Here is a 144179-nt window from a genome sequence, read left to right on the forward strand (position 1 = left end):
TTGCCCAGACACTTATACCTACGACGACTATAAAGCGTGTGGAGCAAGAAAAATGCTGCAGCGCATGTCGAAACAGTGCACCGGGAGCGTTCAGCAGCCCCCTGTGAACAGGGGAGACATGGAATTCTCGAACCGCGAAATGCGATGGAAGGCGCCTCTGCTCAGCCGCGACCTCGCGGATCAACTGTGGGCAGTCCGGCACACCCAGGAAGCCACCCGTGTCGAAGGACTCGAGGCCATCACATAGGCAGGGGTACTTGTAGCCCCACCCCGTTAATTACCGCCTGACATCGTCATTAAAGTTTTTACTCACTCGCTCCCTGCACAGGTTAAGTAAATGTTACCTTGAAGACACATCTATCTACATATTCTGTGTGCAGTCAGTATTGTAAATTTTGACACTTGATGCAAACTGGAACAAATTCCGGTAGGCAGAGACGATGGAATCAAATCTGTTGCGTTGCACGTGGCCTGTGTGAGGAAGCTATATTTAGCACGGCAGGCTTTCGGGCAAACTTTTAATTTGCGAAAACACAATTCAAACTACTTTAGCTTGCCGCTACTATCAATGAGTTAATAAGGGTAGGAGGGGTTTATATATAAAAGCTGTAATTGACTGAACTACAAGAGGAGGATTATTGGCCACTTTTCGAGGAAATCCACCGCTGCCAACTAAACCGAAGATGTGGTTAGATACCACATTATATGGTTTTATGACATGCGCGCATTCACTTAGTGCGAAGTACACTCCTTAACAGTGTTGACCATAGCAATCAACACATAAAGCACTATTTGTAGCTGTGCTTGAGGTGGTAACATTACAGAAAGTAACAACCATCAAAGGCAACACCAAATGCTCTGGCGTAGTCCCTAGTTATGGGGCAATGACAAATCAAACAAGTGGTGATTTCCTATAAAGACCTCCAATACTTGCCGTAAACTAATATCTAAAGCACCAATGATGTCGTGCTACAGTCGTGCATGGCCTGACTGTTTTAACATGGGAGAAGCACGACGCGTGCTATGTCCAACACCTTACAATTTTCGATAAAGGTTTTCAATCATCGTTCCATAAATCAAGATTTTGCCGCTTTGCCCGCCCTGGTGGTCTAGTGGCTAAGGTACTCGGCTGCTGACCCGCAGGTCGCGGGATCGAATCCCGGCTGCGGTGTCTGCATTTCCGATGGAGGTGGAAGTATTGTAGGCCCGTGTGCTTAGATTTGGGTGCACGTTGAAAAACCCCAGGTGGTCAAAACTTCCGCAGCCCTCCACTACGGCATCTCTCATAATCATATGGTGGTTTTGGGATCCGACAGCCCGCATATCAATTAATCAAGATTTGTCTCTTTGTTAATAATAGCCACCGACGAAGTACATTGAGCAAAGTTTTTTTTTATTTAAGAGGCAAGCTTTAAACTTTAAATGTGCATATTCCTTCTTGGCATTCCTGAAAAAAGAAAGAGATCCATGTGACATTGTTTAATGCTGCTGTTGATTCACTGTATATTATTCAGGAATGTTTACTGTAATCAAAATAACAGATAAGTTACATGTGACATCATAAGCACACAGCCACTTATAGAGCAATTATAGAAGAAAAATTTACAAAAAAGTGTTTCTACTTATATTGTAGATTCAAGAAATGTAGCGTTTCTTTATTCACGGGGCAATTAAGGTGATAATAGGTACTTTTCGTATTACTGTTCTTATCCATACATCATTGATGATTACCTATTTTGAACTGGTTTTCTGAGCACGAGTGTACTTCAGAAGTTGTGGACACACACAAGGACACATGTACCGCCATGCGTTTCTTCACCCCCTATTTTTTTTTTGCAACACTGCAAACCGATTTTTAATACGAAACTATTCCCTAATCATAGCTTGTGGATTTCTCCAATGAGGTATATTACCTTGCATACGCCATTCACGTTGCATTGCATCCCATTCGGAGCACTTCTTTCGAAAGATCCAATCTGGTTTGTGCTTTGCAGGGTAACATAGCAAGTCAGTATGCACGAATCAATAACCTGTGTCAACAATAAGATATGCACACTCAAATTAGGTTACCCCACTTCAAAATTTGGCGAGTGCGTTTATTATCATAGCCTGAAGGAAACTGCGCCACTTAAAATAAAAATGATTCATTCGTATTCATTCACAGTTATGATGCTCCGTTACGCAAATTATGTCACTTTAAAATCTGCACAATGCTACGAGGTGGAGGTAAATGATGCTTACATGACTTACTTGTCATGATTATCATTTTTTGAATGTGTCGTTTACCTTCATCATCTATTCACGTCACGTGATCCCAAATTTAGTATATGTGGAGCTAGTGAAACGGCCACGAGCATGCTATGAGCACGGTAGGTTATCATGTTCTTACATGACACGCGTGTCGGGATCTTCATGTTTGCACCAGTCAAATACTTTTATCATTCAAGGATGCCATGTAACACCAAATTTGGTATATGTGGAGCTAGTAAAATGGCCACGAGCGCATCATGAAGGGCTCAATATACTCCAACGTATCGTTGACGAGCGCGCACGCTGGGAACAGCGACGCAACGTTAGGAAAATGTGAAAGCTTCACGTCCGCGCCGTGAGGCGTCGCCACCATCAAAACGACGACGGCGCAGCACCAGCGGTCGTAAACAAATGCTACCTAAGCCTTTTTTTTCACAATTTTGTTTGTGAGACTTGAGAATGGTAAGCATAAAAACCCGTTTCTCGTTTATCTTAGGCATTGAGAAGCATGTGTGGTGCAAATGCCTAGAAGAATGAAAAGTTATGCACTTCAAATGGTGCCCCGCCGCAGTGGTCTAGTGGCTAAGGTACTCGGCTGCTGACCCGCAGGTCGCGGGATCTAATCCCGGCTGTGGCGACTGAATTTCTGATGGAGGCGGAAATGTTCTAGGCTTGTGTTCTCAGATTTGGGTGCACATTAAAGCACCCCAGGTAGTCGGAGTTTCCAGGGCATTCCTCTACGGCGTCTGGACACATTGGCTGAAATGGACACATAAACTTGGAGTCGTCAGTTTCTTGGGCACAAGTTCGCCCTAACTACTTCGCTTCATTAAGGTGTACTCTTTTATTGTGCGTTACAGTATGATTAAGATTTGCTATTCGCGCAGAGCAGTATTTAGAAGAGAAAGACGGGTGAAGAGATGGGTACATGAGGTGAAGATTGTAGGGGGAGGCAAAGGTGCGAATCTGCAGCTGTGACCAGAGTACTTCGCGACTTCGTGGGGAATTCGACATTAGCGGCGGTAAGGTTAAACGGCCGAGGCGGTAGTGATTACAGACGTCATGAAATGTTAGAAGGCGATTCCGCGCAGCAGATGGTGCCGTCATCGAAACGGAGCTTGGCTCTTACAGCGCCTGCGCCTGGAACGTAAATTCTCGGGCGTTGGCGTGAGCCGCTTCGTTACCGGCAAGACCCTTGTGTGCGGGAATCTATAATAAAGCAGTGTCTAGTTGCGGGGGATGCGCCAGAAGGAGGTAGATGGCTGTATTGTACACCCTACTCGCTCCATAATTGTAGAAGGCAGTTTCGAATCGCTAATACCAAGTGAATAATTTCGAACTGTAAGAGCGAGAGAAATGAGTGCTCTGCGATGGTATCTCTCATAAGCGCTCCACTATGGCATCTCTCATAATCATATGGCGGTTTTGGGACGTTAAACCCCACATATACATTGATTGTGCCTAAGAAGTTCATTGCGCTTGGCCAGTATGCACACCTCGATTGATTAATATGTATGATTTAACATCCCAAAACCACCATTTGATTATGAGAGCCACCGTAGTGGAAGGCTCCGGAGATTGCGGCCACCTGGGTTTCTTTACCGTGCACCCAAATCTGAACAAACGGGCCTACAACATTTCCGCCTCCATCGGAAATGCAGCCGCCAAATCCGGGATTCGATCCCGCGATCGGCGGGTCAGCTGCCGAGTACCTTAGCTCCTACGCAACCATGGTGGGGTGGCATGCACACCTCCTGGAGCAAACAAAATGTCCAGATTCAAATGAAAAATCTCACGTTCAATCTTCTTTTACAGTTGCACCATCAGCAGGGCAACGTTTTTGCGTTTTTCTTTAACTGTTTTTGAGCAGCGACAACTCAGCCCAGGGTTGCTTGAGCATACTCGGCTTTTTACAGTACAGTTGCCGTTCAATAACCTCGTCTATTCTGCTTGCGTAACTACTAACAAGTTTTGTTCTAAAATAAAAACCTTGGCTTTACCTCTTAAGCAAGCGTACTCGAACTCTCTCAATTGACAAGTCACTTATTGTACTTAAGTGGTGTAGCTAGATGCAAAAGTGGGTTCTTACCGTTGCATTAAGAAACTCATCATTTTCATTCATTTTCACCATACACTGTAATTTCTTTATCTCTTCATCAGGGTCCACTCTAGAACCGGCTTCCCCTGCGATGGTGGTTTCTGGGCATCTACGCCGGAACAAGCAAAGCGCGGCTGGTTTGCTGCAAAAGTGCGACAGGTAAGTAATAATTAAAACTGCTTCATGTTTGAAACATTCATGATATTCCAGGAATTGTTCTTTTTTCAGAATAGACATACTTTTGTAATTTTTCCAATCCTGAATAGTGTGAATTTTTTTCTAAGGGCTATATCTAGGTAATAACATAAGCATCAGCTCAATTTTTATTCGAACGCGTCTTGACAACTGTGTCGCTACACCACACCCAGTGCAAGTATATGAATGTATTAAGTAGCCATTTTATCATGCCTAAGGTAAATACTTATTAGGTCACTCCATACTGAACTCTAAGAGCAAATCTTTTTTTGGAATAAGGTTGATTTTAACCTAAAGTGTCCTTCACCGCCGCATACCAATCTAAAAGAGTTAGAGCACTTTGTCATTGACAATGTACCACAAAGCGCATACTTTATCGCAAACTTTTTTTCTTCTGACAAGCATTCCAATTTTCCCTATTGCTGCGAAAATTTCCGGTCACTTTGAGACCATGTATTCGTTATTTTCACCTCAGTAGGCACTTTTATTGCATTCCGTTACATTGTACAAACAGCTTAAAGACAATTTCTGCTGATAATTTTATAGCTACACTTAAACATATTTGCTAGGTCTCAATGTGTGTGTGTTTTTGTTTGTGCTAGGTTTCAAGTGTGTTTTCTAGAATCACTTATATGTGTCAATATCAATGCTTCTTAGCTTCTCTACTATGTTTAGGCAGGACGTTTAATTTTAATTTCGTGGAAATAACCTCCCTCGTTTTGGACACAAATTGAAACTCAATAAATCTGCATTTACCACTTCCTCACAATTCTCCATATATTTATGGTCTGTGTGATCAAAATAAGCCCCAACGGGTATGATGCATTCCGTAATACTTTTGTCCCACAAACACCCGGCATAATCTGCGAAGAATTGTAAAAAAAATTTTCTCTTTAATCTTACGAGAAAAAGACACACACACGCATATATATATATATATATATATATAAATTGTGAAGAAGAAAGAGCGTCGTTGGCAAGCAACATCGCCACCGCTTGGGTACTGGGTGCTGGGCTTCGCTCAACTCGTCGAAACTTTGACACAAAGTGACAAGTTCCGCAACGGTGGCAGGATTGCGGGCCAGGAGCAGCTGATATGCACCGTCATTTATCCCTTTGAGGATGTGTTGAATCTTCTCCGACTCGAGCATGGTGGTGTTCACACGGTTGCAAAGACCAATAATGTCTTCGATGTAGCTGGTGAAAGATTCCGTTGGCTTTTGTGCGCGAGTCCGCAAGCGTTGTTCGGCTCTGGACTTGCGGACTGCGGGTCGGCCAAAAACGTCAGCAAACAAGGTTTTAAAGATGGACCACGTCGTGATGTCGTTTTTGTGGTTATTATACCACATTTCGGCCACGTCAGTGAGGTAAAAGATGACGTAAGTCAATTTGTCCGCGTCATCCCACCTGTTGTTAGCGCTCACCAGTTCATAGTTAGCGAACCAGTCTTCCACGTCGGTCTCATCAGCTCCGCTAAAGACCTTGGGCTCTCGCAAACGAAGAACGCCGGGGTTGCTGGGGGATGGAGTGGAAGAGCCAGGTTGCGCGTTGTTGGTAGCCATGATGGGAGGTAGCGTTCGGTTGCGCAGCTCCAGGTTCAGGCGACGGCGAATGGCAGCACCCAGGTTCAGGCGACGGGGAATGTCAGCACCTTCCACCAATTGAAAAAGGGTTTATTGACGACTGCTGCGACGGTGGTCCTACGAAGAAACACGATCGTGCAAGAGCAACGGTCAAGCAGATGCCGGCGATGATCAGCACGAGCCGAGCGAGCGAAGCCCAGCACCCAGTACCCAAGCGGTGGCGATGTTGCTTGCCAACGACGCTCTTTCTTCTTCACAATATATATATATATATATATATATATATATATATATATATATATATATATATATATATATATATATATATATATATATATATATATATATATATATATATATATATATGTACTTTGTGCGTGAGAGAATATTGTTCGGCTATGATAAATAAGAAGTGAATACACCTGCACTTGAACGATTTCTCGTGCATTTCTCAGACAAATTGTGAATTGTGAACCTGCAGATACTTGTGACCTGTATTACTACTCCTCTCTTCTCTAAAAATGATGGACCTGTGAAAACATGTGCCGTAAAAAATCCAATTCTTTGTCCAAAAGATCAACTGGAGCGGGTCTTAGACGGTTTTTTTTTCCTGAACCTTATGAAAGAGTTCCGCTACCTCTATGGTAATCTCGTGCCAACACATATGAATAGTCTTAGTACTGCGCAAAAAGTTCTCGCATAAGAGAAGGTGCATATATATATTTTAATTAGCCAAACTCTTCAAAGTATAGCTTTGTTTCTTCAATGGAGTGTTAATACACGGTGTCATCTGTACTATTTGTAATGCACTACACGAGAACAGAATTTTTCACCAGACAGCAAATGGCAAATACTTCTGCAACTTCCGTTCATGACTGATTTCACATTTCTTCTTGTGTCGAGAGCTCTGGTTAACAATACGATACATCCTGCTAAGCCTATTTTGCGAAGGCAACAACACAATTATGCCGAATACGTCCCCAGTGTTCTTGGGTTTGTGGGCCAACTTTGACTTGTGCGGAAGGATCACAGGTTTGTCAATCCCATCTGGTGTTTCACGGTATCGTGTCTTCTTTTGCAAAAATTGCATTTCGCACGATGATTTAATAACTGTAAGAGTGAATAAAAAACCTTTAGTTAACGCGCTGGGCACAGGGCTTTTTCAGTGCTGATACTAGCGTGCATGTATCTATCCCTCGCTTCACTGTTTTGTTGACCTTGAATATAAAACAAGCTCTCATGATACCACTGAAAGTCGAGCTGTATATGCAGAAAAGGAATCTGGTTGACTGAGGAATTTTTTTTCTTAACCATTAAAACCAGTGCCACTAAGTACCGGCGTCCAGTGCCATACCTGATTATTGACCCAGGATCACGCTGGGTACTAGAATACTGGAGCGGCATATTATGAGAGGCACTGGGAACACTGCGCGAAACGAATTTACAGCGTTAAAAGGGGGGTGCGTATTCGCTCTAAATGAATATATCAATAAAAATGTTATAGAGTGCATTGGCGCATAAAAACGAACGTCTGCTCTAACAGGATATAAACTCACCACTTTATGATTCTCAACCACGTACCTTGCCCCCTACACCACGCCAGATCGTGTCTAGCTGCTAGTAAAGCGACTATTCAACCTATAAACATGCTTTTCGGCTTCATGTTTACAAGTCGCATTGTAAACATAGACTAGACATTCCTTTCCAATTGCGTCTTTGTTCGGCTATAACTAACTGCTTTCGGCCACTGAATGATATGCGGATATTGGCAACAGCACAAAGTTTTTATCAGGATTTGACATCTAAACTCGAAACAATATCAAATGAACTGTAGGAGCAGCCACAGATTGCCGGCTGTTACGGCCCATTTAATTTTCTTTGATAATCATTTCTTCCTTTTGCCGCCGGTCAATATGCACAGAGAATGTATAATGACTTGCTTGATGAATATGTGCGAGCAGGATTGAGTATTGTGTAATTTTCTCGCGCAAGCGACCTTATGGCAGTACGCTAGGCCATAATGTCGCCTTTATCAATACCTACAACCAACGCCGTCTTTAAAAAGATGCGTTCGAGTAGAGCTGATCGAAGAGCTGGTTCCGAGCCCTCTCCTGTTTTCTCCTCCCTCCCCCCCCCCCCAAATAATTTCGGCGGCAAGCGCTCGTTGCGGCATCCGCTTTAAACCTTGCAGCCTCCGATATCAAAACAGGGTGTACTGCCGTCTCGGAGGCAACATGGTCGTGTCTTTTTTATGGCATCACTTCCGAATCCAACGGAAGTAATAGTCTCGGCTGTGAGCTCTGTTAGCGGCGAAAGCACTGAACCACGAGGAACCTCCCGTCCCCATGGGAATGCGTGTGACGTCGCAGACATCTTTCTAGAGGAGGCACTCCTACAACTAAAGAACCGCCCAAGAAAATACTAACACATTCCGCTGATAATGTATGCCAGTGAGTTAGTTCACTAAGGTGTACCAAAGAACCCGTTGAAAAATGCGTTTTATTACATAAAATTGCAAGAATTACCGGTTCTTGCACCCGGCAGCTTTCGATTACAGCCTGCATTACTCAAAGCATGACACATCGACCGTCGTCACTCCTTGTGTGGACATCGCACACGAGAATAAATTGTTCATTTAGGTTGACAGGGTACAGTTGTTCTGGCAAGGTTCTCTTAGGCGCTGCATAAATCAATTGGCAGATCTAAAAGTCAGTTACCGAGACTACCGCCAAATATAGCTAAGAAATTCGCCCCTGTATTTGAGCCTTCCCCGTGAGGGCTCGGTGCATTTTGCGATTGCGTGAGTGATGATCGCCGTTTTCATTAACGGAATGACCAGCGCGTTCCAGACGTAGGGCTGCATTCTGCTGCTGTGTGCGCAGCTGTACAATTAAGAGGTTGGTCTCGACCTTGCTCAGAATAAAGGAATCAATGGCTGGGACATCCACCGAGCATTTTGCGAGTGCGTGTGTGGCGTTGGCTGTTTTCAGTAGCGGATTGACTGGCGCGTTCCAGAAGTCAGGTTGCGTTCTGCTGCTGTATGCGCAGCTGTGCAATTAAAAGGTCGGTCTCTACCATGCTCCGAATGAAGGAATCAGGCCCAAACTCCATAAGCGCGAAAATGCACGCGACAGCGACGAGCGACGCGACGTAGATCGGCGTCGCGCGATCAGTCGCTAGCGCAGGCAAACCTCATTCACGCGACGGCTTCGGCGAGCGAATTCCACTGTTGCTGGCATGAGGCCGTCAACTCGCACCAAGAAAACCGCGTAGCGAGCGGTTTCCAATTTAAAAATAAGATATATTGTTGTGTAATGGAACGGAAAGTGTTTATTATTGCCTTGCAGCATTTTTTATATGCGCATGCTTAATAAACATTGCGTTATTTCTTGTTGCGCATACGTGACTCGGGCAGGGTCACGTGCACCTATGTAGTCTTCGTCTTTTCCGGTTTTTCGCTATTGGCTGCTTGAGCCCAGCACTTCCGGGCGATGAGCGACGGTTTCCAAATCTGGAGAACCGAGCAATCGCGCGAAAACGAGCACGCGACACGTCGCGCGAACGCCCTGTTTCGTCGCTCATAGCGTCGCTCGTCGCTGTCGCGTGCATTTTCGCGCTTATGGAGTTTGGGCTTTAATGACTGTGTCGTCCGCCGTGCATTTCACGAGTGTGTGTGTGACGTGGATTGTTAGCGAGTGCGTGGGCGACGTTGGCTGTTCTAATTACCGGAATAAACAGCGCATTCCATAAGTCCGAGTGCGTTTTCTTGCTGTTTGCACACCTGCGCAATTAAAAAAATTGTTTTTGATTGTGTCACAGGATTATGGAGTAAACATGAAACTAATTATCAAGCTTAGAAACAATAAACTCTCAATGTTTGAAATTTCCGTCCTTTGTGCTTATTGTGGTAGGGCCCTGCTGGCGACGAGGTTTCGCTGGGCAGGGTCTGATTTACAGATATATGAGCGAGTCACGCTTAGTTCGCTCCAGCAGTGATCACAAAGTAGCCTTCTGGGCGTGTATAGCTGTAGCATCATCGACGTACCCGAATTTTCCTGCATTCGAATATTCATTCTTCATATACACACGAGCCCAAAGGATGCGTCTTGTGCTGATACAGCTAGAAGCGTCGCCGTCGTCACGCGTGGCCAACGCGGCACGATCAGCAGTGCAGAGAGCTAGACTCTCTACTTCCGAGACACTATCGGACACGATCAGAAAAGGCAAGCGAGCCACCTGCTGCAACTGCGTTCTGTTCTCCGCAAAACACGTCATCGTTCGCAGTCGACTAGGCATGCAAAGCTACTGATATATCCCGTGCTTCGGCAACAAGAGTCCGACGCTTATTGAAACACAGCGTGCAAATTCAGTTCCCCTTGAGCGTGTACACACGCGTGCTGTTGCGTGTTGACTCCTTAATTCTGAGACACGATGGAGACCAACCTCTTAATTGCGCAGCTGCGCACAAAGCAAGAGAACGTGCCATGACTTCTGCAATGTGCCGTTCATTCCGTTGTTTAAAACGGCCAACGTCGCACACGCACTCGCAAAATGCAGCGCGGACGACACAGAGCCGTGCTGGGATGGTGCACTCGATGGGACTGGGCCCTGGGCAGAGTAGCAATGCTTGAAGCTCCTGTGTTTGAGTTTGGCAACATTTTTGCTTGCTACCTAAACTGTACTTGAATTAAGAAGGGCAAGCATTTCCAGAAATGCATTTCTGGTGGGGCGATATTGAGCGACAGCTGTTTCACTGGCCTCCACTGGCAGTATACTGTTGGCGTGCCAGAGTACAGATGGGCAGTTATATCGACACATACAACTAAAAAAACCACCCAAGAAAATACTATCGCAATTGGCTGAAAAAGTATGCCGGTGTGTTAATTCACTTGGGCGTACCAAATTGCCAACAGAAAATTGCATGTTCTTACGAATCAGAGAAGTACCAGCTACTGCATCCGGCAGCTTTTGGTTACAGCCTGCGTTCGATCAGTCGTCGTCGCTCCTTATGCGGGCATCACACACAAGTCAAAATGTATAATTTAGGCTCACGGATGTCTAAACTATACGTTACAGTTGCTCTTTCACTTTATAACTGCATGTACTCAAAGCTAAAATTGCCTGTAACATGTAAAGTGATGTGGCCAGCACGATAGGCCCAATGCTCGCTGGGACGGAGCGCAGGATAAGGCCACTCTAGAAGCACCTCAGTTCCGATGCTTCAAGTTTCTGCATTTGAGCTTCGGAACATTATTAACTGTTACATGAGTAAGTAGAAGGAAAAACATTACCAGGCATACATTTTCGGCGCGGTGGTATCTGATGGCAGCTGTTTCTTTACCTTCGCTCGATAACCTTTTTCAGCATCGAGAGAGCTCATACACATGTAGTTGCTGCGTAAACGATTGGTTGTTTGTGTTAGGAGTGTCTACTATCTCCTGGATTATAAACACTGCAACAAGGAATTGTTACAACCATACGTCACTGATTCAAAATCGGTATATGCAATGCGCGGATGACATGAAAAAAAAACATGCATTATTTGCTGCAGCGCACGCGCACCGCGAGAATTCTCTTGTTATTGACACTGCGAGAATTAATAAAATAAAGCGTGCTAGTAAGGGAAATCTTCAGCGTTGGCTGCTTCTTGTTATTACGGCATTTTTCTTCTCATTCCAAAGGAAAACATTAGCAATGACAGTCATATCACATATCCCAGATTATGATCAAGATGTGTGTTATGCGAAATTGTGAGGCATGCTCGTGGTCTGTTAGGGTAAGCATTTATGAGCGCCATCAAATCAAGTGTTTTATATTCAACAATACCGGAACAGACTACTGCACACGGTACATAAAGGTGCATGCGGCGCTGGTAGAAAGAGTGCGTGCTCCAGTGTGCATCTGCACACTCCAGTGAAAATTACAGTGCTTCCAGCATTCCCTGTGCGCACCAGCATCAAAGCAGTCTAGCCAGCACCCCTACCAGTGCGACCCAGCTATGTGACAGTGCGATCAGCGATGTGTCAGTAAATACTAGCGTGTACAATTGTTTTCAGCGTGCACTTGTGCCAGAAAAAGGTCTGCCATCATGCTGGAAACGCTGTTTTTCTAATAGGATATAATGCCTGCAAAACGCTAGAAGTGTATAGAGTGCATAAATTTGCACTCTGGAAAATTCAGCTGTTGGTATCCTTTACGTAACATCAAGGTACAACACCAAGTTTTCTGGGAGATGGAACCAGCTATTTTCTGCAAGAGATTGCGGTGTCTTCGGTTGCCTTGAAGCCGCAAGGCTGTGACAGTTGTCACTGTGGTTATACAAAAGCCCGTTGCTGTAATCGTTATCACTTCTAACCATCACATGAAAACTTGAGAGAAGAAGGGGAATGACGATGCTACGAATAGATGGCATTGGTATTTTTCAACCATAAAAAAGATTCAACCGAAGGGTAAAAGATATTGCTTTTGTTTCGATCAAGGAAACAAATTTTGTTTCCTAAAAAGCAAATACTACGGCATAGATGCTGTACTGACGAATGGTGACACACTTGACTCACAATGCTATGTAAACAAGGGACCATTCACTGAATAGAGAAAAAAAACACTGTAACTCCCAACCCTCTTTGGAAGCTGTAAGGATGGAAGTAGTCGATGAATATCATCAAGCTGGAAAATGACTGGTTGGTAACAACTTCATTGGAAGTCCGGCAGAGCTTTCGCCGACTGAGACTTATGTCCCCAAGTGGGGACGTCAAGACCTTGCCTGAAGCTGAAAACAGCTGCGGAATAATTATGCTTGATGAGAAATGGGGTACCACACTGCTTACCCAGATGATCGAAGTGCCGATAGACAACGCACGCAGGGTCTCCTACCGCGCTGGTGGTTTTAGCAGACTCTACACGTTGGCTATTCTCAATTATTCACATAATGGCAAGGTGATTAGTGGTCCTTTTGTAACCAAGAAACGTATGAAGATACTCCTAGCGTCCGATGAGCTTGCTATAGCCATTAATTAATACGTGTACGTCTACAGGAAGGTTGCTAAACAGTTGAGGTCGGCTAAAATACATCAAAATGGTGTTGCACAAAGTACGACGTTACGTATTTTTGTAGAGCACTGCTGCTACAATAGGTTGCATGGGCCAAGATGATCAACTACATCATGAGAATAATTTCATGAACAAAGAGCTTAAGTGGATAAAACGTTCATCCTAAAGAAATTCCTTTTTCCTACGTGTACTAGCTTTTTCGTCCTACGCAGTAGACCCACTGAACGTGATTGCCCGTTGACCCACAGGTCGCGGGATCGAATCTCATTTTCGAAGGAGGCGAAATTGCTGCAAGCCCGTATGCTCACACTTCGGTGCACCTTAAATAATTACAGGTGGTGGGAAATTCCAGTGTCCTCCACTAAGGCGTCTGTAATAATCATATCGTGCTTTTGGGACGTTAACCCCCCATAGCAATAAATAAATCTACTGAATTGTTTGGCCACCTTCTCATGTTATATGGCAGGCCATTTCAAAGTTTCCTGATAAATTCATGCACTTGTGCACATTCATCAAGCTCTTCACCATTGTTCCTAAGAACACTGAATAAAAGGGTAGGAAAACTTAGATAACATTACAACTATGAACCTACTTATAGACACGTGTTGGTCGTTTGTCATTTCATCCGCAGATTCTACCCCACAAGGAGGCCCGAAAATGCGCGGTGCCCTATAGCGGCAAGTCACGTTGGTTTACAATTTAAGTGTACAAGTTGCATTTTTACGAAAACTTTAAGTAAATTTTCGTGTAGCGACTCACCGCAAAAATACTTCTATGGCGTTTTTGCTGCACTCAGACCACACAGGATGTGGCTCAAAAACCAAAGAAGGCGTCATTACGTGGCCGTCACCTGCTGAGCAACTTCTGGAGCTCTCGCTTCCATCATGCGGAGAACCTAGGCTGAAAAAAAAAATTCACAGATTCCACGTACAGTGGGAATCGATGATATGCGAAGCACGAATGAGAAAGGTTGATATGTCATATTAAAATCAAGACAACGTTAGGAGATGTAGGTAAATTGTGCTGTACATGACTTCCATGTCATGATTATTATGTTTAGATTATTATGATGTTTAGATTATTATTTGTTTGGATTATTATGATTACTATGTTTAGATAGGGACGCCGGATGCGCTGAAACGCACATACGTAAAGCAACGCATCGCGGCGTGCGCCTGCGAGTATATGGCGGGACCGGCACCTGGCGTGGCAACACCGGTGCGCACGCGTGCGGGGTCCCGTCGAACAGTATTGGCACCTTGACTGCGGCCTGTAATCATGTTCTCAAACGACACGCATCTCATCCATGCGCGTGACGCAATACCTAATTAGGCATATGTGAAGCTAGCTAAACTGACACGAGAACCTCATCAGTGTGGTATGTAGTAATGTTGTTACATGACACGTATGTCATGATTATCATGTTTGGATGTGTCATTACGTATGTCACCGGTTCACGTCTTGTAATACCAAATTTCGTACGTTTGAATCTAGCGAAATGGCGGCGAACGCATCATGAGCGCCGCATGAAGTCATGTTGTTATATGACACGCGCCTAATATTTATCATGTTTGCCCGAGACTCGTACCTTTGTCATCCATTCACGTCCCGTATTACCAAATTTGGTATGAGCGAAGCTAGCGATACGCCCGCGAGCGCATCATGAGCGTGGCATGTAATGTTGTTACATGACACGCATGTCATAATTTTCATGTTACAGTCTTTCGCTTGTATTAGCCATGCCATCATGTCATACCATACCAGTTTCGCAAGATGTCATGTGAACGAAACCACCGCAAAAGCAACAGGAAATTCAGATTTAAATCATGACTTCATGACATACATGTCATGATTTTCATGTTATGACAAGCCAAATATGCTCATCATACAGTCATGTAATGCGATACCTAGTTTGATATTGATACTAATATTGAAGTGGCCAGGAAAGCTAGAAGTCATAGGTGGCTAGATAGATAGATAGATAGATAGATAGATAGATAGATAGATAGATAGATAGATAGATAGATAGATAGATAGATAGATAGACAGACAGATAGATAGATAGATAGATAGATAGATAGATAGATAGATAGATAGATAGATAGATAGATAGATAGATAGATAGATACGCTCAAGGTCACCGAAGTTCACTAAGAAATGCTTCGCATAAAAAAATTGACAGATCCTACGTACAGTGGGAATCGATGATATGCGAAACCATCGAATGTACATGTTCTTTAAACGTGATCTCATATCTATGTTCATGTAAATGACGTCTGTTTTGTCATCATCGTTAGAGTATGTGTGAGAAGAAAATGTTCTGTTGAGTGTTATTGACGTTCGTGAACATAATTTTTTTTAAACAGCACGAATGAGAAAGGTTGTTGGGTCATTTAAAATCAGCACAACGTTACGAGACGGGGGTAGGTTATGCCGTACATAAGTTCCGTGTCATAGTTATCATGTTTCGACGTTTCACTTACCTTTGTTATCTATTAACGTCACCTGATACCAACTTTGGTGTATATGATTCTAGCGAAACGGCCCTGAGCGTGTTATGAGCGTAGCATGTACTGATGTTTTACATGACATACATATGATGATTATCATGTTTGGACGTGTCTACATTCGTCGTCTATTCACGTCACGTAATATCACATTTGGTATACGTGCAACTAGTTAAATGGCTGTAAGGACGCTATGAACGTAGCATGTAGTCATGTTTTATATGAAACGCATATTATGATTATCAGGTTTGGACGTGTGATTTACCTTGGTCGTCTATTCACTTCACGTGATACCAAATTTAGTACATGTGGAGCTAGCGCAAAGGTGGCGGGCGCGTCATGAAGGGCCTAATATACTCCAACGCAAAGTAGACGCGTGCGGCTGCGCGTGCGGCTGCAGCGTGCGGCCACGCTAGCGAAACGCGACTGGCGTGACCAGCGTCCGTCGGTGCGGCCCGGTGGCAAGCAGCGTGATATGCGGGATGGGGGGGGGGGGGGAGTGTTTCTGTTTAGAAGAAGGAAAAGAAAAGAAAAGTGAGCCTCGCAACTGTCTTCATCAGGTTGCGACACCTCAGCAGTAGCTCACAAGGGATGGGGGTGAGGAGGGATTAAAAGGATAGAAATAATGGTGTAGAGAGATAGAAAGGGAGATGAGGAAAGCCAGAGCGAGCGACGACAAATCGAAGGGATAGAAGAGATAGGAAAGATGTAAACACGGTCACAGGAGTCCGAGGACGGGGTAACACATGCGAGAGCTCTTGTCGACGTCAGGAGATGGCGTAGAGCAAGTCCAGTTGGTCAGAGCTACACCGTCGTCGAAGTTCAGCGCCAGGAGATAACGTAGGGCGAGCCCAGTCGGCCAGAACTACGCTGACGCCGGAGATCGCAAGGGCACAACCGGTCGGCACTTAATCTAGCAAGCGATTCCCCGCGTGATACGCGACATGCTGCTTTTCGCGCCGATGACGTTACTTATACAGCACCGCGTCTGCCTCTCTTTGACGGAGGGACGCCGTGTGCGCTCAAACGGGCATGCGTCAAAGCAACGCAGCGCGTGCCTGCCAGTATATGACAGACAGATGCACAATGGAGGTCAGTGGGCAAATCCACTGATCTCTACCAGGGGAATATCGGCGCCTGGCGTGGCATAGCCGGCATGACGCAATGAAACAAACGCCGGCACGCACGCGCACCGGGTTACGGCGAAGTGTATAGTTGCCTTTATTGTGGCATGTAGTCGTTTTCTTACATGACACACATCTCATGATTATATTGCTTGCACCAGTCACATACCTTCGTCATCCATTCATGTGATGCAATACCAAATTCGGCATAGGTGAAGCTAGCGAATTGGCCACGAGCGTCTCATCAGTGTGGGACCTTGTCATGTTGTTACATGATACGCAGGTTATGATCATCATGTTTAGACGTGTCATTTATTTATGTCGTCTTTTCGCGTCCCATAATACCTAATTCGGTACATGTGAAGCTAGCGAAACAGCCACGAGCGCATCATGAGCGCAGCATGTTGTTACATGACACGCATGTTATGATCATCATGTTTGGACTTGTCATTTACCTATATTGCCACGTTCCATTTCCCAAGTTTTTGTTATCGTCCCAAAACACCACACCATTCTCAGCGCAAACCGCGCCTGCAGTTTTCGAGAGGGTTCCGGACTGTAGTAGATCATTTCGATAAGATCACGCCCTCTGTGCGAATGGTACAAATTGTTCTGGAACGTACGCCGCCGCCAGCGAAAGCGCTAGAACATTCGACGGCGGGAGTATAAATGCCGACGCGCTTTGCCGCTTGTCAGTTGTTGATCGAAGGCCGACGCTCCGTTCGCCGCTATCAGTCTGAGACTGCTATCTGTGCGAGACTGCTGCTGTAATTGGACTTTCTGTTTACCGGGCACAGGTTCGCCCAAATAAACAGTTACATTCCAACAAGAAGTCTCCTGTCTTCGGCCACGTCACGACCTCGTGACATTTGGTGGAGGTGCTGCTTCGTTCATGTACCGGACGCCCCCGTCAAGCCGTGAACCCAGCCCACGTCGCGGAGAAGACACCAACGCCAACCAGGAGCAGCGATCAAGCCGCCGACAGCAAGGGCTACCACCGGAGTACGGGCTTCTACACGACAAGCCGCGGAAGACCAAGGCCATGACCGCGACTGCAGCGACAATGACAACCGCAGCGTCCCAGCCCACGATGGTCATGCATCAACCCAGGGAACCACCAATTTTCCATGGGTCATCGTTCGAAGACACGGAGTCCTGGCTAGAGACATACGACCGTGTGGCCGCCCTCAACCACTGGGACCATGACGAAAAGCTGCGTCGTGTGTTCTTCTATTTAGAAGACACCGCAAGGACCTGGCTCGAAAATCAGGAGTCCACGCTCCGAACGTGGGATGTTTTCTGCGGCGCATTCCTGCAAACGTTCGCGAGCGTCGTTCGAAAAGAGAGGGCCGCTGCTTTATTAGAGACCCGGGTTCAGCTACCAAATGAAAATGTCGCCATTTTCACAGAAGAAATGACCCGACTATTTTGTCACGCTGACCCAGACATGCCTGAGGAGAAAAAAGTTCGTTTCCTCATGCGAGGGGTCAAACAGGAGCTCTTCGCGGGGCTGATGAGAAACCCACCAAAAACCGTCCAAGAATTTGTAGCCGAAGCGACCACTATTGAAAAGACCCTGGACATGCGCACCAGACAGTATAATCGTCGCCTGACTGCAGACTGCGCTGCTGCTCAAGCCAGTAACTCCGGAGACCTGCGTGAAACGATCCGAGCGATCGTGCGAGAAGAGCTGCGCAAGCTGTTGCCTTCGGCGCAGCCTCAAGTGGATTCGATTGCCCACATTGTGCGAGAAGTTCGGCAATCGCTTCAAATTCCCCACGCACCGCTGCCCGAGCCGGAAGCTATGAGCTACGCCGCTGCACTGCGCCACAACGCTCCTCCCCGTCCACGCCAAAACGCCGCCCCATCGCACTTCCGTCGACAGACGCCACCGCCGCCACCACCCCCACCGACGTCATACCGTTCGCCTGCGGCCCAGCGCAGTGCACCGAGGAAGACTGACGTCTGGCGCACCCCTGACCATCGCCCGCTCTGCTACCACTGCGGCGAGGCCGGACACACATACCGCCGTTGCCAGTACTGACAGATGGGATTGCGTGGCTTCGCCGTCAGTGCACCGCGCCCACAGCCAGGAGAACGACCACGTCACATCGCCGACTACCTGACAGGAACTCGGTGGACACCACGAAGCCCTTCGCGTTCGCCGTCGCCCAGCCGCCGCACGTCACCGCACCACCGACAGTACTCTGGCCCAACGCGGGGCCGGTCTCCTAGCCCGTATCCGGGAAACTAAGGGCAGCAACTGGTGGAGGTGCGGTTGCTGCGCGACGAACTACAGAAGATCCTCCGATGACGACGACGCCACGACGGAGCTTTCCGAACACAACGCCAACCAGGTAAAGCCCTGACGGCGAAAGCTCACTTACCGAAGGTGGCCTGACGACGCAACATGGAAGCAGCGGAACAAACCGACGCAGCCGTGACCCGATGCCACGCCCTAACTGTAATGCGAGACGGCGAATTAGCGACCTCGACGTTCTTATCGACGGCCACAGTGTGACCGCTCTCGTCGATACTGGAGCCGACTATTCTGTCATCAGTGGGTCGTTCGCCGCGAAGTTAAAGAAAGTTAGGACAGCTTGGAAAGGCCCTGAAATCCGCACAGCCGGAGGTCATCTCGTAACGCCTGCAGGAATCTGCACAGCGAGAGTCACCATTAACGGCCGTATTTATCCTACAGACTTCGCAGTCCTACAGCGTTGCTCGAGAGATGTCATCCTAAGCATGGACTTCTTAAGCCTCCATGGTGCTGTCATCAACCTAAAAACAAAGTCGATAACGTTATCCACAGAAGAAGCACTACCGCCGCGCACGCCATCTGGACACCATGCCTTGAATGTGCTGGAAGAACAAGTCACCATTCCGCCTCGCTCAAGCGTCATTATTTCAGTCGGCGCTCCTGAATCACCTGACTTCGAAGGCGTCGTTGAAGGCAGTCAGCATCTGTTGGTCACCCGAAATATTTGCGTCGCAAGAGGAATTGCAGAGTTGCGGGGAGGCAAAGCAACGGTTATGCTCACAAATTTTAGCAATGAGTACAAACATGTGAACAAAGGAACAACGGTCGCATACATCGAAGAAATTGTCGAAGCCACCAGTGCTTTCGCCCTCGCCGATTCTGCGGAACCTGCTCAGAGGAACCAAGCCCCTTCTATAGCTTTCGACGTCAATCCCAGACTTCCGAACGATAAGCAAGAACAGCTCAAGGCCCTGCTCCTGCAATGCGAAGATTGCTTTTCGTCGTCATCAAAAATTCGGCAGACCCCAATCACGAAACATCGCATCATAACCGAAGAAAATGCCAGACCACTCCGTCAGAGTCCGTACAGGGTTTCGACGCGAGAACGTGAGGCCATCAAGAGACAAGTTGATGAAATGCTGCGGGATGATATTATCCAGCCGTCCAAGAGCCCATGGGCATCCCCCGTGGTGTTATTGAAGAAAAAGGATGGGACCCTACGTTTCTGCATCGATTATCGCCGCCTGAACAAAATCACAAGAAAGGACGTGTATCCTCTCCCACGAATAGACGACGCACTTGATCGGCTCCATAACACCAAGTACTTTTCGTCAATGGACCTCAAGACTGGCTATTGGCAAATCAAAGTCGACGAAAAAGACCGAGAGAAGACGGCGTTTATAATACCGGACGGCCTCTTCGAGTTTGAGGTGATGCCCTTCGGCCTTTGCTCAGCGCCTGCAACTTTTCAACGCGTTATGGATACAGTACTGGCAGGATTGAAGTGGCAGACTTGCCTTGTGTACTTGGACGACGTCGTCGTGTTTTCCTCGAGTTTCGACGAGCATCTTCGGCGCCTTGAAGCTGTACTTCAAGCCATCAAGACTTCCGGACTCACACTGAAGCCAGAAAAGTGCAGATTTGCGTATGAAGAGCTCTTGTTTCTGGGGCACGTTATCAGCAAGTCTGTAGTTCGTCCTGATCCACGGAAAACAGCCGCCATTGCCGGATTCCCGCCCCCCACTGACAAGAAAGCCGTGCGCCGATTTCTGGGCCTGTGCGCCTATTATAGGCGGTTCGTGAAAAACTTCGCCCGCATCGCCGATCCTCTCACTAACCTTACCAAGGCCGACGTGGAGTTCAAGTGGGAAACGCCACCGGAACACGCTTTCCAGGAGCTTAAACATCGCCTCCAGACGCCTCCGTTACTTGCCGATTTCGACGAATTCGCCGAGACAGAAATACATACTGACGCAAGCAGCGTAGGTCTTGGCGCCGTTCTTGTGCAGAGGGCTGACGGACTTGAAAGGGTTATTAGTTACGCCAGCCGATCGCTATCCAAAGCAGAAGCAAATTATTCCACAACAGAAAAGGAGTGCCTCGCCATCATCTGGGCTACGTCGAAATTTCACCCATACCTCTACGGCAGGCCCTTCAAAGTTGTGAGCGACCACCACGCCTTGTGTTGGCTAGCCACTTTGAAGGACCCTTCAGGTCGCCTCGCACGATGGAGCCTGAGACTTCAAGAATATGACATTACTGTCATTTACAAGTCCGGCAAAAAACACTCCGACGCCGACTGTCTCTCTCGTGCGCCTGTCGACCAACCGCTACCCGACGACCCGGATGACGACTACTTCTTGGGAACGATAACTACCGACGACTTCGCTGAACGACAGCGGGCCGACCCGGAACTTAAGGCCCTAATAGAATACCTCGAAGGCAGGACCGCCGAAGTCCGGAAGGTATTCAAGCGCGCACTTGCGTCGTTTTTTCTACGAAACGGTCTTCTACAAAAGAAAAACTTTTCACCGCTTCGGGCTAAGTATCTTCTTGTGGTGCCTTCAGCTCTGCGACCAGAACTCCTGCAGGCCCTGCACGACGATCCGACGGCAGGGCACCTCGGTGTTTCTCGCACGCTGGCGAGGATACAAGAAAGGTACTACTGGCCACGTCTTACAACCGACGTCACTCGTTATGTGAGGACATGCCGGGACTGTCAGCGACGCAAGACACCGCCGACAACGCCAGCGGGACTTCTGCAGCCAATTGATCCACCTTGCCGACCTTTCCAGCAGATTGGTATGGAGCTACTGTGGCCGTGCCCGACGTCGGCTTTCGGAAACAAGTGGATCGTGGTAGCTACCGACTACCTCACCCACTACGCCGAGACAAAAGCCCTGCCAAGAGGCAGTGCATCCGAGGTAGCTAAGTTCTTCGCAAAAATATCGTCCTACGTCACGGCGCCCCGGAGGTCCTTATCACCGACAGAGGAACGGCATTCACTGCCGACTTAACTCAAGCGATCTTGGCATACAGCCAAACAAACCACCGCCGGACGACAGCGTACCACCCACAGACCAACGACCTCACCGAGCCGCTTAACAAGACGATCGCCGACATGCTGTCAATGTACGTCGATGTCGAACACAAGACGTGGGATGCCATTCTTCCGTATGTGACCTTCGCATACAACACGGCGGTGCAGGAGACGACGCAGATATCTCCATACAAATTGGTCTACGGAAGGAGCCCGGCAACGACGCTCGATGCCATGTTACCCAACGTCACCGACGAAGAAAACCTCGATGTGAGCGAGTACCTTCATCGCGCCGAAGAAGCCCGACAACTTGCGCGGCTCCGTATCAAGAATCAACAGACGACCGACAGCCACCGTTACAACCTTCGACGACGCTTCGTGAAATACCAGCCCGGTGAACGTGTTTGGGTGTGGACGCCGATACGCCGACGTGGACTAAGTGAAAAGCTTCTGCGACGGTACTTCGGACCGTACAGGGTGGTGCGACGTCTCGGCCCACTCGATTACGAGGTTGTCCCCGACGTCATCACAAACTCTCAACGACGCCGATCGCGACCTGACGTAGTCCATGTCGCACACCTCAAGCCGTTTCATGCGCGTTAACAAACTGAAACAGTGTTTTTTTTGTATTATTGTTGTATCGTAATTTATTCATTGTACTTTCTTGCATTATTATTGTACCTTCATCTTTAGTTAAAGCATCGAGACGATGCCTTTTTCAGAGGGGGGCAATGCCACGTTCCATTTCCCAAGTTTGTGTTATCGTCCCAAAACACCACACGATTCTGAGCGCGAACCGCGCCTGCAGTTTTCGAAAGGGTTCCGGACTGTAGTAGATCATTTCGATAAGATCACGCCCTCTGTGCGAATGGTACAGATTGTTCTGGAACGTACGCCGCCGCCAGCGATAGCGTTAGAACATTCGACGGCGGGAGTATAAATGCTGACGCGCTTCGCCGCTTGTCAGTTGTTGATCGAAGGCCGACGCTCCGTTCGCCGCTATCAGTCTGAGACTGCTATCTGTGCGAGACTGCTGCTGTAATTGGACTTTCTGTTTACCGGGCACAGGTTCGCTTAAATAAACAGTTACATTCCAACAAGAAGTCTCCTGTCTTCGGCCACGTCACGACCTCGTCACAATATCGTCCATTCACGTCCCGTAATACCTGATTCGGTACATGTGAAGCTAGCGAAATGGCTGCGAGCGCATCATGAGTGTGGCATGTAGTCACGTTGTTATATGACACGCCTGTCATGATTTTTATGTTAGCGTCTCTCGCTTGTGTTCGCCATGCAGTCATATAATACCATACAAATTTTGCAACATGTCATGCGAATGAAACAACCGGAAGAGTAGCAATATCAAGAACTGTAAATGACATTCATGACATAAATGTCATTACTTTCATGTTATGACTGGTAAGTTATGTTTGTCATACAGTCATGTTATGTCATACCAAAATTGGTATTGGTACCATTATTCAAGTGGCCAGAAGACTTAAATGTCGTAAGCGGCTAGATAGATAGATAGATAGATAGATACGTAGATAGATAGATAGATAGATAGATAGATAGATAGATAGATAGATAGATAGATAGATAGATACGATCAAATTCACCGAAGTTTACCATGAAATGCTGCGCATTTAAAAAAACGTCGATGATGTTTTTTTCTAGGAGTTGGCATAAAACGAAAGCAAACGTGCATTCACAAAGGTTGTTTAGCTTTTATCGTGTTTTGTTCCAACAAAAGGGTGAAGGAATGAATGCTACTGCAACTAATCGCCATCACGTGGACAACGGCAAGCAACTTCAAACTTTTAGTGTTCACCTCAAGCAGAAATCACGCACGAAATAAGCACACGCAGGATGAGCCTAAACTGACTGTATACCAGCCCGACATTTGAAGCACGCTGTTCAAACAGAAAGGCACACAAAATGAATGCGCAAATATACACATGACAACCGCAAACAACTGTCACAATCCTTGCTAGTCCGTTTGTAGCCAGCGGGCTCCTTTCGTACACGCGGCGCGCAGCATGTACGAAAGCGAGCTTTTCTCTTTTAAGCGCGCGCGCAGGAGAGACTGCACCCTGTGGAGGCATGCTCATAGAAACACTAGATGCGACGACTTTTAGAACGCGCCAACGGGAGCCATTCGTCCTACCTTTTTATTGATGACCAAAATGCGATTATGTTGCGGAATTCAAAGGACCGCCAAACGGTACACTCTAAACAAAGAAACGCCTAGGTGGAAGTTTTCGGCTTGTCCTATAGATCACTCTCATTTGTATACCTTTTGTGTTAACACAACGGGAGTAAAAAATAGCCCCGTATGTGCATGTTTCACTGCAAATGTCGTCAAAAGACGATACTTCAGTCTGAAGAGAGTGAAAAAAATGTTTATTTTATGTTCTGTGCGAGAAAATCGGTGATTGGCTTTCTGGAGGCGCTACATTAGAGAGTCTACATCCGTACAGCAAAGGCAAACGAGCGCTATCGCGCAGTTATGATCGAAATTGAAGGAAGGCGTGCGTGCCTGTCTCGCAGGCGATACTGTGTAGAACGCAAAGCGACGGGCAGGTGCCAGCACCGTGTCGTCTTAGCTACAGTCACTCTATATACTATAACTCTAGTCTTAGCAAAGCGTTGGAAACACTTGCCTTTTTGAGAATCGTGTTGCAGTGTCAGCGCAGCGTGATGAAGCTACGGTTCTTAGAATTACCTAAGATTGCCTTCTCTAGTATAAAGACACACATAAAAATAATGACGTGTTGTTACGGTGCCTCAAATATGCACAATAATTGCTTTTTAATTGACGATCACGCAAGCATGAACGCTGAATTTTGAACAATATTGGTGGGCAGTTGGACGAATTTGGCCGTTTGGGGAGTCGTTTGGTGTATCATTTCGGCGGAAAAACAGACAAGATTAGTGGGAGGCTAGAATTTCAATGTATTATTCTTTTTTTTTTGACGCTGGTTTTCGCACGACCTGAAATTCAGGTCCCTCAAGCAAGTGCCCGAACGAGGGCGCCACGCGGGTAGTTACCATGCCGCCAACCAAGAAACATTTCTTCTTTAATGTTTCCACTCCACTGGGGTCGTCAGTGGGCGAGGTAATCGATGCAATGGAAGCACTGATCGGCATCCAAGAAATCTACAGTGCTCAGCACCACGGAGGATTCGACTTCCAGGTCGGCGTCAGCTCAACACGAACAGTTGAAGTCCTTTTGGAAACTGGTGGTCTCCGCCTTCGAACCAGAAGAGTCCCCATTGTCCGGGTGGCACGACAGGCAGCCAGCGTCACGTGCCTGTACCTGATTTGTTATGCGTCCACCAATGAGGTCGCAATGAGCGTGAAGGTGAGGTAGGTAAGCAACTTTATTGATTCACGAAGGAATCATTTGAGGTGACTGTGGCAGGGGAAGTGGAAGCAGGATGGCGATGTGCCCTCGGGCCGCTCTAGGTGGCTGGACAGTGCTGTGCTTCGGCGACTCTTCTGGCCCATCTCGCTGCCCGGAGCTGCAACCCCGGTTGCGAGCTGCGCAGAGCAGCCTCCCATCGCTCCTGGTGTTCTGACCCTTGCCACGGGGGCTCGTGTTGTGTCCGCACGGGAACGAGGTACGTCATGATGAACATGCGGCTGGAGAACCCACTCCCAAACATTGCGCGAGTGGGAGGTCATAAAGCAACCTTTGAGTACTGCGGCGTGAAGCGTCTCTGCCGTCGTTTAAACCCAGAACGCCACTTCAACGTCCAAGGCGACACCCCGCATTGCGCCAGGTGAGGAGTTTTCTGGAACTGCACAGACACCTGCACTGAACTTTGCCGACGCTGTGACGGAGATCACACCAGCGTCGACTGCACCGCGAGGAGGTCGTATACTATGGCAGCAGCTTTGTATATTGACGAGTTTCCGACACTTAGCACGGCACCCACCACAGGCCAGTCGCAAAGGCGAATGACCACCCTGCGCTCAGCGAAGCGACCAAAGCCAAGTGCCGCCAAAGATAGGCTTGAACTGCCCGTTATTGTAGACAAAATGCCAACGCCGGTCATCACGGCACCGCAGGCGTAGCAAATAGGCAGCCGAGCCAACGCCTCCTAGAAAAACTAAGCCTGGAACATCGCTCTCTTTTTATTTGGGAGCCTCCTGCTAGCACGCCATCTCGGGGGCCATGCTTCCTGCCTTGTGTTTCGACCAGCCGCCGCGTGAGACCACTCGCCTCCGTACTGCTCAGTCACGAGACATAAGCATACCACTCTGTCACGTGACATCACGACTGCTCGGAAGCAACTGTGAGAGCATTGCTGTGTTCGCGGGGGGCGAGCGTCGGAGACGCTGGCCTTCGTACCGAAGGAGGTGGGTAAAACCAGACGGTAGGGCAGCGCGTTCGCGGCTGACGTTTCAGGCATAAATTTCAAAGACGATAGTCTTTCTTGGGGACCTTCGACGGAAAGTTCTGGTCTGTCTGTCTCTACGTTTGTCTGTTTGTCCGCCCTAACTATACCTCGAACGGCACGAACGGCCAACCCCATTCGCAGCACCCACCAATATTGCTCAAGATTTAGCACTCATAGTTGTGCGATTGTCAATTAAGAAGCAAATATTGCGCATATCTGAGGAGGCACTACAACAACGCCTCGATGTTTTCTATGTCTCCCTTTATAAATGAAGAGCGCACACAAGTAACTCTAAGGAATGTAGCGTTTAATCGTGCTGCGCTGACAGTGCAACTAGATGCTCAAAAAGGAGTTTCCAAGGCTTTGCTAGACGTCACGGTGGTGGCACCTGACAGTCGCTTGGCGTTCTACACCTTATCATCTCCGAGACTGGCATGCATCTTTCTCTGCGGGCTGCATGTCTTCGCTTTTGAAGATAACTGCCAGATGACACTTGTGCCTAACATGCCTAGATGCGCTCGTTCGCCTCCGCCACGCAGCGCCTGCAGAATACCATTCGCCGGTTTTCTTGCGCAGAACATCAAATAAACGTTTTGTTCACTCTCTCCAGACGCAAGACTATCGTCTTTCGACGACATTTACAGTGTAACATGTAGATTCGGGCCAATGTTTTTACGAGGCGTTGGCCGAGCAGACGTACACACGCCAGTGAGCATGCGCGGCGATGGGAGGTTGAAGGAGAAAGGCAGCCATGCTGAAACTAGCCAAGCTATCGCCACTGAATCAGAGAGGGCCACAGACAGCGAGGGAGGGAAGCACGATGAAAACACGCAGGAAGCCTCAGCGGTGATGAGGAAGCGGGGGACGACACCACCAGCGCAGTGACGTGTGCGACCGTGGAAGACGCAGTCGCTGCGAAGAGTGGCGCCGAGGGAAATTCAGGTGACTGAAAGGATGATTGCCCTGAGGCGTGCGAAGGGCCGCACGCAGAGTGCAAGCCCAACTTCAAGGGCAAGTCTGCGCCGGGAACCAGCACCGCCGTGCGAGAAACGTGGTGGGACAAGAAAGGAGACGACGTGCCGCATGGCCACGATGGCCTTCAGGCCACGCAAGACAAGCACCTCAGCAGCTCAGCCAAGCTAGAAAAGTTCGTGAGGGCGCAAGAAGACGCGCTGAAACACCCCGAACCATTCATTTCCAGCGGACAGCAATCGCTGCCTGAGTCAGCGCAGCAACATGGCGGCGCCTCGCTGCAGTGCGCTTGGGAAGGAGCTCAACATGGTGACCACCATGGCGAAGCGGAATGAAGGCCGAGACGGGAAGACAAATGGCGGCAGCTGCTATGGAAACCCAAAAATCAAAAACACCGTCGTCTGACGAGCATAAGCCCGGCGAGCTTGTTATTGACGCGCGTTCACCGACATCATCAGACTATCTGGAGCACACTCAATAGCAAACGCCCTCGATGCCGGCAGGCGTCGGTCGAAGGCGGAAGAGCCGGAGCCGCGATCTCGACGCCGACGACGGTAGAACGCTCTCCAAGTCACCCAGGCACTCGGGCCCGGACGTACTCAAGGCAGCCGCTGTACGCCCTCAACTAAGTGCCAGAAAGGTATGATTTGACGGAGCGGGGTGCCCAAGAGGGCGCACATCGAGTAGCGAACACGAAGAGGCACCGGCAAAGCATCCGGGTCGGAAGCCAGTAGGTGATGACATGGACACAGACAGTGACTCTTTTTTAATAGGTGGGTGTTTTGCATGGTCTTACGCCTTCATGCGCTTCCACGGCCAGTCTTCCCCGAGGCGCCGACGGTTGAACATCTCAAGAACAAAGCTAGCACGTAAGCTCCAGTGGCTGTGCAATAATTGTCACGCGGTTCTTTGCAAGGCTAGGAACGCTCAGCCGTGCGAAAATGATGTGCGAATAATTTGAGGAAATAGTCCAAAAGTGATCCCCAAGAGTTTAGTGCTCTGGTAGAGTCATGCATGAATTGCTGTGTGTGAACATGTTGGACCCCCACCCCCTCCCGTTTTTTTCTCTCCGGTTTTATTCTCTTAAGAATTGTTCCTAGCGGTAAACAAGCCGTGGAAATGTACCTTATTGTTCGCGCCGTCAGTGTGTGGAACGCATTCATTGCATTATGGTACTTGTTGTCATTGCAAATGGTTATAACTCGTCATCTGGAAGCATGAATAGCTTCATGAACCAACCCTTCCGAAAAGTGTGTGCTGTGAATGCACAGCTGACATAGGCGTATCAGCCGGGGGGGGCAAGGGGTGCGAGAAACCGCACTCAGAAAATTTGCGGGCTGAGCCGCTCCCCCCTTCGACAGTGGACAGTGGTCTCTCTTGGCCGCACGCTGCGCGAATCAAGAAGTAAGGCGTAGTTTTTCATTACAACAGTAATCACTTATGTTCAGTAATCGAAATTGTTACGAGGCTATGTTGCAACATATATAGTGACGTTACCGCTGTGATTTTCTCTCTCTCTTTCTGTCTCTATCTCTCTCTCTCTCTCTCTCTCTCTCTCTATATATATATATATATATATATATATATATGTATGTATGTATGTGTGTGTGTGTGTGTGTGTGTGTGTGTGTGTGTGTGTGTGTGTGCGCGTGTGTGTGTGTTTCAGGGTAGGTTTGCCCCCCCCACTTGCCGAAGATTTGGTACGCCACTGACAGACTGACAGTTGAGCAATGCCGCCACAAGGTTATCTGTCAGAACTGGCACAACGGCGCGTCCACAATACGAAAAACATGGAACCCACGCCACACGACTTTTTTTGTGACGATATGTCCCAGACAGGTCATTGCTGAACCGCGCACTAAGAACAATTCAATGAGCTAATTCCTGTGTCGTGTGAAAGCGCAAATGTTATGTGTATGCTATGTTCTATGCGTCGTAGCGGTCACCTGCTTTTTAGGTGGTGACGCGAGGCAGTTGGCTGAGTCTGCTGCGCATAAGTTAAGTGTGCATTTCTCTAGTAAAGCTTCATTTTTACTATTCCTCTGCCCTATATGATTAGCGTCGTGGTTGCAGCAGTAGAGTAAATGAATTCGATACACTTCGCATGTGGTGCAGGTCTTTTTTTTCTTGTTTCCAGGGAGGCAAACGATAGTGATGTGCAAGCGCACTTATGCCTTTATTGTTCATCGTTGCCCTGCCATGTAGTGCAGTATCACACAAAGCCATACACACGAGTGCTCATTGTGTTATATTTTTTTTCCTGAGTAGGATGTTCTCGCCAGTATATTGATACGGCGCAGAACGGGCCCACAAAGAGCGTCTTCACACCCGATCTATCAAGTGCTGACGCGGGCCTACTGTAAATTGTGAGCGTGACACTTCCTGTTTTCAACATTTAGTTTTTTTGTGTGTTTAGAAAACAGATTGAAGGTGGAGCTTGGAGGCGAGGACGAAGAAGTAGCCAGAGCACGTTCTATATTTTTTTTTAATCTCGTGCTGTCAACAATAAACCAAAGACGTATCGGTTCTGCGGTCTTTTTGGTCCTTCTGAAACATGGTGACGTGACCAGGATATCTGAGGACAGACACAAAGACTTCAACCCCATTCAAAACAACGGCGGTTTAAGAACAAAACAGCGGCCTGTAACTCAACGAAGAACCGTAGAGGGTAGGACCATTACCGATGACTGGGCGACGCCCAGACAAAGGCAAGAGCTCTTTCAGTGCGTTTTAAAAGGCCACTCACAAGGCCCCGTACCAAATTTTAGTTAGGCAGTGAACGTTGTTGGGTGTCCAACGAGCAACATTTTGCCACAAAATTTTTTCGAATGGGTTCGTCACGAGCGAAGCAAACAGGTTTTTTGAAGCGGCGCAAAACGAGGATGACAAGAGGCGAGCTCAAAACCCTTGCTGCTCCTTTGCGTAGCCTTCGCAAGCCAAATCTCTTCCCCACCCTCTCCAGCATTCGACCATAAGGTGACGTGCGCATTTGACATGACATTGACAAACAAATTTTTTTATAGGTGCATTAGGAGAACACACTAAATGCATTGCGCTGACGTCTGTGCTCCCACCACTCGACGTTTTTTTTTTTCTTCGGCGCAACTGGGATCGCGTTCGCACTACTCATATTCATATGTGTCCAGCTCGGCAAGCACATTGCACACATGGACAGGTGAGCTGGTGGGCTGTTTCGATCGTGCATATTGTTACGAAGGCGCACCGCCGACGAGGTCCCGAAGGCGCCACTGTTCTGAACTCCGCCGCTGTTGTGACTGGCGCCAGAGCTGACGAGAGAGCAGCGCTCTTTGGATCCTCAAACAGGTAACTGACCAGCCAGCTCCCTATGACCGCCAGGCATTGTCCCTCCTAGACGGAGAGTGAGACGTTGTGCCTCCACGACGCCGTAAGTCGCTCGAGAAAGGACAACAAATACAGCAGCTTCTTTGAAAGATGATGCGGCGATAGTCACAAATCGCCCCGCTAATTGAGCGAACGGATCGGCGGACCCTGTGATACATGCTGTCATGAGCTTGGGACCCTTCGACTAGCGGCTCACACACGACGGGAGAAGTGCCCCGCTGGCGCCACCTTGGAGAACACTGTCACGTCCAATATTCGACGTTTACGTGAGCCATGCGTGCTCTTCACACTTGCCGGCTGTGTGTGATCTGTGATTGGAGAGTAACCTCTGCACGTGTTCACTGATCTAGAGATCTGGGGAGAATATACCCTTTAAAATGAGCCACCCGGCTCATTCAAAGGAGCGCCCTGTAGAGGAACGCCAGATTCGAAAGCCCGCCATGTAAGAAAGACCTTGTCATGTATGAGGGCTCACCTTGTATATATTGTAAACAACCCCTCTTCAAGTCTGTCTCTCTCCTGCCTCGACAACTTCATCCCGGACCTCCAGTGCCTGCCAACTCCCGTCGCAACAACTGGTTGGCAGTGGTGGGATACGACTCCGCGACAGAGAACGACATGGACCATAGGTAAGCCGAAAGCCCTGGAATTTGGCGAGATCGGCGCAGCGCACCAACACCACAAGTAATGGGGTGAGTGCCCGGATTCGTGCTTGAGATGTTTCGAGTCTTTTAGCCTAAACCCTTTAAAAGATTGATATAACCAACAACTTCCTGGTCACTGTGGCTGTTATCTCATCACGGAACAGCACTGGATAGTTATGTGAGCAAGTAGATTAAGCAGGAAGGCTTAGATAATTCAACAGAAACAAGTGTTAAGTTTCGCGGAATGCGTAAGGTTACGTTGAGGGAAAATTTTGGATGTTATAAAGATCAGTAGACTGAGAAAAAAACAGGAAACAGGTTGAAGAGGGAGGTTGGCCACGTAGTGCAACTTGTGTGCTTAAGCTTATGGTCTCCGCTGTGGGATTTGCCAGGCTTCCATTTCTCTAGACCTAGAATTGAAAAGCTGGTTGGTTTGTGTTTTGTCACAGCTTAGCCAAAGCAAAGCAGTAGTCATGAACCTCATGAGATTAACTAGAGATAACCGCTTAAGCTGTGTTGGGATCTCGATCTAGATTTTGACGACGATATGCCAGCATCTAAACTCCGTGAAGTGATTCCAGAAAGCAAAGGTAACAAGGAAGAAATCGAGCACTACGGGAATATGTACTGAATTGATCAAGAAGAGGAAAAAAGGCGCAAGGGGAACAAAGTTGAAATTGGGCGCAGTAATGAAGGACATGAAAAGAAGATGCAGAAATTAGATGAGGAGATAAAAAAGATGCATCGTAAAGTGGCGCCATTGCATAGAAGAAGCCAGACATCTGTAGATGTAGCGCATGAAGCGTGAGGTGTAGCGGCGTTGCCATTTAGGGCCGAAGAGAAGGCCACAGGCCGGACATTTGCAGATGTAGCACACGAACGGTGTGATGCAGTGCCTGTGATATTTAATGCCGAAGAGAACGCTAGAGGTCGGACATTTGGAGGTGTAGCGCACGAGCAGTGTGATGTAGCGGCGGTGCCATTTGAGGCCGAAGAGAAGGCTAGTACCTGTAAGGACATGGTTGAGATTCTAACCCGTTCCGAGGAAAAAGAGCTCGCGGTCAAAGCAGGGCGTGAGGGTTCCGTGGTGATAGAAACGGAGTTAAGATTAGCAGACCGTTCCACGAGAATTCCTCGCAGCCCTATAGACGATGTGGATGAGTGTCAGAGGCAGACGAAAGGCTCCAAAGCTGGCACTAAGGAGTGTGCCAAATGGAGAACGCGTTCGAAAAACCGAATCGCGGCAAAGCTCGCGATCATCGCGGCGCGTTTGACGAGGACCTTCAGATGGCGTGGCGGATTTACGGGAAAAGGCCCGTTGTCTTCTCTGACTGACTTGAATCGCATGCGTCTGAACGGCCAGAGAGTAAAGAAATAAAAAAAAGCGTAATGTACGTGGGCGCGGTCTAACGGTGAACTGATAGGCGATCATCAAGACTGAGTGCGCGAGACAGCGGACGAGCATATCGAGGATGAAGAACGTCAGAGTGAAACGAAAGGCTCCCAAGTCCGCGCAAAGAAGCGTGCACAGGAAAGAAAGCGTCCGAAAAGCAACAGTAAGGCAAAGCTCGTGATGAGCACAGCACGTTTGAGTAAGGGCTTCAAACAATGGAGTGAAATCGCGAGAAAAGTGCCATTGTCATCTCTGACGTGTGTGTATTGTATGCGTCCAAGCCGCCGGAAAAGAAAGGCACATCGTACGCGGCAATGTTCGCATGATAAATTGCTAGGAAATCATCCGCACAGTGCGCACGAAAGATCTAAGAAGCATGGGTGCTGAGGAGCATCACAGGTGGGCGAAATGCCCCGTATACGGCACCAAGAAGCATGCAAAACGGAGAAAGCGTCCTAAAAACAGACAGGTGAAAATCGCGACGCGTTTGAGGAATGTGTTCAAACGGCGGAGCAAAATTGCGAGGAAGTTGGGGTATTGGAATCATCCGAGCGACCGAGGAGCAAGGAAAAGAGAAGCGCTTTGTGTGCGTGAGTGGTCAGAGGGAAGGGGACCCTTCCGTTGTTTTCGTGGCGCATTGGACGGGGTGCGGAACATAAAGGTCGCTGGGTTTCGCGAAGTAGCAGGAAGGGATGACGCCAAGTCTGCTTCGAGGAAGGTCGCGGGGTTAAGTAGCAAGGTGATTCACTTATATGTGTGTTGTACACCCCGCTTGTCGAGAAGATGGTTCCGGGCGCGACCACCAAGAGTTCGATTCATAGTTGTTGGAAACAGCTGTTAGTTTATCAAAATGTTGACTCCGGACCATTCAAAAGAATGTTTTCTTTGTTTGCTTTTGTGTTTTTCTGCATAACTAGTTGGAACTTTGTTTCAGTTGGCGCTCTATCGTTTTGGTAGCCAATATGCGTTGTGTATATGTCTATTGGAAGGATAGTGATACGCATTAGAGCGAATAGCAAGGCTTAAGAGATGAGCACCTTTTAAATAAGGTGACCGAAGCTCACGGAAAATAGTGTATGGTGTTTCCGTTGCGTGTCATGTGTAGACACAAGGAAACATTATGTTGGTGTACCACCAGTTGAATAGTCACTATGTTGCAGTTGAAATCGAAGCCGTAGATCGAAAACGAAGCCGTCTAGAATCTATGAGGGTAACGGAAGGTTCCGGAATGAACTGAGTTTGGCAATCGCAAAAGTTGCTATGCTAAGAGAACAGGCCGACGAAGGCCAGCATAAGTACAACGAGGTGTTGTGCCAAGGTAAATCTAGCGAAACAGCTAAGATAGTTATAGAACATCTGGCACAGACACAGTGAGGCTCTCCCGGCGGGCAATCTTGCATGCAGTGTCCAGGCAGATTTCGACCCGCTAGGCAAGAACACCAGCTTCGGACGAGCAGAGTGTAGAGAATATGTGAAAGAGAGGCTCAGAAATGCCCCTTAAAAAGAAGCATGGACAGAAGCGGCGTTGTAAAGCAAAGAGTACGACAAAGAAGACAGCCCACTTGGAGAAATTTGGTTAACGTTCGAGGGCAGTTTAAAGAATCAGGCGTTTGTCGTCGGCGCCGGAGTTGGTCTGTATGTGTCTGAACCACCGGAAAAAAACAAAAAACAAAAAGCACGTTGGGTAAAATGCAAACGGAAGGAAGGGGACAGTCAGCCTTTCGTCGCTCTATCGACAGCACGTTTGATGGGCCGCGGGAGTGCGAGGTCTGTGGATCGCTAATAGTAACAGAGCGGAAGTAAGAACTCTAGTTGCCAGCGAGGAGCTTTGCAGGGGTCAAAGGTGAAGATAATGAGTTTTGCCATTGTTCCATTTCCCGTTCGCCAACGAAGACCCAAAGAACGCGACACCGCGCGTTCGTCTGAAAAAGAAGTAGACCGCCGTAGGCCTTTGATGATGGTCACTAGTGAATTTGTTTTGTTTTGAAGTTTGCTTTTCACGAATAAAGTTTGTTTGGGATTTTAGAATGTGTTCTTTAAGTATGTCGGCTACTAGATAGTGTTTAGGTAAGCCGTTCTTGGTTTTGTTCATTTCTTGAGCGTTGTACGTTCCTCTAAGGTAAGAATTGTGCGATTGCATAAACAACACGCATACCAGCCTGCGCCATGGTAACTACGTGTAAATGAGCAGGGGCGACGTTATAAACTAAATACAACAAAGCGCAGAGACGCAAAAATATTACTTGCGAGTTTTTTCAGGGTTCATGTGAAAGTTTCTTTTCTTATGTGATGTTTTGTTCGCATGTGTATGGTGTGGAAGTAAGAAAAGCTAGTTCATGAGTTTGTGTGTATACTTTGTGAGAGTAGTAACTGAAAGGGAAAGTCAAGTAGTAGTTAACCCAGGCAGGATCGCTGTGACGTGCATTTGCGGATCTGGATGTTCCTGATGCAGGTGCAGCATGACAGTTGTCTCTTCGTCAGGTCTGAGGGAACTGACTTCTTGCTTTGGTGGCACAAAATTTTGGGAACTAAAAGATAGCGTGATGCAAAAGGCTTTATTTTACGAGTATGAGGCCTCGTAGGTTACAGCTGATTACTCACGCTAGCACACAGGTATGCCACGAGGAGCGCATCACTTGACCATTAGTTTATTTGAAAGCTGTCAATGGGAAGATCATTCTCGAATCAGGATTGGGAGTTTTGGCGAAAGCTTAGAGAAACGTTCCGATTGCTGATGTGTACATGGTACTAGTGCTTAAGGAAGCTTGTTTGGAGAATTGTTAGGACTCGATGAGTCTCAGTGCAGGCAGGGCGCTCTCTCGTGCCTGTGCTTTTCCCAGAAGATAGCGACAAGGAACGAGCAGGAAAGAGTCCTTGGCTGGGCGTGATCAACAGTGGCCCGGAAGACGGCACCACACTGGTCACCCTAAGGTCGAATCTCCCACCGGCGGACAAGCTGTTGTGACTGGCGCCAGAGCTGACGAGGTCTTTGGGTCCTAATTTTAGTAACATATCGGCCATTCGAGAGAGGACAAAAAATACAGCAGCTTCCTTGAAAGATGCTGAGGCGGCTGCCGGGAATCGCCCCACTAATTGAGCGAACAGATCGACGGACCCTTTGATGTATGCTGTCATGAGCTTGGGACCCCTCGACCAGCGGCACACACACGACGGGGAAGAGCGCCACTGGCGCCACCTTGGAGTAGAGAGTCACGCCTCAATATTGGACGTTCACGTGGGCCATGCATGCTCTTCACCCTCGCCGGCTGTGTGTGATCTGTGATTGAACAGTAAGCTCTGCATGTGTTCCTGATCTAGGGATCTGGGCACAACATGCCCTTTATAATGAACCGCCCACTCATTCGAAGGAGCGCCATGTAGAGGAACGCTAGATTTGAAAGATCGCCATGTACGAAGGGCTCATCATGTACGATTGCTCACCTTGTATATAATGTAAATAAACCCTCTTCAAGTCTCTGTTCCTCCTGCCTCGACGACTTCATTCCGGACCTCCGGTGCCTGCAAAGCCCGGTCATAACACCACCAAGGTCACCAGCCGTTCGGTGGCATGTGTTACTCAGGTCGCGACTGCTTCTGCGCACTGCTGATAGACAAGCGGACGAGATGACGGTGAGTTAAGGCAAGGTTTACGTACAGCATAGAAATAGAGGCGTTACGAATTTGGCACTGGTGCGAACACTATAGGGACCCGAAGGGCCGAAATGTCTTCTTTCCCGCGCATAAGTCGGCTTCGCTCTGACCCATAAGTCTACTGCTGGTGACGCACCGCTTTTCTTTTTTATAGCCACTGGGAGGACCTTTTTCGTCACCTTCGTTTAACCAGAAGTGCCGCTGGCCGTGATGACATAATCCTCCAATGGGGACCCGCCACTGGGCTGCGTTATGATGATACAATACGGAGCCGCTGCGCTTGTTTGCACCCAAGAACGAGTGGTGTTGCCATGCATTGCGTAAGAATTGCCAGACTGGAAGGCGCCGATTGCTTCAACGGGCTCGTGAGCTGAGGCAGCTCGCTGTGCGTTGCGTTGCGTAAGACAGACCAGCGCCGCCACTTAATGACGTCGTTGAGTTGATCGCGTCAGGCGGGCTCAATCACTGGCCTTGACCCAGATTGCCTTTGCAGAGGCATTGATGTTTGGTGTGGACTCCCAGGCGTAATAGCACCCCAACTGCCAGATAATGCGCCAGAAAATTGAGCTGCTTCCAGGTAGCTCGGATGTCGGGCGCGCTCGTTCGCCAGGTCCCTTCAGGTTCGCTTTCAGGGCCATGCGGAGAATGCAGCTCTAGGCTCAGTTGTGTGAACACATCCCATTCTTGAAGATGGGTCCTAGCTCCACTGGCTTGCCACTACAACTCGTTGGCCAGCCTCTCTCGTCTCTTCTGACGATTTTTGGTCTCAGCACCTCTCGATGGTTCTGCAACTTGTCAAGGACGATTCGAACACAGACAACACGCGACGCAAGCAAGTGCCCTCGGTTACCCGACAGAACACCAGACAATGTATAGTGCAACATATACCTAGCTACGTGTCTATCGGAATTTCGTTTCCTCTACAAAAAGAGGCACACGTGGGACACAAGACTCTTAAAATGAGAACTCAAAATTTTACACGTACAACTACGTAAAGAAATAGAATGTATGATAAAGTTGGCCCCTTGAGGTCACTCTAGACGAGAGCGCTCAGCTAAGGCCGCGATGAGGACAAAATTTTGTCCCGGCTTGCCTGCGAAATACCGAAAGGGGCAGAAGGTACTAGCTAAAACGCACCGATCAATGCGTCTGCATTAGCGTTTAGCTTTCCCTGTTTGTAGCGAACGTCAAAGTTGTGCTGTTGGAGTATCACGTGCCACCGCTGTAACTAGCCACATTTAGGCGACGTGTTCACGTGTTATTTAACCAGGTTGGAGGACAGTGGTTCATTTCGACCACGAACCTCGAACTGGAGAAATAACAAGATAGCATTTGAACGGCCCTCACGAGGCGAGCGCATTCCTTTGCAGAGGTGCTCCCTGCAGCTGAGTTTTCGACCTAAATACAAAACTGGCCTTTCGTTACCAGCACTGTCTCCCTGGCACAATATAGCTCCCATGCCACGATCATTCGCGTCGCATTGAAACAAAAATCTCTTAGAGAAATTGGGTGCCATGAGATTCACTTAAGGCCTGTTTCAGCTTTCAAAACGCATTCTCCCTTTCTGAGTCGCGTACTACTTTAACCGGCTCAGACTATTGAAGTGCGTCAGTTAGAGGGCTGGTAATGCTAGAGTAGTTTTGCACGTAATGCTGATAGTATCCAGCTAGGCGCAATAATGCCCTTATCTCAGATTTTGTGGTTAGTCATGGATAGTTTACGACAGTGGCTACCTTAATTTCTGAAGGTCTACGCTGGCCACGCCCCACAACGTGTCCCACGTAAGGCACCTCGCCATACCCTAGGTGACATTTAGTAGGTTTCACGGTAAGACCAGCTTTTTTCAACCTAATCAGCACAACGCGTAAACGCTCGACATGTTCTTCCCAGTATTTTCAGAAGATGGCGACATCTTTAAAATACAGCAGAGCGAACTCAGAGAGCCCTTTCAGAACACGGTTCATTAAGCCTGAAAAAGAAAAGGGCGCATTTTTCAATCCAAAGCTCAGCTTAAATGGACGATACGTTCCGAATGCAGAAACGAATGCGGCATAGCGGCTAGCATGGTCCTTAAGGGGGACTTGCCCATACCCTCACACGAGGTCCAACGTGGAAATATAGCTAGACTGTGACACAGTTTCTACCCTCTTCTCTAGGTTTGGTATCGGGTAAATTTGGTCTCGACTTATGGCGTTAAGGCGCCGATAATCGATTCATGGCCTTGCATACTTTTCCGGAACATGAACAAATATTAGAGGGGATATATAGTCATTCTCGCCCGGTACAAGGACTCCCAACTGCAGCATCGATCTGCTCTTTCATGATATGCGTTTGTACGGGGGAACATCGATACGGCTTTCTGCGGAGTGGCTCCTCATAAGCTAGCTCGATATCGTGTTCAATCACCGTCGTGTTTTCGGGATGGTTCGAAAACACGTCTTTGAACTCGGAAACAATCCTTCTCAAGTCCTCTTTCTGCACTTTACTTAAGGTAGGCTCTAGGTTCAACTGCTTCACTATTGCCTCCGATCCCCTTTCGATTACATCACTAGTGGTCAAAATTTCTGGTCCCTCTTCCTCTGAAGCACTCAAAATCAGAGAAACGACCGCTTGACGTTGAACGTACGGTTTCATCAAGTTAGTTTGATGAATTTTGTTCGGCTGCCTTCCTAATTTCACTTCAAAATCGGTATCACAAAGCTTCGATATTACTTTGGCGGGCGCTTCCCAATGAACCTCAAGCTTGTTCTTTTTGGACGGCCGCAGCATTACCTGTCTACCTACTTCAAAAGCACGCTTCTTCGCCGATTCGTCGTAGTACTCCTTCGACAACAGTTGTGCAGCCTTCATTAGGCTTTCCACAAGATCTTTCGTTTTTCCAAGTGTTTGAAGGAGGTCTAGAACATTCGCAACTTCATTAGGGTCCTCATCGAATCTCTCCCAAGACTCGCGTGGCATTCGCAATGGTGTTCTCAAGGCCCTGCCATACACAATCTCTGCAGGGCTAAAACCAGTGCTCTCATGAGGAGCTGATCTCGAAGTGAACATAGCGGGAAGAATAGGAGCTTCGCAGTCGCATTTGTGCTCGTAGCAAACAGCTCTCAGTATCTGTTTCAGAACGGAATGCACACGCTCAACCGGATTAGATTGCGGGTGATGGATCGAGCTGTGCACTACTTTTGTTCTGCATTTATTCATAGTGGTTGAGGTAAGGCAGCTGGTTAAGACACTACCATTGAGGCATTGGATTTCAGATGGAAATCCGACGCGTGCAAGCATAAATAGCAGTGCATCCACGATATGAAGGGAATTGAGCTCTTTAAGTGGTATCGCCTCTGGAAATTTTGTGGCTACACAGAGAGCCGCCAGGATGTACCGACAACCTTGCCTTGACTTTGGCAATGGCCCAACGATATCAATTACTAGACGCCGAAAAGGTTCTGTGATAATTACTACAAGCTTCATAGGTGCCTTCCACTTGTCCGTAGATTTCCCCGCTCTTTGAGAAGTGTCGCATGAGCGTACAAAGTCTTCGACATGCTTCCATCATTTCGACCAATACAACTCAAGAACACTCTAGCCTTCGTCTTGTTATTGCCGAGATGCCCTGTTCACGCATTTTCATGCGCGAGTTCTAATAGTTGGCGACAATACTTTTTTCGCACGAAGGCCTGCTTACGCTTGCGACCTTGCTCATTTGTGTATCTCCGATACAGAAGCCCTGCTTTCTCAAAAAAGGAAACATTCTTTTTACTTTTTCCCAAGTTTACGCTTTCTATTAGCGCTTTATTCGAGAAGTCCTCACGCTGCTCTAAAATGAGCGTTTCTCAATCAATCCTCGATCGCTCACCCGAATTTTCGAATACAGGCGAGAGCGTTGACCCTTCTCGCTAACTCAATGGCGCCATGCCGTCTCCTCCGCCGACAGAGACCGCGCCTGTCGCTTCGGCGACAGGTCACTCGAGTGACTGCCTAAATGACTCACACGGAGAATTCCCTGTCTGAAGTTTCGTCGACTCGCCACCAAGGTCACGCAGATCAGCAGCCTTTTCAGGTTATGTTTGCCACATTGAACAAGAGCAAGGTACCACGAAAGCTTCCGCTTTTGCGATCGCGTGAGGGCCATGTGCGCTAAAATGGAGAAAAACGATTTACCCTGCTCTTTGAGAAGCTGGTCTGAGTTATTAAAAAAAAGATAAGGAAAGCGATCGGGAAGTGCGGCAGACACAGCGCTTCGTTGCGAAGCTCACCGAACGGGCCTTCACTGACAACCATAGCAATTTGTAAACAAGCACTCTGCTCCTCGAAGACTTGCGTTATCCACGCGCAATCTCCTCCAATGTCGTCTGGAGACACCTACGAAGAATGGACAACGTTCATGGTTGCCGCTGAGTCTCGAAGTGCTCGACACGTTTTCCTATTCACACTAATTTCTTGTAGAAACGACTATAACAACCATATGTTCTTTTCCGATTCTCGAATTGTTACGAAAGCATCTTTTGCTTACAGTTTATAACGATTTGCCTTTTTTTTGCAGTTGTAGCAGATTAGCCGCTTCCTTAATTCAAACGCTCGTGTGGTATCAGTGCGTTGTTGAGGTACCTCACTTGATTACTCTGCTTCCGTTTGCCCTTTCCCTACAGTGTCCTTTGTAAGAGACGGCTCCTTCCTCAAATTACGGTGCCGAGTGGATTTCCGCTGATCAGTCTTCTTTGAAACGCCCCCCTTTTTCATCCTTTTCAATGCGCACTGCAATACTATGCAACTTTCAGTGAGTGTAACAATCCTCAGCAAACTCTGCTGACTTGTTTGACATACTCCTAGATGCAGCGGTAAAATTGTTCCATTGCAACGCATTCTACCACTTTATCGCGATCGTCATAAAGACCTTCGCCCTTGAGCTATTCAATTATCGGCTTTAAGACGAAATGTGAAGTCAATATGTGATTCATTCCCCTTTTTTGCGTACCGTAACCTTTGCCGGAAAGCCTCGGGTGACAACATATAACGTCTCAAGAGCACTTTCTTAACCTTATCCTAGCTCTCGAACGCTTCCCTCGACAAGCACGATATCACGTAGGACACTCCACCGGGAAGAAGAGCTAAGAGGTTCTGCGCCAAAGTGTCCACTCCGTAGCAGTTCGCTCACAGACGTGTTCAAACTTGAGGAGATACTTCGCCATGTCCTCGTCTACTACGAACGGTGGCAGTGTGTCCCGAATATTATAACCGCTGTCCTGAATTGTCGCAGAAGCTACCCTAGGCGCCTGCGAACACTGTAGGTTTGCCAATGCTATTCGTTTCAACTCCAGGCGCTCCTCATGCTCGCGACGTTCGCGTCTTTCAGCTTCTTCACGTTCTCGAACTTCTCGCCTTTCAGCCTCTTCGCGGCATGCTTTGATATCTGCCCAGGCCTCATCGACTTCGTCAGCCGGCACTCTTTTATCCATCATGATCTCAACAATCGCTTGCTTTCGTTTCACCGGGCTCGAAGTAATGCCAAGCTCCTCACAAATTTTGATGAGTTCCTTCACTGTAAGGTTCTCCATCGTTCACACTAGCCTCTTGCTGTTTCCCCTGTTAAAAATCCACTTACCAAACCCACTATAAATGTACTAGCAAGACACGCAAGCAATTTTTAACTCTACCGCCTTTACACCCTCCGCATTACCTTTGGTTTCAAAGCACTTCGACTTGGCTTGAAACGATCAAAACTCCCTCTAATGCTTCACACAGCTCTTCACTAAGCACCTATAACCTGTGCTAGAGTAGTCTGGTGAACTGAGGGGAACACATCAGGCACTGACCGCATGGATGTCACTGACGCCGGCCGATCCTGCAGCTGCCATCCACTGCTACGAAGCGCGCCTCCGACAACGTTACGAAGGGCGCCACGAAACTCACCGCTTACAACGACACCGGCCGCGCCAACAGCATGGAGACTCGAAGCAACTAGATGTCTTCTCTCACACGCATACGTCGGCTTCTCTCTTACGCATACGTCAACTGCTGGCGATGCGCCGCTTGGCTTTTTATAGGCACCGGGAGGACCTTTTTCGTCACCAACGTCCAACCAGAAGCACCGCTGGCCGTGATGTCAAAATCCTTCAAAGGGAACCCGTCACTGAGCTGCGTCATGATCATCAAATCCGTAGCCGCTGCGGTTGTTTGCACCCAAGGACGAGTGGTGTTGCCACGCATTGCGTAAGACTCGCCAGACTGGAAGGCACAGATTGCTTCAACGGGATTGTGAGCTGAGGGAGCTCGCTGTGCGTTGCGTTGCGTAAGACAGACCGGCGCCGCCACTTGATGACGTCGTTGAGTTGATCGCGTCAGGCGGGCTCGATCGTTGGCCTTGACACAGATTGCCTTTGCAGAGGCATTTACGTTCAGTGTGGACTCCCAGGCGTATCATTATGTACAGCAGATTTGCGTTTCTACTTATTCGTGATGAAGGTTAGTGTATATTTATGTTTAGAGAGCACAACGTTGTTGTTTATTTTGTTTATGAATGAAACAAACACAACGTAAACGCATCTTGAGCTATTTCCAAACCCATTTGCTCGTCGGACAAAAGACTGTGCATAAATCAGCTTGCAGGTGAATGGCATTTTAAGATAAGTTTAATTTTCTCACAGTCTGGATAATTACAGCCTAACATTGGTTGCGGCGTTTTCAACCCCCAAATGTATGCTTGTTCATAGCTTGTGAAAAGTGCCGAGTTCTTTAACACCTGGCTCATTATTTTTTTTTCAAGGACATTGTTGAATGGTTGCGCTAATAAAAAAGAAATGATTCGCTCTTGACTAATCACCTTATCCACTACAAGCTGTATGGGACTAAATTATCGCTTTATTACCGCCTGCATAACCTCTTACTGCCTTTGTCACCACTGCAGTACCAGTGTACTTTTGCTTTTAAATGTTCCTTTCCGCAATAATAGCTAGTATAACATTAGGCGGGTTTGCAGCTGCCTTGATACTGGTACTCGTCTTTCATTGGCTCTATGTAACAAATAACAGCTGGGTGTCGAGGCCTTCGGCCGCATTTTTTAGAACTGTAGTGTATGTAGAACAGTAAGTCAAGTTATTCCGCGTCACTTCAGTGACATAGCCAGACGGTGCCACACGGAACACGTGATCCCCCCTCCCCCACCATATTCCCAAATGTTTTTTTTTTCAAGCCGGACATAGGAAGCCCAATATGACACTTGACCATGTTTACAAGCGACCCCTCCATGCGCCCCCCAAGAAAAAAAGCCGCTATACCGTAACCTTGCCACCTGCTTCACCTCTACGCTGAACGTATTATTTTATAAAGGCACCATCAAACGACCATTTTGCATAGGGCCAGAACGATGTGAAGAGAAATCATCCAAACATTTCAGCTTTCTTTAGTGATGCAGTACTTTGACAAAACTGAATATCGTGAAAGACAATCATAAATCCAGTAGGTTCACGGTAACTTTGTCATTATTCTGGATGTTGATATCTGTATGCTCTGTGAAAACTTGGCAAGTAGCTTAGGTCACAATTTGACGTAAATAGCAATCGACGAAAATTTCATCTTTTATTCATCTTGATAACGCCGTTTGGGGTTTGGCCCTTGCACATAATTAGGCTGGTTTCCACTTGGCTGTTCTTAACCAGACTTGAATTGCTACCAAATAAAACAATATTTGATGCATGTCCTTTACTACTTTTTTTTCAGGTCTATGACATATATTCCGTTTCACTGCCGATAATGATGTCCCCAATGATGCTGAAGTACAGAAAGCAGTGAATTTTGCTAAGTACAGACTTTTTGTTCATGTTACGCATAAAAAAGCGTCAATTTTTGGGTGGTAAACTGGGCATGTGATGGCTAGCGAATAGTGCATCATGCCACACGGTTACGCTGGAACTGAAAATTTGACATGGCTACGCTGGCCCGTGTGTGTGTTTACACTGTTGCCATTGAAATAAAATGTTTGTTTTTATTGTAGGAACTGCTGTTATTACTAAAAAGCCAACTACCAAGATTTGTTTACACTGGTTCTACTAAAGATAAGTTTTTGTTATTTCCAAGGGGTTTGGCTTTCACAAACATAACACTTGGGCCTAAATTCACAAAGCTGTCCGTGCACAGGCCTTCATAACCGTGTTTCATGACTCGCCTTTACCCTGTTTTCTACACATGTTTCATGGGTTCGAAAGTGCCACTGCATGTTGGCTTCTCCACTCTGAAAAATTCTCGTTTAAAGTTCCACAAGCGTGTGCTTAACTTCATTGTGCACCTCCCTGCTGTTCAAAGATATTGAAGTGTTATGCTGTTACTATAAGTGGCAGTGTTTTTAATGTTTGTATTTTTATCACCTTGACCAAGTATGCGATGTGGGCTTTAATGGTAGTACATCCTCAACAAATGTCTTTCTGGTACATGTAGAAGGCAGTACAAAATGAATCGGCCGACATTCACACCAAGTGCTAACTTATAAAAATGCGTTTTTTAAAACTACGGTGCACTTATTCCAATTTGTCCAACAGAGCAGTAATATGTTCGACTGTTAACCAACAAGACTTCGAACTATTAAAAGCTTGACCTATTGTTAAACTTGTATATATGTCTATCGGCAAGATATCTGTGACACTGCATGCCGGACAAAGAATTAGAATATATGTGCTCACATGCTTTAAGATGTGCTGTTTCGTTCACAGATCTCGTGTCTGGGACTCGTCAACCGACTGAGTAAGTACACCCTAGTTTCCTTAACTTGAAGCATTATCTGAAGATATCACTGTCTATGTTTAATTGTGTTTATAGTTTTGCCCAGCTGTTTACGTTAGCTACTAAAAAAATTAGTGAAGATCGTCATGTAGCTCTGCAAAAGATTGCTTTCAAACAGGTTTTGCATGCTTGGCTTTTGCCGGCAGGTATTGCCCATTTCATGACGCAGCAGCGTATGACAGAACAGTAGACTTGAGAGTAACTATGTGCACGAGCTAAGTATCTTTTTCAGCATTAGCGGACGGTATGTGTTATTTGTTACGCACATGATCTCGCCTCTAAAGCCAATTGGTGAATAGACTCTTGTAAATGACACCCAGCTATGTATAGGAAACAAGTTGACTGCTACACTACTACACAGCTTTAACTGCTACAAATATAATGACTTCTTGAGGTGCTGCACATTTTTTGCCAAAATATTGCTATCTTGGCCACAGACATCATGTGGAGAGCGTCCAACACATCAACGTTTATATGGCTTGCCGAGTAATGCGTTGCCGAACCTACCAATTCTTCTCACATTTCATTTGCAGTAGACTTCCTAGAATATAAATTCGGCTGGGGTGTGTGTGACTTATTGTTATTTATTGATTGTGGCATGTTAAACCTCACACTTCTATTTCTTCTTGCAGCAATGAGATGCTTCACTTATGCCTGCGGTGACACTCCGCTGTGCTAGCTTGAGGTAAACACCAGTCCGGCGCAACTCCAGCCTTTCAGAATTGGAGAAGTGGCTCTTCTCTCTGCAATGATGACACAGACTGCCATATGCTCAGAATTTAAGATAGTTTTTTCACGTAAGACGCAGAAAACCTTTGATGCATTATGCCTCTCTGTTAGTGTTGGCTGTGATGTGGCGAAGCCTACTTTTACGTGTGCTCGCACGTCGCCTCAAAGAGAAAGAAAAACAATAAAGCATTTTCTTCTTTCAATTTTGTCCATTTTTTGTGTTACAAGCGCCCAAACAGTGCTCTGCCAAGGAGCTCTCTTCATGTGTTAGGTGTCTGACAAGCATATATTCGAGACAAATAATAATTTTCACAAGGAGTAACTGGAGGCATGTGCAGTTGGTCCTCAGAGAGTATCTGCGAACACGTGGGAGTAACCGTCAAGACTAGCCATTAGTGTTAGGGAAGCAACTGGAGGGAGTAACTGTTCATCCTCCAAAAGAGTAACTGTTCATCTTCTGAAAGAGAAACTGACAGGAGAGCAACAGTTTGTCCCTCTGCAGCTGCTTCTTTTACGGGAGTAATGGGAGTTGCAATGAAACTGCTCCCTGAAAAGAGCAACCCCTTTTCTTCCGTTGCTTCCTTTTGGCTTATAGTGTATGGGCTGCAAGTTTACTTGATTTCTAGAAGAGCATGAACCAAAACTAGGGTCTGCGAAAAGAAAAAAAAACGCCATATTTTTTTGTTGTTTTGCAAATGTAAATGACTCCTAAAATACCTACATGGAATGTCTGGGGCCTCAGTACTCCAAATAAACAAATGCTAGTATAATGTGAATGCCAGGCGAAAGGCTGTAGCAGCGTAAGTACAGAAGCAGCAAGAGCTGGCCGGATATACGGGCGTCGTCCCAGCAGCAACCAGGCAATCCTAGCTTGCGCCAACGTGTCGATGTCGCTGCGGTGGTGGGCATTCCTTTTCACTACATATCGTCCCTTGTCGGAAAAATAGCCATCCTGGCGACTCACGCAAAACAGAGTACGAGCGGATCGTAATATAGATTCAAGTGCTGTACGTGAACGGTTTCACGACCCTGAAAGCGCTGGTCTGTGGATGGCGTGAAGGATACGATGATGTATTTAACAGGTGAAGCCTGCGAGATAACGTGGTAGGGTCCCTGGTATTTTGAAACAAGTTTCCAAGAAAGACCTTCAGAGACAGCTGGAACCCAAAGCCACACAACGGTTTCCGGAACAAAGTTAGGGTACGGGTGGTTATCGTCGCGCCGAGATTTTGGTCTCCATTGGTCGATAGTTGTGAACGACAGGGCGAGCTTACGGCATTCCTCGGCGCGGCGGGCAGCTTCAGGGATGGGCGTAGAGTTGGAGGAATCGGGGTGGCAGGACAGATTGGTATTAAGTGTGGTGGAAGGGCCTCGGCCATATAACAGGAAAAATGGCGAACAGTTCGTAGTTGCCTGTGGAGCAGTATTGTATGCGTTTGTCACCAAAGGCGAAATGAGGTCCTAATCGAAGTGGTCTGAGGCAACATACTTAGATACCATGTCACCAAGGGTATGACTGAATTTTTCCGTCGAGCCATTTGTTTGGGGATGGTAGGTGGTGGTAGTCCAGTGAATGATACGGCATTCGGCAAGGAATGTGTTCACGACTTCACAGAGGAATACACGTTCACTGTCGCTGAGAAGCTCATGCGGTGCGCCGTGACAGAGAACGAATTTCCGCGGGAGAAAAGATGATACGTCACGTGCTGTGACAGCAGGCAAAGCAGCTGTTTCTGCGTATTGCGTCAAGTAGTCGACAGCGGCAACCATCCAGTGGTTTCCGGAAGCCGTGAATGGAAGAGGCCCGTATAGATCGATTCCAATGCGGTCGAAAGGCTTGGCTGGGCAAGGGGTTGGCTGGATCGGACCAGAAGTGTGATGAGGCAGAGCTTTCCGTTGATGGCACTGGGGACATGACTGAATGTACTTGCGCACAAAGGTGTACATGCCTCGCCAAAGGTGTACATGCCTCGGGAGGAAAGTTGAGCGTACGTTTTTAAGATGACCGCATTTGCACACTGAGGGTCAGCGTGGAAAGCTGAACATATTGCAGCACGAAGATGGCGAGGTATGACCAGTAACCACTTTTGGCCGTCAGGCTTGTAATTCATGAGATAAAGGTGGTCATCGCGGATCTCAAATAGAACCGCTTGAGTGTGCAATGTTCGAAAAGATGGAGAAATCGACGGGTCTGAAAGGAATCGCTAAAAAGCGTTGATCCAGTCATTCTTACGTTGCTAAAAGGCCATGTCGCAGTTTGCTGGAAACACAACTGTTTCGTCCACGGCAGATAGACAGGCAGAGCTTTCCAATGATACAGGTTAACGCGATAGGGCGTCGGCATCAGTGTGACGCCGGCCAGACAACACGCATGTCAAATTCTTGCAACCGCAAAGCCCAGCGAGCTAAACGGCCTGAGGTGTCCTTCAACGTGGATAAGCAACAAAGTGCATGGTGATCGGTGACTACGTCGAAAGGGTTACCATATAGGTATGGTCTAAATTTACCTAGAGCCCAAATAATTGACAGACACTCCTTCTCTGTTACAGAATGATTCTTCTCCGCTTTGGTGAGAGAACGGCTTGCGTAAGCAACTACGTACCCCTGGAATCCCTACTTGCGCTGCGCGACCACGGCACCGAGTCCAACACCGCTTGCATCGGTGTGTACCTCAATCGGAGCAGTCAGGTCGAAGTGACGCAAGATTGGCGGTGAGGTTAACAGGTGGCTCCAGTTTTTGAAGGCATCATCACAGGCGGGTGTCCAAGCGTAACTTTTTTAGTCATTCCGTGAAAGTTCAGGCAAGGGGGCGCTGATTATTGCAAAACTCCGAATAAAGAGGCAAAAATACGAGCAGAGGGCAAGTAAGCGGCGCAGATTTTTCAAAGATGAGGGTTTAGGAAAGTCAGCAACAGTCTGAAGCTTAGCGGTGTCAAGAAGAATGCCGTATTTAGAGACAACATGACCGAAGACCGTGAGCTGACTTGCGCCGAAGCGGCATTTTTTCTGGTTTAGCTGAAGGCCGGCATCTGTTAGGCACTACAGCACTTCATCTAGCCTGCGGGGATGAGTGAGAAAATCTGGCAAAAATATAACCACGTAATCTTAGTAGCACAGGCATGTTTTCCACTTCAGGCCACGCAAAAGATTGTCCATAATCCGCTCGAATATTGCAGGTGCGTTTCAAAGACCGAAAGGCATGGTGCTACATTTGTAAAGGCCATCAGCAGTGACAAAGGCCGTTTTGAACTGATCTTCAGGCTCCATAAGGACTTGCCAGTAGCCACTCCATAAGTTATTACAAGAGAAGAACTCCGCACCTTGGAGACAGTCAAGGGCATCGTCGATTCTCTGTAAGAGATAAACGTCTTTTCGAGTAAATAACTAAGACGGTAGTCAACACAGAAGCGAATTGACCCGTCCTTCTTTTTAACGAGAACGACAGGAGATGCCCAGGGGCTATTGGAAGGCTGGATGACGCCACGCTTGGGAATGTCAGCTACTTGATCAATGATAACCTGGCGCTCTGTCGCGCACACGCGTTAGGGTCTCTGACGCAGTGGTGCATTGGTGCCCGTGTGGATGTGGTGACGCACCGCTGATGTGCGGCCGAGGGGACTACGCTGGCAGTCAAAGGAACAACGGAACTTGTTCAGGAGTCGTAGAAGCTGAGCATGTTGCGAAGCGGTTGACGTATGGGCAATGGAGCTGTTCAGTATGTCAGGTCTAGTAGTCGAGGGCGAAGAGGCACAAGTCAATCCAGCAACTTCGTGTTCGGCGAAGGAACCAGTCGTCATGTCAGTAATTGCAGAAGTGTCGATACTGTAAACACGCCCCACGCACTCGCCCCAAAGTAGTGTTACAGGACATGACAGCAGATTTGAGATGAGCAGTCTGCTGACACCGTCATGAAGTTCCAAAAGGGCATAAGGTAGCGGTGAACACTTGCGACGAATGAAAATGACAGATGGCGTGAAAAGGGCACTTGACTCGGCGAGCGCATTGCAAGACACCACGGCAAGGGCAAACGAATGCAGCGGTATAATAATGTCTTCAGCAACAAAAAGTTTGTCCCCGGTTTCAACAGCGTCATGTAAAGTAGCGTCGCTAAACACTTCAAATGCCACCTCAGCGCGCGAGCGGTCGGTGACACTAGTAATTCAACGACATAGATGAGGCCGTCAAGCGCAATACGAGCAGCACAGGCAGCGGCTGGCGTGACGTGCTCTGCGCTTGCTGTATGAAGCGATATACTTGCTTGTGGCGTCATAACGTTTTTGAGCAAGTGCAGAGTCTTGCACTGATCACTAAAACTGCGGTACCAGTGTCGACAAGAGTGAGTGCAGCGATGCCATCCACATATACTTCCATTACATTCGTCGGTGAAGAGAGGCTTAGGTCTTTTCGCGGGTGTTACAGTACCTGCCTCTGGATCTGCAGCAATTAGTTTTCGCGCTCCGGCGATGAAGGACAACGGCGCATCAGCGATGGCGAGTGGCGTCGAGGTTGATTGAGCGACGGTTAACAGGATGGTGGTGGTCGGCGTACGATGACATCTGGCCGGGATGCTAAGAGCCTGCGAACGAAGGGCGCGGTGGCACTTTAGAGACTGGTTCGAAGCTCTGGAGGTAGTTCTTGAGATAGGCAGGGACACGCCGATGGCAGTATCGTCCAATGTGGCCAGGCAAACCACCACAGGCAAACCATACCGGCCAATCGTCGGGTGTGCGCCATTGTCCACTACTCAGGAGAGACCTTGGCTGAGCGAACCGCTCAGCCAAGGTCTCTCCAGATGCCCAGATGCTTTGTCAAGTTCCCTCCAGAACAGTGGGCACGGCTGATGATAATGACCTAAAAGGCTGAAGAGGTGGCCTTGCGGCAACCTCAGCGTAGCTTAGAGGTGCATTCACCTCGGCACAGGCCACAGAGTCGGCAACGGCGAAGTGTCACGGGCAGGTGGCAGAGCCGCGCAAACTTGCTCCTGGATGACTTCACGAATGTTTGCTGGCAGATGTGATGGTGGTTGGCTGGCTGTTGATAGCAGCGGCAGCTGATGAGTGACCTCAGCGCGAACAAACTCCTTGATCTGCGATAGCAGCGAGTGATGGTTATAGGTGGTTGTCAAGCTTGAGAGGGAGTCATCCGGGACAATAGTGCATCGCGTGAGAAGACGCTGTCATCGGAGCTAATCAAAACTCTGACACAGGTCGATGAGCTCCAAGACAGTGGATGGGTTTTTCGAGAGGAGCGTTTCAAAGGCATCGTCGGAAATGCCTTTCATAATGTGTCGTACATTGTCAGTTTCCAGCATCGTCGGGTCTACACGCCGGCAGAGGTCGAGGATGTCCTCAATGTAGCTGGTGAATTTCTCACCAGTTTGTCGAGACCGGTTTTGTAGGCGTTGTTCTGCGCAAAGTTTGCGCAGTCCAGGGCGCCCAAAAACAGCTGTGATGCAGGTCTTGAAGGTCCTCCAAGTAGGAATGTCCGTCTTGTGGTTTCTGTATCACAGCTTGGCGACATCCGTTATAGAAAACATCACGGTGGCCAGTTTCATGTAATCATCCCATTTGTTGGTATTGCTGGCTTGTTCATGGGATTCCAGTCAATCCTCAACGACTTTCTCGTCTGTGCTGCTGAAGATGTCGAATTCACGCTGGATCTGGGCACCGGGACAGCTTCGGGGTGGCAAAGCCCGGAGGGATGAGAAGACTGTGTCGTCAGGCACGACGGATGACAGCTTTCGGCTTCGCAATTCCAGGGTCAGGAACAACCACAGCAGCATCCACCAAAATATATTAAAAATTCCCGGCAAAAAGTGGTAGCAGCGTCAGGACAGAAGCACCAAGAGCTGGCCGGATATACTGGCATCATCGCAGCAGCAACCAGGCAGTCCTATCTCGCGCCTCGCGCCAACGTGTGAATGTCGCTGCGGTAGAGGGTATTCCTCCTCACTACACTGGTCTCTAAAACAGTCAGAAAACTGTAGTGCGACATTTTACTCCTTCAGGAAACAAGCATAAGTTACTTCCGTAAAGCTAGGAGACTGGTAAAGCACTTCTTTGCGTGTGCATTTTTCTAATCACCCACACACCAAGCGTGCGTGTGACACAGCAATGATTGTGTTTAACTGGTATCCTCATAACGGGGCTCACTTCACCTTCGACCTCGATGGTTGAATGGTAGTGTTTGACTATGCGTTTCAAGAGAAGCAATTTAAGCTAATCAGTATATACGTGCCGGTAAAAAGTCAAGCAATGGCAAGCTCTTACAGGCAATGAAACCCAATGCTGCAGAAAAGGAAGCACCACACTTTAACAGGTGACTTTAATTGCGTTTTAAATAGTTTAAGGAATAGAAGAGGCCTAAGCAGGGAGAAAAGAGAGATTTAAAGTTTAGAATTAAAGAAAGTTGTTGAACAATTCAGCCTATTAGACGCTTACACGCTGTGTCATGGTAAAAGTTTTTAACACACCTGGCTGCGTAACAGCTTGCGGGCTAGAACGAGAGTATGTGACTCCGTCTCTGCGGTGAACGTTCGTAGACTGCCAGGTGGTTGACTTTCTCTCATACACCTTGGGTATTTCCGAACACAGGCCTGTGCTAGTGTCCTTTGAGGTTTACGATAGGTTGTCTCACCGCCACCCTTGGCGAGTAGACAATAGACTCTTGAACGATGATATGACAAGGGCCAGTTTGCGCAACCCTGTGTCAGCCTCCATAGGCAACCATATCTAGGACGCTTCCAAGCAGGAGTGGCGAGAAAGCTGTTCCGACGAGGGTAAAAAGTTAAAGCAACGGTATTATGGTCTGGTGAGAGAAATGCTCCAGCGTATCCGGTAGGTTGCAAGAGTGTAACCAACCTCTTTTTTTATGAAGACCTATGCTAATCACTTGAAATTAATATTAGCCCGACTAAGAACGCTGACGTCCACCATGGCTAGCGCTTACCAGGTCAGATGCGTTTCTAGTTCTCATCCGGAAGTCCTGAGTTACGTCAACAGCACCGGACTCGGGCAGATGGAAAACTGCGGTAACTTGAGCCGACAGGACATCGTCATGTTTTGCACGCATTTTGAAAACATGGGCACTCACCAACTACAGCTTGACTTGGAATTGCTTCTTAATCATCCGTTTGTAAGCAATCTCCTACAACTCCCCGATGACGTATGTAGCAGTTTAGTTGCTCCCATAACCCTAGATGAGCTCACGATGGGAATGCGTCACCTCCATAAAGGTTCTGCACCGGGAAGCAATGGCTGAACTGTCGAATTTAACAATGTATTCTGGGATGTCATAGGACCCACCTTGTGCGAGGTGCTGAATCTATTTACGAGCAGACACACGCTCCCACCGTTGTTTAGGAACGGCAGGATCGTCCTGCTTCCGAGGACGCAAGATCACGAGGACCCACGTAATTGGTGTGCGATTACGTTATGATGAACAGACTACAAAATCTGAACGACTGTCCTAACCCTGCATCTACAGGGAGTCACGCCGTCGCTTATCACATCTTGAGAGTCATGTTCAGTGGTGGACCGTAACGTCAAAACTTTGTATATGCTTAACAGAGATATTATAGAATACACAAGACAGAGACAAGCGACCAGATGGCTGACTTTTCTGGACCAGGCACAGGCATTCGACATAGCAGAGCATAAGTACATTGCTACCACTCTGCTGGTGTTTGGTTTTCTAAGACAGTTTGTGTACGTAATAATGGAATTTAGAATGAAATTAACAGTGACCTCACAATAAACAATGAAATTGTAGCTTATTTATTAATAATGAGAGGCGTGAGAAAGGGATGCCCTCTTTCCTCCATGTTACTAGCGTAAAGGATAGAACATTTCTTGATTCAGACTGAAAAACACCAGACTGTCCTTGGGTTGCAAACCCCCGGTAGTGGTACCCTTAAAGTAGCTGCTTACGCAGCTCACATAACGATATATCGTAGAGACGAGGTCAGCCTCGCAGCTGCTTTCAAGGTTTTTTTAGTATACACTGAGCTCTCCGAAGTGAAACCTAATATACACAAGTGTAAATAACATTGTCTTCACACGTCACCGTTAACATGCCCGCACGGCGTTTCCGTCGTAAGTAAAATATACATTTTAGGTGTGAGCTTTCAGGCCAACGGCGCGACCAGAAAGAGTTGGGAAGAGAGAAAGGGGCTGAAACTTCAGATCAACAGGGCCCTCTGGCTTAAATTCCGTAACAGATACGCCGTTATTTACTCTTGAGCGCCTTCACTCGTCGCCTATGGTTGTTGTCCAATTCCCTAGAGATGCCTTATCAAGTTGCACGCAAGGTCAAATCACAGCTTGTCATATTCGTTTAGAATGCAAAATCTTCCCTTGTCAATTATGAAAAGTTAGCCTAGCCTCGTGTGAAGGGCGGCTGGAACATCCCTTTGGCTGTCGTTTAGGCAGATACCTTTCCGTTGAAGACGACCCTCAGGGTGTTACAGCTACCAGATCAGCACCCCTCCAAAAATCGTGTGACGCACTTCCCAGTAGTGCACATCCGCCTGTTTTTGCAGACACAGCCCCCAGAACCCAAAGCGCTGAATCCGAAATCCTTCTATAGGCATGTCATAGATATTTATAGAAGAATAGCCACCCTGAACTTGGATACTCAGCTCCTGGAGATTTGCAACACAGAGTTGGCACAGGAGTTACAGGCGAAATATGGCTGCGAGGCTAAGAACCTTGGGATTCTATTGGTATTGCTGACCCCTAGCTGGCTACCAGGCAGTATTCAGCATGTGGTGTGGCATTTTAAGTGGTGCGTCTATGGCGGACATGATGTGGCATATGGTCTGCTTGGAGCAGTGCGCGCACTGCAGAGGGCATGATGGTAATAAACACGCATTGCTAACTTGCCGTGTGGTCAAGACATTCTGGTCCCTCCTGGGCGGGGCGTACCACCCATTAGGTATAGCGCTGGTCACAAAAAGGAGTAGGTGCCTGTATAGTGCGCTGGCAGGTCTAGCGCTGACGGCCGGAATGTTTTCCTTGGGGGGAAAACGGAAGCATAGTAGTAAACTAGGGAAGGGCCCGTAAGAGCCAATGGCCGATGATGGTGCGATTGTACAACATTGTAACCAACCATTTGGAAACTCAATTGTTCCTCCTTGGTGAGGAAAAATTCCCCGAAGCGTTGGTCCTGTGCCTGTAATAAAATTTTCCACGGCAGGGTTGTGCTTACCTGTTCTTCAATACAGAGATTACGAATCATATAAGACTCACCTCAATAATTTGTGGTAAGTGTTCTCAAAATCTTGCTGGTAATAATGTGAAAAAATATTGAGACTGCCGTGGAGCCAACCTCCTTGTAATTAAAGGCCACTTGAACACGAAACCGTTTTGTGTGTGGAACCTGTGTCATATAACTTTGGTGAACAATGAATTTCTTATGTGCAGACATACCCACAGACAAAAAGACAGACCAAAAGTTTTGCGTCGAAGTGCTAGAAAAGGATTATCGTCTTTAAAAACGCCCCCGGCAGGGCGTATATACGGCGAAGATTGAGCAAAAACTTTACTTCCTTTGTTGCTCCGTGAAAAGGAACTCATACCTTATAATTATTATTTGAGAGTATTCTCGCTGTAATAATTAATAAGGGACAATATTTTCCGCTCTTCTTTGAATTTTCAAGGGGCTGAACGAGAGGGTTTTAGTCACGTGACCGTGCTGTTTTGTTTTTTTCATTCTATTTCAGAGGAGACAGGTTGAGTCAAGGACATTTTAGCTCGCTTGTATTGGGAGTACGTGTGGTGTTGAATGAGAGCTATCACTGCAACCAAAAGAGTTACTTGTGAGCAAGCATCCTTGCAAGGCTACTTTTTGAAAAGCATAGACGCGAACAGACGCATATTTACAGCACTAAAACCCTAGCAAACGACGGAACCTTTGAGAGTTATGTTGGACATACATATTTTTACCTTTATACGTATCGACCTTAGCATGACCTGCTCAATCTGCCCAAGGTCTCGAAACCGCCGCCGAAAAGTAAAAAAATAACAGAAAAATTGATCCAATTGTCGTAATCGTGCCCCTTTAATTAATTTACTATATGTGCACCAGACCTACAGAAATTTGTTTCAAATCACACACACACACACACACAGGCGTATATATATATAGATACATATGTTGCGACGCGCGCCTCCGACGACGTTACGAAGGGCGCCTCGAAATTTCACCGCTGCAACCACTGTTACGAAAGACGGCGATGCCAACACGGTCCCGAAGGCGCCACTACTTCGAATTCCACCGGGAAGGTCACCGGCCGTTTGGTAGCGTAGGTTTCTCAGCCCGTGACTGCTTCTGCGCAGAGCTGATAGACGAGCGGACAAGACGACGGTGAGTTAAACAAGGTTTATGTACAGCATATATACAGAGGCGTTAAGAATTCGGCACTGGGGCCGACAGAGACGCGAAGAGCCGAGCTCTTCTCTCTAACACATAGCTCTACTCTCAAATGGGTCTGCTGTCAAAGAGGTCTCCTAACACACAGCTCAGCTCTCTCTCTCTCTCTCTCTCTCTCTCTCTCTCTCTCTCTCTCTATATATATATATATATATATATATATATATATATATATATATATATATATATATATATATATATATATATATATATAATCATCTACGTCTTGGTGGAGATAGCGTTTATTCAGCCCAAGCGCTCAGCGAACAGGCAGTCTGTGACAGAGCGCGCACATGATTGTGGAGAGACGCAATGAAAGTGAGCACAGAGACCCAGACGGATGATGATGATGATTATGACAATGCATATATAAGAAGAAGCGCATCACGAATGCCCACAATATATATATAATGCACCATGCATATCATGGAGACGAATAAATGTTCATGCTTCCGATGGTGTTTGCTGCTTTGCACTTTAAAATGTTTTACAATGCACACACAAGTTCCTTCAGGTGGAAGTTTTTCTAAAGCTTACATGTGTCCGAGCTCATGAGCAGCTGCAAAAGGTCCGGAGTGAGGATGGTCGTTATGCACGATAAAAATAATATTTCTCCTTGTGCAGGCCCCTTCTCTTGTGGATATACCTGGTTTTCATTTCACGGGAAGATGTTGAAAATTAGTGATTCACGCTTCCATGTTGCTTTTCTTTTCACGCATGCGAAATAAACTGTTCGTATGAAGTGGCTACTTAGCTAAACAGACAAGTCCAGAGAAATAACATGACACTACCCTCATTAATATTTTTTCCGGCATATCTTCCCTCTGTTCTCAGCCCCTGAAGACTGTGGCTATTCGGTGATATTTGTTCCGACGTAAAAAAAAGGCTGCCCTCTACACATTTAATATAACCTGTTTCTTTTGCATTATTGTGATTTTTTCAGTAGGCAACAGACACGGAACGCATTTGTAATATAACTAATGGTAGCTTCGCTCTACCTAAGTTTGTTGTCTTACGCTGAATCGTAAGGGCTAAAACGGTTCGCAATGGTTGATATCACTTGTTTATTGCCGCATAAGTAAAATACTATAGCTAAGTTGCGCTGTTAAAAACAAGACCTTTTAAAAAGTGCTTAAGGAAATATTTAAAAAAGAAGGTTTTCTCCAAATACACAGTGTTTTTCGTATCTTAGCACCTTTATATGGGAATGACTCCCCGTTTCAATGATGCCGAATATTGTTTATTTTGGCTAAATTGCGAATAAAAAAGGACATACAGAAAGGCACGCCTAAAAGCTTTTAATTCTATCTATCTATTTATCTATTTATCTATCTATCTCTCTATCTATCTATCTACCTACCTACCTATCTATCTTGTAGAATTATGAAAGTGGTGGACATCAGTAAAAGACAAACATCATTCACGAGTCATGGCATAAAAAGTTATCGTTATTCTATCCGTCACAGACATTGGTATCGGACAAAACTAAAATTTGTGCATTTAAAAACGATTGCACGATTGCTTTACAATTACATGAGAGAGTTTTCACAACACATTGGTGTTTTAACGCCGACGCACCTAAGTTCGCACTTGGTGGTACATCCTAATACCAATAACTGACGTCTTTAATCAATGACTTAGCAAAGACTTGTGGCAGATGTTATAGTAAAGAATGAGGGATTAATCACAGCAAGCTGCGTGACAGCTCGATTAGCGTCGCTGGCTAAATGCAGAACTAGTCCTGCTATAGTTGAGAACTACGACAAGGGTAGAGAGAAACAGAAAGCTTGTGTCTTCTCTATAGGCCAGCCACAATTTTGTGTCGGTCAGCATAAGCAGGGAAAGTGAAGAAGGCGCGCGTCGCAGATCTATTAGGAACTTGCTCCCCATGCTTCTTATGCTCACGGCAAGCCTTGCTTGCTTGCTTGCTTGTTCCTTTCTTTTGTGGCTCTCACCCACTAAGGGGGATTGGCCAAGAAGCCGGTGGTTAATGCAAGTAAATACCTATAGATTTTCTAGATTAGGGGAATATGATTACTGTGTTTTTACTGTGAAATTAATTTGGCGCAATGTCAGAAAAAAAAAGAAAAAAAAGGGAGGGGGGGGGAGAAATAATAGTATTTGTTGAATATCTGTGGTGGAATCGTTGTATGAAATTCTTCTGAAAGTTGAATCATTGCAGTGTATCAGCTAGATAATAAGTGGTAGTGTGACTAGTAAAATTCGAGAGCTGATCGCTGACTCAGCAAGGTAATCTTCTCTTGGTGTGTACCCTAAAATAATATGTATCCTCTACTCACCCTTCGTAACTTTCATGAAGTAATAAAGCACCCATTATGCCGATATGCCATTCGTCATTCTGCTGATAGGCGAGGTACCCTCTCCACATCTGTAAGGCATTATGTGCACTTTGTGCTGTGAAGGCTCGTCCACAGGTGGAGAACAAAATGTGAGCCCGCGAAGCAGAGGCGGCACGCAAGCGGTTGGAAGAGAACCTTGAGTCGAGACCTGTATTGACATTGCCTCCTCTAACCCTCAACTGCAGTCTCTACTTCAAGATCCCCTCGCCACAAATTTCAACGATAACATAATTATGATCTTCAAAGGACAACGCCGCCCATGGCTGAGCAATCAGTTATGAAGTGGTTGTATATAATTGCTTCAACTAGCAAATGATTACAGTTAGTACATATATAGACGTATATATTGCATTGATATGTGAATAATAAAACATTGTGTATATAGTTGTATACACAATCAGCCTATAACAACTCGCCACTTCTTTATATGAAGGTACTGGACTTTCACGGAGGATTCACGGGTCCTACCGGTCATTTCTGAGCAACTCTTCCATATTCCTTCACTTCGTAAAGACGGCAGGACTTTTTTTGTACAGATGAATGCTATGAACGAGGCCGATGCTTGAACTGAGGTCGCCGCCTCAGGTTGTGTTAAAGCGTTGACATAATTCGACTTTCTTTGGAGACGTACCGCATAAGACGGACAAGTAGATACGGCACTTTGTGGGAGCTAATCGCCGTTTTCATGTTCATAATGATTTTCTTGACCGCCGACCACGAGCACTCGGAGAGGGTAGGGACACATATGAAAGGCGTGCTTGTCAGCCTCCGGAGCATGCCACTGTGACACAGCTTGTGTCGCGTGCGTGGCTGCAGCTGTCATGGAAGAAGTCACTGACACGACTTTAGGTGGCAGAAAAATTAAAATACGCAATAGCTAATGGTCGAGCTTGATCCAGTGGCGTTACCACTCTTACTGCACATGCGCGCCCGCCACGCTTCTCCTTTTCGACGCTCTCCCCCTCTCTCGCCTCGCAAGGCCGACGAAGGCAGCGCTGCTAGCCGCTGCTCTCTTCCCCTCTATTACAGGATCTCTCTCAGTGGCACTTATACCCCCAACGCATAGGTGCATCCCTTCCCGTCTCTCTGCTTTCCTAAACACCCGCCTCTCTCGCCTCGCAATGCTGACGGAGGCAATGTCTGCTAGCCTACGCTCGCTCCCCATCTCTCTCTGCTAGGCAGCCGTCCCAGTTGCGTCTTTTTTCTCACTGTTGGCAGTTTCAGTGCTGGGTACACAAGCTCGTGGGGCGTTGCGCGTTTGGAGGCGCGCGGCGTTGCGTACCCAACCCATACCCAACTGGAATACCTTATAGAGGCGCACACGCAAACGCAAGCCGCTCGAAGGTCACACGCGCTCACAGCTCCATAGCGTCTTAATTATCGCGTAGTATTTATTTATGTTTACGATATAAAATGCTAAATTAAACTTACATAGTGTCATGAAGTACCCGAATTTCAATAAATCTTTTTTATATAATATGACAGTTATCAATACAAAAAAAACTTATTCATATGCGCCACACTTGCTACTGATGCCGGCATTGTCGATGCCAAGCAATCCAGACAGCCTGTCGTAGTCCGACAAGCGCGACGACAGAGCAACGGTGTAACGTGTAACTCTGTGTAACTTTTAGCTTGTACTTATACTTCTTTACGTTAACGTGTTACCAGATACCAGTTTGCGTTTACCGTCCTTCCGGAACGTGCCTTTTCCAACGTTTTGAGCTGATCATACGCAAACAATATGCCTTTATGTTTTCGCAAACCATAAATCGTGACGCCAACTGCATTTAAACTGCATTTAACTTACATAGGAATAAATCACCGTTACGGCAAAATTCCCGAGACTTTCTTATCGCGAAAAAATGAAAATACGAGGTTGCTGTAACATTAGTGTCGACATCTTGTGACACTTCGTGAAACCACAGTCGTGAATACGTTGGCTTACGCGTAATGTTTTTGACGTGAAAATGAATAAAAAGGTTACTAATTTGTAATAACGCCACTGCGCGGTTTTCGCACCAGACGTACAATGTACAATGTTTCTGAAATAACAATGTTGTGATTGTCTGGTTTACTAAGACCGCGCTAGATGGCGCCACCTAGTCAGGTGGTCGAGGGGTATGGCATATTTTTAGTTTCTATGTTCCAGGCCTTTCTATCTTTGGTATTCTGGCTGAAACAATGTAATCGCTATTGGTACTCGCACTTTGGCCTATTTTAACTCGACGGCTAGAGTATCCGCAGTGCGGATACTGTGAGTTCCTGCGAAGGTGGACCTTACAAGGCGTCCGATTCATGCTGTCCGAGATTTGGTGCCTTTGTGCCAAGCTATTTGTATAGTGGCTAGCCACTATATTATTTGCGCTTAAAGCTTGAAAGTCAAAGTGGTGCCTCTGGCCAGCCTCGGCTTTGCTCGCCATAAACGTGGGTGACGTCACGGGTAACATGATGTGCCAGCATGTGCGCCAGGGCAGCTTATCTCCGCTAGGAGGCCAGCGGTGGCACCGTTGTTTATGGCCGCGCGGACGCATGGCCCCAGTGCCCCAGCGATCTTGCGACGCATCTGTTTGGGGTTTCGCGCATGCGCAACTCCGCCGCCCCAACGTCCTGGGTACGCCAGCCGCTTGGGTACACAGCACTAAAACTCTCTCGTCTCTCTCCTCTCCATCTCGCAACGCCGACGCAGGGAGCTTCTGCTAGCGAGCTTCCTAAATGAAAAAAAACTGGCTCCTCGTCCTGCACAAGCGTTAACTGCCCACCCACGATATACAGGCACTGAATCTTGAGCTCTAACGTAATGCTCGTGGGAGATTTCTCCGGTGTTTTGTTGCACAATAAACATCAGTAGCGTTCACGTTAAGTAAAGGTGGCTCGCGGGTATATGATTTAATCAGACTTCTGCCTCTCACTGCGCATTACCAGAGCACAATGCGCATTACCAGAACACACCCATCCACATCAGTGCGTGCTTTGCCCCTCCCCAGGTTTCTCGCCACAGCAACACCGCCTTGAAGGCCACTGTCAACGCTACCGTCGTGTAGGTGAAGTGTTAGCTCCACTGCCTCAAATATTCACAAGGTTCCGCATAGCGGGTAATGGTCGTATTTCTTGCTTATTTGTAATCTAACTGTAAAATATTATTTCCTAAGAGCGGCGACGATGAAAGAGGACCTGATCGTGCCCAGAATGCATGCCCAAATTTCATTTTGTTTTTAATTTGTAACCCAAAGTATAATAAAGAAGGCATTTTTATTATGGCTCCGCTTCCTGGTTTTCAGCATCATAGTGCCTTGACCAGAATCACAACGAGCAGTTGAATACCCCTAACGACGAGGCGAGCTCTCTGAAGAGGGCGGCTGCTCGACGTGAGCAACGTGGTGACCCCGGGCGACGAGCGAACAATCCACATCATCATGAGACTCTGATTACCAACGTGACGACATGAAAGGCTACGACAGAAACACACGATGGTTCGAGCGGTGGTCACCAGGATCATCAACGACATGACGACTGACGGAACCAACGCTGACCGGTGAGCTAAGTGATCGTCTTCACCTGTTTAAGATGAAGGAGGCTCTGTTAACGAAACTTGACAGCCAGATAGAGGAGTATGTTGTTGAGGATTACCTTGAGGATGAGATTCAAATCATTGGGCTATACCAAGACTCTACCTTTCTAGCGAAGTTCCGTGCCGAACGTATTTCATCAGCCCCTCAACGTATAGCTAGGCACGCTTCTCATCATCACTCTCCTCCACCTGTGCACAGAATAAGCTTCCTAAGCTTGATATACCGACGTTTTTTCGTGACCTCATTGAATTGCCTGAACTCTGAGAGTGATTGGACACAACTAATTACAAAAAACGGACACCACGCTGATGTAGCCAAAGTGAAATATCTCCGGAGCTACTTGTCGGGTAAAACAGAACGTGTCATTTTTGGCCGGGCTACTACCACCAAAAGTTATATCTCTGCTATCGATCTTTTTCAAGAAATATTTTGCCATAAATTTGTGAATGATCACATGCACCAGCTTCTCAACCTACGTGAAGCACGCTCATACGAATATAGTGAAGGGCTTCAAAGGCTGTATGAAGAGGTGCAAGCTTGCGTGAGATCCTTTCGTAACCTTGGTGTTGAAGAGAGAGAGTATGGAGTGTTTCTCGAAACTGCAATAATACAGAATTCCCCACAATAAACGGTACGTCGTTATACTGAGCACGCCTTGTTTTCTGAAAAAATGGAAGTGGCACTACAGGACAACTAGATGAATTATGTGTTCTTCTAGAGTTCTGTAGCCTGAAATTGAGAATCCAAGAACAGGCAGTGCTAATGACGCTTGATCACCGTGAGCAATCTCTAACTGGCAACCCTAAATTAAAGAAGGGTAACTGAGGTTCAGCGTCTATATTAACCGTCAAACACTCTCTAGAGAGTGGTATGTTCTGCGATGATAAAGATCACGCGGGGGATGACTGCCCAGCTGAGCTAACGCTAGACGAGAAAAAAGAGAAGCGGCGCAAATTGGGATGTTGCTTCCGGTGTGCACGACTGTTTCACAGAGCGAAGGAATGCAAAAGCTGGAAGAGGTTGAGTTGCGTAAAGTACAAGAGGAGGCACTTCACTTCTATGTGCGACCCAAAGTGTACAGAAAAAATTGGCACCATACCCACGGAGTGAATGATGAAGAGTGGGGCGAAGCATTCGTCCGGCCTTTCGTTCTTGCTTCCGTCCGTCAATGCGTCCGTCTGTGTGATCGCCCATGCGTCCATCCGCCCGTCAGTGCGTTCACCTGTTCGTGCGTCCGTCCCTGCGTTCGTCCATGCATCCGCCCCTGCGTCCTTTCATGCGTCCATCCATGCATCTGTCTGTGTGTCCGTTCGTCCATCTATTCAACGCTCCAAGTACCACCACCTCACATCTTTTTATTATGTATTCCCCGTATAGAAGCACTGCCATCCAGTGGACATTCCAAGGACTGAACTAGAGGTGGCACACGCACACTTTCTTACGGCTTGCGCTTCGTGTCTGATTCCCACCTATAACCACCTCGACATCATGGTATATACTAGTTCACTGTATTCATGGCACTGCGGCCCAACGTTCGCTAAACCTTTCTAAAACGAAGACGGTTACGTCCTGCGAGTATAACGTAGCAACCTTTTCCTGTCAGATAGTGCTCAATGTACATGCCAATGGCTACTAATGGGAAATGAGAGACTGGAGAATCCGGCGTTTACTTTCTTACGGCTTGCGCTTCGTATCTACTTCCCCCCTTTAACCACTCCGAGTTAATGGTATATACTAGTTCATTGTATTCATGGCACTGTGGCTCAACGCTCGCAAAAACTGCCTAAAACTAAGAAGGTTACACCCAGCGAGTATACCGTAGCAACCCTTTCTTGTCAATAGTGCGCAACGTACACGCCAATGGCTGCTAATTAGAATCGCAGCGTGCGCGTTAACTAAAAGCCGAATGCTCCTGTCTCTCAGTCCCCTTTAGCAGCCGTTGGCATGTACATTGAGTACTATGTTTTATTGTTCAACAACGCACAGAAGAAATCTCTCACCGGCACCACCTTGGAGGTGAAAGTGTTGTACTTGCTACATACTACAACGGCTACGACGGACGAACGGGTGTCGCTATAGAGAGCTTCGCCCCTAAAAAAAACAAAACGCAGACTACTGTCTCCAGTGCGTCTGTGGACGCTCTAAATAGCACAGTACTCCTGGAGATTGCGGAAATTTGTGCTCAAGGCACTGGAAGGAAATGCTTTTAAAAATGTTATTGGATGGCGGTATTCGATGCAGCCTCATCACAGAAAAGTTGTCAGGAAAGCTGAAAGCCACCGTGTTATCCGAAAAACAGCTGCCAATCGCTGTGTTTTGAAATATTTCCGCACCTTGGAAATCTTCTCGGAGAGTACGAGTGAGGCTGCATAGCCAGTATGGCTCAAACTTGATTGAACTTGAAGCTATAGAAGTCCCACAAGTATGCAGTTACCTGTCAGCGTTAACAGAGACAAATGCGCCTGAAAGGATGAAAGACCGGAACTTACGTTTGACTGATGTCACTCTATTCCAGGTTTTACCCGAGCCTGGAGTATGCGTTCTTACAGTCGCTAACAAATAAACATTTCTTAGCGACTGCTTCCGTATTCTGAAAGAGGCGGGGATGAATTTAACGAAGTTGACGACAATAGATGAACAATTACAAAACTAGTACAACCGCCAATATTTGACGATGCAGTTCGATGTAAAAAACGAAAAGAATATTCTTGAACTCGTTTGGAATACCAACAAACACATTTTGAAGCCGTCGCTGAAAAAGATGCTTGAATCAATAGGTGAGTCAAAGGTTACGAAGCAACAGATCTGAAGCTTTGCCTCACTCACGTACGATCCATTCGCATTCCTGATGGCATACGTTCTGGTGGTGAAGTTAATATTACAAAGACTGTGGCACAGAAACACATCTGAGATATATCCCTACCGGGTCTATTCTAAAGGAGAGAAAGAATGGATGAATGGCCTCCCAAAATTCAGTCATTTAGAAGTTTAGACACATTTTGGCAAATTTCTTCTGGAAAACAATTTTTGTGTTGCCATACATGCCTTTAACAATGCAAGCCCAGCTGCGTACGGCACCGTGCTCTACCTTCAGATGCGAGACTTGAATGGGGCCGTGAAAGTTGTATGTCTGATAGCTAAGTCGAAAGTAGCACCGCTACAACAGATGACTGTCTCACGAGTAATGCTCATGGGAGAGATTCTTGCAACTTGACTGATTGCAACAGTGAGACGTGGCCTAAACTTAACAGGCTTTGAAACTGTTATATGGACAGACTCTATAATGATGATTTATTCGCGAGAAAGTTCAATAAAGCGCTGCAAACACTTCGTAGCTACCCAAGTGTCTGAGATACTCTCCTTAACGAAAGTGAATATGTGGATACATTACCCATGGGATCGAAATTCTGCCTATTTGTTGTCTAGAGAAGCCGCCGCTGAGCAGCTCTTACAAAGCTCGCTTAGGTGGAAAAGACCACACTTTCTCCACACTGCCTCGACATTCGACGAGTCCTGCTACAGTGAGGATACACTCGACATAGAAGAAGAAACTGTGTTTGAGAACAGCTGTACGACCAAAACCTACAATTGTGAACATCGATGACTACAGCTCTTTTAAACTACTGATACCTACAACTGCATAGATACAGTAGTTTGCCAGGAATTACCGACACCCAGACACCAAAAAGAAAGGACTTATAGCCACAACTGAATTAGAAGATGCAGAAATTTATTGAATGCGTCGAACTCAAAACAAAGTATTTGAACAGGATAACTGGTGAATCAACATTGTAGTTTAGCAGTTCAGTCCCTATCACGAAGAATCAGGGCTTCTACGCTCGAGAGGTCGAATTCAGTTCACTAACCTCTGCGAAACATCCAAGCGCCCTATTCTGCTTTCTGCGTCAGACACATTTACAGAGTTTCTAGAGAACAAAGAAAATCAATGGCTTTTACACGCTGAACTTGGTTGAATCATGATGGAGCTGAGAGAAAGGTTCTGGATTGTGAGAGCCAGGCAGGTGGTAAAAAAATATTTATAGATTTACAGTCTGCCGGCAATTTTCCTGCAAGCCATACTCGTAGACCTTCGCACCTATAACAGAAGACTGTGTCACCCTATCTCCACTTTTCAAAGTGTGTGTTGTAGATTTTGCCGACTCTTCTCCAAAAATATAATGCAGATAATACGAAAACGACCTATGTACTGATCTTCACATGTTCAGTCGTCAGAGCTGTTCATTTGGAGCTCGTCAACAATCTTAGTTACGACAGATTTTCACTTAAACAATTTGTGTCTCAATAAGGCATTTGCAGCGTTATGTATTCCGACAATGCCAAGACCTTCATAAAGGACTCAAGGGAGATTCAGTGACCTGATGCGTTTATTAAATCACAAGAAATAAAGTCGCTATTTGCCAGTGACATGATCGTTTGCGAATTCATCACCGAACAGACCCCCTTCTCTGGTGGGGAGTATTTAGGGAACGGTTATAGACCTGTGAAGTCTGCATTGAAGAAAACACTGGGAAATCCTTTCTTTTTCATGAAGAACTTTCTACCATCCTCATTCATGTTGAGGCAAGGATATATTCGGCAGAGTGACTTGTTGGGCGAGTAGGTTTATAAGGTTTGCGCTTGTCCTTCTTTCGTGTTTTTTTTTCGCGCCGTAAGCTCGTTAAGATATATTCGCGACCAATCACTTTTGCGTATGCAGAATCATCTGAACAAACCCCACTTACGCCAAGCCCTTTCCTCATAGGACGACGACTGACTATGCTTCCTGCAGACCGTGTGAGCACACCATCAGAAGAAACTTCGTCGTCACACGACATTCTTCAACAAAGATGGAGGCAGAGAGAGCAACTGGTAAATAGTATTTGGAACAGGTGGAGACGAAAGTACATTCAAGAGCTTCGTTCAGGTCATGTGGCTGAAAATACAAGCAAAGAATCACTTTAAAAAGAGACATCATATTCGTTATTGAATTCAACACATCAAGACAATTGTGGAATATTGGACAAGTTACAGAACATTTCAGGGCAAGGACGGCAATGTTCGATCATGCCAGGTGTGCACTTATGGTGGCATCATGGTAAAGAGACCGATGCATCTGTTCTATCTTCTCGAATATGCCAGACAAGCTGCAATATCCCGGAGAGAATCGCCTTAAAAAAGGAAGCCCATGAAGGTTTTCTGCCAATAGCTGTTAAATATTCTTTTGGAAGAGCGGCGAAGATGAAGAAGCGGACAGGAGCGTGCCTGAAGTTTTGTTTCTGTTTTTAATCCAGCGTCTAATAAAGACAACGTTCTCTACTAAGGCTCCGCTTCCTAATTTTCAACACAAATTATGTGAATTTCCCTGCCTAAAATGCGTCATTGAAGTCTTGCAGAACCTGGGTATAAAACAGTGTAGGATTAAAAATAGGCGGTTGGCAGGCCTAGTGAGAAGTGGTTTCTGTGGACTACCCAGTCAGTGATTCTATATGCTGCATGTTTTGGCTTTTAGTTGGGTTTGGTGGTAGATCAACTTGTTCTTATTACAGTTGGGATTGGGCGCATCTAGTGTGAACTAATGCAACACCGACTACATTGGCGTTGAAATGGCAACTTATGGTCTAATGCAACGTCAGTTTTCACATGAGAGCACAGACGTCAGTCTTATAGGCGCGGAGTGCACTTTCAGGATACGTACTTTTCATTACCATGTTCCTTCGTGGTCGACAACAGTTGGAGCGTAGCTTGCTAAATCATAGAAACACAAGCGTAATATTTATCCAGCTGCTACAAAAGCGAAGCGAACTATGAGGCCACAATGGACGTTAATCCGGTGTCTTTACAAAAGAGTTTCACGGCTTGACGTGGTTCTACCTGACTTTCACACAGATCTTGGCCATGATCTTGCAAGAATTCAGACTTGCATTCTTCAAGTTTTCATTTTAACGGTTCTTAAGAGCGTTTCTTCAACTTTAATGCGCTCACATTTATAGCATCACTGTAGCCTATGGCCGTTGCTGAGTAGATAGAAATTGTCAACTTCCTGTGGCGCAAGCCCACAGTACGCCGCGGGTGGCCTACCAATACGTGATACACATAATAGAAGTAAAAATTTGAATGGCGTAGCGAAGGGTTTTTCTGGCTTGTCGTTTTCTTCAGCAGAATGGACATTTCCGATGGAGGCGAAAATATTGTAGGCCCGTGTTTCCAGATTTGGGTGCACGTTAAATAACATGAAATGGTCAAAATTTCTAGAGCCCTCCACTCGGCGTCTCTCATATTCATATGGTGGTTTTGGGACGTTAAACCCCACATATCAATCAATCTTGCAATGCCACTTGAGCCTTCTCCAGAACGGCCGCAGATCTAGAAGTTACAGCTTATTGTTCAAATTTATAGTTGTGGTATAGATCATGCGCATGAATTATTTAGGTCGTAGGAGGAGATTCAAGTCAATGCCCGTACGCTAATATTCTTCGGGATGCTTCTGTCGACGCTCCCTGAATCAGACACCGTCAGTCATACATATCTTCTGCTTAGGTCAACGTGATTTTGTATTGATAGGGTGGTGGCCATGATATAGTGGTCACTGCCTAGATGCCCGTCTACAAAAGCATGAGCAAATACTGGTCATGTGTTTTTTTGGAAAAACCAAGGCCGGAGCAAGGGACTTGTAAGAAATTGTTCTATAAACGGGGTGGGGAGTCTTGGATCTGTTATTAAAGAGTACTACAAGTTGAGTATATTATACCAAAATTGAGTTCCTTTTGCTGCTGTTATGTAGTATCCCTAATTTATAAGAGGAAGTTGAAGCACCCTGACACATCATGGCAGAATGGACATTAGGAAAAGTGGGAGGTGGTTATATATTTTTGAAAGAGGCAGTGTAAAAAAAGATGACACAAGAAAATATTCTGTTGAGGAAAATAACACAAGGAGGGTGTCGCACTTTTTGTGACCTTGTTTTTTGCTCTGCCCACTACACAAATGCATATTCTTCAAAACCTCATGCTTTGATGTACCAGTCAACAATGAGGAATTTGGCACCTTACCTAATGCCGGTACTTTTCTTCCACCAGGTAAGCAATACATCTTTCTCCTGAATTAAACCAAAATACAAAACAAGCATTCACCACCACACTCAGGACGATTATTTTGGCTAGGGTAAAAAGTGAAGCAGCACACAATCTGATAGTTTGAGGCAATAAAACGCCTATATTTCATTGCGTTGAAGACTAAACACATAACGAATTGTTCCCAAAACGTTAGAGCAATATATAGGTACTGCCATACTTATTTATTATTGTTAGTAAACGAGCCCACCTGAAACAAATGGATTATTTCGTAAATGTGTATTTAATGTTAAGCCATATTTGATAGATTAGCAATGTATTGTATTTACACGCTTCATTCTGATTAGTTGCTTCATCGATGTAGCAAATGAAAACATTAAGTGAATAGGCTTTTAGAATACTCAAAATTCACATGTAAAAGATGCACAACTAGAGAATATGAAAAAAACTTCTTTCAGGCACAACGTGCAGTTATGCTTTGCTGTATTTTTACTTTTGTATGCTGAAAAAATAACGTTTCTTTTTTTCAAATTTTAGAAAATTTTGAAGAAGTACTCAATTAAGTTGCGTGCAATAGCTCTTGTGATTATTGTCATGTCGAGAAATAACAGACCAAGTCAGTCACAAGTTAATTATGGAATACAGCATACGCAGTCGCAGCCGCATAGACGGAACCGCGAAACGGATGTGAATAGACAATTGGCTATAGCAGCTACGCCACATAAATATACATAAATGCATAAAGTCTTACATAAATACTTTCATACATAATCTTACATAAATACTTACATAAATATATAAAGTCTGGTTGAGATTCCTCAATTTATGAAAAGCTAGTTTTCCCCATTATTCCCGCTGTCGTGGCATCAAAAGTGAAAAATGTAAGTTCTTATTAATTTTTCCTGCAGCCCATATAGTGAAACGTGAATAGAAGAAAGGGCATTTAGTTTCCCTCAAAAAGCATATGGCTGGCTTCTCTGAAATGAAACGGTCGAACTGATCTGCTTCAATGCCTGACATTTATTCTTTTCCAAGCCCCCCAAATTTCAATATTACCAGGCCATTTTGAACGAATTATTGTATATTCGTACCTAACTGCAACGAACCCCGAGTGACTGTGCACTGATCAACATTGGAACCACATTGTGAAAGGCCGGCGAAAACCCTCTTTCATTTACCTCTGCAGCCAGAATCAACAAAAACTTTAATGGTAGTCTGGTGGTCTTACGTTTGCTTCGCTTCGCGTAACGCAGGCGTGAACGTGCAACGAAATTGGAAAAAAATGAGAAAGAGAGATATAGAAAAAGAATGCAGGTGAGAAATTAGGAAGAAAATAAATGAGTAAAAATTGTCCCGTGACAGAGAAAACAAAAAACAAAAAAGAGAAAAAAGGAAGAGTAAATTGAATCAAAAACAAGCAAACCTGCTTAGCAGTGCCCTTTAATTAGGGTGGCATCAATAGTGCAATTTTGACTTGTTTTGTTTTTCCCCTCATGTGTATAGAAAGAAACATTGCTGATCGCCTTGTCGTAGGAATAGTTTCAACACGGAAGTGAATTGTGTCTTCATAAAAATAGCGCTATTGTGTAGTGATATATTGTCGCTGTACAACGCGAACAAAGCACAAGTATGCCTTGAGGCAGCGAAAGCAGCGTGTTTTCAACAGCTAAGCCGCAAGATTGTCTTCTTTTTTGTTGAGTCAAGCCAGAGGCCCACTACTTGGTGTCTGCTAAATCCCCACATCATCGTTGTCGTTCACACGCAGACACGGGTCATTTGCCTCCCTCTCAAAGAGCATCGACCCGATGCAAAGTCAAGAATACAGTTTTTTTCAAAGAAAAGTCTCACGCAATCACTCGCTGACGTAAGGCTTCATGCGCACTACGTGAACGAGTTCAGGATGGTGCTGGCGACGATTGGTACTACACGAACTGTCGGGAACAACTTCGTAAGTAACCTCACTCAGTTGTCGCAGCACTCGGTAAGGCCCGAAGTATCTTCTTAAAAGCTTTTCGGAAAGTCCTCGTTTCCGTACGGGTGTCCAAACCCATACTTTGTCGCCAGTTTGATAGACGACTGTTCTGCGGTGAGCATTGTAGCGGCCTGCATCGTACTCTTGTTGCTGGCGGATCCGTAAACGTGCAAGTTGCCTAGCTTCTTCCGCGCGTTCCGTGAACGTGTTAGCGTATGGGTCGATGCCGTCACCTTCGTGCGGTAGCATCGCATCTAACATAGTTCGTACTTCTCGTCCATGAACGAGGCTGAACGGGGTCAGGCGCGTCGTTTCTTGCTTTGCCGTATATTACGCAAACGTTATGTACGGCAAGATTTCATCCCAATTTTTGTGTTCAACGTCTACGTACATCGAAAGCATGTCTTCAATGGTTTTGTTTAGACGCTCTGTCAGCCCGTTCGTTTGTGGGTGGTAGGCGGTGGTCTTACGATGCGCTGTTCCACTCAGCATGAGGACGTCATCCAAAAGAGCTGCCATAAATGCGGCTCCTCTGTCTGTGATCACGACGGATGGTGCACCATGCCTACGTACAATGTTCTCGATAAAAAATATTGCCACCTCTGCTGCTGTACCTCTCTGGATAGCTTTCGTCTCGGCATAACGGGTCAGATAATCCGTCGCGACGATAACCCAGCGGTTCCCTGCAGTAGAAGCAGGTAGTGGGCCCAAAATGTCCATGCCGATCTGGTAGAATGGAGCTGTTGGGACCTGTACGGGTTGCAGAAGGCCAGCTGGTTTAGTCGGTGGTGACTTGCGTCGCTGGCAGTCGAGACAAGCACGGACGTGGTGCTTCTTGGCTGTGGTTAGTCTCGGCCAGTAATACTTTTGCTGTATTCTGGCCAACGTTCTCGTGTAACCCAAATGGCCAGAGCTCACCTCGTTGTGGCATGCTTTGAGTACTTCGGTACGAAGGGCTGCTGGGATGACGAGCAGATAGGCAGATCCCGTCGGCGAAAAGTTTCTTTTGTAGAGTACTCCGTCCCGTAAACAAAATGATGACAACACTCTTGCGAAAACTCTTGGCGCCTTCTGAGATCTGCCATCCAAAAAGTTAATTAGGCCAAGCAACTCAGCGTCGTCACGTTGTTGCTGCGCAATGGCAGTCGTGTCGAGGACACCGAGAAATGCCATTTCCTCCTCTTCAGGTAGGGTTGCCGACTCAATGGGTGAACGGGACAGACAGTCGGCGTCCATATGTCGCTTGCCTGACTTGTGTACGACTACAATATCGAATTCTTGCAGCCTGAGACTCCAACGCGCTAATCGCCCGGTAGGGTCGTTTAGACTTGTTAACCAGCACAATGAGTGGTGGTCGCTAATTACTTTGAAGGGGCGGCCATATAAATATGGGCGAAATTTTAAAACCGCCCATACCACGGCGAGACATTCCTTCTCAGTTGTAGAGTAATTAGCCTCAGCACTTGTTAACGTTCTGCTTGCGTAAGCGATTACCCTTTCTGTGCCCTCTTGCTGCTGCACAAGCACAGCTCCCAGACCAACATTGCTCGCGTCTGTGTGAAGCATCGTCGGGGCTTCTTCATCGAAGTGGGCAAGCACTGGGGGCGTTTGAAGACGTTGACGCAGGTCATTAAAGGCAGCCTCCTGTTCTTCGCTCCACTCAAAGGCAACGTCGTCTCTTGTGAGACGAGTTCGTGGCGACGCGATGCGGGCAAAGTCTGCGATAAATCGGCGATAATATGCACAAAGACCCAGGAAGCGTCTGACAGCCTTCTTATTGGAGGGTACTGGGAACCGTGTGACAGCGGCAATTTTTTCAGGATCGGGTCGGATGCCTACGTTACTGACGACGTGACCGAGAAACTGAAGTTCGTGGAAACAGAAATGACACTTTTCCGGTTTCAATGTTAGGCCCGCAGACCGTATGGCACGTAAAACAACTTCCAGCCTTTGGAGATGCTCGTCAAAAGTCGTTGAAAATACTACAACGTCGTCCAGATAGACTAGGCACGTCTTTCACTTCAATCCCGAAAGTACCGTGTCCATAAGCCTTTGAAATGTCGCGGGCGCGGAGCACAAACCGAAAGGCAAGACTTTAAATTCGTATAAACCATCTGGCGTCACAAAAGCGGTTTTCTCTCGGTCTCTTGGGTCTACCTCAATCTGCCAGTATCCACTCCTTAAGTTCATGGAAGAAAATTAGCGAGCGTGCCGAAGTCTGTCAAGGGAGTCATCAATACGTGGGAGCGGGTACACATCTTTTTTGGTTACCCGATTCAGCTTCCTGTAGTCCACGCAAAAACGCAGCGTGCCGTCCTTTTTCTTTACTAGCACTACAGGTGATGCCCAGGGGCTCTGTGACGGTTGAATTACATCATCTTCAAGCATTTTCGCGACTTGTTGATGTATGGCTTCGCGTTCCTTTAAAGCTACACGATAAGGGTTCTGGTGAATAGGTCTCACCGTGTCCTCGGTGATTATTCGATGCTTTGTCAAAGGTGTTCGACCAACTCGTGAGGTCGATGAAAAGCAGTCGTGGAATTCGGCTAGTAGCTGAAGAAGTCTCTGTCGGTCATCCTCTGACAGAGTGGGACTTACATCGAGAACGGGTTCTGGTTCTTGATTAGGCGCTTCGTATAATACCGATAAACATAAACTGCCTCGCATGTTTACGATATTGTCGTAAGAAGCGATAGCTGTGCCCTTCGGAAGGTGCCGGCGCTCAGTACTGAAGTTGGTCAAAAGTAAATTCGTGCGCCCACCAGTGAGAGGGACGATACCTCGTGCGACCGAAATGCCATGGCTAAATAGCAGCGAGCAAATTTCGTCGGCAATGCGTTCGCCATCAAACGCTTCGTGCCCTTTCACCGAAACAAGATTGCATGACCGTGGCGGGACGACCACATCATCATCAATTATACGTAAAGTGTTACGTATTGCGTCTGAACAGTCAACCAAACCAGGGCTGTTGCGGAACGTAATTGAAGGGTCCGGGATGTTGATGACGGCACCATATTCTCTTAAGAAGTCCATCCCTATGATCAGGTCCTTGCAACATGAGGTGAGGATGACAAACGTCACCACGAAAGAAGAGCTGCCGATGCCGAGTCTCGCTGTACACCTTCCGACAGGCTTCAACAGCTGGCCGCCTGCTGTCCTCAGGTGAGGTCCCGTCCACGTAGTCTTCACTTTTTTTAACCGCACGGCAAGGTTTTTACTTATGATAGAAAAGTCGGCACCGGTGTCAACTAAGGCTGTTACTTGCTGTCCGTCTACAAAAACGGTAAGATCTGTGGTCACAGTTTCGTCAACGTTACAACTAGTCGGCTTTACGGCGTCCTGTGGTAAGAGTAACGGGGGCCTTTTTTCGTCGCCTTGGCGGCCTGCAACCTCACCCCCGGAGGTCATCGCCTTCAGTTTCCCCTGCGTGGACTTGGTGACCTCCTTCCGCTGGCGTCGGCTGTAGTGCGGTGGCGCGACGAAACCGAATATGCCGGAGACGGAGAACGTGGTCGACGTCCCAAACCTGGCTGGTAATTAGGCTCACCGTCGTCATTGTTGGCACGGCGGTTGTCAAAATGGAACCGAGACAAGGAAGGTCGTTGAGGATCAGCGTCCCGGCGTGGTGGGTAGTCGTCGTTGGGGCGTCGATCGTCAGACCATTGCCGAAGAGGTCGAAACGTGTCGACCCGGTGCCAGCAATGACGAGAAATGTGGCCGACACCTCCGCAGGTAAAACAAAGCGGACGTCTATCCACGGTGCGCCAGACGTCTGTTTTACGAAGCTGTGGACGCCTCAACGGCTCATAATGTTTTAAATGCCGTGTCTCGTTGGGAGACGGCTCTTCGTACGGCAGCATTTTATACGGTGGCACGACGGAAGGGCGCCGCGGTGTCTGTTCTTGCGGTGGCGACCAAGGAACGGCTGTCGATGGCTGGCGGTACGACGGCGGAACGGGCGGCGGGCGGCGAAGCGCGGCTGCGTAGCTCATGGGTCGCTGATCGTGAGTAGAATCAGCTGCCGAAAACGCTTGGCATATTTCTTCGCGGGCGACTTCAGCGACAGACGCCGTGGGTGGTTCCGTGACGAGAGTCCACAGCTTCAGCAGCTCTTCACGAACAATCTCTCGTACTAAATCGCGTAACGAGCTGTGATTATCAGATGTCGTAGCGGCGAGTTGAGTGTGGGTGCTGCTGGACAAGCGATCGTATTGTCGGCATCGTAGTTGAAGCGCCCGCTCGATAGCCGTAGCTTCTTTGATGAAGTCTGTCATGGTGCTTGGCGAGTTCCGCAAAAGTCCGGTGAACAATTGCTCTTTAATGCCACGCATGAGGTAGCGTAACTTTTTGTCGTCGGTCATGTGCGGGTCAGCTTTACGGAAGAGACGGGCCATGTCTTCAGTGAACATTGCGACCATTTCATTGGGTTTCTGAACCCGTAGCTCGAGTATATGTTGCGCACTTTCGCGCTGGTCAACATCGGCAAATGTGTCAATCATTCCTCTTTTAAAGTCACTCCATGTTGACAAACTGCGTTCTCTGTTCTCGTACCAAGTACGAGCACTGTCGTCGAGATAGAAATAGGCGCGGGAAAGCCTTTGTTCAAGAGACCACTGGTTGGTGTTGGCGACACGTTCATAGTGATCAAGCCAGTCTTCGACGTCTTCATGTGCTCCACCACCAGAGCGATCAGGCACCAGTGGTGAAAAAAGGTTACCTGAGATGGGGTTGGTGGACTGCTGTCTCGTAGTAACTGTTGTGGACTGGCGGTGGCCATTGGGAGATGTGAGCGCTGCCTTGTAGAGTGTTCCTGCGAGGGGGTGAACTCTGGAGGGAGGCTTCGCAAGCGACGACTGAAGCGACGCACGGGAGTGTCGACAAGTGCTTCTGGACTGGATGAACGGCTCCCCGTGGGAGTGTGGAGCATCAGGTGGTGTCGCGGGCCAGCACCTCCACCAGTGTCGCAGTACAACGCGAACAAAGCACAAGTACGCCTTGAGGCAGCAAAAGCAGCGTGTTTTCAACAGCTAAGCCGCAAGATTGTCTTCTTTTTGTTGAGTCAAGCCAGAGGCCCTCTACTTGGTGTCTGCTAAATCCCCATATCAGCGTTGTCGTTCACACGCAGACACGGGTCAATATGAGAGCTTGTACAACTTCTGTTGGCGTTTCGCAGCTATAAAACAGTTGAACATGGACACAGTCGCATTGACGCCTTGTGGCACGTAGCAATGGTGATGATGGCTACCACCCAAGATCATGGTTTAACCATTCTCGTAAGTGAAGTTTTTACCATATATATAAACAGAACGTATCGTTAACAGCGCACAAAGATGACCAGAACAGGCACACACTAAACTACTAGATAATTGCGTTTTCAAAGATCGTAAGTTATGGAGGGACAGCACTGTGTATTCCTTAAAACACCCGCACTCACACATACTGCTCTTCAACAACGCGGGACGCAGAGGTCCGCATCTTCAGCCGCCAATGCACGCCAGTGTCCTATCTCCTGCTGGCCTCAGTTTGCCTTCCACGAGGCACAACGGTAGCCCGCTTTGTTACAGTGCTTAGTCCAGCATTTTATTGCAATAGCAAAATATGGACCCTCTCGATTGCATTTTGCTGCCGGCGTCAGCGTGGACGTCATTCACCATACAGACACACATACGCACACACACACACACACACACAAACACCCACACCCACACATATATATATAAATATATATATATATATATATATATATATATATAATGAGATTTAACAGACAATAATGCCACGGAATGTATAGGGGAAGGTATTAGAACAAATGGAATGTAAATAAGAAGAAAGAAAAGAGGGTGAAAGAATAACCAGCCGTGAGCAGGACGCGTAAAGTGGCTATGTGCCATGGTATGCGAGATAGTGGAACTATGAGTGTTCTCCAGATGGACGCATGGACAGACGCATGGACGGACAGACAGCCAGACTAGCAGACAGACGGACCAGAAGACGGAAACGCAAAGTGGCTAACCTGCTCACGGCTCGTTATTCTTTCACCCTCTTTTCTTTCTTCTTATTTACATTCCATGTGTTATAATAACTTCCCCTATACATTCCTTGGTAATATTGTCGGTTAGATCTCAATAATATTGTGTCAAAACACAGAAAAACGAGCCCTTAGGTACACACTTCTTCCCCAATTATATATATATATATAAGGTCTAACAGACAATAGTGCCAAGGAAAATATAGGGGAAGTAATTAGGCCAATTGTAATGCAAATGTGAAGAAAGAAAAGTGGGTGAAAAGATGACTTGCCCTCGGCAGGAGCCGTACTTGCGACCTTCGAATAACGCGTTGGATGCTCTACCACTAAGCTACCATGACAGCTATCCCCACAGCCACTTTATTGGGTGTATTTGTGAACATAAACGTTGGATGAATGGATGGATGGATATGGCTGTACCCTTTATATCGGGTGGTGGCTAGCACCACTAAGCCGTAATACTTAATGAACCAAAAACTACATTTATTTTTTTCCCTTAAATTGTGAGGTTGAAGATTCGTACTTTGCAGCAAAGGGTTCAATGTTCACTCGTGTCTTGACTTTAGCCACCAATCAGATAACCTGCTTCTAGTTAATTCAACTCGCTTAAAGTCTATTTTGCCCTCACTGTCCCTAAAACCCAGTGCTTTGAAAACTCTGCGCCATGAACCTGAAATACTGGGTGAAGCCCTTCACAGAACATTATCAACTGTTCGGCCGTTTCTTTTTCCTCTCCACACGCACTGCATACCGTGTCTACCCCTTCGTACTTGGCCCGATAAGTCATTGTTTGCAATACTCCCGTCCTGGCCTCAAACAGTAGAGAACTACCCCGAGTATTATCATAGATCCTTTCCTTGGCTATTTTCTGCTTAAAAGTTCGATAGATCTCTAGTGCGGACTTCTTAATCATGCCAATTCTCCACATATCGGTCTCAGCTTCCTTCACCTTCTTCTTAACCGATAATTCTTCTTGATTTGGCCCCCTGCTGTTTTCCAAGTATTTACCGGTCAATTTTCTGGTTCGCTTCCACCATTTCGTATCGACATTCTTCATGTACAAGTAGCTGAATACCTTCCTAGCCCAACGCTTCTCCCCCAGTTTTCTCAATCGCTTCTCAAGTTTTATCTTGCTGCTGGCTTCCCTGCCCTCAAAGGATCTCCATCCAATATCACCTTGTACTCCCTGATTGGTGTATTCCCGTGAGCCCCTAAAACAAGCCTACCTATTCCACGTTGCTTAATTTCTAATCTTGCTTGAACTTCTGATCTCATGCACAAGACCGCATTGCCGAACTTCAGACCAGGAACCATGACCCCTTTCCATATTCCTCTCACAACATCATATCTATTCATCATATCTATTGTAAGTCCACAGTGCCCTGTTTTTCATTACCACTGCATTCCTGTTACCTTTAGTCGACACGTCTAATTCATGTTCCCTTAGGTACTTGGCCCAATTGTTTATCTATACGCAAAGATATTTGTATTTATGTGTTATCTCTAGCGTGACCTCCTGTATTCTAAGCTCACTACCTTTATTGTCATTAAAAATTATGACTGCTGATTTTTCCTTACTGAATCTGAAATCTAGCCAATCTCCCTCATTACCGCAGATGTCCACCAATCTCTGCAAATCTTCCTTTTGTCGGCCATTAGCACTATATCATCTGCGTACATCAATGGTGGTAGTGCCTGTTCAATGAGTTTCTCTGGTTCGACGAAAGAGAGGTTGAAGCCCAGTCCACTCCCCTCTAATTTGGCCTCTAATCCTTGTAGGTACATCATGAATAACAAGGGTGACAGAGGACACCCCTGCCTAAGCCCCCGTCTCACCTCTGTGGGATTTGATACCTGTTTTTCCCACTTTATAACTACCTTGTTATTTTATATATCTTCTTTAAAAATTTGTGACTACATCTTCCACGCCTAGTGTGTCCAGTATTCCCCACAATTCCTCTTGAACCACGCTATCGTACGCTCCCTTGATATCCAAAAATGCCAAAAGTGCTAGCCACAGGGGCCTGTGTTCATTTTCTGCTATTTCGATGCACTGCGTCAGTGAGAACTGATTGTCATCCGACCTTCTGTGTTTCCGAAACCGATTCTGCAGTTCCCCCAGCACTCCCTCATCCTCTATCCATGCCTGCAGTCTTTCCTTTATAATCTGCATCGCCAGCCTGTAGACCACTGATGTCACTGTTATAGGATGGTAGTTGTTTATGAAGGCTTTGCCCCCTTTGCTTTATAGATCATGCTCATCCTGCTAAGTTTCCATCCATCGGGAACTTCTCCATCGATTAATATTTTGCTTACTGCCTCTCTCAAAGCCCGCTTACAATTCGCACCTAATGTCTTTATCAGCATAATTGGATTGCCATTTGGGCCTTTTGATGTACTACTAGGAACCCTTTTCTCAGCCCTTTCCCACTCTTGTGAAAATGGAGCCATTGGCCAGTTGATTCATCCTTGCCTATTGTCGTGCATAAAGCACTTCTGTGTTGAAAATTTTCTGTCACCCTTGTTCTTATATATTCGATAGCTTCGTCCCCTTCTAGCTTAGCACCTTGAGCTGTTGTTATAAACCCCTGCTCTATTCTCGTCTCGCTTCTTAGGGAGTCTAGATGGTTCCAAAATTTCGCAGCTGCCTTTCTATCTTTTTTATGTACTTCTGCCAGCCACTGCACTCCCTTTCTTCTAATGTTTTCATTGATCAGAAGGGATGCATCCCGTCTACAGCTTAGAAAGATTTCCCATTTTCTTTCAACATCATCTGTCGGTTCACCCCGCTGCTTAGCATGTCTCTGTTCCCCAGAGACTTCCTGAGGTTTCGATATGGCTCTCTTAACTTCCTTATCCCACCAACTTTTGGGTTTGTGTCTTCTTTTCCGGGGTGACTTGTCACGTGCCTTAGCAAGCTCTAGCTCAAACAGTCTAATTAGATTCGTGTATGTTCACACTGTTTTATTATCTTCAGAGATTACTTTCTCAATTTGTTTAGTGGCTATTTTAATTTGCCTTTCTGAATAAAAATTTTCCTGTAGTTGCTCATCTTGTCTCCTTCTCACTTTCACTGCTCTTCCAAAACTTAGCTTGATACGTTTCTGATCAGTAACCAGACTTCTAGAGCCACCTTCATCTATCTGCATTCCCCTGAGCTTATCATACATCCTATGTGACATCAGTGAGTAATCTGTCGTCAACTGCGGCCTTCCTACCTTGTATGTTATATGCCCTTCACACTACTTGGTACTGTTCAAAATGATTAAATCATGCCTGTCACAAATATTCATGATCATTTTGCCTGTTGGGTTGGTATACCCATCTATATCTTCTATGTGCGCATTCATATCTCCTGGTATAATTATTTTGCACTGTCTTCCTAACTCCCCAATATCTTTGGATATACACTCTAGCATTGCCTGGTTTTCCTCTCTGGCCTTTGCTCCCGTCCACAAGTACATGAAACCAAGGAGTGTCATTCGCCCTGCCAGTTTGCCTTTCAGCCATAAATGTTCCTTGGACTACTGCTCCACCCTTTGCCAGTCTGTACTTTTATGAATGAATGCCCCAATACCACCCTCCTTTCTGCTGTTTTCTGTTCTATTACAATAATCCCACGCGTAGTCCGCATTGTTAGGAGGTTGTTCCATGTCCCTGAGATGTCTTTCTACAAAACCGCATACCGTCGGCCTCTCCTCCTTTAGCTGTTCTTCTATCTCTTTTCACTTCAACCTGTTCCTACCACCCGGCATGTTAATATACCTTATGTCTGAATTGACTCTGCGCTCGTGGCTACGTTTATTTCTGCACTCTACCTAGCTTAGATACTGGTGCCACTTTGGAATCGTATCTGTCCATACCACCTGTCAAAGAGTTTCCCTGGTTGTTTTCCTCGTTACTATCTATCCTGCACCCCGAAGGGCCCGCTTGCCCCCTAAAAAAGCTACTGCGGCTTTTGCCAGTCTCCAACCCACCTCATGACCTTGCCGCCCATCGGAGTTAATTCTGTCTCGTTGAAAACCACCCCACCTATGCACCTCTCTGTTTATTTCCACCACCTCAAAGCCTTTCTTTCGACTCATCCGCTATATCTCTTGGTTTGCGTTGACCACCGCCCTTTGCAGGTTGCTATCATGCACCGGTACCTCCGGTATTGTGCATATCGCTACCTGTACCTCTGGAGAAGTGGCGCGCATGTCATCGACGCCTTTCGCCAGTGTAGTTGCTAGTCCTGCTGTATCGTCATTTAGGACACCGTTTAAACCACCAGAAATTATCACGATGTTTCGTCTATCAGCTGTAGTTTTGAGTTTTGCGCTCGCTTGCCTCATGACTGCTTCCAGCTTGCGTCCTGGGAACGCCCTTACTGCAACCCTCTTGTCACCTCTTACCCTCTCGTTGATGGCTTATGTGCATCGATTTAAGTTCAAGTCCCCGGCGATTATCACATGCTGTGACTTTTCAGCTGGAGCGTCCTGCACCTGGGGGTTACTTGATGCGGTGACGCTGGCTGCTTTGTCCTCTCCCAGCCCCACCACTACTTCGCTGAAGCTGGGCCTTGCGACAAATGAACCGGCTGAACCTGTTTTTTCCAAACTTGCTTGCTCTTTCTTTTCCGCAGTTCTGGTTACCGGTTCCCTACTGTTCTCTCCGTAGGCTGCTCCTCTGTTTACCTTGGCAAGTGCTTCCTCGGCAGACTTCAGCTTTTCTCCAATAGCCCTCGTTTTCTCTTGATCTGTCGCCAACGCAGTCTCGAGCTCGGTGATTCTCATCAACATGTCACTCTGAGCAACCAACATTTTCTCCAGTAGTTCCTCGACCTCACATTGCCTATACACTTCGCATCAGCCTCTTCTCCTTCCGGTTCTACACTTGGGTCCACTTTCAAAGCCACCCCACATCCTGAACAATTTACAGTCTTTTTAACCATGTCTTTCCGACACCGATTGTCCCTATGACTTGTCTCACTCGATAATTACAAAACTCAAGCCCTGCCCTACGAAAAAGAGAAAGTCTAAGCTCTTCTACAAAATTTTTTGCTTGTTCAATGCACGTGTGCCTCCCCCGTGGGGTGGCAAAAGAAAAAAAAACAAAAAAAACAGAAAAGTCAAACGTGCACACACGCACAAACTAATAAATACCTGGTGATTGACCCCCGAAAAAGCCGTACAATAAAATACGTGCTACAGGGATTTTAACCGCTGCCCTATAAATATAAAGACAAGCTCAAAACATGCAAAACAACTCATCTGCGCAGTCGATCGGGAGCGCTCAAAAAACACGTCCATCCACCGTGACAGTCCGAACCAAACCCCTCTGACACTAAGACACTGACGTGTGTCAGTAAGCGCCACCAGTAGCCATGGCGGCGAGTGTGGCGCACTCTTTATGAGCCTGTTTGGCGTCACGTAGCACGTGAACTTCTTGCGAGTTGGCAGCTGACCAATAGTCCCTCGTATACAACCTAAAGGCACCAAGTCTGCCAGTACGAGACCCTCTCTAATGAATAAGGGAAAGAAATGTAAACTTAAGGGCTAGCTTTTTCGTGTTTAGGCACACTATAAGGAGATTTAACAGCCAATAATTCCAACGAAAATATAGGGGAAGTTATTAGGCCAAGATCTTTCCCTAATAACTTCCTAATAACTTCCCCTATACTTTCCTTGGCATTATATCTTTGTTAGATCTCATCAATAATGCGTCTAAAGACGAAAAACGGGCCCTTGAGTATACACTTGATTCCCCTGTATAAATAAATAAATATATATGTATATATATATATATATATATATATATATATATATATATATATATATATATATATATATATATATATTAGTAGAAGCAGAGAAGGAAGAAGTGCAGAATAAAATAAAGATGGCGTGTGAGCCAGGCCATGTCTCCCATTCATCATAGCGTCACACGAGTCAACAGAATGAAGACCTGCCAGCCCCTTCATCAGTCACTCATTATCTACTACGTTCTCCGCAAGACACCATGACCACACATGGACTACCGTACAAGCGCTTAGTATTACGCATCGGCCAGCATCATGTCAGAACCATCTGCTGACCTTGACATCTCAAGTACACCGGATCAGCGAATGATTGACCCGTAAAGAACTGGGTCAACCTCTTTGAGCTCCACGCCACCGCTGCATCATGGTCGGAACGGGAAATGATCACAAACTTAACTGACTACATCTCCGGTGAGGCATTTAAGTTTTACATGACACACAAATTCGAAAACGACGAATCATGGCAAAAGATCAGGGAAGAGATGATTGCCCGTTTTAACAACTACGACAAGGACTTCATCATTACCGACCATCTGCATACAACCAAACTCGGCCGTCACAGTCCACGCTTATTTCTCAAGGAACGTAGCTTTCCACAAGGTTTCTCTTCACGAAAGCCGGTATTTTCAAAGTCGTCGCTCCAGCACACGACGCGAGACGTTGCTTATCTACCTCATGCACTTCATTTTTCGTCTCGCATACGTGGTCCACCACCCTGTTTTCCATCACGTGGCTCTTCAAGCGCTCTTGATGCTCACCGTTTGCCTCATAAGGACACTATGTTCACGATAGACAAGTTGACACACCGAGAAAATACCCAGTCGAGCCGTGCTCCTTCCGCACGGGTTCATGCATCACCGTCAGGTGCATACACACTTGACAGTCGAAGCAACACCAAAGGCTCAGACGCATCGAACGTCACACGCTGCCATGCGCAAGAGCCTCTCGTAGTGAACAATGTAGAAAAAGCTTCTGAAGAACTTTCTATCAACTCTGAAGTATCATGTTAATTGCCTGAACTGCATGACAACAGCTCACAGACTACCAGCTGCCGACTGGAGACCCCATCAGGTTGTCATGAAGATGAGCGCGATGTTCAAGAAGGGCTGCCAGCGCAATACGGTTCACAGCAACGTCAGCAACGCCAGCAAAAGCAAGTCCGTGAATCGCAGACACTCCATTAGACAAACCAACGAGGGCGACGACGCAAAGCAAGCCTCTTAAAACAAATTTAAGAAGCGAGGCAACTTTGCATAAGGGATTGGCGCCGGAAACGCATTTGGCACAAAATATCAAGACTGCGCCTAAGATTACAGCTCCGAAACCTCAGGAAACACCGAACAAGACAAAAAGTCTCCAGTTCTACCACGCAAAGATTCAGACACCATCCCATTAGTTTTCTGTGGCCAATGCCACAGAAAACTACTAAAGAGACTGAACGCTATAATTTGTACAACGCTCGAACATAGACATAATTCCTTGAACATAAGTTCTTGTACACGCAGGCTGCAAGCCCTAATTTTGTCTCAGCCGCGACACAGAATACAGCGCGTACGACAGAGGATTCCGCGCGTACGACATCCAACCTTCAAGTGCTCCAAGGACTTCCAACCTTGTTCGTTCCTCGCAGGTGCTCAAGTCATGTCATGGTCAGTGCAGTTTTGCAAGACACGGTTACCTTCTTCAGGACGCCAAAGCCAACCTCGCCCACCAGAACTTCCCCATTCAATGAACTGCTGCACTCTTCTGAAATTTTGCGAGTTTACGGAACACCACTGGGACATGAAACCAATTGTGCATTTTGACATTTGTGACTTCTCAACCTTGCCTTGTTTACTTTTTCTTGTTCGTAATCCATGCTTTCTTTCGGGGGAAGGGGGAATCGTGACGTATGAAGCGAAGGTTGGTAGAAGCAGAGACGAAAGAAGTGCAGAATAGAATAAACATGGCGTAGGAGCCAGGCCACGTCTCCCATTCATCATAGCGCCACACACACACACACACACACACACACACACACACATATATATATATATATATATATATATATGTGTGTGTGTGTGTGTGTTATCCAGAACTTCGCAATAGAAGCGAAGTTCTGGATAAACCGGCGAAAATAGGAGGCGAGGCCAAGGAAACTGCGAAGCTCCTTTGGTTTTTCGGGACGCGGAAAGTGAAGGACTGCAGAAAGCTTGTCAGGGTCGGGCCGGATGCCATCTTTGCTAACGACATGTCCTAAGACCTTGATAGATTTGCTAGCGAAAGAGCATTTCTTAGTGTTTATTTGAAGTCCGGCGCCGGCAAGGCACGTCAGAACTTGATCCAGTCGTTCTAGGTGCCCAGGAAGCGTTGACGAAAAGATAATAATGTCGTCCAGGTAGCACAGGCAACTTTTTCATTTCAGACCGCGCAGCACGGTATCTATTATGCGCTCAAAAGTCGCGGGTGCGTTGCAGAGCCCGAAAGGCATCACGTTGAATTCATATAGCCCGTCGGGGCTTGCAAACGTCGTTTTATGCTTATCGTCTTCATGCATGGGAATCTGCCAGTACCCAGAACGCAAGTCGATGCTTGACAAGAATTCCGCGCCTTGTAGGGAATCAAGGGCGTCGTCAATGCGTGGCATAGGGTACACGTCCTTGCGTGTGATCTTATTGAGCGCCCGGTAGTCTACGCAAAAACGCACAGAGCCATCCTTTTTGCGGACCAAAACAATGGGAGACGACCAAGGGCTAGATGAAGGACGGATGACTTCCCGTTTAAGCATGTCCGCAACGTTTTCTTCTATAATTTTTCTTTCAGTTAGAGACACGCGGTAGCGTCGGCGGTGTACGATAGATGTCCCAACAGTTTGAATTCGACGTGCTGTAATATTAGTGCGGCCCAGCTTAGACGAGCAAATGTCGAAAGAATTTGAATGTTTCTGTAACAATACGAGCAGCTGCTGCCTCTGTGAATATGTCAATTCGCTGCTGATAGCGGTGGTAAAGGGGGAGGAAGAAACATGCTCACCGAGGCAAGGTTCTTTGGATGTGATGGCCTGAAGTGGCGTGACAAATACAGGCTCGAAGTCAGCAACACGGGCCACAGTAGTGCCCTGTGGCAGTAAGATCTTCTCCGGTGTAGAGTTGACAGCGGTGACAAGTGCCGAGCCATTGCAAAAACGAACGACAACGGACGGAAGAACTATACCTTTGCGAACGCAAAGTGGTGACGGTGAGACCAATACATCCCCGTGATAGATGTCGTTGGACGTAATGCTGACAATTTGCTGTTGTATTGGCGGCAGTTCAAAGTCTTTCGCAGCGACCAGACGAAGTGGCTTCTGATTGTCGTCGTCAAGCATGTAGTCCGTGTCAGCGAGGTGAACGACGCGTTGTCCACAACATATCACCGCGGAAGCAGATGATAGAAAATCCCACCCTAAAATTAGTTGGTGAGAGCAGCGGGACAGGACAGCAAACTGGACATGATGGCGGATGCCGTCGATGAAAACACGCACAGTACAAAACGCGGAAGGGCGAATGACGTTCCCCTGGGCAGCAACTAATGTGGGGCCATCGTAAGGCGTCATTACTTTCCTTAAATGTTCACACAAATCAGCACGTATCACAGACAATGTCGCACCTGGGTCCACCAAAGCATCGACTCGCACTCCTTCCACTTCCACAGAAACCATGTTACACGGGCCCGATGGAGGAATTTCAGTTCTGATTCCGAATGCAGTTTTAGATGCGGAGCATCTTATACTCGCGCCTTGTAGTGCGCCGTCCGCGCCGTCCGCGCCGTTCGCACCGCTTCTCGAACATTCGACAGCTGACGCGCGCGCATGCGCCGTCGCCCACTCTTCCACCATCTGTGCATCCCTTCCTCCTCTACACACCGCGCGCGCTTCACTCCTCCACCATCTGTGCACCCTTCCTCCTCTACACACCGCGTTCGACATCTACAATTCTCCTGATTCTCCAGTGGACGCGCATGTGGCGTCGCGCTTCGAGAACATTCAACAGCTGACAGTGCATGCGCCGTCGTGCTGTATATATACTCAAGGTCGGCGCTCGCTCGCTCAGTTGCCGCTCGTCGGTTGGTTTGTACGGCGCGTCGACGTCCAAGGTCGCGGTGAAATGAATTCAAACGAATCCACAAACACAATGATCGACGTCCCTTCGACCAGCGCCGCCCTTTCGCATACGTGTGTACGTGTTCACTCATTTAACACCCCCTCCTACAACCACGTTAACCAATTTAGCCATCGACCCAAGTAAGTCGCAATTTAACACCCCATTTCACAACCACGTTAACCAATTAAGCCATCGACCCAAGTAAGTCGCACTTTAACACCCCGTTAACCAACTATATGGTCCGCATCCTCCTCAGTGTTCCCCCGAGGGAAGCTGCGGGCAATTTTTTTCCTCCACAAACTGCATCACTTAGTTTTCCGAATGAATTTCAGAGGTGAATGAGGCGGGCCGAAGTGGAGAAGTGGAACGGCGGAAGGGCGAAGGCGAGCGGCGTCTCGTGTTTCGGCTGTTTCGTGGTGCAGTCGATGCAGAAGGAGATGGAGAACGGTGCGGGGGAGGCGAATAACGCCGACCTTGATAAGACGCCCCGGCGTACAAATCCCGTTCACGCACGTCGTTCCGACACTCATCTATCTGGTGCTTTCGGCAGAAACGAGATATGTGGCCGCGATAGCCACAGTAGTAGCAAACAGGGCGAGACGAGCGCCACGGTGGGGAATAGAAGACATTCGGGGCACCTGTAGATAGCGCGGTCAGGTGGGCCGGAGGGTCAGGGGGTACGGAATGGTAGTTGACCGGGGGAGCGGCAGCAACTGACGCGTAGGATGGACGCGGCAATGTCGCGTGGGCGTCCCTGGGAGGCACGGCAGCAACTTCAGGGTACGTGGGTATGGGACGTGAAGCATGTGGCTGTACGGGCGCAACGCCGGTCAGCGTTGTAAGTTCTTCCCTGATGATGTCACGTAAGGGCATTCCCGAAGACTGTGTAGGTCGTGGTGTAGGAGGTGTGAAGCCCATGGACCGCAATTCTTCGCGTGTAATGTCCCGGATGAGGTCGCGCAGGTGGCCATCTGACGTGGAGTGGTGGTTGCCAATGTCTGGTTAGAGGCGAACGGAGTCCAGCTCATCAAGGCGCTGGCATGTCGTCACGACATCAGCGATGGTAGCTAGGTTTTGCACAGCGAGTGCAATAAAGGCAACAGGCCCAATGCCTTTCAATATGTGGCGCACTTTGTCCGATTCCGGCATGGATTGATTGACACGCCGGCACAGTGCGAGGACATCATCGATGTATGAAGTGTACGATTCACCGGGATGTTGTTGGCGAGTATCAAGTGTCCTCTTCGCGACGGCGGATCGAATGTCCGGGGTGCCAAAAACGTGTCGCAGCTGCTGCTGGAAGGTAGCCCAGTCGGGTAAGTCAATGACGTGATTAAAATACCATGTCTTTGCAACTCCGGTCAGATAAAATGGGACGTAACGCAGTTTGGCGGCCTCGTCGCACCGATTAGCGACACTTACGCGGTCGTAGTCGTCGAGCCAGTCTTCTACGTCTTCTCCACGACGACCAGCGAAGAGCGGGGGTTCCCGCTGATGTCCGTGTATGTAAATAGGAGGGGCAGCTTGCGTCGGTGCGTGGTTGATGACATGAGCGCTGGTAGGCTCGGTCTGGGACATGCTGCCTGACAGTGGGCGCAATCGGCGGCCTGAACGAAGCTTCAGCGGGTAGAGTGGGCTGCGGGAGGTAAGAAGACCGAAAATTCACCTCCACCACGTACGAAGTCTTGGTAGTCTGGGTTGCGACAGCGTTTAATTGAGGAAAGACCTCGCAAAACGAAGGGGCAGAGCCAGTACACAGACGATGACGATGATGATGAACCGGAGTGGCAATAAGGACAAAGAGACAAGCGGATGATGGCGATTGTGATCATGCAGGGATGAGGACGATGCAAGTAACAAATGCCCACTATATATATATATATATATATATATATATATATATATATATATATATATATATATATATATAGTGGGAGTAATAATTCAATGGGCCAGTTAGTCTTCGTGAAGGTATGGGATATGGCACAACGGGAGCGCTGTCAACAAGGATAAATATATTTATTTCCCAACAGTTTCGGGAGGGGACCTCCCTTCATCAGGATATATATATATATATATATATATATATATATATATATATATATGTGTGTGTGTGTGTGTGTGTGTGTGTGTATTGGAAGCCAACGTTTTGGCTGCAAGACACTTCTTTTACTTGCCGAGCCTCGGCCCCACAACAAAGGTCAGACTGATGATGATGAATATGTACATATGAGAAGATGACGCACATGAATAATGCTCACACTTATTTCCCCCCGACGCGTGAGTGGCCAGCCCGGACGCGTCCTAGACGGAAACGGAACGTCGGACGAATGGCTTCTGTCGTGATACGTGGACAATATCCGAACCACGACAGCGACGATCCGTAGAAAGGTCACTGGGAGTGACACGGTAGTTCACTGGTGACGTTTGTTCATTGGTTGTATAGGGTCCGAGAAAGTGTGACTGAAATTTATTGCACAATCCTGGAGTACGAATGGACGTCCAAAGCAACACTTCATCCCCCAAACGGAACGAGACGTCACAATGAGAGCTGTCGTAGCGTTGCTTGCGATCTTGCTGATTGCCTTCTGTATTAAAGCGAGCCCGTTGCCGACATTCCTCGAGCCTTGTGATGAACTGCTCTGATACAGCTGCCGAGGTGTCAGTTGGAACATTTAGGAAAGAGACGTCGATGGAAAATGTCGGTGAACAGCCGTACACGAGGTAGAAAGGCGAGTAACTAGTAGTTCTTTGAACAGCGGTGTTCTGGGCAGACGTTACAAAAGGCAAACTCGTATCCCAGTTGTCATGGTTTGGTGCGATGTACATCGATAGCATGTCTGTTAGCGTCCGATGAAATCTCTCTTTCAGCCCATTAGTTTGGGGGTGGTAGGCTGACGTCGTCTTATGTACTATACCATAGGTTGTGAGCAGAGTTTCGATTATGGTGGACAGTAACGTCTTGCCGCGATCGCTCAGGAGGACGCAAGGTGCACCCTCACGCAATACAATGGCGTTAAGAAACCAGTCTGTGACGTCCGAAGCAGAACTTGTGCGTATTGAAGCACTCTCCATACCGTGTAAGGTGATCGACTGCAGTCACAATCTAACGATTACCTGCTGGCGTGATGGGGAGAGGTGCTAGTAGGTCTATGCCAACGATGACGAAAGGAGTCTCGGGACATGAAATGGGTTGCAGAAGGCCAGCAGGAGACGAAGGTGGTCGCTTCCACTGTTGACACAGATGGCAAGATGCAACGTACTTGGCCACAAAGGCAGAAATGCCAGGCCAGAAGAAACGTTTCCTGATGCGGCTTTGTGTTTTGTGAAATTCCAAGTGGCCTGCACATGGGTCGTCGTGAAAGGCATCGAGTACTTGGTGACGCAGAGAGCGCGGAAGTACTGGAACCCAGCGGTGTCCATCAGTAGTGTCAACGTAACGATGGAGCACATTGGTATCGAGCTTAAATTGGCGTAGTTGTCAGCGCAATCTAACCTTCGGTGTAGGTGACATACCATTTAGGCGTTGGATAATGCGATTGCAATATGGATTATCACGCTGGCGTGTGGCGAACTCGGTATAGCGATTTGAAGCTGGCGTGTCGATGACCGCAAGTTGTGATAATGTGAGGGGTGACGCCCACCAGAGGAGCAATCACCCGACGTACTCGATGATGACAGTGGAAGGGGGCAGCGAGAGAGAGCATCTGCATCTTGGTGTCTTTTGCGAGACATAGATGACGTCAAAATCATACTCTTGTAGGCGGAGCACCCAACGACCGAGGCGACCAGACAAGTTTTTCAGTGACGATAGCCAACACAAGGCGTGGTGGTTTGTATTAACTGTAAAGTGGCGTCCGCAAAGATACGGTCGAAATTTTTTTACGGCCCAAACAACAGCAAGGCACTTCTGCTCAGTTATGGAGTAGTTCTGTTCAGCAGCCGTAATAGCACGACTAGCATACGCAATAACTCTTTCCCATGAAGTGGGCTTACCTTTAAGCAGAAGCTCCGTCAAATATTTGCCAACTCTTTTGTCCCTGCAGACATAGCCAAACGGAAGCTAGATGAACGTGTTCAGCACTCCGGCGAGTCTTGCACCTCGTATATTGAAGATGTCCTCGCCCAATGCCGTCGCGTCGACAGCTCGATGGTGGAACATGACCGCGTTCACAACCTGCTCAAGGCGCCCTCGCATTTAACGCTTTAGCGGCAAAGAACCCCGCCACGGTCGCGGATATCATCGGTACGTGTCAGCGAATCGATGACCTTAAACTGATACGTTTACAACCTGACACAGGAGATCTCAAGCCAATGCATGACGATGAGCTCCGTGCGTTGATATGGTCCATGATCCGCGAGAAGCTGCAACTCAAGGCCCCTGCTCCACAACATGGCCACCCATACCAACATTACCAACACCGCTCACCATCAACCCTGCACCTCCACCGTTTGTAAGGCAACGTTTTGGCTGCATGACACTTTTTTACTTGCTGAGCCTCTGCCCCACAACACAGGTCAGACTGCTGATAATGAGTAAGTACATATAATAAGATGACGCGCATAAATAATGCTCACATATATATCTATATAATTATTGAAGGAAATCCTTCGTGAGCATTCATAACGTGGTTCATTTTGACGTTTCAGCCAGTCTGGCCTTGATCAAGATTGCGAATATATATGTATATATATATATATATATATATATATATATATATATATATATATATATATATATATATATATATATATATATATATATATTTATATATATATATATATATATATATATTAAAACGCAGGAAGAAAAAATAATGAACAAAAACTCTGGCGTGTGACATCGAACGTCCAACCTCTAAATTGCGAGTGCGTGACGTTAACCACTTAGCCACGAAGGAGCACCTTTCAACGTTCAGACGGCAAGCTATTTATATTCACCACCTACCACTGGCGATGGACATCTCAGAGAAACTACTATAGTGTTTTCAGCATTACCAGCGAGATGACGCAATGAGGGTGAGTCGCTATAATTGTCACGACGTGGTGGCACGCGCTCTCATATCCCACGCTTACCTTTCACCGTGGAGGACGCTCACGGGTACGCTCGCTTGTCTTGCGGTGGGAACAATTGCACGGCTTAGAGCCGGCTGACGCTAGCGGCAAGCATGCCATGACGGCGCGGTGTCGTATACCGGCGGCTGGTGCCGTCCGTAGGAGAGCTGTTCGAAGTGCACGGCAAGCTTCGCCGGCGAAGGATTTGAGCCTTCGACAAACGTAGCTGGCCTTCCGAATGCAGTTGTCGACCGCCTAGAATCTATCAAGTGGCCGCTGTGTGCTCTGTAGCACGCAAGCTCCAAACTGATGCTTCCGTCTGCTTTAGATTCATGTCTTATAGATTCTATTCAGCGCCGTTTTTGAGAGCCATACTCAAATAATTGATGTACGCTTAACCACGCCTTTCTGAAATTCCCCTCCCCCAGTGTCTAGTAGCAGTCCAGAGCAAGCTATTGCTCAGACACACTCCTCTGCCTTTCTGTAAATAAACCTGTCTCTCTTTTTTTTTTTATGAGGGCATGCATTACACTTTTGTTAGTTGTTGCTGATGCTGGATAGCGGGCGCAACTTGTCCGAACGCCTGCTTTGAGAGAAGTCATTTTGAATGGCTGCGCGTTATTTTAAATACCGGACAGGCGAAAATTCTCATTTCACTGCTCGACCGTAGTCTCGGAATGACACGTGTGACATAGCGTGAAAACCACGGAACAAGAAGCAAGCAGCTCTAAGTGTCCCACGGCAGACGCACACGATACGGAGAGGCGAATACAGACGGCGTGGCTCAGCCTAGCCACTCCTCCGTCACTGATCGGCTACGTCACTCTCTGGCAAACGGCAAGCGCGCAAAAATTGGTCTCGGAGCCATTTTTTGAGCGAATAAGAACGGCAGACGTGCGCGAAGGAACCAGCTATGCACGGCTGCCCAAGAACGTCAAACGTCGAACGGCGAGGCATGCTTGCGCTAGCGTGAACAGGACCTTGGGCTTTTACTGTAACGATTCTGTTCCAGTTATTGGACGCACAATGGTCACTGCACTCGTTGCAGTCTCCGTTTGTGAGAAGAGTGCGCGTTTCAGACACAGCGAAGTAACAACTCAGACGCTCATTCACGTTCCTTTGTACCTGTGAAAACGTTTCATGCGTCATTTGTGCGTGAGAAACGCGGCGCACGTTCTGATCTGTTCGCCATTCTACGCGCGACCTTCCAATTTGTTGCTATCACGTTCTTTGCTTCACCTTTGCGGCAAAGCTGTGACTTCTGTAATAAACAAGTCGATGCTGCTACACTCAATGTGGAAGGCGGTGAAACATCGTTGGTGAATCTGGAAGCGGCACGACTTTAACAATGGGCTGTAAGTCTAACACGAAGCAAAAAGCAAAAAGCCTAACTGCACCAGTCGTTTGGAGAGGGTTCTTCACTGCTATCGAGACACTTTAACCATACTTACAAGTAGCTTCCTGTAACGCAATATTGCATCTGCTAGCCCGATTCTTCACCATATGTGGGTTACCCCTGTGCGTGGCCTTTTTGTGAACAATGTTGAATTACTAGGGTGAATCTGTGGTAGAACGATTTTTTCCAAAGCAGGATGCTAAAGTTTGATTCGGGATTTTTACCCTGACTTTTAATTTTACTTCTCCTTGTACACAATAGCAACAAAGACAACCATCGCAGTCGGCGGACTTCATCGTCATCCAAATCGTTTTCGGTCAAGAGTGCACTACTGTTTTCAGAAAATGCTAGCTCTGACGAGCAGCCAATATATAATGTGCAGAGTGGATACAAAGAGGCATATCCTAACTATAGCACGCAAGACAAAGGACACACGACGACAGAAAGAACGCTTTATCGTCCGTTCTAATTACATGTGGGTGAAGTAGTAATGCTATTTGAGGATGGCTTACCTAAAACGTGGGACCAGCCACCTCGTGGCTTCTATAGCATCTAGCCAGTTCTGGATGTTCTATATACTCCGGCTATCACTGTGCCTGACTGCACTCTCTGCTTTACCGCGCGATCTTCAGTGCAGTGATGTTTCCTAGCGCGCAAGCACGAGGGAAAGTATTTTATTTAAAAATATATACCAAGCATGTGAGATGGAACCCTCTCCAGGCTCATTAGTATGTTCTCGGTGGCGACAAGCGTCCGTTGAACTAAGGGCCGGTGGACCTTGAGAAGTTCGTCTTCTTCGACGGGCTTCTCGAGAAGGGGTGGAAGGCCCTCATTATGATTGGAAGAGGAGGTAACTATCATGCGACACATTCCACTATGAGTTATAACGCCATTGAAGAGCTGTCTCAACGAAGGCAAAACAGCGCATTGTAAATAAAAATACGAAAGGTTCGTAGAAGAGAGGATGTTGAGCAAAGTAGGGGCTTCGTGTTGGCGGCGGACAGCCGCATTTTCCTCTCGCGAGAGCGGCGGCAGTGGCGAATACAAGGCTTGTCTTGCTTGTCTTGCTTTGATGCATTTAGATATGTATCGGTGGGGGGGGGGGCTGAGTTCGCTGGATTTATAATCTCGTCCTTGTCATACAGGACAGCAGCTCGGTGGGTAGCTTCTCCAGTGACTACGTCCGGGTAGTCATTTCTGGGCAATGATTCATGGCGATTCGTGGGAAGGAGTCCAAAACAAGCGCATATATTGTGGGTGCGATCTGTCTATGTTCACTAAGTTGTGTGGAATGCAGTGGAAAAGTTGCGTCCCATTAGAAAGGACTTGGAGCGCTTTGTTCGAATAGGTTATTATGTACACCCCTTGAGTAAACTGAAGGTCGTGCCGTACAGCGATGCAGATTTCAAGGACGCCCTCATCTGTAGCTATAGATCTCCGCAAAGAGGCAGCTGTCAGTGAAGTTTCTGCGCTACCCCACTCTACCACAGTATACCTGCTGGAACAGCATGTAAGATTGCTGTATAGCGTATTGTGTAAAGGGTGTCACAGAGAAGTGGTACTAGGTACCAAACACTGGTACGCCATCGTCCCACACCATGCTCATAGCTCATATTTAGAGTAGCAGGCGCACCTTTGAATCGCCGAGTGGGCATGGCCGAAGGCGTCGGAAGTCGTTCGTTCACTGAGATTTCAATCGTTGACAGAGGTTATAAAGCGCCCCTAGGGCTTTCAAAAGTGTCGCGGTAATCAGGTGTGGAAGGTCGTGGGCGACCTTGTCCGCGTGGACGGTAACAAGGCCAGCTGCCTATCACAGCCTATTCCGAATGGCTGAAAGTCAAGTTGTTCAAATGTGTTGCCTAAATAAATCACATGCTTCACATCAGGTTCTTAAATAGCAGCTTACGAAGTATTTCCGGGGTGAAAATAAGTTATAGAAGACAGACCTGAACCCTGATGGGTATCATGATTTGTAAAACGAATCGTGTCCGCGTGGGGCAGCGCTATCACTATGGTGGTTTAAATTTTGCATAGAAAGGAACGAATCTATTTAAACATGCGGTGTTCACTACGTTTTCGTGCGAAAGTTAGCAAGATCAAATTTAGCGCCACGTTATAAAGTGATCTAATATCAGGTCAAGAACGAGGATGTTCTTCATCTTGACACGCAACGAAGGGCCCATAACGTCGTCCTTGAGCTGTGGATATGTTCTGTGGAGAGGGATGTGCGAAGTTTTAACTTTCGTAGCGAGAACAATCTGTAGTTCGAGGAAAAGTACGTATTCTTAAAATACGCGTTCAATAATTTTTCACAGCATGAAATAAGATATATCAGTCGTAACTTTGCTATGTCTATGGGCGTCATAGGTTTAGGCAATAGAAATGGCGGAATGAGGCCATACGTTTGTGGTTGTTTGTGTCCTCATGCCAATGTTAATGAACAAGCGTTACATCATATATACGTGAAGCACTCAGAGATCGAACTTCGGAAAATTTATTGTAACTTGTGCCCGGTGCTCATCTTTGATGTAGATCATGAAGTACTACGAGAATCTCATGGACTGCGATATACGTTTTCTCGTGTAAGTCATGTGGGTAGTGTAAAATATTTTCTCGTGTAAGTCGTCGGCATACTTCAGAAGAGAGCTGATAGTGCTTTGCAAAATGTTTATGTCTACACTGTGGATAGGTATAAAAGGGCTCAAAGTCTTCACCATGTTTTCACAAATCTCAAAACTCCTGAAAGACGCTCAAAGAAACGACGTCAGTTGTTCTGGGCCAGGGTGTGCACGCACATTTGAGCGCCTGCGAAAGTCGGTCAAAACGTCGGTTGACCTAGCGATACAGGCGTCGGCTTTTGCAATACCATGCCCCACCGTGGTGGTCTAGTGGCAAAGAACTCGGCTGCTGACCCGCAGGTCGCGGGGTCGAATTTAGGCTGCGGAAGCTGCATTTCCGATGAAGGCGGAAAAGTTGTAGGCCCGTGTGCTCAGATTTGGGTGCGCGTTAAAGAACCACACGTGGTCCAAATTTTCGGAGCCCTCCACTACGGCGTCTCTCATAATCATATGATGGTTTTGGGGCGTTAAACCCCGCATATAAATCAATCTTGCAATGCCACCTGAGCCTTCTCCAGAACTGCCGCAGATCTAGAAGTTAGACCTTTAAGTTCAAGTTTACACTTGTGGTATAGATCGTGCGCTTGATTTATTTAGGTCACTAGAAGGAGATTCAAGTCATTGCCCGTACGCTGATATGTTTCGGGATGGTTCTGTCGGCGCTCCTTGAATCACACACTGTCCGTCATACATAGCCTCTGCTTAGGTCAACGTGATTTAGTAGCGATAGGGTGGTGGCCATGATATAGTGGTCACTGCCTAAATGCCCGTCCACAAAGCCATGAGCAAATACTGGTTATGTGCTTTAAAAAAACAATGCCGGAACACGTGACTTGTAAGGAACTGTTCTACAATCGGGGTGGGGTGTCTTGGATCTGTTTTTAAAGTCAACTACAAGTTGAGTATATTATACCAAAATTGAGTTTTTTTTGCTGCTATTTTGTAGTATCTCTAAATTATAAGATCAAGTAGAAGCACCCTGACACATAATGGCAAGCCCGAAGCGAACAAATTCGATAAGTAGGTAACGATACCAGTCTTTACTCGAGCGGTAAGAACTGTAACCTTTGAGATAGTAAATACTACGACTTTTATTGTCCCGAACACACTCTAAGAAAAATAAGAGTGAAAAGAGCATTCTGGGAGGCTACTTTCCTTCGGGTACTCGGTTGACCAGTTTCAGAAAGCAGACTCAGAAAAAATTGTGTTGCCGTTTGTACACAGTTACAGAAGTATCGAGAAGAGTGTTTCGATCGCCTTTTATGTCGAAGGCGCTGCCGTATGAGCCGTATGCACACGTTGGCTGTTTGATGTCATTGTGGCAGCTTCCCCTCTCACCCAGGCGACGTGTTGTCAAGTCTAGACACCAGTGCAGCGCACCATTCCTGCCCCCACTGCCTATGTCTTCTTTCTTTCTGTCTCCTCCGTCTATTCAATACGTTGTGTGTGTTGCGTGGGTCGCACGTCTTCGGAGCTTTGAGTCCGAGCGAGCGCGCGTTTCTTGGATTACAACCCTGAGTCCTCCACCTGTGAAGGACTCGAGTTGCGCAGGACTTGTTTCCATTAGTATAGCGCAGTGGAATGCTACCGCAGGCTTATGTGAAGCATCTCATTGCCGCAAGAAGAAATAAAATTGCCAGGTTCGACATGCCAGAATCTATGCATTAGTATGAATCACACGTACACACACAAACACACACACACGCACACACCGAAGCAGCGTTTACATTCTAGGAAGTCAATTCTAACATGAAACGCGAAATAAAGTGTTGAATTTGGTCGAACGTTACTTGGCAAGCCATATGAATGTTGATAGGTCTTCACACCTTGCCGTTAACATTACGTAAAGCCAATAAGAGACAAGTGCCACTATCGAGGCAGGAGCAGACCCGACCAGTGTTATTTTTGAGAAATAGGTATTATCGCGGAAAGGGACGTTCAACAGCGAAAGTACAATGACTTTGCAGTGCAGACAGAAGCAGCAAGAGCGGATGCTGGTGGTAGCACGTATGAAGACACTTCTCTCAGAAATCGCTTCAAAGTTTCCTTTCGCAATAAGCCTCCGGCATATTCTATCAAAAAATCCCATCCTATGACAGTCAGGGGCATGCCGTCAGTGGTTTTTCACTGGAGTTTTTCCAAACGTAATCCATCTGAAAATACTCAATATAACATGTGCGTGTAGGAGCGCTGGAAGGACACCGCATGTGGACATCGTCTATATTGGCAACAGTCAAGTAATGCTAAAAGTGCAACACACAGCTCTTACATCAGGCATACTCACTCGATTCCGGTATAACTCAGAACCTCATCGCAGATGTCAGCGAAGGACAAAAACGGCAAAGACAAACGAGAGAAAACAGCGCACAGTGGTGGCTGGAAAAGCACGCGCCGTAAAAAATCTAGAACTTTTTGAGTTATAGACAAGGCGTGCAGCATCGCAGCATATCTGCACCTTGAACTACCGTCTCTAGGCCAAGAAAAGCTATTTTATGCAGTGCGTACAGAGAGGCATTTTTTCATTATTTTATTTTTCAACATCTGATATTACGATTCGGTAGTGACGACTCCCCCGTGTTTTCAAGTCAGTGCAACAGTGAAAGGTACGGGCAACTGGGAGTTTGCGAAGGTCACGTAGATGTGATACTGTCGTCACTCAGAGGTTCAATGGAATGTTTGAGAGTAGTTCTACGAGCTTGGCTCCACGCGCACAAGTGTGTGAGCTGTACCAAATTCTATTGTGGGCATTGAAGTTTACACAAATGATGTGGGCCGAACATGTTATCGAAACCATATTTTCAAGTTTTGAAACGTCAAAAGGCTAGCCAAGCTCCAGGTATACTCCAATGGGTGTGTATTCTTGTTTACCAATTGCTGTGATGGCACAAACATATTCATTATCGTTGTGGGGTGGAATGTCAATCTCAGAGGCCGGAATATCTCTGCGAATGCCTATGAGTAGTCTGCTGATCTTTTCAAGTCGTTTGAAATGATGAAAATAATAACTGTTCCATTCTGAAATGTGTTCAGGCTCCTAATTCAGAGATGACGATGAAAGGTAATTGGTACGTTTGCACTAGGTGTCGGAAATCCGAAAGCTTCGAGCGAAGCTCACGAGTGTTCCACTGGAATATGTTGCATGTGCCAAGTATTTTGAGGATTGTCAGTTCAGGTGGCGATGTCGTTACGGAAGCCATGACTGCTACTGCGCAGAAATGTGCCCCTGCGGTGCGTATAGACGTCGACACCAGGGGCTCCATTTCAAGCATTGCTTCTAACTCTGCGAGAGTTTTTGACGTTGGATTTGCGTGAACAAGCGCCATGAGGGCTGCCAACAACATAGGAATCAATATGCGTGTGAGATCTTGCTTGGTGTTTCCGTGTTGCTGTCTTTTGCACATCTTTTACATGCGAAGCATTTCTTAGCGAACTTGGGTGACATTGAGCGCATCTATCTATCTATCTATCTATCTATCTATCTATCTATCTATCTATCTATCTACCTATCTATTCATTTGTCTATCTATCTATCTATCTATCTATCTATCTATCTATCTATCTATCTATCTGTCTGTCTATTTATCTATCTATCTATCCAGCCACCTATGACTTTTTGCTTTCCTGGCCGTTTCAATAATGGTATCGATATCAAACTTGGCATGGCATGACATGACTGTATGAAGAACATATTTGACTAGTCATAACATGAAAAGCATGACTTGTATGTAATGGCTATTATGATTTACATTTCATGGTCCTGCAGATCTTTCGGTGGTTTCATTCACATGGCATATGTTGCGAAACTGATATGGTATGGCATGATTGCACGGCGACCACAAGCGACAGACCCTGACATGAAAATCATGACATGCGTGTCATGTTACAACATGACTGCAAGCCAGGCTCATGATGCCCTCGCGACCATTCCGCTAGCGTCACATATAGCAAATTTGGTATTTAAAGTACGTGAATGGATGACAAAGGTATGCGACCGGTGCAAACAAGATAATCATGAGCTACGTGTCATGTAATAACATGACTACATGCCATGCTCATCAGGCGCTGGCGGCCGTTTCGCTTATAACAAATGTGGTAATATGGGACGTGATTAGATGATGAAGGTATGATACTGGTGCAGACATGATAAACATGACATGCATGCCATCTAACATGACGACTACATGCAAGGCTCATGATGCGCTCGTGGCCGTTTCACTCGCTTCACATGTACCAAACTTGGTATTACGTGACGCGAACGGACTGCATAAGTAAATGACACATCCAAACATAATTATCCCGACATACTTGTCATGTAACAGCATGACTACATTCCACACTGATAATGCGCTTGCGGCCGTTTCGCTCGCTTCATATATGCCAAATATCATATTACGTGACGCTAATGGATGACGAAGGTATGTGACTCTAATGCAAACTTGATATTCATGAGATGCGTGTCATGTGGCAACATGACTACACGCCGCAGTGAAGGCGCCAATACATTTCGACGTGACGCGGCGCGCGTGCTCACCGGCGTTCATTTCGTCCCATCACGCCGGCGTTGCCATGCCAGGCGCCGGTCCTGCCGATACTCGCGCGCGTGCGCTGCGCAACTTTGCTTTGACGCAAGCGCGTTTCAGCGCGTCCTGCATCTCTCCGTCACGTAAAGAGGGAAACGCAGCGTTGTCAGGGTAACGCATTGGCGCGAAATGCAGCATGTCACATTTCGCGCCGGTTGCAGTCGGGCCGCGCCGTTGGATGCTGTCAGACTAAACAGTGCTCCCGTTTTGCAACCATAGCGTCGCTGTTCCCAGCGTGCACGCGCGTCCACGCTACATCGGAGTATATTGGACCCTTGATGATGCGCTCGCGGCCGTTTTGTTCACTCCACATATACCAAATTTGGTGTTACGTGACGTCAATGGATGACAAAATTTATGAGCGGTGCAAGCAGAATATTTCTTACACGCGTGTCAAGTAAGAACATCACAACATACCACGCTTATAGCGTGCTCACGCCCATTTCGCCAGCTCCACATATACTAAATTAGGCATCACGTCATGTGAATAGATGATGAAAGTAAGTGACACATCTAAACATAATGGTCATGACACGGAAGTTATGTACGGCATCACTTATCTGCATCTCGTAAGTTTGTGCTGATTTTAAAGTACATATTGAAATTTGTCATTCCTGCCTCGCATATTACCGATTCCAACTGTACGTGGGATCTGCCAGCTTTTTTTTTTTGTCAAGTTGCGGCGACTGAAACTATTCACGGTAGTGCTGGCTTGGTGGGTTTTGTGAGGCATGCATGTTGCGATGACTTTGAGGAAGATGATGAGACCATGAATTTCCCGCGTCTCTTTTTAGTAACATTTGCGTACACTGGCATCTTCAAAGGCTTTAGAGAAAGAAGTGTCGTTGATGGCACTCGGCACCGCATACCAAATTCTTTGGGCGGTTTGTGGCCTCCGCGATAAGTTCCGATTTTTTCGAACAGGCAGCGCAAAAAATGAGGTAAGAAAACGAGATGAGAAAAAGCCCTTTGCTTCTCACAACGAAAATACTATTGCTGGAATTCGAAAGGGCAGTATGTGTCGGCAATCTCAAGCAGGCCGTAATTCAAACACGTTCGAGTTCTGCTTGAAAGAGCACAATGGGATGCTGGTAGCAAGGTGATTAGCTCGCTTTCAAGAAGGTAGGAGTGAGTTTCACCTTAGCGAAAATGTAGAAATGGAGGGTGCATATCTCACTGCGAACTGCCAAAGTCACCACACAAAAAATCTTCCCCATTGTAAACACGTCCCAACTTTAAAAAAAAAATAACAATACACCTGTGTCCTGCGTATTATCGCGATACGGGCGATACATCGTAAAAGTATATCACTGCTGAGATAAAAACACATTTTTAAAAGTGTCTTGATTCTGCCATACAGCTACTCAAGACTCTCTCTGAAATGCTATTGCGATAATCTTGTACCTAGCCCTGCAATCAACGACTAACCACCCTTGATAAGAATCGCATCACTCATTGTACGATTGGTGCAGTCACCTAAAAAGAACGCCCATACCTGTCTAGCGTACTCGCCCCACGGAGGGGTACGACGACGAAGTTACTTAGTGATAGAACGCGTCTGTCACTACTAACTGTTTTTCGTTATATTTTTCACAATTCCTGGGACGCTCTTTGCGTCCCGTCTTGTGGCGATGGCAGCGGCGACTTCTACAGGCCCACGTGGTCAAATGTCAGCGCCCTCAAGCTCTTCTGTGGCTCAAGGCTCATGGTCCATCACCAGCGACGGCTCAAGAGATGCTCCTGCTCTCGTGCCCATGGACGAAGAACGAACTGCTGGCCCGTCTGGCTACAGCTCAACATTTGTAAGCTCCGCAAGGAAACGAGGCTCTTGGTGCAGCTCCAGTGAAGACACGGACATCTACTCAGTCGATGGCGACGACTCATCAGATGGCAGCTTCGTGTCTGTGATGAGCCGCAAGGCCAAAAGGAGGCTCATCAAGACGTCATCACCAGCAAGCACGTCAACCGTGAAGGCAAGGAGTGAACGCTGGCCGCATACCATTCTCTTTATGCCCGTGGATCCTTCCGCCAGCCTTCGAAAATTGAACAGGCAAGCCATTTCCAATGTTCTTGAGGGAATAGCACAGAATGAAATCAAAGAAGTCCGGCTAAACACACGTAAGAACATTTTAGCTGTAGACACAACACATGCAGACACGCTTCGAGTGATGACAGAGTTTGGAGATATCAAAGTACGAGCGGTCGTACCGATGACTGGGACCTGCACTGCAGGTGTCATTTAGGACATTGACTTGGCAATCCCAAACACGAATCTACCCATTCTGATAAAACCAGCGTACGAAGGAGTGGTCATTCAGCATATAAGCCGCCTCGGGAACAGCCGCTGCATTAAGATAGTCTTTAAGGGCGACTCAATCCCTACGCACGTCAAGGTGGGACATTTCCGGCATTTGGTACGGCATTTTGTCCCAAAGCCGCTTCAGTGCCACAAGTGTTTCAAGATCGGCCACGTCAAGGGCGTCTGTGCGAACTCTACCGTATGTCCCCGGTGCGCGGAGGCGCACACGGTAGACACCTGTTGTGGAACAACTTATAGGTGCGGCAATTGTCGAGTACGCATGAAGCCACGTCTAAGGAATGCCGAAGCCTCAAGAAAGAAATGGGTATCCTGAAAGAAATGGTCATGGATAACTCCACCCATAGAGAAGGTTCACAGAAAATCCGGCGTCGATGTCGCCTCCGACGAAAGCGCTCCAGTCATGGTGATATTCATGCACCACTTCGGTCTACACCACCATCAACATCCAGTAGAAAGCCAGAGAATACAAGAATACCTCCACCAGCGAAGCCTCTCTCCCCTGAAGACTGGCCGGTGCTTGCGAATGCACGCCCTTCCGAGCAGCCTTCCCACTCTCTGCTCCCATTGAATGCCAATGCTGCTGATGACGAGGCTCCAACAGCAGATCGTCAAATTATTCCTATGCTGCGATCCATTGTGAGTGTCATCAGAAGTCTTCTGACAAGCATCGATACGCCAACTGCTAGAAGCGGCCTACAGGAGCTGGACGCGTTGAGTCCGGTCCTTGCAAGCCTCCAGTAAAGCCATGGCCGACAATCACAAGTCATTCTGCCAGGAGGTCAAAGAAGCGTGGATTTTTCAGTGGAACGCAAGAGGTCTGAGATCTCGCATATGTGACTTTCGCCAGTTTGTTCACCTGTACCGATTTCCTATCATGATTATATGTGAACCGAAATTATCGCACCCAATCAGATTATCCGGCTACGAGTCATTTTTCTTTTCAAGTGACGTCGAAAGTAGCAAGGTTGTTTTATTTATTCGCCGGGAGCTTACTTACGTCGTCCAGACAGTGCAACCTCACGACGGCAATCAGTATGTGTGCTTGTGTGTTAAAAAAGGAAAGGTGACATTCGCACTTCTAGGCGTGTATATATCCCCATCAAGTCATTTCGATGCCAACAAACTAGACGGCATATTAAGGGCACATCCAGGTCCGTGGGTTATCAGCGGGGATTTCAATGCGCATCATCCTATCTGGGGAAGCTCAAGGCTTAACTCAACAGGACGACGTCTAGCATCATTGGTTTTCAGCCATGGTCTCCTCCTTCTGAATGACGCCAGTCCTACGTTTTTACGAGGCACTACGTATAGCAGCTGCCTTGATTTGTCCTTTGTTTCACGCCAATTTGCTACACGGGTTAAGTGGTTTTTGGACATTAAAACACACGGAAGCGACCACATCCCCACTTACCTGAAGATTAAAGGTATTTCGAACACGTACTCCTCTACCACAACACAAAGAATAGATTGGAGTGTGTTCAAAACTCAACTTCAGGATGCTTGTGAAGAAGACCTGTCCAATGGTCTTCAGCAAGCTATTAAGGAAACTGAACATGCGGCTATGCGCACAATAATATGCTCTTCGAAGTACTCTGAATGTGACCTCGAGCTGGAGCGACTTCGTGCGATCCGCCGTCGTGCCGAAAGACGATACCAACGCACCAATTCCACAGACGATCTACGTTCAGCCCGGTGCATCCAAAAGAAGATACAACGGTGTCTTGACAAATTAGACACCCAACGATGGAGGAAGTTTTGTGCGTCGCTAGATCCTCATAAACCACTCTCTCAGATATGGAGAATTGTGCGAGGCCTACGTTCTGTTCCAGAGCAGCGTTTTCCCTTCGAAGTCCTTGCACTTTTTCATCGCCGGCATGAAATTGAGGTAGCAGAAGATTTCTGCGCTATGACCGTGGGCCAGACAGCGTACACATGCCTACATACAGTGAATCATATCCCTCACTCACGGGACCCACGCATGCATCTACCGTTTACATCACAGGAGCTCGATGCGGCGCTCGTCTTATGTAATAAGTCGTCGTCAACTGGCCTGGATGACATCTCATACAGGATGCTGTGCAACCTTGGTAAACGGGCACGAGAAGCACTCCTTAACATCTTCAACAATTCCTGGCAAGCTTGCATCGTTCCGCAAGATTGGAAGATTAGCCGCATGGTACCTATTCTTAAGCCTGGCAAATCTCCCCTGGACATTGCCTCTTACTGACCGATCGCACTCTCAAGTTGCGTAGGAAAGGTAATGGAGAGAATGATCTTGGCCAGGTCAGATTGGTACCTGGAATACTATGAGATATATCCGAACGCCATGGCTGGTTTTCACCGTCACCGATGTTCGATCGACAATGTTATAGGTCTCGTCACATATGTCCAGCAACAAAAGGCAGGTAAACGACTATCTGCAGCCATGTTCCTTGACGTAAAAGGAGCATACGACAACGTTCTACATGACGCCATCCTCGAAGCAGTTGAGTCAGTGGACCTAGGCGGGCCACTGTATTGTTGGACACGCAGTTATTTACAAGGGCGGAACTTATTTGTGAACACTGCAGATGGTCCAACCTCCCAACATCGAACGAATCGTGGAGTCCCGCAAGGTGGCGTCTTGAGTCCAACCCTCTTCAACCTCGTTCTCATTGGTATTGTAGAACGACTACCAAGTGTGGTGAAGTTATCCATGTACGCTGAAGACATCTGCGTCTGGACATCTGGCGTGACAAGACCTCAGGTACGCGCAAGACTTCAGAAAGCTGTGACGTTGGTATCAGTGTACCTCAAGGACCAGGGTCTGAAAATCTCGCCAGCAAAATGCACATTGATTGCTTTTAGTCGAAAGCCAATGAGACCATACGCTATATCAATCGAAGGCCAAGTCATACCATATGTCAGGAAGCGCACATTTCTAGGCGTATTCATTGATAGAGACCTCTGCTGGGGCCCACATGTGGCCCACTTGGAGAAGAGGCTGACAGAAATTGCTAACTTATTCAAGTATCTCGGAGGAAAAACCTCGGGGACTTCAGTACATGCAATGATGCAATTGTACAAGACACTTTTTTTTGGCTATTTGTGCTACAGTTTACCTGTGTTCACCGACACCTGCAGAACCAACATTCAGACTCTCGAAAGCATCCAGGCTATGGCTCTGCGAGTTTGTCTGGAGCTACCACGATGTTCATCAACAGCTGAGACAATCGAGATCGCTAATGACTACCCGCTAAAGACGCATATCATGATGGAAGTGCTCAGAGCACACGTGAGGCATCTTACTCATGCCCCTGCCCATCATCTAGCTTCACTGCCAGAAGCCCGACCTCGTGCCTCATTTTGCCAGACAGTCTTGTCATATCGCACACGCATTCCTACGGGATATACAACTCCATCGAGGATTTCAACTCCCCCATGGAGTATGACCTATGCACATGTTGAACTCACGGTTCCAGGCATAGGGTCAAAAGCCCAGCTCTCGTCTCCAGCGCTAAAGCAGCTTTCTCTTCTCTTGTTATATGAGAAATACAGTGAGCATACTCATCTATATACTGACGCTTCAACTAAAGTGAATGGGTCTGCAGGGTCGGTGATCTTTCCTGCAACAACGGCAACGGTGCAGTTTCGTTTATCCCACCAGACATCATCGAAAGCTGCGGAACTTGCTGCTCTACGTAGCGCAATTCAAGTAAATAAACACCAAGAAGCCAAAAAATGGAGCGTGTTCACAGACTCTAAGGCAGCACTACAGTGTTTGATATTCGCCTTACGCCGGGGACCTCATGACCAACTAGTGCTGGAAATTAGAGAGCTGCTTCACCACCTCTTCGACGAAGGACGCAGAATCACGTTTCAGTGGCTTCCAAGTCACTGTGGCATATTGGGCAACGAACATGCCGATGCAGCTGCCCGATCAGCACACAAAGATGGTGAAGAAAAATCTATACCATTTTCAAGGACTGATGCTGCAATAACCATCCGAAAAATCGCTAATGCAGAATTAAAATCCCTGTGGAACACCGAGTGCTTACGGCACACGCGACTGCGTATACTGGACACGTCTCGTCGACTCCGGCCTCCGTCTGGACTCTGTCGACTCGAGACAACGGTGCTTTGCCGACTGTGGCTTGGTGTCGCCTTCACCAAAGCTTTCGCCTTCCGAATCGGCATGGAAGACAGTGCTGCTTGCGGTCATTGCGGCAGCGATGAAACTATAGAGCACGTTCTCTGTCACTGCCCTCGTTACAGCGGGCAAAGACGGCAACTAGCTGCTGCGTTAGCTCACCTTGACGATAGACCTTTGTGTGAACAATCAGTGCTGAAAAGACATGATTTGTGTGCTCACAGAAAATCAGTGAAGGCCTTACTGAACTTTTTGCGAGGCAGCGGCCTATTGTATACACTGCAGCAACCCACCTCCCCCCCCTTTTTTTTCGCGCGCGTCTATTTCCCTCTTCGCTTTCTTTCCAATCTTTCTTCCCCATTCCCCCTTGCCCTAGTGCAGGGTAGCAAACCGGATGCTCCATTTTCTGGTGAACCTCCCTGCCTTTCCCTCATTTTATTCTCTCTCTCTCGCCCGATGGAGGCGCGAAACCGAACACAAACTGTCACCCAACTATAACTTCTTGAATGACAGTTTCAATTTGGCATCTGCAACAACCCCGCGAACGCATGCTGCTGCACGAAATAACTGGCAGCCTACGACACTCTAAGCCGAAAATAGCGAAAATGGGAGCGACGGGTACTTTTGGTGTTTGAGACCACCTGGTACTCCCTAAAAAAGCCAAGTGGAACAAGATGACCGGCATATCTGAAAACGAGGGTGCAATCACATAAGTCTTAAATGGGTACTGACACGAAAACTTTGGCTTCCCGAGTTTCTACTGCAATGTGTTTCTGGGGGCCTGTTAGTCATGACACGACATATCGTTTGCTGCAGCGCGTGACAGATAATTATTAACAGGCCACTTATTACGGATCAGTTTCAGTTCCGGTTTTAGAGAGCTCCAATAACTGGGTGCAACTGTCGCCACCTAGCTTCCGCAGCTTTTGACCACGCCAGCACACACAACTGTGACATACTTTCGCAAGGTCTACATCAAAAACTACATTTGAATAGGAAACAGAACTGGAATGTCACCAAACACAGAAATTTTTAAGCCTGCGCCATGGCCACGCACTCGCAATCAGCCGCCCAGAATTACAGACTGCGGTAACAAACGTGGCAAAAAATGGCGGCTGTGACGTCATCATAACTTTTTTTGTTGACTGCAGCGTGGTGACGTGAGGGAAGTAAGGGGTCACCTAGGGGTACCCTACGATGATGTAACTGGCACGATGGAGTTTAGGGCTCGCGTACTTCGAAATTCTTTTAGGATACCTTCGCAGCTATATTTGCTGTTGATATTCTGCAGATGATATACGAATGTTCCTGGAAATCAACCCTACAGGCTTTCTCAGCCGCCAAGTTTTGTGTCAGTGCCCCTCTAAGTTCATAGGAGAGCAACCGAAAGAGAAACGGAAGTAATTGGTCTTCACACGCAATGGCTACTCACCTGAAGGACACCTTAGACAAATATATGAGCGCCCACTTTGACATTTAGGGGCAAGATTTTTTCGACATGCGCCGAACTGCATCGAATAAAATATTTATTTGTTTTCGCATCAGCAGATAATAAAAACAGCGCTGACTGAACACAGAAGCCTTGCGAGTACAGCAGCCGCAACGCGTGTAAGAACCGCAGGGGCAGCATAAAGTCTTTAAAGAAATGTCAAAGCCCATCAAACGCCCAAACACGTGCAAAACTCGAGATACGAAACAAAAGCCCGCACGCGCCGTTCGCCTCTATAGGCAAAAGTGTCAAAGTCAATCGAACCCCCCCCCCCCCCCTCCCACGCCGTCCACTGAAAAACGTGCACAAGGCTTAAAAAACAGAGAAAAAACGAAGCAAGCGCAGACGCGCCTTTCGTCAGCCGGAGAACCTAGCAGTACACTTCAACATGAAGGGAATGAAGAGCGTGATTGTGCACGACAAGTGTGGCACTAGCATAGCAAGCGATGTAGTTCTTAAAATGTGATCAATATTTTTTAAATTTCCTGCATACTAGTACTAAAGAAAAATTTTAACTACAAATTGACCTTGAACAAATAATAATGGTAGTATAACTAATTGTTTTATGAGTAGCAAGAGAACACACTAAAAGCATTGCGCTGAAGCCCGTGCAGCCACCCCCCATAGATTTTTTTCGGCGCACTTAGGTTCGCGTCCGCAGTACTCATTCGTGTGGTTTGTGGTCGGCGAGCACATAGAGGGCAAGGCGGTGCGCCTTTTTAAAAAAAAATGTATATAAGAAGTGGTTTGGTGCTAATGGTGTGCCTTGTTGTGCTCGTGCACGTATTTTTCAGATTTGCGTTTCTACTTATTTTTCATGAAGCTTTGTGTATGCTGATCTTTCGAGAGCGCATTGTGGTTTTCGCCACTGGATGAAACAAACACGACGTAAGCACGTCTTCAGCTGTCTGCAAGCCAGTTGGCACGTTGAACAAAAGAGTGTGCATGCATCAGCTTGCAGGTGAGTGGTACGTGAAGAACTACGTCGCATTTCTAACTACATATAATGCTCTTAAATTGTGTTGGTAAATAAAGTCTAACATTGTAGTGAGGTTTTGAACTTTCAAGTTTTTTTGTTTTTCACCGCATGTGCAATATGCTGAGTTCTCGAGAAGGTGCCTGATTGTTTTCTTTCCCCCAAGACAATTTTGACTGTTACTGCGCTATGAAAAGGGTAAAAAATGGCCTGTTCGTGCTTATTCACTGTATTCGTTCAAACTGTGTCGAACTGAATTACCGCTATTTGTGCCAAGTGCAAATCCGTAGCCAGGCTGTTTTTTTTTTCGGGCGAGGGGAAGGGGGGAGAGGTTCACTTTTTCAAGATATTGAAAACGCCTACTTTGATTATTCATAATCGGTGAAACATACTGCTTCATGCGAATTTCTGAACGGGGGGTTGGGTTTCCCAAAATAAGCTTTAGTTGCGAAATAATTCAAAATTGAACACTCATGCTAGACGCGTCTATACAGTAACGGCGTGACAAACAAATGGTAGTTGAAATGAAATATTCTGTCTGTGTGTGTTCGTGTATCACTTATTGATGGAACCCCAGCTCGTTTCTCCAGCTTTGTCACTTCAGTCGACAGCCACACTCGAAAAAACGATGGTGTTATGTTTTGGCGCCTCACCAGTGGTGATGACAAAAACAGTGCCATTCGCACTGTCAATGAAGCAGCCGGTCCTTGATTTCCTCTAAGTGAACAAGATGACCAAGGAAAAGGAGTGAGTGGCATGCACGCAAAGGCAACTATAACTCCGTTTGTTGTGTAAAAGAAGCACATGTCAACTTGTTTGAAAAGTTGGTTACCAGGTCACTTGTTACAAAAGCTGCTGTTTGGAAGTTGTGTTTGGCACGGTAACGACAAAACGAAAACATGGTTCGTTACTCTGTCTTTTCGAATTTATTTTTTCTTGTGACCCTGCTTTGTGCCTGTATAAATCAATTATTGTGTAGGTTTCGCCGAGTGTTAGCGGTTCCGTTTTTTACATCTTGTGATCACGCTCTTTATTTCAGGTTTTATTTTACAGCGAAAGCTGTTAAGATCCCAACTCGGGTCTCGCGCAGCATCGTACTTGTCTGCTGCTGCCGCTGCCGGTCTCCGTAACCATATCGCGCGAAATTAGAAAAAAAAACTTAGTACCAACGACACAGTAGAGCTCCAACCCGGGTCCACTGGGTGCCAGCCCAGTATTCTACCACTGATTCACGCCGGCGCTTGGAACTTGTTAAGAAACATGCCTTCGGCAGGCTTGATTTTGAGAAAGCAGTCGCGTTAGTTCAATTTATAAAGCCTTTTAAAAGAGCGAAAGAACTAGCAGTCAAGGCACAATGTGAATAGCGGAACGAGTTCCTCGTCTAATGCTCCAACCCATTACGACAGCTTGTTTTAGTTCAACTAATAACTGTGGCTTATACCCACATCAGGCATAAATCTTTATCGTCGTCAGCCACAGGATGAACAATCGGCACAAAATTTCTCCCAATAGTTTAGCGGATACCTCGCTTTTCAGACGAATGACGAAATATAGCAAAGCGAATGCCGATATACTGCCCTAAATATTTTATTAATAACGCCGTAGTGGGCATCAAGCAAGTATGCTTGCCGCAGTTACCCAATGAGTGCTTAGAAAAAGGCTCTTAAAGGCCACTCTTCTAGCTTTCCCTGTGACTGGGCTGCGCCTTCCACGCAGGCCTGGCGTTTTTTTCATCAGTGCTCACGCTGAACAGGAGCGACAACATAGCAAGCCACACGTGTTATTTCTCCAGCCGTCATCACTTTTGATTTATTTGTAATAATATGGAATATATTTGAAAACACAATGCTGATATCAGCAACTTTTTTTTTGGACGACTTGACACTGTGTGCATCATGCACACTGTGGTTCGCTATACTGAGTCAAGCATGTGAACGAGAAATATTTCATCTGCCTGATCATTATTCAAAGACCATCATTTCGCCCTTTTTGTATTACTCTGCTAGAAATAGTGTGTTGTCTTGAAGAGCTTTCTTAAAGTAATGCCAAAGTTGAACTATTTTTTACAGTTGCTGAGCACCCCCACAAGTATTATTGGAGTATATGGAAATGAATACTTAACTATTTTTAGCAGTAGTCGTGGAAAGGTAGAGCACCGATCAATCGAGTAGCTAGAGAGGCTTGAACCACGTAGGAGCGCAAACAGCAAGAGTCGCCTGAGTCCTTCACAAAACGTAGTGTGATACTTGGCAAAATAGTCCTTTCACACTTCCCGAGAGGCTGAGGAGACTCTCCCAGAACGCCCCAAATCGGACCCACCTAGAGGATCAGAACCCTCCGAAAAGAGTCAATTATACCCTTATGCATAAATAATTGGCACGAAAAATTCCTCGAAAGTGTTCAGTGGTTGCCACGCTCCTAACAAGAATGACAAAAAATAGCATATCGACTGCTGGCCTATACTACCCAAAAAACTTTTAATATTAATGCCCAGGTGGATATCAAGCAAGTGTACTTGTAGTAGTTTCCCAATGAGTGTTCTTCTTTTTTACTAATTTTATATATTTTGTTTTATCGAATACTTTTGCCATTTTCACCTGTTTTTTTAAAACGCTATTATCGCTCTTATCTGATTTCTCTCTTTTAGAAAGCATTATGTAAAAAGTTTACATTATAAGATACAGTGTGGCCAATCCTCCTTGTGGGTATGAGCCAAGATCTTCTGGGCGTCAAGAACAAGAACGAGTGTTTTGAAAGGCTCTGAAAGGCCACTCTTCTAGCTTTTGCTGTGGCTGAGCTGTGCTTTCCACGCAGGCCTGGCGTTTCTTTATTGCATTGCGCTCCTAGAGGCTGGCCATATAGTGGTGTGGGGAGTATATTGTTGGCCAAAGTGGCGGCGGCTATGAATTCATTCGCAAGTATTATGCATGAGTTAGAAAGAAATTGTGGCGCGGAATCGCTTGCGTCGTCAAATAATGAAAACGTACGGTAGTGCTACGCCACACATGGTGCTCAAGAGTTCAGTGACTATGCTTACAGGGAGAGGATCTCCAACAATAGGCAACACTCAAAAGCTTTACAGTGGTTGCTACAGCAAGTTTCAAGCCATCGTCACAATCACGACAATGCAATTACATCGGCTGTTCAGCGTATGTAACCGTTTCGGAAATACGCTGTCTATTATTCAGCCCGCAGGACGTGTGGCAGCGGCCACCCTTTGCTTTGCATGGTGGACTTTGGGCCACCAACGAAACTAAAGCCATGGAAGCTTTAGCGATCAGGGAATGCTGCTCCACAGTCATTAGAGCGATGTTACCAATAACTACCAGCGGCGTTCCGTTGGTCCACTGGTGTGACCACAATCTGTCACGACACTTTGTAGGTATTCTAATGGGAGCGGCACATTTTGAAGACTTCCTTTATAAATCATCAGGTTACTGTAAATAATGAAGTATAAACGGATTTCGGGTTTCGTACATGGCTAAAAGAAATATATAAAACCTACATTCGAAAAAAATGCGTTGAAGAAAAGCTCGCTGTTCTTTTTTTGAAATAGTTTAAACTCCATGATGTATAACTTCGGCTAAGGGGAAACGTGGCTCAAAGCGTTATAACGGCAGTGTGCTTAAAATGCCTTTACGAAGTGCTAACATCACTTCATGTTGAATTTTATGACACATAAATAGCTGTATTGTGTAATGCTAAAGTAAAAAATAATTATCATCGGGCTTCCTGTGGGAAATCGAAAAAGTCACCTATTTTTCAGATTTAATAAAGCTTTTGTTTCATCTATCAACTTTTCAAAATGATGCTTGCTGCATGCTCACTTACCCACTAACAACAAACACCACGTCATTGTCTATGTTGATGTTTCTGTGGTCCACAAATATAGAAGCCTTCCTGAGACTTTCTTGGCAGAAAAAATCATTGTCTTTTAGCAACTTGATGTACGGTTCTTTATTCTGGAATATGCATGTTGTTAGAAGAGATTTTCGAGTGTTTGACCACCGTATAGAAAACTTACCTTCTCTGTATAGCTGGTGCCTTTGATAATTAATGTGCCAGGGCGACGAAGCTTTTGCAAAATTTTGCTAACCTACCGGAAAGAGTCGGCTTGGTTATATTCATATCGTCTAGGCACGCCATGAAAAAATTATTCTACCTTGGCAATCGTTCACGTATTCTCAAAGAGACAGGTTTGTTTTGCTTGCATGAGAATGTGATTATAATAATTTTGTCCCGAGCGTATAACATCAGGTAATCATACTACCCTTGATGCACACTATAGGCTTTTTAACGGCATGAATTATTGATTTGTGCATGCATAAATGCTTGCTAGAACAATCTCCGCGCTGTCCCTAGTCGTTATAGAATTCTGTCGTGTGAGAACACTTAATCATTACGATCTCGAACTGAAGGCCTCAGTCATCAAGGAACGTGAGGCAGTTACCGTTCAGGCAAACTTGTGGTAGATGGCGCAGCCAACACACATTCTACACCCTTTTTGCCTTCTGTCGGTGGTAGCAATTCACTTCGTCACTAAGACAGCGCACGTTTTCACGCTGCTGTTCGGCTGCGTAAATAGGAGCTGGCACTAAGCTACGGTGTTAGCAATGAGCGTGCGATGTGCCACACTAGCGGGAATAGAGTGTGGTTGGACACACGGCGTCTCCGAGGGAAATTTTGGTATTTGTTCACAGCTTCCGAACAAAGTGTCTTGATCCCTTCAAGTGAACATCCAGAATACCAGGTCGCACAGCTCCACTTCCCCAATGCTTTGCAATTTCTGAGCCTGCTAAGATATTCTGGCACTGTTGCACACCTAATCACCAATCATTACATTAATTATGAAGAGCATAAACAATCCAGGTCCTCGGTGGTGCAGTTATATAAAAGCAGCAACGTATCCAGACAATGCGTTTCAACCACTTTAGGTTCTAAGCTATGAATAAGGGAGGCATACCTCAAATGATTGTGTCGGTAGGTTGGAGCAAAGGCCTCCAAATGTGATGTGAGTCCCAATAACTGTGATAATAATGAGCGCGCTAGAAAGCTTTGTGCAGTTCCTAAGGCACAGACGACGTATTAGGACAGTACGGCGGCCACAAACATGCTGAAAAGAGCTAGTGCCGTCCCACGAACACCAACCACCCAGCAATACGCTGACATAATCTAACAAATCAACTGCTATCTTTCTGCGAGAGCCATTCAGGCATACTCATTGTGCATGCACGTCACTTCCCCCTTATTGTTTCTCCCATGCTCCCCCGCTCTCACCTCAGAACACCGACGCAGACAGCGTCTGCTAACGAGTTTTGACTTAAAAAAAATGACTGCTTGCACTGCGCAACACACCTCGCACACACCCCACTAGATCTTGACCTCTAAAGTAGTGCTGATGAAAGATTTTTGTGCGTATAGTTGAAAAATTAAAATACCCAGCGCTCGCGTTATATGAAAGTGAACTGCGACCCTCTGTGTCATTTCAGAATCTTCTGGCTCTCATTTTTCATTAGCAGCGATTGGCATAATACAGTGGAAAACTTCAGTCCATTACTGCATTCATTTCATCTACACATGTACAGCTACACATGGCTCCGATTACCGGGAGATGATCTAATTTTTTTCTTCTATCTGTTATGCCGGGCGCATCTCTATCACGGAGTAAGTATGAGTGAAAACATAAGAATGAAGACAAAGATCCATGACAAAAACCAAAAAAAGTTAAGAAAACTGACCGCCACAGCATAGTGTGTTTCTCCTTTTGTGATGTATTCTTCAGCACCTGGGGTCATTAGTAGAAGGACGAGTTAACCATATCATAGTTTTAACAATAGAAAACGCCGCTTCGTCAACCCGATTTTGTGGTACACAGTATCCCGGTGTAGGTTACTTCAGCAGCACTTTAGCAAACGCCAAATGCCATGATTACAACATACGTTATACGCATCACAGTGCAATTCGCCGAAGAGTCAAGCGCAAAACGGCACACAGATTGATATTGCAAAACCTTATTTTTTCATGCCTATCGTATATCCGCTTAACATAGCTCATTCCAACTGTATATTTTCAACTGGCCACTATCTCTGTGTGACTCTACCTATTTTTCTCAATTCTAGATAACATTTATGTTTTCTTAAACTGTCTCGAATGGCGTTCTGAAGTAATATTGTTACGTGAGTAACGAGACAAAGTATTGCGAATATATTCGAAAAATATATTTGCAAGAGCGGTTGCAGCACTGGCCAGTCTGGCTCCGAGCTCGAGCAGCCAGCGAGCCTCATCTTCCTCGTCGGGCGCACACGCGCATTCGCACTATGGTTTGTGGCAGCCTACAGGTAGCATAACCCCCGTCGGCAAAGGCGCCGTCTCGGCGCATCTAGATGTCAAGATCATTGGGCGAGTGGTACTGCTTCAGGCGTGCGACGTGTACGATGTCGGTGGCCCTAGGGGTGGATGAAGACGGCGAGGCAGCAGGAGTGATTTCATAAGTGACGGGAGTCACCTCACGAAGCACTCTGTAGGGCCCTGTGTACCGAGAGAGCAGCTTGTCAGACAGGCCAACGTGCCTGGTGGGAGACCACAGCAGAACCAACGAACCGGGCGAAAAGTGCACATCGCGGTGTCGTTGGTCGTACCGACGCCGTTGGTTTGCTTGGGAGGTCAGAAGGCGAGCACGAGCGGTTTCGCGTGCGTGGGCGGCCCGGCTGATGGCGTCCAGAGCATATTGTGAAGTTGGAGCTGCTGGTAACAGAATCGTCGTATCGAGGGGTAATGTGGGTTCGCGGCCGAACAGCAAGAAAAAAGGGGAGTAACCAGCCGTGTCGTGGCGCGAAGAATTGTAGGCAAATGTCACGTATGGTAAAGCGATGTCCCAGTCAGAGTGATCTGAGGAAACGTACTTTGCAAGCATGTCAGTTAGGGTTCGGTTCAGGCGTTCTGTGAGGCCATTTGTTTGCGGATGGTACGACGTAGTGAGCTTGTGGCGTGTTGCACAAGAGCGTAGGATGTCCGCTATGACTTTCGATAGAAATGTGCGGCCTCGGTCCGTGAGCAGCTGGCGTGGAGCACCATGTTGCAAGATCACGTCGTGTAGAAGAAAATCGGCGACGTCAGTGGCGCAACTTGTTGGAAGGGCGCGTGTGATTGCGTAGCGTGTGGCGTAGTCTGTGGCCACAGCTATCCACCTGTTGCCAGCAGAAGACAGAGGAAAAGGGCCGAGTAAGTCCAAGCCGACGCGAAAGAAAGGTTCCGTAGAAATATCGAGTGGTTGAAGGCGCCCAGCCGGAAGCGTCGATGGTGTTTTGCGGCGCTGACATTCCTCACACGCCGCGACGTATCTTCTGACGGACCGTGCCAGACCTGGCCAATAGAAGCGACGGCGAATCCGGTCGTATGTGCGGGACACACCCAGGTGACCGGCAGTAGGAACGTCATGAAGTTCGTGGAGTACAGCCAAGCGGAGGTGTTTGGGTATGGCAAGCAGCAGAGATGGGCCGTCTGGATGGAAGTTATGCCGGTATAATGTGCCATTCTGGAGTACGAACGAGCGATAGGATCGGTTCGATGGGGAGGAGTCGAGGCGCTCAATGATAGCTCGTAGGGCTGCATCACGGCGTTGCTCGTCGGCTATGTGGTTCAGTTGAGAAACGGAGCACACGCAGGCGTCGTTGTCAGGTATGGTGGCCGATGGGTCAACTGGATAGCGAGAAAGGCAATCGGCGTCCTGGTGCAGGCGTCCAGACTTGTATATCACAGAAAAGGTGTATTCTTGCAGTCGCAGAGCCCAGCGACCAAGTCGACCTGTAGGATCTCTTAAGGATGAAAGCCAGCAGAGCGCGTGGTGGTCGGTGACGACGGAAAAGTGAGTGCCATATAAATATGGACGGAATTTTGAGACCGCCCAGACAAGAGCAAGGCATTCTCGCTCCGTGATCGAATAGTTACGCTCTGCAGGTGTAAGGAGGCGGCTAGCATACGCGATAACGCGGTCGTGTCCCTGTTGGCATTGGGCGAGAACGGCTCCGATACCGTGACCACTGGCATCAGTTCGGACCTCAGTTCGGGCAGATGGGTCAAAGTGGGCGAGGATAGGGGGCGTCGTCAAAAGTGTTATGAGGTGAGAGAAGGCGGCAGCTTGAGTGGACCCCCACGAAAATGGAACGCCTTTCTTCAAAAGATCGGTAAGTGGTTGGGCGATTGCCGCAAAATCTTTCACGAACCGCCTAAAGTAGGAGCAAAGTCCCACAAAGCTCCGGACATCTTTGGCGGATTGGGGTACTGGGAAACTCGTGACGGCACGAATTTTCTCAGGGTCCGGTCTCACACCAGAAGCATCGACAAGGTGGCCCAGCACGGTAATCTGTCGGCGGCCGAAGTGACACTTCGAGGAGTTCAACTGGAGGCCAGCTTTGCGGAAGACGTCGAGAATGGCCGACAGACGCTCAAGGTGGGTCTCAAACGTAGGTGCAAATACGAGGACGTCGTCTAGGTAACACAGGCATGTTGACCATTTGAACCCGTGTAGCAGAGAGTCCATCATACGTTCGAACGTGGCGGGGGCATTGCATAGACCGAAGGGCATAACCTTGAATTGGTATAGGCCATCTGGAGTGATGAAGGCGGTCTTTTCTTGGTCTTTCTCGTCTACGGCAATCTGCCAATAACCAGAACGAAGGTCGATGGATGAAAAGTAGCGTGCGCCGTGGAGACAATCGAGGGCGTCATCAATACGTGGTAAAGGATACACGTCCTTTTTGGTGATTCGATTTAGATGCCGGTAATCGATGCAAAAACGCCATGTGTTGTCCTTCTTTTTAACCAGGACGACGGGTGACGCCCATGGGCTTGATGAGGGCTCAATAATGCCTTTAGTTAACATCTTATTCACTTCAGCTTGAATAATCTGGCGCTCCGACGCGGACACGCGATACGGTCGACGGTGAATGGGAGCAGCATCACCGGTGTTGATGCGGTGCTTTACAAGAGAAGTTTGGCCGAGTGGGCGGTCGTCAAGGTCGAAGATGTCACGGTAGGAAGCTAGAAGGCGTGCGAGAGCGGCTGATTGCGCTGGGGGAAGGTCAGGGTCGATCATGGGACGTATTGACATGTCGAGGCATGCGGCATCGAGTGGGCGACAAGGAAAATTGGGGCATGCGTCGGCTGCGAAAGTGGTGACGTGATCATCGGCTAAGGACCGCAACGTGGCAATTAGGATGCCTTCAGGGAGGACTTGCTTTGTGAAGCCGAAATTTATGACGGGTAGACGGGTCCGGTTGGAGGCTACAGTTACGATGCAGTGAGGGACGGTGACGTCACGTGCCAGTAGGACATCAGGAATCGGCGTGACGATGTAATTCCCATCCAATACGGGTGAGGTCGTGGCAAATTCGGTGAATGTGAGGGCTTTAGGCGGTAAGCGGAGGAAGTCTGTGGCAGAAAGGCCGTGTTGAGGTTCAGGGTGAATATCCGGCTGAAGAGGAAGGTCTAAGCAAAGAGTACCAGCGGAACAGTCGATGAGAGCAGAATGGGTCGACAGGAAGTCCATCCCTAAGATGAGGTCATGAGGACAGTTCTGGAGCACCGTGAATAGAACAGGGATGTAACGGTCGGCGATGCGTATGCGAGCCGTACACATGCCAATGACAGGAACAGTGCCGCCATCGGCCACACGTACAGCTTCGGTAGCAGGGGGCGTGAGTACTTTTCTTAAGCGGCGACAAAGATGAACGCTGATGATGGACACATGAGCGCCAGTATCGACTAGTGCCGACAGAGAAATACCGTCCACGTGTACATCGACAAGATTTTTGTTCGTATGAAGCGTCAATGGAGGGTTTGGTTCAGACAGGGATGATGCAGCACTACCTCCAGGGGCTGCACTGTCTAGTTTTCCGTCGGGTACGATGAAAAGTTAGGCGGCGAGTGATGGCGGCGTGGCTGGGGCGACGGGGAACGACGGCGTTGAGGGGACGGAGAACGAGCAGGAAGGCGGCTGTTAGACGTGTCGAAAGCAGGGGCGGTACGGCTGGACGAATACCGGCGAAGATCTTCATATGGGCTATAAGGTGCGAAAAACTGGCTCCTATGTGGCGGCGTCCAGGAGGCACGGCAGTAGCGGGAGACATGTCCAACGCGGTGGCACCGGAAGCAGATCGGTTTGTCGTCAGGAGTTCGCCATTCCGCCGGGTTGCGAGATCGTGGAGCAACAAATGGGTCACGTCGAGGTGCATTAGTGGGAATTGGTCTGGAGGAGGGGCAAGAGATGGGGCAAGCATCAGGGAACCCGCGGTTGGCGAATTCTTGTCGTACGACCGCCTGAATAACGGAGATCGCGGGGGTTGTCGGTATCGTATGTTCGAAAGAAGTGGGCTGAAGCGGCGCTGGACTTGCTGCTTCAAGTTCCCGTCGAACGATACGCGTTACACTCTGCTCAAAGGGCGGTGTGACGGTAGAATCGGAGCAGGTGGACGTAGCCGCCGTGTTTGGCAACCGAGAAAAAGGAGGGCGCACCCGACGGCTTTTTGCTGTTTCGAAACGGCGGCATTCTTGAATTACACGGTCGATGGTCGAGACGTTAGTGTACACCAGCAAATTGAAGGCGTCGTCCGCGATCCCCTTCAAAACGTGTCCAACCTTTTCAGCCTCAGACATCGCCTCGTCCACTTTTCGGCAAAGAGCGAGAACTTCTTGGATGTATGACACATACGATTCAGTTGGCGACTGGACACGGGTAGCCAGCTCCTGTCGTGCAGCTGCGTGGCGACCGGTCGGGTCCCCAAAGATGTCACGTAGCTTCTCCTTGAACGTGTCCCAGCTGGTGAGTTCGGACTCATTTGTCTCGTACCAGACACGCGGGGTTCCGTCCAAGTAGAAGAGAACATTAGCGAGCATCATGGTAGGGTCCCAACGGTGAGTTTGACTGACCCGTTCATAAAGGCGAAGCCATTTGTCGACGTCGAGGCCAGGTTGCGCAGAAAATGTCCCGGGATCACGTGGTGTTTGGACGGCGACAAAGGTTGTCGGAGAAGCCGCAGATGATGAAGCGGACGCGTTGTCACTGGAAGCCATGGCGGAAAGCTGGAGGATGCGGCCACTGCGGAGCTGCGTGGTGAGGACGGGGATCGTTCCACCTCCACCAAATATGTTACGTGAGTAACGAGACAAAGTATTGCGAATATATTCGAAAAATATATTTGCAAGAGCGGTTGCAGCACTGGCCAGTCTGGCTCCGAGCTCGAGCAGCCAGCGAGCCTCATCTTCCTCGTCGGGCGCACACGCGCATTCGCACTATGGTTTGTGGCAGCCTACAGGTAGCAATATAAATTACGCATTATCAAGCATATGTGAAAAGCCACATTTGGTGTATACTATATATCCGTGGAGGCTCTTGTTTAGAACAAATAACGAGTTACTTGCCTCTTGCTCAAATTCACGCGCATAATTCTCGAGTGTCCTTCCGTCTGTTTTCAGACGATCCATCAGCATGCTATCAATTAGCAAATGTGCTTCTACTGTAAATCCAGACGCCTCCGCTCTCGTTACTGCAAAAGGAAAAAAAATCTTCAATTCGTTTCATTGACGCCTTCATGGTAACTCATTCTATAGATATGAGCTTCATATGAGAACCTTAGCTTGCTTACACGTTGAATTCTGACTATTTTATTTGTAATGTTTTCTACCACATCAGTAGAACAATAATATCAACGTGAAATGTCAGCCTATATTTCTTCTGTTTATAATATATAAAACTATACTGCCAATTTGTTGGTTGCTCTGGATCTTCAACAGGAGTTACGACTACCGAATACATAGCAAAGTCACTGTTACATGTGCACAGTTAGGCTAAAAGTTCAGAAGCTAATAGTACCACAACAAGATAACATATCTTTAATACAATAATATTGTATATGATTCGCATGAAGAACTGTTTTGTGGTTACACAAACCTTCCGGCGAAAGTTTTGAAGCTTATAAAACATTGAATCTCGCAGTTGAGTGCAAACATGGCATCTTATATAGTTCAGGCAGTCAAAGCCTGGCTGAACCATCGTACTATTTGTTTAAAGATAATTCTTTTCTGTAATACCTTAAAGCAAGGGTCGACAACCTGCTGCCATCGGGGCCAGGTTACAAGGCAACTGAACAACGTCAGAACTAGTTTCCTCACTTTGTTACCTCCTTTTCATAAAGCCGAGAGAATTCTTCTGACCTCGAATTGGGTATGACTGAAGGAGAACTTCGCTTACAGTTTGCATTGTACCTCACGCTCGCGCTTGGCACATTCATCATCATCGTCATCATCAGCCTGACTACTTCCACTGCAGGACAAAGGCCTCTCCCATGTTCCCCCAGTCAATTTGGTGCTGTGCTTGCTGTTGCCAATGTAAACCCGCAAACTTCTTAACCTCATCTGCCGACCTAACCTTCTGTCTCCCCCTAGCTCGCTTGCCTTCTCTGGAAATCCACTTAGTTATCCTTAATGACCAGCGGTTATCCTGTCTACGCGCTACTTGCCCGGCCCATGCGCATTTTCCCCCTTTTGATTTAAACTATGATATCCTTAATCCCATTTTGCTCCCTATTTGACTCTGCTGTCGTCTTGTCTCTTAAGGTTACACCTACCATTTCCCTTTCCATTGCTCGCTGCGTCATCCTCAATTTAGGCTGAACCCTCTTTGTAAGTCTCCAGGTTTCTTCTCCATAACTAAGTACCGGCAAGACGCAGCTGTTATGCACCTTCATCTTCAGAGATAGTGGCAAGCAACCTGTCATGATTTGAGAGTGCTTGCCAAATGTGCTCCACCCCATTCTTTTTCTTCTAGTTACTTCAGTCTCGTGGTTCGGCTGCATGGTTATTACCTGTCTAGGTGGACTTAGTCTTTTACAACTTCAAGTGTACTATTACCTAATTCGAAGCGCTGTTCTATTCCGAAGTTGGGTGTTACCTTCGTTTTCTGCAGATTAATGTTTAGGGCCGAAAAAGGGAAGTTTATTGTACACTTGACTCGTACGACACAAACAAATCATTAAAAAAAGTAAAGACAATGTATACATATTACAAATGAGCACCAAACTCTAATTGATCACTGGGTATCCAAATGTTAGAAGAGAAAGGAAAATTAAAAAAAAAGAATCAAGTTAATCACATTTTACAGGATAACACTTATGCATGCCCGCATGCATAAGTGTTATCCTAGAGTGGGCGCATGGCTAGTACGGGACAACTGGAAACTTCAGCTATCCCTCTCTTCGAAGAAACGTGTGTGCCATCGTCGAAGGAAGGCCTCTTCGCCGTGCTTTCCAGCTGCTGATCACACAATGAGCCGAATTTTTTGTAGTGCGGGATAAGCACCTCTATGCGGCTTGTGCCGTACTTCCGCTAAACAGCGTCGCCGCCACAGTACGTACAAGGTTACTGTAAAGACCAGTCTTGCAAACAGCCCACGTTCTGTGTCCATGCGCGCCATGCGAAAGCCAAAAAGGCGTTGTACCATGTGCCAGACTCCCCTCGCCACCGAGCACTGAAACAAAGCATGTAGGGTCGTCTCTGTTTTGCCACAATTTGGGAGTGGTCATTTAGAACGGCTCCCCAATGTGCTAACCGGTCACGCGTAGGCAATGCCCTCCATCTTCTCAACCAATCAAATTCACGCACCTGGTTAGGTACACGAATGAAACGCCATCGTTTTCATTTTCTAGTGCAGGATACTGTTTCTTCCTCTTTTTCCGGAGCCCTCCACTACGGCGTCTCTGATAATCATATAGTGGTTTTGGGACGTTAAACCCCAGATATCAATTAAATCAATCAATCATGTTTGTTCCTTTTTGCTCAGTGTGCTATTTGTCACTATTTCGCTTATTTCTTGCGATGAAACATCTTTCAGACTACATGAACCTATTGATTCCACTGTTCTTTTTAAGCCACTGGCAGCTCTGTAAAACTCAAGCGGAATTTCTGCTCGTGGTCCGATGTACGCATTGGCCGTGAAAGTACCTTTTAGTGTACTGCTCCAGTACATCATGAGCCTGTACCCGGGTTAGTTGCTGTCATCGAACAGCCTCTGTGTTATTTTTGCAGCCAGCGCTCTCGTGAACATTGGTAAATTTGGGAGGCTCAAGCTTCCACGGTTTGTGGGAAGCTGTAAAAATTTTCTCCGTACCTTCGCTGGTTTTCCTCCCCAGAGGAAGGTTCCCGCCATAGCGGCGAGGCATCCAGCAACACGGCGAGGTAGCAGGGCGATGTGTGCTACGTAAAACGCAAAAGCGCATGCTTGTGTCTTGATGACTGTTGCTTTTGCCGTTAGTGACAGGTTAAAATGAGTGGCTGCTGCTATGACATCAAAAAATCTCCTAAGCACGTCACCCCAGGTCTTTTTTGATACGTCTCATTCCTCAATGTAAACGACTAACACCTTAACAGCTTGAACGTATTTTAAGTCTCCTGGCCATAGTTCCCTGAAGCCTCCGAAGCGCATTGCCTTAAATTTGGTGGTTTTTAAAAGAGCACCGGAAAGATAGGAATACTCAGCAAAATGTCAAGGAATGTACTATAGCTTGACAAGTTACGAAAAAATACCGAAATGTCATCGGCGTATGCGACAATTTTGAAGAATTGCTTTCCTGGCATCGGGAAACCCACTATGCGCTCGCAGTTTGCAACCTTTCTAATCAAAGGCTCTAGAGACAAAATGAATAATACCGGAGTTAACGAACAGCCTTGCCTCACCCCTTTTTGAATGGCAAAGCTTCTGGTCACTTCATTGTTGAAATAAAGACAGCTTGAGAGTTCCTGATAAAGTATTTCTACGAGTCGCACATACTGCTCTGGGAGGCCAAATATGCGCAAAATAGCGAAAAGATACCCAGGTTCAACTCTATCAAATACTTTGGCCTGATCAAGAGAAATATATACTCCCGAGATTTCTTTTTCTTTGGCATATGCAAAGAGGTCTCTGGTGATTGTAAGAGGTACGAAGACGGAACGTCCTGGTACTGCACATGACTGCAAGGGGGACACAATCTCTTCCAAGAAAAGTCGCAGACGCCGTGATAGCAGCGTGGCTACTGACTTATAATCTGTGTTTAGAAGGGTAATGGGCCTCCACGATTTAGGAACTGACGGCTCCATACCCTCTTTCAGTAATAGAATCACCCTTCCTTCGCTGAAAGACTGCGGTTTATGGCGATCACGCAACAAAATATTCAAGAGATCGGTGATCGCATCTCCCAAGACATCAAAGAAATGCAGATAAAATCCCGTGAGTATTCCGTCTGGGCCTGGTGACGTGGACACATTCATTGATTTTCCAAACGAACACATACCCCCACATATCAAAACTACACGCAATTTTTCCACATATATACACAACAGGGGTATGCCCATGGTGTAGTAACCACACAGCCACACTTACACACATAACCTACCAATGTACCGAGCGGCCAGCCAATGCAGTATCTAGGTTGGTGCGCTCACTACAAACACTCACAACGTGGTCTTGGGAGGCACGGCTTTCCGAGCTGGCACTGGGGAGCCAACTGGTGACCCTAGACCAGGCCCGGCGAGCCGCTGTGGCCAGTGGGGCTCTACAAGAGGGCTCCACCCGGGATTAGTCACGTAATTTTAATTCTTCAATAAAGTTTATTCTCTCTCTCATTCATTGATTTTAGGGCGTACCATACTTCTTCTTTACCAGTTTCTGCATATAATACTAAACAGTCTTCCAAGCCTATTGATGGCAAACCTTCGCAAAAGGACTGAGAGTTTAGCAGTAAACTCGTCGTCCTGTGCGTCATGGTCTGCAGTAAACAGTTTTGCAAAGTATTCTCGGAAAACGTTTTGAACTTCGTCCGGGTCATGAACAATGGTACCATCCTCTTTCAGTGTCACATCGATGGAGCGGGGCTGGCATCGACAACCTCAGTTTCTTTGCGCATATGTCAAGTTTTCAATTTCATCTGTCGATAAGTGCATTTCTCTTGCGAGCCTTGTAGCCTGGGACCTCTGCCTTAGAAGACTTTGATACCTAACTTTTTGTGCTTCAAGGTATTCGAGCATAGTTAACGTAGTTGACCCACTCTTTTCAATAATTTGAGTGCGTCGGAGAATCTCATTCATCTTGGCCGTGAGGCGAGCGTGGCGCGCTTTTGCTGCCTGTTGAGCTATGAGGCGCCAACGAGATTTTAAGTGGTCCCATGTAGTCGGAGTTATGCAACTCAATTCTGCCAGTGAGGCCACCAGCTCAGTTTGAAGTACGGAAATACTTTCGTAATCTTGAAGAATTGTTGGGTCCATCCTCCATGGTATGTGGATTCTCGTTGTTGTGCTTAGGTTCAACGTGAAGAGTAACGAAGCATGATCGCTGAGTTTCTGCTGGCTTGGCGCAAGCTGGACCACCTCACATGCTTGTAGGTTCGCTAAAAAGTCTTCGGGCAAATAAACTTTATTCATTCGGCTTTGTTGAATGCCACGAGCACAGGTTGTGACGAACCCGACTCCATGTAGAGTTAACCACCCATCTGACAGCTTGAGATCATGACCTAATTGCTGTAGTTTTCTGGCGTAATAATTGTTGGTGCCTTGGCCGGGACCCCTGACGTCTCTTGTAGTATCGAGCACGCAGTTGAAATCTCCAACAAGCACATAGAATATCGGCTCAATCAAAAAATTTCTGACACCTTTATAGAACCCATTTGTTTTTGACGTCGTTACGGGCACATGTACGTTGACGAATCTGACTCGTTTGCAGTTAAGTACCACATCTACTGCTATGATGCGGCCTTCGGCGTCAACAAGACAGTGAGCACCCCTCCTCAGCGTTGCGTTCATGAAAACAACTCCTGTACCCCGTGCACGCGCTTCTGTGAGTGAGAAGAAGGCCTCTACAGGAAACCTTTCCTGAAACTCTGCATCGTCAAGCTCAGTACAAAAGATTGTCTCCTTGTGATGCAGGGTTCTTGTTGCTGATTTGTTTTTCTCCCGGGCTGAGCCTCAGAGAGTTTTGTTAATAAGGACAAAGCCGTTCGGTTTCCAAGAAACACACAAAAAGTTTAATTGAAAAGTAAAAAGGCAAAGATTCCTCACAAAACAAAACACTTAATAAACAGTTGACTGGACATGACGAAACACATCTGTAAACACCCAACAAGAACGTTCAAAGTCAGTAACTAAACCTAACGTTCGAAGGAGGCTGAGTGATGGGAGTAGCGCAAGAGTATCGGTGCAGTCTCACCCACAAGTTGGTTTTCGGCGGTGATGAGAAACCGGAACGCCGTGACTCCTGCGTCAGTGCGTGGGCTGGACGAGGACGAGGGAACGCTGGCTGCTGGCGACACGTCGAAAAGCCCTACCAAATCGTGATGGTTTCGGCTTGAGGAGCGTGGACACGTCGGAGACGGGAGAACGCAGGCTGGTGGCGACGCGTCCGGGAACTAGGGTCGACCTAGTCAAGCAGCTGGGCGCACAGCTCGGGCCCGGAGCCCGACGGCTGTAGCTCGCCTGCCGGAACCAAAGTCCGCAGGCCCTGGAAAGGAGTTCAGGACCGGATGGCCACGGTCCTTTGGAGCGGGAACCCGACAGCAGGAGGCCCCGGCCGGTGGAAGTCCTGTGGGCTCGGGTCCGGAACCCAACGGCCCATCTTCAGCGCCCGGTCCGGTGACGACCTTCCGCTTGCACTCCTGCCTCGAATTCCCCTTGCTCTGGTCCCCCCAGGCTCCTGCTTCAGCTCTGGCCCACTTGTCTCGTTCTCATTGGAGATACTGCTGTTTCGTGGTGTCAAGCCATTGGGCCTTGAAATCTCCGTGTTCGCTGCCCATTGGATGTTTTACCTTTTGTTTACTTCACGTCCTGCCACGCATCCTCGTGCTTGACGCTCTTTAACGTCGTCATTCTTGTTTAAGCAGCACCGCACGTGCACTCTGGTATTTCTCCTTTTGTTTTTTTTTTTCCGTGACGCGCACTTTTCGAAGGCGCGCACTTTGAACGCGCACCACACATCACATACGCCCCCCTTTTATTCAAGTTTTTTTTTTTTTAGAAAAAAAAAACTGCCGATGAGTGCGCGTTCTGCACTACGTCACAATTAAACCACATATTTGCACCACGCAGTTCAACACATCACCGGGCTACAGTTCGCTACATCGTCCAAATGTCCACACTTAAACTTTAGATTCACCCAATTGCATTTAAAAGTTCTGAAACCCGGAATAAACCTTTTTACTACAAAATCGACTATGGACAAAGCTACTTGTGTCCGCATCTAAAAGTCGAAGTCCAGAAAGAGCTACCGGTTTTCTAACCCTACACTCAGGTTATCGCGTCCCAAACCAGACGCACTGCCCTTCTCGCACGTTTCGAAAGTAACTGTGGCAAACATGCTTTTATGCACTTTCGCTGAAACGCGTGTCTGCGCCCCCGCCGGCCACATGAACGCTTACCGGTCACAGAGGAACAGGGCGCGGTCTCGAGCCGTCGGCGTCGACACGAAACGCACTGAGACACGAATGTCCAAATGCCACAATCTCTCACACAAATGCTTTCTTTTAGTTCACCATCTAATGAACACAAGCTCGGGGTGCCCTCAGCAAGCCCAAACGCTCCGACAAGCGTGTGAGGTTCCTGGATTCTTGAGAAGGGATGCCGTTGTGCTCGGTCATTATACAGCTCATCTTGAGTGGACTTAATTATAGGTTCAAAACCAATCACGTTCTCAGGTTCAAGACCCTGTCTGGCATTCTCCATACCTACCATCGAGCCCACCTCCGATTCGATACTGTTTATTTTGAAGAGTGCTTCAGCACTCCCATCGTGTTTTCTCGGACAAATAGCAGTTACGCTATCCTGTGAACTAGAATCCCCTCTCTCTCTGAGTGAGATATACGTATGGTCTAAGACCATTGACGTGGTGCCTGCTGCTACCTCTGTCGGTACAAAACAATCAGTGGCCACTATATCAGAGCCTTCATGGCATTCGCTGCCATCTTCCCAATGACGTTCTAGCGCTCCTTCCATGGAGCTATTGAGAGGTAGCCCTACCCCTTCCCGAAATGTGCTCGGCCTTTGAGACGTTCTGATACACACCTCATTCTGAATGGAACTTCTTTGTTCCCTGCTATCGAAGCTTTGCTCCACAACATTTTCCACAGCTTCTAGGTCGCCCATATCCAGGCGCTCTTCTTCATAGGTGCTTGGCCTCTCAGAGGTCCCCAAGCAGCTAACGGAAGTAATATGTTCCCAGCCAGAGAAGCTTTCCGTCGCTTCAACAAACTCCTCATGACTCCTGCCTTCTTGGCTGTCCACCTCTCTGCCTTCCTCTATCTGAGCTTCTCGCTCCGAAGTAAGGCTGTCGCGAGGCTCGAGGCCAACCTTGCAGGAATCGACTTCCCTCCAGCAAACGCTGCTATCGGAGCAAACATTCACCGCTTGCTCGACCTTCTGCATCGCCAGCTGCCCCCTTTTCGCCATCGCAAGCTCGAGTCGCCGCTCGAAGTCCACCCTCTCTAATTGGAGCTGCTGCTTCAGTATGCGTGTCTGACGCTCTAGCAACACTTTATTTTCACGCGTTACGCGCTCTAGCTCCTCCTTCCTAGCTCTAAGCACCAATTCAAGCTTTTCCTTCGCCGCCTTTCGTTCTGCAGCCCGTTGCTCACGCTCCCTCTCCATCCGCTCCTCGTACCATACTCTAAACTCCGCTCCCGTCAGTCCCATTTTATCCGCCAACTCAATTAACTCCCACGTGTTCGTCATCGTGTTAACCGCGTCAAAAAAATCTACTGGAAAAACAAACGACTTTGTCCTGTCGCGGACGCCAATTTGTGATGCAGGGTTCTTGTTGCTGATTTGTTTTTCTCCCGGGCTGAGCCTCAGAGAGTTTTGTTAATAAGGACAAAGCCGTTCGGTTTCCAAGAAACACACAAAAAGTTTAATTGAAAAGTAAAAAGGCAAAGATTCCTCACAAAACAAAACACTTAATAAACAGTTGACTGGACATGACGAAACACATCTGTAAACACCCAACAAGAACGTTCAAAGTCAGTAACTAAACCTAACGTTCGAAGGAGGCTGAGTGATGGGAGTAGCGCAAGAGTATCGGTGCAGTCTCACCCACAAGTTGGTTTTCGGCGGTGATGAGAAACCGGAACGCCGTGACTCCTGCGTCAGTGCGTGGGCTGGACGAGGACGAGGGAACGCTGGCTGCTGGCGACACGTCGAAAAGCCCTACCAAATCGTGATGGTTTCGGCTTGAGGAGCGTGGACACGTCGGAGACGGGAGAACGCAGGCTGGTGGCGACGCGTCCGGGAACTAGGGTCGACCTAGTCAAGCAGCTGGGCGCACAGCTCGGGCCCGGAGCCCGACGGCTGTAGCTCGCCTGCCGGAACCAAAGTCCGCAGGCCCTGGAAAGGAGTTCAGGACCGGATGGCCACGGTCCTTTGGAGCGGGAACCCGACAGCAGGAGGCCCCGGCCGGTGGAAGTCCTGTGGGCTCGGGTCCGGAACCCAACGGCCCATCTTCAGCGCCCGGTCCGGTGACGACCTTCCGCTTGCACTCCTGCCTCGAATTCCCCTTGCTCTGGTCCCCCCAGGCTCCTGCTTCAGCTCTGGCCCACTTGTCTCGTTCTCATTGGAGATACTGCTGTTTCGTGGTGTCAAGCCATTGGGCCTTGAAATCTCCGTGTTCGCTGCCCATTGGATGTTTTACCTTTTGTTTACTTCACGTCCTGCCACGCATCCTCGTGCTTGACGCTCTTTAACGTCGTCATTCTTGTTTAAGCAGCACCGCACGTGCACTCTGGTATTTCTCCTTTTGTTTTTTTTTTTTCCGTGACGCGCACTTTTCGAAGGCGCGCACTTTGAACGCGCACCACACATCACACTCCTGCAAAAAGAGTATGTCTACGCGATGCACCCGCGCGAGGTCAAGTACTGTCTGCTGCTTCTCCGTATTTCGAAAACCGCGAACATTGAACGACATAAAAGAAAGTGATGCCATTGTTGAAATAAAGGCGGGGAAGTTGCTTAAAGGAAAGAAAAGGTAAAAGAGAGGAGAGCCAAGTGCTAAAAGTACATATCGTCGTCGCTCACAGTTGGTGACGTTTGCCGTGGTGGTGATCCCACGCGGGCTTTCTTAAATGTTCCCTGTTTAGCGGAGTCAGTACCACTGCTCCCACTGCCTGGCTTGAACCGGCGTCATGAACTCGAAGGACTCGATGCGTCTGCAGAACGTGCGGGTTTGGTAAAAACCTCGGTGTCTGCTGATTTGCTCCGAGTTGGTGGTCGCCTTCTTAGCTGCTTCATCGATGTCGAAGGCGTAGCGTTCATGTTCTTCAAGGTTGTCGACAATCCAAGGTTAGCGTTTGGTGTGCTGTCCCTGGCGTCTGTCGCGGTCGTGGCAGAGGAAATCAAAGCAGTGCTTTCTGCTATGCCTCTTGTAATGGATACCTGGTCTTCCGGTGTTTGGCGCTTCTAGGACGCCATTGATGCGCTGCAGTTCTGTGGAGTTTCGCTGCTGCCTACTAGTGAAGAAAAATCACTGGGCGTTTTCGTGGAACTCCTGTTTGGGTGGTCATGTTGCGTCTGAGTGGGCTGTTCATCTGAAGTTGTCCCGTCTGGCGTACTGGCCAGCTTGACGTGAGTCGCGTCTTCCGACTGCGCGTCTACGAACTCATCGGGCAGGCTCTCTTCATCCCAATGATCTGGTGAGTTGACTCGTGTCGTTTTCTTTTGAGGACGCAGTACTTCATAGGTTCTAGATTGCGTGGCCACACTTGTGTTGGGAAATCTTGGACACTCGGTAACGGCGTCTTCAGAGCTGCGTCTGCGTATGATCTGCGCTTGAAGCATTCTTTCGTCGAATGATCACCTCCACACCTTCTGCAGGCTTCAGAGCACTCTTCCACAGCGTGTCCGTACGCGCTGCACCTAAGACAAAAAGGTGTTGCACAGGCCACGGCCATGTGGCCTTCATTGTGGCGACGCACACAGACGCGACACATGCCACGGTACTACAACATAACGCGGTGTCCATGGATTGAAATGAAGTTCGGTACCGGCTTTGCCATTTGCATCTTCACCGCTCGTGTATTGTTATATGTAGACTGACGTCGTTGCAGAGTAATATATGTTATACTACGTACTTTGCCGAAAAGCTGCAAAGCAGGGACGACCGCGTCATTGGGTACGTACGGCGGGAAGCTGCACACACTCACGAACACACTTGGTGGGCCGACGACTTCCACTTGAACTTTTTTCTTCTGAAGGACAAGACCTTCATTCACCATGAGCTTGGTGGCTTGTTCCGCTGTCCTCGATGCTACCAAGAACTTCAAAGCACCGAGGTGTTGCAGGAACAACACCCCTTCGCTACCGGTCGTCTATCCAAGACACTCGATGATCTCATCGACGGAGACTGCGCCTTCAGGAACCGAAAACGTGAACCAATTTTCTTTTGGCGGGGTGCATACTGGCCTCGACGCCATCATCCCAGGGGCCCCAAGGGACGGCGACTTCTCGACCGATGCTCCGGTGAACCTGAATGCGGGTGAGTCGCCGAAGAGACGCCACCGAAACACTGGACTCGCGCGTCCGCGAGAACCGCACACACAATAAAACACGAACGCTGTTGGCGAAGACCTTTATAGCGGCACCCGTTCGTCTCTCGTAGCCATAGTTGTAGTCGTAGTGTGTAAGAAGTCTTACATTTTGACCTCAAAGGTGGTGCCGGTGAGAGATTTCTTCTGTGCATTGTTGAACAATAAAAGATAGTGCTCAATGTACATGCCAATGGCTGCTAGGGGGAATCAAAGACAGGGGAATTTGGCTTTTAGTTAACGCGCACGCTGCGAATTTTTTATTGTTCAACAACGCACAGAAGACAAGAAAGGGTTGCTACGTTGTACTCGCTGGCCGCAACCTCCTGAGTTTTAGAAAGGTTTAGTGAGCGTTGGGCCGCAGTGCCTCGAATACAGTGAACTAGTATATACCATGAACTCGAAGTAGTTAAAGATGAGAAGTATACAAGAAGCCCAAGCCATAAAAAAGTGTGCGTGCGCCACCTCTCGTGTAGTCCTTGAAATGTCCGCTGGATGGCGGTGCTTCTATATGCGGAATATATGATGAAAAGATGCGAGATGGTGGTACTTGAAGTGTTGAATAGGTGGATGAACGAACAAACAGACAAATGCATGGACGGACGCAAGGATTGCTGCACGGACGAATGGATGCATGCACTGACGCAGGAGTAGATGCATGGACGAAAGCAGGGACGGACACACAGACGAACGTGCGGACGCACAAACAGACGCACGCTCGGACGGGCGGATGGACGCACGGGCGGCCACACAGACACACGCATGGATGGACGGAAGCAAGAATGAATGGACAGACGCATGCTTCACCCCACTATCTATCATTCACTCCGTGCACATGCTGTCATTTTTTTAAACCCACCAATCTGCTCTCCTTGCGATTCGTCCCCTGCTATTCGTTCCCTGAGTTACTCAGCAATGCAATGTTCTTTGGTTGATTGAATTATAATGTTGTCTTAATTCTGTTAGCAAGCACCTTTGTAAATAGATTGTATACTACGGAGAGCAAGCTGATCGGTCTGTAATTTTTGAAGTCCTTGTCGTCTCCATTCTTATGTATTAAGGTGATGTTAGCGTTCTTACAAGATTCTGGCACGCCTCCCGTGAGAAGACACCTCGTAAACAGTGTGGCTAGTTTTTCTAACACAATCTGTCTTCCATCTTTCAGCAGATCTGATGTTACCTCATCCTCACCAGCAGCTTCGCCTCTTTGCATGCTCTCCAAAGCTTTTCTGTGCTATCATTACTGGCGGGGTGTCATCTGGGTTACTGCTAGTTCTTATATTGAGGTCGTGGTGGTCCTTCCTACATACAGATCTCTGTAAAATTCTCTGTTGCTTTAACTATCCTTTCTATATTGGTAGTTATTTTGCCTTCCTTGTCTCTTAATGCATAGATCCGATTTTTGCCTATGCCAAGTTTGATCTTTACTGCTTTGGTGCTTCCACCTTTCTTCAGAACGTGTTCAATTCTCTCCATGTTATACCTTCTCACATCAGATACCTTAAGCTTATTAATCAGCTTCGAAAGCTCTACCAAGTCTATTGTGTCCGTTGTACTATGATTTCATGCTCTGACGCTTCTTACTGAGATTCTTCGTTTCCTGTGACAGCTTGCCAGTGCCCTGTCTTAGTACAGTACTTCCAAATTCCACTGCACACTCCGTAATGATATTCGTTAAATTATCATTCATTGCATCAATGCTAAGGTCAGTTTACTCGATAAGAGCCGAGACCTGTTCTGAAGCGAGAATATGAATTCCTGTACTTTCCCTCTCCGTACTACTTCATTGATTGGCTTAATGGGTATCAGTTTTTGTGGTTCGTTTTTCAAGTCGAGGCGAATTAGAGACCGTACCATTCTATGGTCACTGCATCGTACCATGCGTTGCACTTCAACATCCTGCACAATCCCTGGGTGTACACTCAATATAAAGTCTATTTTGCTCTTATTTTCGCCGTTAGGGCTCCTCCATGTCCACTTACGGTTCCTTCGTTTTCGGTAGAAGGTATTCAAAATACGTAAATATTGCGTTAACCAAATTCTACTAGTAGCTCGCCTGTGGCTTTTCTAGTACCGATACCATAGTCTCTCAGTGCCTGGTCTCCAGCCTGCTTCTTCCCTTCCTTTGCATTGAAGACTCCCATCAGAATAGTATACTGTGTTTTTACCTTACTTATTTCCAAATCTACATCCTCATAGAGGCGTTCAACTGACGTGTCATCATAATAGGATGTAGGCGCGTAAGCCTGTACTACTTTCATCTTGTATCTCTTATAGAGCTTCATTCAATAGTCATTTATTTCATTCAATTTTTTTCTCTCTCGCTCCTATTTTCACTGACATTTCTCATACCGTCATTGTAAGCATGCAATGAGAAATACATCTGGTTAACTTCCCGGGTGCATTGTTACATTGACAGCATAAAAAGCGTGCAAATGAAGGTAGCCCTGAAGAAACTGAAGTTTTGTAGAGAGCAACAATTCATGCTGTTTTCGGACAGCAAAGCTGCTTTGCAATGGTGAAAACCTGGACTGGTTTTCGATTGGTGCACGCAAATGTCTCTAAAAATCCCTAATTATCTGCATGGCATTGATCTAAAGACCAAGTTCCGATGGATTCCTTCCCATGTGGGTCTTGCGGGTATTGAGGTCACTGACAAACGTGCCCGAAATGCCTTGGCACTTATGCAATCGAGAAAAGCTCCCAAAACAATCTGCGTCTTTAAAAGAAGCTGTGAACAAGCATTTTTACTCATTATGACATACGTATCCAAGCAAAGTGTGAGAAAAGGGCTATCAAGAGAAGAGGTGTGCTCGCTTCATCGCATCCGAACGAGATCCTCGCGTACACCATAATGGCTCCACAAGATCAGACTCTTCGCGACGCCATTGTGCCCCAATCCCAAAGAATTGAGCGATATGAAACAGTATCTGTTCAAGTGTTGTGAGCCCAAAAAGGAATGGCAAGACTTCCTTGAGGAACTGGAACGTTTGGGTTCGCCATGTGGCAGCGTGGCTGATGTGTTTACGCGTGGTAACTGGCTCTTCAGGGAGGAAGTGCAGTCGCTTCTTTTGAAAATATTTAATGCTAAATACCTCGCATGTGGCTGGTGATGAGTGACAATGATGTTTGGGGTATTGCACAGTAAGGTAGGAACACGAGAACAATACCACATGTGGAAAAGCACACAATTCGACGGCTAATGCATACTTAGGTCGCGCTACGCACGACCTCTTAAGAGCCTGCCCATGCTTGGCTAAAAAAACATACAATAGGACGTTAGTTACAATTAGCAAAGAGTAAACCAAGCGGAGCAATGGCCTGCAAATTATGCACACCTAGATGCGCCGGCTACCTATACCATCCTAAATTGTGCTTATATTTTTTCGAAGTTTTTGTGTCTTCGCCTACTTTTTTTGCACAGCTCCAAAAGGAGAATGGTAAAATTCTTCGGCAAGAAGTACGTTTTTGAGTTTTTCAACTTTCTGGTGTTACGCACCACGTAGCATGAGGGCTCGTCTAAACTTATTCAGCATAGTCACAAAGTGCTTCTGATGGGCAGATCACAGCACTGAGCTTGGAAATCGTAATGATTTCGCATATGCAGCTTCAATAGGTCCATCTCTCAACAAAGCAAGCCTCCAATGCAGAATCAGGGGCCAAGAGCCTATTTCAGCATTACAAAAAGCACGACTCAGCGCAGCCACGTCACAATGTCAACACGTTTCTAAGCACATGGTAATGGGGAATGTTAGCCTTGCTTTCAAAGACAAAAAAAACTAAGCTTGCGCTTCTGAAGGGATGCATCATCTCGCCCTCATCTCATACCTCTCCATGCGCAGGTTTTATGCTTGCTGGCGCCTAAGAAGAGAAAACAAGAGCTTGATACGTGCTACAATACCCTGTGAATGCACTCGCACTCGGCGTATCCTCAAAGTTTGCGACAGTTGATTCGCGAGGCTGGAACCGGTTTTAATGAAGTCATTCCATGATGACTTGGACGGAAAAGGATTGCAGAATCTTTTCTCGAGCTAAATTAAAGTTGCAAAATAAGAATAAATCTCTTTTTTGGCCTGCTAGTACACTTTAAACAGTTTTTCGACGTAACTTGGTAATATTTGCAACTTCTCTTGCTACAAAGATTTAGTAGTAGAGATGTGCACACCACTTTCAAAAACAAATATTTTCCCGCCGGTCACAGCAATTAACAAGGAAGTACGTAGAACATTTCAGTTGCATCCAAGTCTTTCAGAGTCATTTTAAGGTCTAAGTAGGCGATGTCTTCAATATGTTTCAGTTCAAACTGACTGTATGGATAGACAATGAGCTCCAAGACGCGTTTGGTAGGAAAAAACTGTGATATTTTATTATGACCTTGCATACGCAAAATGTTTGAGTTTAAGGAAACTAACACCAGCTAGATAGGTGTTCGGCGCACATTATTTTGCAAACAGACATTTTGGAGAATGAAGTTCACCAAACCAAACTTTCATCCAGGCTTGGCATGGTCAGCACTGAAAGTCGCATTGAAAGAGTTTTTTTTGTAACCTCAATGGAAAAATTGCAAAATTTTGATACGCGAACTGGAAAGAACCATGATTCCTAATTCAGTTTTAAGCAGTATAAGTACTTACTAGCATTTTTTCTATTTTCTGCGAAGCCCCCCTCCCACATTGACTTGCCATTTGACCCTTGCTGTGTCGGCCTCGTGCAAAGTCGGCCCTCTGCCTCAAAAGGTTACGGACCCTGGTCCTTAAGTTTCATGAATTGCTTCTGAACACGCGTAAAGGAAAAGATGGGTCTGATCAATTTGATTGCTTTCCTGTTGCCTCTTCGTGTTTGCTGCCCCACTTTTTTAAAACTAGAATATTCAGTAAATTGTAGGTAGCAAGAACGCACTTGTTCCTCGAGACTTTTCTCTCAATCACTAGGACTCACACAGGTGCACCAAATATGCAGTCTGAAAACAACAAACTCTCCAGAATAAGTTATGAGAACGGAATTACAAAAACTGTCATGTGCCCATTGCAAGCTCTACAGCCTTTCGCACTCATGGCCTAAGACAAACGGAAGGTAATAAATAAGGCTATCATGTGAAACGTAGCCACTAAAAACACTGAGAAGAAAATCAGGCACTGTAAGAAAGCTCGAACTCTCGGAGCCTATTTGGTTCCACCTGCTCCTGGCCTGGCTGCGTAATTGTCATTGTTTTCCTCATCACTTCACCGAAATTTATTCATGATTTTGTTTGCGATGAGACGTGGATGAGTGAGAGGATGTATGCATTACAATCCAGTACATTTACTGGTTTTAACGCGACAAATAAATTTTTCACACTCGCATATAAACGTGAGAAGTGTTTTCAATCTTATATGCTGTCTTTCCGTGAAGATGAGTATAACCAGCTGAACCACTGAAGAATTCTTATCTGCGGAAGCATTATTCTGCTTCTACGTGTATACGCATTGAGTGGAATATTAAGCTATTTTATAAAGTAGCCATTATGACTTACGCAAAAGTACAATTACCGAAAACATTACGATTCATTTCACAATAACCACGGTTGTTCTGCGTTTAAGTGTCATTATGCATTGATTTCTTGTACCCACTGCTGCTCTTCAGTTATTAAACGACTATCAAGAACAATTACATGACCATGTGAAACACATACTGGGGCGTGTTAAGCCTTTATTTAAAAATGCTACCACCCAGACATAAAAATGCAAGACGTTCTCTCCAAGGTATTTATTTCATATACATTACAAAGTGACAAAGAAAATTTTGCTGCTTCGAAGTGCTTCTTTTTGTGTGTGTAAAGGCACAGGTTAACTTACGAGTGCCAGTGACCTCTGTATCTTATCATTGAAGTCACCTGAAGCACTGCACTAGTATGCTGATTAAAGAAGAAAACTGTACTAACTATGAATCTTTGTTGAAGTAACAGAAAATAAGGCATCTATTGACCTCATCAGGAGCATCAAGCACACTCTGATTCTGGCAATTATCACAGCAGCACACATGCAACATAACCACTCTACTCGACAAGAGTTGCAAATCACCATTACGGTTCTTCTACTGTTTAGTTATTCGTAGTACTTTTAGCCCTGCGTTGGCTCTACGATAGATGCTGTCACTCCTCATTATTCCATTTCAGATGCATCATCTTGATTTATAAAGTATCTTTAGTAGCCCAATTATTTGCTATATATTTTTTCTATGCACCATTCACTACCAAGATTTGGTTGCATTTTTCACCTAGCTTAGTTGTTTTTTTTTTCAAATTGCTATGTTCACATATATTACTTCAAGTGTATTGGACGAAACGAGTGTCAAAGCACCAATTAGCGAAAGACATAGAAAATAATTACCAATACATTCGTCATAGGAATCTGTATTACACGAAAGTAAAATGTGTCTTTACAAAATGCTTGATTTTTTATTTTGCAGTGATATATGATAGCTCCAAGATCGTATATCATTGATCGGAAGCTACACCACCGTTTGACATACATAGATCAACTTTGCCGCCAAATTGCACATCTCTATCTGAATGATGTACACCCCTTATTTTGGTTTATTCATTGCTTTGTGAAAGTGTGAGGGGCTAGGGGATTTTCTTGAGCTTAAGTCGGGACAGGAACGACTGATGTGGATGAGTAATTACGTGGTCATTGGAGAACGGCAAAATGTCACAGCTTTGCTGTAAAGGTGAAGCAATTAACGCGATAGCAACAAATTGAAAGGTCGTGTGCAGAATGGCATGCAGATTAAAACGCGCCCCACGTTTGTCAGGCACAAATGACGCACGAAACGTACTCACAGGTAAAGATGAACGCGAATAAGCGCCTCAATTGCTACTTCGACAAGCTTAAAAAGTGTGCCCTTTTCGCAAACAGAAACTGTGCAGAGAATGTAGTGACCTTTGTGTGCCCCGTAACTACAACAGAATCGTTTTGGGGAAAGCCCAAGGCCAGCAAAGACGTATGATTGTCCCCCCCCCCTTCGCGAAGTAAGCGCACGCATGAGCGTCCACCCTGCCCCCTCTCCGTGGGGCAAAGTACGCATGGGAGATTCGAGCGCGCGCTGCCGCGTATAACGATTTGGCGATGCACGCTCATTGCACTGTCTTGCTGGTAATGTTTAAAATATAATATTTACCCCGAGATATGCCCGTCAGCAGGGCTTAGTGGTAGATATAAATAGCTTGCCGTTTGAATATTCAAAGATGTGCTACTTCGTGGCAGAGTGGCTAACGCCTCGCACTCACAATACAGAGGCTCCAAGTTTCATTGCACGCGCCGGAGTCTTTTTCTGGATTATACTTCTTGCGTTTTCACATATATTGGTACGTATTCATACACGATTAGTGACGGTGACGCCGACGTCGACGCCAGTGGCAAAATCCACCCGAGAGCGTCAATATAACTACTACCGCCATAAAAACCTCGGAATGGGGGGGGGGGGCGTGCACAGGCACGGTGTGGCACCCTCTAACTACCCATGGCTTATGCACACACACCTACATTGCACTTCAACCCGAGAAGCCGATTGGTAGCTTGAGTCAAGAACGCGCGATGCACTCCACGTCTTGCTGGCCACTGTATCCTTCTATCAAGGCACAAAATTAGGCCATCGATATTGTTGCGTTTCGGCGGGGCTTACTGCAGCATTTTATTAGTCGGTGTACTCGCAGTAGTGCCTAGTGGACAAACAATGTCGATCCATGTGGAAGCTGCACTGCTCCGACAACCAGCCGCCACGCGCAAAAACGAAGCAAAAGACATATAAGGTAACTGCGCTCATGGCGACTGCTTGATGGAATCAATATCAGCACTTGTGCATCGAGATTCTCTTACTTTGTCGCAGCCAAATCACCTACCGGCGTTCGTTTGTGTCACAACGCAGTAGTCCCCAATTCACGGATACTCGACGACCCGGGCCACCTAGCGTCACGAACAGACAGCACCATACGAGTGAAAAGAAATGGCTGAGATATAATGGCCGTTTCTGCCCTGTTGTACATGCTTCAGTTGTCTAGCTTGCATGCGCCATGCACCTATCATCGTGCATCGAGGTCCATGGATTCGATTACAGGTGAACGTACTTTTGATTTCTCGTCCTATTTTTTTTCATTCTCATCGATATTTTATGAACGTCATATTGGGGACGCAAATGCTTCAGTGATATTTTTGGTGGTCTCCGGCATCAACCAAGGAGAAGGGTGCTGGAAGAAAGAAGAGACCAATATTCTAGACAAAGCCTCGAAGTGGGGAAGTTGGGGGGAGGGAGGTGTCCGGCTTTTTCTACTCACCTCCCATTGAACCAAGGCGACAATGAAGTGGGTATTATCATTGGTAACAACTGCAGGCATTGTGGTTTTTATTGTCACCGCGAAAAACAGTACACCGTATAACGTGAGAAATTAGAAGCATGTACGCAGGAGCAAGCAATTTTGCCTTCTTTGTCCCTTAGTGCATACATCCGACTTTTGCCTATCCCAAGTTTCCTCTTCACAGCTTTGACGCTTCCTCCGTTTTCCAGAGCGTGTTTCATTCTCTCCATGTCCACTGGCAGTTTTCTCGTTTTCGGTAGAAGGTATTATTCAAAATCCGTAAATTATTGCGTTCTGCGAATTCTACTAGTAGCTCTCTTCTGGCGTTTCTAGTACCGATGCCATAATCTCCTACTGGTCTCCTACCTGCTTCTTCCCTACCTTTGCATTAAAGTCGCCCATCACTATAGTATACTCTGTTTTCACCTGACTCATTGCCGATTCCACGTCTTCATAGAAGCTTTCAACTGAAGCGTCATCATGGCTGGATGTAGGCGCGTAAGCCTATACTACCTTCAACTTGTATCTTTTATTCAGTTTAGTTACGATACCTACCACCCTTTCATTAATGCTATAGTATGCTATAGTATAGTATATTTCTGTGAATCAGGAACCCCACTCCCAGTTCTCTTCTGTCTGCCAAGCCCCGATAGCAAAGGACGTGCCCATTCTTTAGCACCGTATAGGCCTCATCCGTCCTCCTAACATCATTGAGCCCCGTTATATCGCATTTAACATCCTCTAGCTCCTCGAATAGTACAGCTAGACTTTCCTCACTAGATAAGGTTCTAGCGTTAAGCGTTGCCAAGTTCAGGTGCCAATGTAGCTTGCTCTCTGTAGTACACAAGCTATTTACAAAGGTAATTGCTAACAGAGTAAAGAAAACATTAGAATTCAATCAACCAAAGGGACAAGCAGGATTTCGAACAGGCTACTCAACAATTGACCACATTCATACTATCAATCAGGTAATAGAGAAATGCTCAGAATATAACCAACCACTATACATAGCCTTCATAAATTACAGGAAGGCGTTTGATTCAGTGGAAATATCAGCCGCCATGCAGACACTGCGGAATCAGGGCGTAGATGAAGTATATATAAACATTATGAAAGAAATCTACAGGGGATCAACTGCTACCATAGCGCTTCATAAAGAAAGCAACAGAATACCAATCAAGAAGGGTGTAAGGCAGAAGGACACAATTTCCCCAGTGCTATTTACCATGTGCTTACAGGAGGTTTTCAGAAGCCTAGAATGGGAACAGTTAGGGATAAGAGTTAATTAAGAATACCTTAGTAACCTGCACTTCGCCGATGACATTTCATTGCTGAGTAACTCAGGGGACGAATTGCAACTCATGATTACAGAGTTAGACAAGGAGAGCAAAAAGGTGGGTCTTAAAATTAATCGGCAGAAAACGAAAGTAATGTACAACAACCTCGGAAAGGAGCAGCACTTCAATATAGATAATAGTGCACTTGAAGTTGTAAAAAAAGACTATGTCTACCTAGGGCAGGTAATAACCGCAGAGCGGAACCACGAGATTGAAGTAACTAGAAGAATAAGAATGGGGTGGAGCACATTTGGCAAGCACTCTCAAATTATGACTGGTAGATTGCCACTCTCCCTCAAGAAGAAAGTATATACCAGCTGTATCTTGCCAGTACTTAGCTACGGAGCAGAAACCTGGAGACTTACAAAGAGGGTTCAGCTTAAATTGAGGACGACGCAGCGAGCAATGGAAAGAAAAATGGTAGGTGTAACCTTATGAGACAAGAAGAGAGCAAAGTGGATTAGGCGACAAACAGGGGCTAAGGATATCATAGTTGATGTAAAGGAGAGGAGATGGACATGGGCTGGGCATGTAGCGCGTGGACAGGATAACCCCTGGTCATTAGGGGAACTAACTGGAGTCCCGAGAAGGGAAGCGGGTAAGGGGGAGACAGAAGGTTAGGTGGGCAGATGTGATGAAGAAGTTTGCGCGTGTAAATTGGCAGCAGCAAGCACAGGACCGCGTTAACTGGCGGAACATGAGAGAGGTCTTTGGCCGGCAGTAGACATACTCAGGCTGATGATGATGATGATAATGATGATGATGATGACGTAGATGATGATGATGACACAGGAAGCGAAAAGCCGACCCCTTCATGTCCAGTTTCGTGAATGCTACCACACAATACAAAGCCGCTGCTTTTCTTAAAGTCATGACGATACTATCATATAAATTGTTTAATTGTTCGTTAAGCCTCATTTTGACAGCTTGTCGTTCCCTATATCAGGAACTGCCACCACTACACAAGTGCGAGCACTATCTACATCACTGCCTTGTCGCGAATCTAAATTCAAGTTATTTGTACAACTTCAGGGTTGATTTTTACGCTCTCTATTTGGTCCCTTGAAATTTCGTCAACGTTTCAGCTTTATGTTGCTTCATGTTGGTTTAGGCAAGATCCGGTGTAAAAGCGTGGTAGTGTCTTCATGCGGAGGCATTTCCTTTCAGCAGATTGTATTACATGGGGAAAACTTCATCACACACTGAACCGCAACAGCACGGAATGGTTTTTAGTATAGCACATCATTTGCCCCGCCGCGGTGGTCTAGTAGCTAAGGTACTCGGCTGCTGACCCGCAGGTCGCGGGTTCGCATCCCGGCGGCGGCGGCTGCATTTCCGATGGAGGCGGAAATGTTGTAGGCCCGTGTGCTCAGATTTGGGTGCACGTTAAAGAACCCCAGGTGGTCGAAATTTCCGGAGCCCTCCACTACGGCGTCTCTCATAATCATAGCGTGGTTTTGGGACGTTAAACCCCACAAATCAATCAAATCACATCATTTTCTTGGGGTATCCACTTTAAAGTGGCCCGAGGCTCTTTCTTGTGAACACCTGAATATCTAATGTAGTTTTTTCCAGGCATATAAACTACTCGCACATGCCAGCTGTTCAGATCACGCCTTGTGAACATGTCTTGTTCGCACATACAAAAAGAAACAAAATACAAAATTCATATAGAAAGACCGGAGCCAATGTTGATACACTCATTGTTAGGCACAATATTTGTGCTGCCGTGCACGTATGTAGCACGTCACCATTGTTCGCTGGTAAACCGTCTTCTTACGATGTCTAGCACCCGTTCTGTTTATGTTTCAATTCATTGACTTGGTATTTTTAGCAGCTTCCGAAGACACCTGTCTTGTTATCACACCAATATCTACTAGCAAAACAAAGTCGTATTACTGCCCCTTTTTATGTTGCATATCAGGGCACGACATTAACGATGTAATGCTTCTTGCTCTAATTTGCGTATAAATTATTAA

The 144179-nt window shown here is 47.0% G+C and overlaps 1 protein-coding gene across 1 annotated transcript; it reads right to left on the bottom strand.

The window, feature by feature from the left end:
* Positions 1 to 1376: 1376 nt before the first annotated feature.
* On the bottom strand, positions 1377 to 114040 carry LOC119171493 (zinc metalloproteinase/disintegrin-like). Its single transcript, XM_075891999.1, has 8 exons — positions 113973 to 114040; positions 113780 to 113910; positions 69444 to 69490; positions 57000 to 57108; positions 13936 to 14076; positions 4340 to 4490; positions 1914 to 2030; positions 1377 to 1447 (listed from the first exon to the last, which is right to left on the bottom strand). The coding sequence occupies exons 3-8, from the start codon at positions 69481 to 69483 to the stop codon at positions 1412 to 1414; spliced, it is 594 nt and encodes a 197-aa protein (XP_075748114.1). The 5' UTR covers positions 69484 to 69490; positions 113780 to 113910; positions 113973 to 114040; the 3' UTR covers positions 1377 to 1411.
* Between the last annotated feature and the right edge of the window lie 30139 nt (positions 114041 to 144179).

Source organism: Rhipicephalus microplus, chromosome 4 (genome assembly GCF_043290135.1).
Source record: "Rhipicephalus microplus isolate Deutch F79 chromosome 4, USDA_Rmic, whole genome shotgun sequence".
Classification (NCBI taxonomy): Eukaryota; Metazoa; Arthropoda; class Arachnida; order Ixodida; family Ixodidae; genus Rhipicephalus; species Rhipicephalus microplus.

Excerpts from the sequence above, each read along its gene's own strand:
- LOC119171493 (XM_075891999.1), bottom strand. The coding sequence starts at position 69,483 with ATGTATTGCTTACCTGGTGGAAGAAAAGTACCGGCATTAG. Across the intron at positions 57,109-69,443 it reads AAGAAAAGTACCGGCATTAG|GTATATCCACAAGAGAAGGG; the intron begins GTAAGGTGCCAA and ends AATGAAAACCAG. Across the intron at positions 14,077-56,999 it reads GCTCATGAGCTCGGACACAT|CCTAGGTTCTCCGCATGATG; the intron begins GTAAGCTTTAGA and ends TTTTTTTTTCAG.